At 40.1% G+C, this 144,179-nt stretch overlaps 1 protein-coding gene across 5 annotated transcripts; it reads left to right on the top strand.

Annotated features, from left to right (window-relative positions):
• Window positions 1–22,688: 22,688 nt before the first annotated feature.
• LOC125454168 (growth factor receptor-bound protein 14-like) lies at window positions 22,689–136,103 on the top strand. 5 transcript variants are annotated; one of them, XM_048534656.2, is made up of 13 exons: window positions 22,689–22,960; window positions 64,723–64,879; window positions 71,429–71,550; window positions 72,929–73,000; window positions 74,364–74,501; window positions 111,926–112,036; window positions 117,109–117,204; window positions 123,277–123,357; window positions 124,530–124,646; window positions 125,791–125,860; window positions 126,154–126,241; window positions 131,890–131,983; window positions 134,960–136,103. In XM_048534656.2, exons 1-13 carry the CDS (start codon window positions 22,898–22,900, stop codon window positions 135,104–135,106), a joined length of 1,356 nt encoding a protein of 451 aa, XP_048390613.1. In that variant the 5' UTR covers window positions 22,689–22,897; the 3' UTR covers window positions 135,107–136,103. The 5 variants fall into 5 exon arrangements, 3 of the variants coding, with proteins under 3 accessions (XP_048390613.1, XP_048390615.1, XP_048390612.1); XM_048534658.2 differs by lacking the exons at window positions 22,689–22,960; window positions 134,960–136,103 and adding exons at window positions 63,830–64,429; window positions 133,319–134,949; XR_007247940.2 differs by lacking the exon at window positions 22,689–22,960 and adding an exon at window positions 63,832–64,429 and having other exon boundaries at window positions 126,816–131,983; window positions 134,960–134,991.
• The last annotated feature ends 8,076 nt before the right edge of the window (window positions 136,104–144,179 follow it).

Here is a 144,179-nt window from a genome sequence, read left to right as displayed (position 1 = left end):
GTGACAGAATTGGCAATATTAAGCTGTCCTCACCATTGCATCTATTAGTAGTGCAGGGTTTGGGCATTGGCTAGTTCAGTTGAATTGATAGCCGATTTGTGATGCTGAGTAACACCAACACTGTGGGCTCAATTCCTGTACTGGCTGAGGTTACCATGAAGGACTCTCCTTCTTGACTCTCCCCTTTACTGAGGTGTGGTGATTCTTAGGTTAAACCACCACAAGTCATTTGTATCCAATGAGAGACAGACCAGATTATGATGACTTTTCAGTGCAACAGTGGTTCCTGCTTGATCACAATGCTGTCTGATTGGTGGCAGCATCATGATCAAGCAGGACAACCCTTCCCCTTTTAACCAAACTCATCAGCTGACCTGTGTGACTCCCTGTTGCTGTCATCGCATTCACCCACTTACAGAAATGTCCTGCTTGGTAGATCAGTAGGGAAGCTAGTCAATTTCCCACCCTCCCACAATTGGTGAGCTGCAGTGGGCTACTGAGCACATTTAACCAAGACCCAAACCTGCAAAGGAAATTACACACTAATGGATATATGGTTATACTGCAGGAGTAGGTCACTTAGCCCCTTCATCCTCTTCATCCATTCCATAATTTCAAGGTTTCAGGATTATTCCACATACCTGACCAACCCTGATAGCCTTTCATCACCCTGCTTATCAAGAATCTATTCACCTCTGCCTTAAAAATATTCGTAGATTTTGCGTCCAAGACATTTTTCGGAAAAGAGTTCAAAGACCAATGACCATCTGTGAAATAGTCTACCATCTCTGCCGAAAACATTTTGCCCCTTGTTTTTAAATAGTGACCCTCTTGTACTAGATTCTCCATCAGAAGGAAACATCCTTTTCACAAACACCCTGTTAAGATCCCTCATCATTTTATATATTTCAATCAAGTCACCTCTTACTTTTGAAGTCCAGTGGGTACAAGTCTAATGTGTCAATCTTTCCTCATAGGATAGCCCACCCATTCCTGGTATTAGTCCAGCCAACATCATCTGAAATGCTTCCAGCAAATTTATATTCTTTCTTAAGTAAGAAGACAAATACTGTAAACTATACTCCGGGTGTGGTTTTACTAATGCCAATGTCAGTGACAATGTCATTTGACCAGTAATCCAGAAGCCCAGGTTAAGGTTTTGAGATATCAATTCAAACTGCAATTCAAACGGCAGTTGATGAAATATAAATTAAATTAATATTTGTGGAATTCCAAAAGCCATTATCACTAATTATTGTAAAAACCCATATGGCTCACTAATGTCCTTTTCAGGGAGGAAATCTCCCTTCCTTACCAAATCTGACAGGTAGCCAGTCTTAATGATCAGATCCAATCATTCAGGCATTCAGCAATACTGTTGATTCTTATCTGCTCTCAACCAGCAACATCCACATTCCATGAACAAAAGATTGGATTAGATTCCTTACAGTGTGGAAACAGGCCCTTTGGCCCAACATTTCCACACCACCCCTTGGAACATCCCACCCAGACCTACCCCCCTATAATCCACACACCCCTGAACACTACAGGCAATTTAGCATGGCCGATCCACCTAACCTGCACATCTTTGGACTGTGGGAGGAAACCAGAGCACCTGGAGGAAACCCATGCAGACACGGGGAGAATATGCAAACTCCACACAGACAGTCACCCGAGGCTGGAATCGAACTTGGGTCCCTGGCGCTGTGACGCTGCAGTGCTAACCACTGAGCCACCATGCCGCCTTCTCTGAATGTGAGTCTTCTCTGAATGTGATTCCATACCAAAGTCACCGGGTTCCTATTGGTATCAGATAACGTACCTCTCACAGTGGTAGTCTACCATAGACTACATCGAGCCTCACTCAAACGCATAACTAAATGTGGATCTGCCAAAGCTGATATTGGGTGGGTGATTATGACACTCTTTTCAAGTCATTTTTTTTTGTGGGTCAAAACTGCATATTGTGTTTCAAACAATTTTTAATCAAATAAAAAGTTAACTGTTATTTTTGGCTGGATTGCTTAAAACAGTTGTGATCAGCTTCATTAAATTTAGAATAATGGTATAAATGAACATGCTTATCATCCATTTTTGCATGGAGAATTTTTCAACATTGTCTATTTCTGCTCATTTATGCCCTCACTGTTTCACTTGCTCAGACAACAACCTCAGCATCTTCCTTTTAAAGAAGGATTTGAGTCTTCTCTGAATGTGGTTCCATACCTAAGTCACCAGGTTCCTATTGGTATCAGATAACGTACCTCTCACAGTGGTAGTCTACCATAGACTACATCGAGCCTCACTCAAAAAGCACAAACACACACTGTGCAGGTCACAATGATAATATAAGAAAGCAGACATTTCCTCATTCACAGCTACCTTTAAACTTCTCTTTCGAAGCCATTGACAGAAGTAACCATTCCATTGCCCTCATTTAAAAAAAAGCCTGTGTTGCAGTGATTTTGTTCCATCCCCTGTACCAGAAGGTCCACACCCAAGTCCCACCATCCCTGTGTGTGTCGTAACGTGTTTGAACAGGTAGATTAAAATAGCTACTCTTGCCATGGTGGCAATTAACTAACTCAGTATCAACTGAGCATCAAATCAAATAATTATTTGATTTATTTGTTTAACTCTTTATCGGTTTAAACAGCTGAATTATTAGGAAGTTTAGAATAATCTTAAAAAAGACTTCTCGTTATATGTAACATGTATCCCTGAAAGTTAAAGTATCTAACAGTCTGCACATTCTGTGAAATCATTTATTAGGGATTATTCTAGAGAATGATCAACTTTCTATCTATTATGCTGAATGGAGTTTGGTTATGGAATTTTTATTGCTAATGGTAGGCCTAGAAAGCAATTTGAGATTTTACTGGAGTTATTCCTGTCTTGTCTTATTAGCATATGTCTGCCTCTTAATTTATTCTGGCATATTACTTATATGTGGGACTCGACTTTCAGTGGGAAAAATGTTGATCTGGTTTGAAACTAATCACAGGCAAACTAAATGCTCTCTTTACATAACACTCTGATTACAATATGTGATAGTTGTACAATCCAAGATGCAAAGGATTCTTTTCATAATTCAACCCTTCTATGATGGAAGCACAAAGGTGTGCAACCTAGGTTAATAGGTAATATTTTACTTTATTCACTTATATACTTCTGAAGACATTTTTGACATATTTCTAAATAAATGCAAGTTGGTTGAGTACCAAATGAAAGTGAGATCTGCTTTTGACTTCCCATGGAGTGAGTTGAAAATTAACATGGATAATTTGTTTTCTGTGTGAAAACTAGGCTCTGATCTTGACATGAGTAATATATTTCTGTTAAACAAACTTTTCTTGCTGCAGTAATCACGATCTTTGGCTATCCAGTAACACATATGACTTTATTTTTGCATCATTTTGTTTCTTTAGCACTGTTTCAATCCCTGCAATTATCAGATCACAGTGAGTCTTAAATTATGTAATGTTGGTTTGATATTAAATATGCAAACTGAACAGCATGTGCAGGGTCATAATGTTAATCTCTGCCTCAAAAGTAGAGACCAATAAAATTCACTAACGTTCATATTTCACATGACAAAGCAAAAATGAATCTTGGGACAGTAAGGGCTTGAAATGTACATTTTTTTCTATTGGATTGATATTCATAGAATCCCTACAGTATGGAAACAGGCCATTCAGTCTAACAAGTCCACACTGCCCGTCCAAAGAGCATCCTAGCAAGACCCAACCCCCTAAGCTCTCCCTGCAACCCTGCATTTCCAATGGGTAATCCACCTAACTTATACAACCCTGGACACTCTGGGAAATTTAGCCTGGCAAATTCATCTAACCTGCACATCTTTGGGCTGTGGGAGGAAACCAGAGCACCCTGTAGAAACCCACAAAGCCATAGGGAGAATGTGCAAACTCCACACAGATAGTCGCCTGAGGGTGAAATCGAATATGGATCCCTGGCGATGTGTGGCAGCAGTGCTAACTACTGTCTTGTACAGCTGCATAAGCTGTCCCAACTCCTTTTAGGTCAATGCTCTCACTGATGAAAACAAGCATTCTGAAAGCCTTTTTCACCACCCTGTCAACCTGTGACTCCACTTCTGAGGAGACATGAAGCTATACCCCTAGTTCACTTTGTTCCATAACACACCCCAAGGCCCTACCGTTGACTGTATACGTCCTGCCCTGATTTGACCCATCAAAATGCAATACCTTGCACTTATCTAAATTAAACTCCATTGGCCATTCCTCAGCCTACTGGCCCAGTTGATAAAGATCTTGCTGTATTTCCAGATAACCTTCTTTGGTTTTCACGATACCACCAATCTTGGTTTCATCTGCAAGCTTATTAACCATACCTCCTAAACTCTCATCCAAATCATTCACATAAATGATGTATAACAGTAGATTCAGCACCAATCCCTGTGGCAGACAACTGGGTACAGACCTCCAGTCTGAAAAACAACCCTCTATCACCACTTTCTCTTCTACTGTCAAGCCAATTTTGTATCCAATTGGCTACCTCTCCCTGGACCCTGTGAAATTTAACCTTGCTTAATAACCTAAAATGTGGTACCTTGTCAAAGGCCTTGCTAACGTATATGCAGACAATCTCTACCAACTGCCCTCATCTACATTCTTGGTTACCTTTCAAAAAACTCAAGAAAATTCGAGAGGCGCGATTTCTCATGCACAAATCCATGCTGACCATCTCAAGTGAGTCCTTGCTTCTTCAAATGCCTGTAGATTCTGTCTTTCAGAATCTTCTTTAACAACGTATCCATCACAGACATTAGGCTCACCAGTCTATAGCTACCAGGCATTTCCATGCAGCTTTTCCTAAATAATGGCACAACATTAGCCAATCTACAATCTTCAAACACAGCACCCACAGTTGTCAATGATATAAACATCTCTGCCAGGGGCACTGCAATTTCCTCCCTAGACTCCCACAAAGTGTTGTGATATACTCCATTATGTCCCAGGAATTTATCTACCTCAGTGTGTTTTAAGATTTCGGGCACTTCCTCTTTTGTAATGTGGAGTCTCTTCAAGACATCACTATTTATTTCCCCAAGTTCCATAGCATCAATGCCTTTTTTGATGGTAAATACTGATAAGAAATATTTAATTAGGATCTCACTCATCTCTTGTGGGCTCTGCATGTCTTCTAGAGACAAGAGCTGCAAGAGTTTGAAATAGGGGCATTGAGACTGTAAAATGATTTACACATAAACATGAACATTTTGTCTTTAAGGCATTGAAGAAAAGTGAAGCAACATAGGTTAGACACCACAGCTTATTGCAAACATTAGATTGGGAGTGACAGACTCCTGAGATGACGTCTAAGGAGGTGAATGGAATTTGTGGAAAGGGTGCAAAGGTTTGTGGTGTGGAACTGAAAATGATGGTTTCAATTTTCCCAGTCTGAACTGAAAGGAAGGTTGGCTATTCAAGGGCTGGACATCAGTAAATCATCCTGAATAAGTGCAATAAATGGGTTGAGAGAGGTGGTGGCAACTTAGGGCACAGTGTTCCCATAAAAGATCTGATATGTCTTCAGATAATTTTAGCAAGAACCAGCAGCTAGAGGACGATGCCATGGATAGATCCTCAAGGTATGGTGTAGATAGCCATACAACAAAGAGGAGAGAAGTGGGGATTCTCTTGGATGGCTCACTTGGCATTATTTGGCACTTCATACTACATAGCACGACCAATTCAGTTGATTGACAAAGTCTTCCTCATTAACATCTGGGAGATATTTCAAAACTGGGGAAGCTATCCCACAAACTACTCAAGCTAAAGTCTTATTTAGTAATGTTCACAGAATCATACTTCTCATCCAAAGTCCCAGATTGCCTCATATCCACATATGGGAAGGACTGACCCTGGGAATCCGTAAATTTGATGATAGACCTCATAAGGTCAAGATCTTGTGAGGAGTGCAAGTCCAACGTAGCTAGGCATGTATGGACTGTGATGTTGGACATTTAACTGTGTTTCTTTGTTGTTTTTTTAAATTTTTAGTAAGAAGGAGCATAATGTTCATTTATTTGACTTTGTTTATTTTCCTTTATACCTATGATGGTGCCATAAGTGGTGACTTGCAACTTTCACTGTACTCATGGGAGTACATGTGGTAATAAATCTAATACAATTCAATGAAATCTCATGTCATCAACTCATTCATATTCTAAACTACTGCCTCCCCTCAGCTGTTGAATCAGTACTCTACTGAAGAACAGCCATCGGACCCAAAATGCTAATTCTGTTTACTCTCCACAGATAAAGCTAGACTTGCTGAGTTTTTCCAGCAATTTCTTTTTTTTGAATCAGTACTGTTTGTTGAACACCACTTAGGAGAAATACTGAGGATAGCAGAGATATGCACTCAGTTAGGTCTCTGACCTCCGTTAGTGGTTTGCAAGCACCACTATTGACACAGCTCATAAAGTGCAGTAGGAGATATCCATTAGACGGGGCTTGCAGCAGGTTTTTGCCCTTTTTCTAGCTAAAAAATCCAAATACTTTGTACTTACCACCCACTTAGCGCTGAGGTCAAACTCACCCTGGTGCAAGCTCACTTGATATGCTGATAGAATAGCACATCACCAGAGATGGCTTGCTCAGCTCCATACATCTGTGCACATCAGCAGCTGATGTCAAGACCACCTACTACCTCACTGGTGCACATTGTTTTCTCACTAATCTTCCTCTCTAATATGGCAACTTGGCATCAAAAAGGAACAGTAGTTACACTGTTCAGTATAAACTCAAAATCATTGAGACAGCAGACCATAGCAGTAATAGTGCAGCTGAAGAATTCAAGATGTCAGAGAAGAACTTTGGTGATTGGAGGCAGTTGTTTAGACAACTCAGGCAGATGCCAAAGAATAAATACGTGAGCACAGGAAATCCTAGCATGTGGCTGCAGTTCGAAGATGCAGTTGCAAAATACCTCAATGAAAATCACTAGATTCACACAGATGCTTGAGAAAGAGCATCAACAGACAAGGAAATGAGGCATTGCAGATTTTATTACCAGCCTTGAATATGTACCAGGTTTATGAAAAGAAATAATTTTGTACTGAAAGTGAAGATCAAGATTCCCATGATTCCAGCAAAAGTTAAATATTAACAGAATAATAAATGCAAAGAATTGGGAACATGGATGACATTCACAAGCCAGGCTGTCAAACAGTGAACCAAGTTGGAGAGAAAACAGTGTTACTGATGACAGCTGGCTGCTAAAAATGATAGATACTTATTTATGGTGTGTTTCTCTGACAGAACAAAATTCAGTCAAATGGTGATATTCAAAACAAAAATCATACCCAAACAGCAATTCACAAATATAGAACATGACTTAATATGTTCATGATAAAAGATGGATGGATGAAGATGGTTTGCAATTATGGCAGAGAAAAGTTTCGGACCAGGAGGACTATGTAAGGAAAGAAAGAAAGATAGGGTGACTGAAGGTGACAGGAGTGAGTCAGTGATCTGGTTAACAGTACCTTTATGACCAATTTAAAGGAGGACCTGTAGGGTTCTTGAACAAGTCAATGGAAGAGGCCAGAGGGAGTATGGGAGAAGCTGAACATCCACTTGAGGGCAGTATTATTCCAGGGAAAGTGGAACAGTTAAGACAAAATCCCATTCTTAGCACAAAGGGAAACAGAAAATGAAGATACGCCACAGAAGACACCAGCAGTGGAGACCACTACCTGCAAGTTTCTCTCCAAACAACACGTCATCTTAACTTGGAGCTATACAGCCATTCCTTCATTGTTGCTGGGTCAAGCTTCTGAATCCACCTCCTGATAATACTGTAGGTGTACCCACATCACCCGGACTGCAGCAGTTCATTAAAGACAGACCAACAACACCTTTTCAAGACTGAGCCATTGATACAAATATTCTCTCAATGAATTTTTAAAAATTACAATGACATGCAAACAGAGTAACCTATTGGTAGTTCGTAGGCACAAAAACCAAATTTCAAACCTCAATCAGTCCAATACGTTTGAAGTAAAGTTAATCAATGCTGAGGAGCAGGTACAAGTCCAGAGACCCCACTGGAGGCAAACCTTAGATTACTACCTACCAACTACTAAGAAATCAAATTTTCAGAAAAAAATTGCCTGAATCTGACATGGATTATAGAAGTGGGCTGTGAACGGTTAAAATTCAAGAAGGTGGCGCAGCCTAGGGAATAATTTGAGCTGCTTTTAAGCCAATTTATGATGATGAAAGTGAATGTGCGATATGTGTGTTGTTGTCTCAGTTTTTGCATTGTCAGTTCAGACTGACCTTGTCAAGGAATGCTCACTGTAAACAAACGGGAGAACTATTGTCCATGTCCATTTCTTGCCGTGGGATAGTTTCACAATAATGGTGAAATTTGATTGATCAATTTTCAAATTCCATCAACTGATTTTAATGCCTGAAACACTCATGTTCTATTTTTTTTTACAGGAGAAAACGCTGACTTAAGATGGCTGCATTAGCCGCCTGACCGGGTTCAGCAAGCCTACAAAATCAACATGAGATAACAAAGATAGTCTGAGCTGATATTAACATTTTATCAAGTTGCGTGGTAAGGTAAGACGTGAAGAAACCCTCATCTCCTATGTCTGATGTGTGCATTCCGTGAAGTTTCATTTATCAGGATCACAGTCGCCAATAGATTATCCACTTTGCAAAGAAATAATGACATCAAACATGGGAATACATACATAAACTTTCAGAGAAAAAAAACTGTTTTTGGGCAGACAAAAGAAGGAAAATAGATTTGTATCAAAGAATTGGAAGACTCTGGCTGTCTCCCTGCCTGTCCAATTCAACCTCGCAAAAAAAAAGCAGCAGCAGATAATAAAGCAAACTGGTGTAATATCTATTCTTCAAGGACTTGAGGAAATTTAGCTTTTGATGCTGCTGAGGACAAGACATTCATTAAACAACGATAGTTTGAGGTTAAGATCTAATAGTGCAAGACTCTAAGGACTTATGTTTTAAATCTAACATTCTTTAATTTTCTGTACCAGATACTCTCTTCGATGTGAACTTTGTACCAGTGCTTGTATGTGTCAGAGTTTTGATAGGTAAAGAAGAGGTGCTAAAAAGGCTGGCAGCACTCCAGGTAAAGAAGTTACCAGGCCCAGATGGAATGTATGCTATATTTCTGAGAGAGGTAGGGAGCAAATTGCAGAGCCATTCACAGATGTTCTCCACGTCTCTCTGAATGCAGAATAGTCCTGGGAGCCTGGGGGTTTGCCAGTGTGACACCATTGTTTACGAAAGGGGCAAAGGATTACATAGCAAACTACAGACCAGTCAGCTTGACATCATTAGTGGGAAAACTGCCAGAGGCCATAATATAGGAAAAGATAAACATACACAGTGAAAAATAAGTTAATACTAGACAGTCAACATGACTTTGTCAAGGGCAGGTCATGGCTGACAAATTTAATTGAGTTCTTTGATGAGGTGACACAGGAAGTGGATAAGGATAGTGCTGTGGATTTCTTGGACTGGAGATGAATTGCTTTTTATGATTTACAGAAGTGATTTGGAAATAGGTGTTGAGGGCTTGATCTCTCCATTTGCAAATGATGCTAAGCTGGGGAGAATAGTGAATTGTGGAGATGATACCGAGAGTCTTCAGAGGAACATTGGCAAGTTTGCCAAATGTGCAGACTACTAGCAGATAAATTTCAATGCAGAGGAATGTGAGGTAATGCATTTTGGTAGAACAAATGTGGACAGACAATACTTGCTCAAATGTACATTTTTGTTGGGAACACAGGAACAGGGGGACAATGGGGTTCACATGCATAATTCTCGCAAGGTGGCCAGATAACTTGAAATAGTTGTTAAGAAGCTTACAGAATCCTTAGATTTATAAAGAGTGGCACAGGGTATAAAAGCAAGGAAGTGATGTTACACCTCTACAAATTATTGGTTAGACTACATTTGGAGTATTGCGTTCAGTTTTGAGCATCTTATTTAAAGAAAAATGTTAAAACTGTGGAGAGAATAAAAAGGACATTTCCTGGAATGAAGCAGGAATGAGGGATTTTAGATACAAGGAAAGATTAGAGAAACTAGGTTCACTGTCTTTGAAGCAAAGAAAATTAAGAGGTGACTTCATTGATGTGTTCAAATTAATGAACAATTTTAGCACCTCTTCTTTATTTTAACAATAAAGAAGGCTATTCTGTTTCTGATAGCTGTTAAGCCAGTAACTAGGAAGCACCACTTCAAGATTGTCAGTAATAGAGGTAGAAGTGAGATGAAAAGAAATTTCTTTACCCAATGAGTTGTTAGGATTTGGAACGTGCTGCCTGGGAAAGTGGTGGAGATGGATTCCATATGAGGCATCATTGAGACGCTAATGCTAGATTTGCAGGAATAATGCCATTATGTAAGTCAACTTTGACAACCATTTGAATGTTAGCATGTTCATGCTGCATGCATTGCAAATGGACAATAGAATGATTGCAGATGAAATATACCTGAAATTTGTAAAAGCATGCTCCATATATTTTTTTCTTCAATGTCCTAGCTTTGAGGAGGTAGGTATCCCAGATTTCACCCATCAATGTTACATAGACTTTACTCATCCTGCAGTGTTGTCCCAGCAACTTTCCCTTGAGTGGACTTCAGGCTAGTCCCTGCACATCCCTGCCCTCCTAACACCCCATTAACACTTTCCAACATGACCATTTGGTTAAAGAATCACACAGTGTGGTTGTCATTCATGAACTGGCAATTGCTGTAGGTGTCAGGTTGATGTCTTGTTCAAGTGGATAACAGTGGTCATGAATGGTTGGCAAATGTTGCATGCCAATGTCTGTGGATATGGGCTGCATGCAGCTGGTGCTCATTGATCATGCTTTGAGATGCTGCTTAGTGTTGCCAGTGGAGCAAACTGCTGTCTCCAGAATGTTGCCTAGCCTTTTGAGTATTGTTGGAGCTGCACTCATCCAGGTAAGTACAGAGTATTCCATCACAGTCTTAACTTGTGCCTTGTAGGTGATGAACAAGCTTTGGGGAGTCAAGAGGTGAGTTACTTGCTGCAGTATTCCTAGCCTCCGACTAGCCTTTGTAGCCACTGTGTTTATAGAGAGTCATAGAGTTCCTACAGTGTGAAACAGGCCATTTGGACCAACGAGTTCACACTGCCTCTTCAAAGGTCATCCCACACAGACCCATTCCCCTGCTGCTGCATTTTCCATGTCTAACCCACCCAACCTAAACGTTCCTGGGTACTATGGGCAGTTTAGCATGGCCAATCCACATACCCTGTGGGAGGAAACTGGAGCACCCAGAAGAAACCCATGCAGACACAGGGAGAATGTGCAAACTCCACACAGACAGTCACCTGAGAGTGGAATTGAACCTAGGTCCTGTTGCTGTGAGGCAGCACTGCTAACCACTAAGCCACCAAGCAACTTGTGAGTTCAATTGACTTTCTGGACATTGATAACCCTAGGATGTTGATAATGGGGGATTCAGTGATGGTAACACCATTGAAATATCAAGAGGCAGTGGTTAGATTGTCTCTTACTGGAGATAGCCATTGCCTGGCATGTATGTGACATAGATGTTAATTTCCATTTGTCAGCCCAAGTCATATAGTCGTATTCACACATAACTGCAACCTTTGTCCGTCCAGGTGTGAGAGGCCATGGGTTTGGAGGGTGCTATCAGAGGAGTTGGTTTGGAAAATGGCAACATGGGAGCTTTTATGTGTTAATACAGTGCATTTGTAGATGGTACACACTGTTACCACCGTATGTTGACAGTAAAATTTGGCGTGGTAGAAGAGGTACTAATTAAGCAGGTTTCTTTTACCTTGATGGTGCCAGGTTTCTTGAATCTTGTTGGAATGAGACGACAGCAAGAGAAAAGAGGAGAGTACGCCTTCACACTTGTGCCTTATAGATGGTAGACAGCCTCTAGGGAATTATAAGTTACTCACCACAGAAAATTCCTACCCTCTGACCTCCTCTTGTAGCCATAGTATTTATGTGGTGCATCCAGTTCAGTTTCTGGTTAACGATAACCGCAAGAAAGTAGATAGTAAGGTATTTAACAATAGTACTGCCATTGAATATCAAGGGTGATGGTTAGATTCTCTTGTTTCAGATGATTGTTGCCTGGCATTTGAACGTCAGTTGTCACTTAGTTTGAATATGAATTTGAATTTGAATGATTTATTATCACTTGCATTTCACAGTTCATAATACAGTAAAATACAGTGAGAAGATTCATCTGTCATCGTAATTTGGCACCACTTTGAACAGTTTAAGAACAAAAAGAGTTAAATAAAACTGAAAGTGAAGCTATCGTCATTCTACTGCCTCCACCATGAGTCCTGAGCCAGCTCACCAACGACACCTGCCGAGCCTCCTCCATCAACTCACTGGTGCCTGTGTCGGACTCACCAACAAAGGGTCAGTCTTTAAGTGCCATTTGCCAATACCACTGCTGAGTCCCATACTGAACCCACACTCGCTCTGTAACAAGAGGCCCCAGCTCCAGGCCTACCGCATCTGCAACCAGTCTCTGGCACTGCTGCTGCCTTGATGATGTCAGGAGTCCCCACTCCAGGCGCACTATGCTGCCATCACTGCAGCTGGCGCTCACCAATGCCAGGAGTCCCTGCTCTGGGCCTACTGCAACCATGAGTCCCTGTCTCCACTGCCAGACCAGGCTGCCGCTGTGCCAATAGTCCTGCTCCAGCTGCCCTCTTCCTAGATGTTGTTTTGACGGTGTCGCCGTCTTGAAAAGTCTACTGCCGCCGTTTCTGATCAGTGCAGGAGGCTTGCTGGTCCAGAATCCTAGGAAGATGTCCATGCTGCTACTGCCTCCAATGACCAGAAAATCCTGCATTCACTGCTGCCGATGCTCTGACCTCTGGAGGGCTGCTGCCACCCCACGCATGGCTTGCTCTCTCTACTTTGTTGATTTTGCTATCTAACCTGCCAGTGCAAAGAAAAACAGAAAAAACAAACAAAAGAAAAAGAGCAGACTTCTGATGTTAGACTGGAGGAAAGATCATTGATGCAACAGTTGAAGATGGCTGGGCCTAGATTTGATGTCACTTTTTGTTATTTTTCTTGGCATTAGTAGCCATAAAATTCAAGCATTGTATTTGGCTTCTTAATTTTCCCATTGACAAATGACATAGGTGTCTGCTAAAAAAAAAGTTGATTTCTGATGTAGTCAGTACAAAGAAGGAAGGGGATGCACCTGTCCTCACCTGGTTGTAACATTGTCTGAAAAACATGTTCTTCCCAGTGGAACTGTTATTCTATACACTAAATAATGTTTGATATTCACTATTTCCCCTCATAATTTGCAATGTAATCCTGTCATTTGATGTCCACAATGGATCTGAGGTGGTGCCAGTGAAACTTGTTTAGTTCATTTTGACACAAAACTGTTTATATGGCCACTTTCTGAATACATAAGGGCTCTTGTGGTGCAGAGGTACTTTCTGTACCTTTGGATCAGGTGACCTGGGTTCAAGTATCACCTGCTCTACAGGTGTATAGTAAAATTGCTGAGTTGGTTGTTTAGAAAGACTGTTTGCGAACAAACTGTCCTCATGCTGATCTAAGACTCTTTCTTACACAATGAATGTAGCACTTCTGATGCAGTAAACATTCTTGGTCAATAGAATCTTTAAACATTTCTTGGTAAACAGAGTTCTTGTTTGTCAGTGCATTCTCTGAGTGGATTACAATAATTGGTGTGTTACCGTCAATGGTGATGGGTGGTTTGAAATATTGCTTTGGGTATATCTTTTTTATTCCCATCTCAGGTTTACAGTATATGTTATAATCCTTCACTACCAAATTTGAAACATTAATGGTCAGTGTTGATTCTCTTGGAACTGCACCTCAGATGTGTAGTTAACAACAAACTATAGTTTGTTCATGTTTTTGTCACTTACCTTCATTTATGCTGCTGCTAAAGAGCAGGACAGATTTATCTAAACAAAAGTCCTGTTGATAATTGAATTTATTTTTAAAATTTATAATAAAATAAATTGACTTCTGTTCTGCTACTCATTTCCACCTTATAAAAAAAAGCCTTGTTTTGCATTAAAATACCTTACTATTATGACCTTTAACATTATTGAAATTGATATGTTATTTTGTCCCATTTAATAGACCAATACAGGATGTTCATGAAATGCTGTACACAGGCACCAGGTGGCACACACATTTGCTGATGTACTTAATAATTGTAATTCTACAACTGAAAATCAAATAAACTTGATATAGATTTATTCAGTTAACAATATTATCTTAAGTAATACTTTTTGTGCTGTGACTCTTTTTTTTCCTTCCCAAGGCAAGTAAGGCTTTGTTGAATATTTATTCACTTTGGACAACCGATACTGGGCTCAGTCAACCCAAGGTCAGGTATAGGTAACATTAGATACAACATAAATCTCTTTGCACTTTGTCCCAATAATGTGTCTTAACCTCAATATCATCATATTCTCCACTTCATTTTCCACAACCTCACCCCTCCCAACCACTCCCCCTCTCAATTAGTTTGCTATTTAGTCATTGCCATATCAAATGGTGGTTGTCTTTAGAACAGCTGTTGGAAAGTAATGTTATTGCTTTATTTAGGGGTGGATCCAGTCCAAGTTTAAGTTCAAATCCAAGATGAAAAGTGTGCTAACTTAACCACATCCTACAGTATTTTTGATGGAATCTCCCTGCACACGTGTACCTGCACAAAGCACAGTCTGATTTCCTTTGAAAACTAACCTTTAGTAGGTAAATAATTAGTCAAAATTAAATTGGAGACTGCTCATCATGGATTTTTCCATTTCCTTTTGAATGTTATTATCCATACATTTAACTGTCATACAAAAGTGTTGAAGAGAAAAATCTTGTTGTTTGGAATAAGTCTGTAATGATATTTACTGTAGTTTGCTCATTTGTATGACCTGGTAAATATAAATGTGAAAAAAGTTTGAAATGAATTGAATTAATATGATTCAAATTTGTTTGACAATAATTGTGCTTTGTCATTTAGATGATGTGGGCTGTGATTTGCTGCACACTAAGATGTGAACTGTGGCTCTTATTTGCAAACAGCTGGACTGACTCAGCTGTACATTTTTTGGGACGAGAGTTTGTTTTTTAAATTCTTGGATTGTGGAAATATGTCAAAATGATTAAATGCACTGTTTTGATTTACATATTTTAAGGAATGTCTTTTATAATACATAAACAAACTATCTGCCCCCTCTAATTTTTTGAGGTAGAGTCAGGAAATTCTTTCACTATATTAATGTAACAACTTTGTAGAGTATAAATAAAGCATTGATAATTACTTTAACCAGAAAGGTGATGACTTTTGTTTTATTATTAGTATTTCTTTGAATGATATTTTCCATTAAACCTTTAGCGTGCTTGTGAGATGAAATGTTGCACCCAATCTGGAGTGCAATATGGACCAATGCACATTATTGTCTGTTTATTCAGCCATTCTATTTACTATTATAGAGTACTTCTGTTGCTGCCAATTATTAATTTTAACCAAATACTAATCTATTTCTTGTGCTATTGCTCTTTACAGGTCAAACCCAACACCATAGCCATGTCAAGCTCAATCTTAAGTCTTTTTTTTGACTAAGTTGTATTAGACTCTGGAGATTTTTACTGCAAGGCCTTGCGAGATCTCTCACTATACTTTACCAGACTTGCCTCATTAACTACTGCCCTGCCCTTTTAGAGCCCCACTGGCCCTATCTTATCTCGTGCCATTCCTGGAACAACTTGCCACCATCGAGATATCCCAGAATTCACTAGTGTCTTGGGCACTGGCAGCATATTTAAAAAGCCATTGAATACCATTTATGGATTGGAATGTTAAGCCCAGACATAGCAGAGAAGGAAAATTTAGTTACCTACTTGGTGGGTAGGAACTTTGTCGTCTTGCTGGATGGAATGGTGCAGAGGTAAGAATTCCTTTCCCTTATGATCACAGAGGAGGCTTCAACTCCAGGTTCTGTTCGAGGTTGTCAATTTGGTTATTGCAGTCTCAGGCATCTGAGGAATGCTCATCACTGTTAGAAGAAAGTCAATAACTTTCTCCACTCTGCCCCATGAGTAAGTGTCATCGCCATCTATCCAGTATCTCATGCTCACTCTATCTCTGCTTGTGTACCCAGTTCCTATCATTGTCATGTTCTATCACTCTCACTATTTGCCTGCAGTCACTCTCAAATGCCCCTTCACAGCACTGACCCTGCATACCCTCTCTGCTGTAATCACTCACTCGGGACACCTCCCCACCTACACCAGTGTCCAACTTCTGTCTCCTTAAATAGCTTCCTGTCTCTCATTCCAGAGGTAAAACAGTCCACATAAAGTCACAGAGTTGTCAGAGTGCAGAAGGAGCACATTTGCCCCACAATGTCTACATTGGTTTCATACTTAGCTGGTGCCTATCTCCTACATTTTTCCGAGACCCCTGCATAACATTTATATCCAAACAATCATCCAATGTTCATCAACTGAACATGCCTCCACCACATTTCCAGGTAGTGCTTTCCACACCCTAACTACTCACAGTGTCATTCTTGTTTCATGTGCGCATATAAACTTAGCTTCTCATTGCTTATTTGGAGACAATCCTGACTCCGTCTACCCCAAACAACTAATTCTGTGCAAACATCTGAACTGCTTTTGGAGCCTGCTCTTTTCTTACTGGGCGAAGACCAGGTTCCTTGACTTGATGAGGACTGCTGACAATGATGACAAATTTTCTAGCTTTGTGTCTGTGCTAAATGGCACAACAATAGAACAGTACTCTAAGCCTGGTATCACTAGCCGAGTGTGCAAAGAAGCAAGACAGGAATGCTGTGAGCTTCCCAATAATGTGCCCATGGAATGTGCCTCGAAATGTTAGTGCCCAGTGTTCAGCATGGAGGTGCTTTAGAGCAAACAGTCAGCTGAAGTCACTTAATACCTATTCTGACCTCCACATTAAGAATTCTCCATGCATTGTTTGGTGTATTTCACAAGATTAGAAGCTCCATATTAATTAGCTGTGATGCACCATTATTAAGGAATTAATCCAAACATCACCCTTCATAGGCAATTTGCTGTTGCCAATTGAGAAACTAACCTCACCACTTGTCAAATGCATAGAAGATGCACGGAGTTGTTCCTAACATCGAGAAAGGGATGGCCAGGCCTCTTAGAGTAATAGAGTCATACAGCATGGAAATGGACCCTTTGGCTAACTCATCCATACTGATCAAGTTTCCCAAACTAAACTAGTGCCCATTGCTTGTATTTGGCCCATATCCCTCTAAATATTTCCTATTCATGTACATTTCCAAATGTCTTTTAAATGTTGTAAATGTATCTGCACCTATTCCTTTGATAGTTCAAATCATAAATGAGCCACTCTCTACGTGAAAAACTTCTTCCTCAAGCCCCTTTTAAATTTTTCTCCTCCTTCCTTAAAAAAATGTCTCTAGTTTTGGACTTCCTAGGGAAAACTCATTTATTACTAACCTTATTTAAGCCCTTCCTGATTTTATAAAACTCTATAAGGTCACCCCTCAACCTCTTACATTCCGGTGAAAAAGGTTCCAGCCTATCCAGGCTCTCCTTTTAACTCAAACCCTCCATCTGGCAATATCATTGTAAATCATCTTTTCTGCATCCTTTCCAATTTAGTAATATCATTTTCCACAACAGGACAACTAGAACTACACAGTACTCCGGAGGAGCCCCCACCAACATGCTTACCACTACAACATGACGTCCAAACTCCTATACTTGACGGTCTGAGCAATGAAGGCAAGTGTGCCAAATGTCATCTTCATCACCCGGTCTACCTGTTTTGCAATTTTCAAGGAACTATGTGCCTGAACCCCCAGGTCTCTCTGTTCGACAACACTCCCCATGATTCTGCTATAAATCATGCCATGCCCACATCATTCAGGCAATCAGAGCAAAAATTTCAAATGCCATCCATCAAGAAAAAAGATTTTTTTGGTGACTGAGAAGAAGTGAGTATGTAGGTAATTGAAAGTATTATGACCGGTCCCCAGGTGAAGTTCCATGATTTCCGGATACCTCACAGTGTTGAGCCACTGGGTGAGAAGAGGTGAACTGGCACCCCTGGGTTATTCATCTGTCCCCCACTTGGTCACAACAAGGTTAATTTTTTAAAAGCCTCTCTTCCATTTCCTTCTCCCAGACCCAAATGAACTTAAGTTTTAAAAGGAGTCAAACTAAACAGGCATTCCTGAATTAACAAAAAGATTGAGTTTGTTAACCGTGAAACATGTGATAAATAGTAATTCAACACCCGTAAACACAGATTAGAAATAAGAGGTGAATCCAAAAATTTTAAAGTTTTCAAGAAAGACACATGATCACTTTCTGAATTGCTCGTGCAGAGAGGATAGTGAATGTTTCAATTATTGCAGTGGATATCAGTTGAACAGTCAAATTTGAGATTCTTTGCTTTGTAGATTGATCAAAACTATTTTGACTCAATTTCTTTCAGCAGTGCAAGGTTCCTTTGGTTGTCCTGTTACTTTTTAACTAGTTTACTGGTGAGCTTGCTTCTAGAACTCATTGAGAGAATGTCTTTTCTCATTTCTTTATCTGTGTTGCAGGAGTGTTCTATGGTGGTTCACAAGGCTATGACCTTCATAACACTCTAGGCTACATACTAGGATGTCAGGCTACTAATACACAGAGACCAGCATTGAAGCTCGCTTTTAAACCTGTTTGTTGTATGGACCTGATTGCACGAGATGGCTCCCTGCTGACAGAGGTGAGCTAGTTGGCCTCTCATTATTGCTGCCTCTTTAGGCTTTCCATTTGAAATTTCCCTGATCCTGTACAACAATGATATTCCAGAAGTTCTCTTCAGGAGAACTCTGAATTTACATCTGTTGGGATTTTGACTACATTAGCACAATTTTAAAAAAACTTTGAATTAAAGTTCTTTCGTCCCAGGTGATCAGGGGTTATAGTCCATGGTCACGACAGTATGAAAGGGAAAAGTGCCATGGGAGGCTGTGGAGAGTTAAGAAGAATGCAGAAATAAGAACAAAAAGGTTGTCTTCAATCTATTAATTGTGGCTAAGTGAGGATGAAAAATGAGGCTGGCGCGACAGTTCAGTGATTAGCACTGCTGCCTTATAGCACCAGGCACCTGTCTGAAGTTTGCTTATGCTCCCTGTGTCCCACAATCCAGAGATGTGCAGGTTAGGTGAAGTGGTCATGCTAAATTGTCCATAGTGTCCAGAGATATGCAGTTTAGGTGGATTAGCCATGGGAAATACAGGGATAGGTTAGATAGGGATGCTCTCTAGCAAGGCAGTAAGGGCTGAATGGCTTGCTTCCATGTTGTAGGGATTCTGTGAAAAGATAACATGTGCTCCAGTGTGGAGGTTGGGTTCAGTTACCAAAAACAATGTTTCAATTCTTATTAGTCTGGCTATTGTTTGACCGATGTTTGTCATCTCTGGTTACCCAAGTGCTGATGGATGTTAAGGAGATATGCTGCGTTAAAATGTGTGGGCTTTTATTTCAAAACAATGGTCAGTGCTGAAGTGGGTGGATTCCAATCAGCGTCATTTTGCTCTGCAAGTGACATGGTACTTGGGTTGTACAATTAGCGAGTCGGCAACTTCATTCCACTACTTATGTCACTGGAGAAACAGATAATTTACTTCTAGAAGTATAAACAATACAAATATACCACTTTTAAAATAATTGTCACACACTCTGGCTTTAATGCCACAGTGGTAGCTGGTGATGAAAAAATGAGGAGTAGGGAAATGAAAATGATGGAGTTTTGGGACTTAACAAAAAGAAGGATGATGTCAGAGGAGTGAAATACACAGAACAAGAAGTACAAAATTTTAATACAAAACTTTCAGCTGGAGTAAAAGGCCGCCTCTGTGTATTTCTATCATCCCTGCATTGTGAAAATTGAGAAGAACTTGGTAATTTATCTCTCATTAGCCAATGTCTGGTTGGCTATTATGCAGTGAAATATCATGGCTGGAATGTTGTCCAGTGGTTTGGATTATTCTGTTGAGGCAGTCTAAGATTCACTTGGTATTGTTTAAATAGAATATTACAATTCATTCTCCTACACAATTTACTCTGCCTTCTTCAAATACAGGCAATCATGGTCATTCCATTTGTTCTGTCAATGCTGAGAACAATTTCCTAATAGCAAAAATTCTGCTTCTACAGTTATGCTAAAAGGAATGCTAAAACACAGTTGAGTGGAAGTCTGAGCTGTATGATATGAAGTTTAGATTGATAATTCAAAACATTAACCTAACGGAGATCTGGAGTGAGCAAACTGAAGATTTTCTAACATAATAAAACAGCTAGGAAATTGGAAGTTGTACAGCAGAGCAACCTAAAGGATCATCTGGGGGAACAATTTTCTGTAGCCTGAACTTTTATCACTTGTAGCTTCACATTACATAAATATATTTTGCTCGTTGATTCAACCCATGATTCTGCCAATGCAATATCTTCCTTTTAATAATGATAGATAGGAGTCAATTCAGTGAAAAACAACAATGATAATTCTAGAAAGAATAACGATGATGGTTAAATATTTTAGGTCATGATGGAAAGCAAGAAGATTTGAGTACAGGGGAAGGGATGTTTTGCTGCAATTATACGAAGCTTTGGTGATACTACACTTGGAGTATTGCTTGTAGTTTTAGCCTCCATATCTGAGGAAGGATGTTCTAACTATAGAAGGAGTGCAGCAACGGTTTACCGGACTTATTCCTGGTATGGTAGGTCTGACATATGAGAAGAGGTTGAATTGGTTAGGATCATATTTGCTACAGTTTAGAAGAAGGGTTAGGGGGGCAGGGTTGCTTCTCATAGAAACCTATAAAACTGGAACAGGGCTAGACAGGATTGATGCAGGAAGGAGTCAAAGGGAGTCCAGAACCGGGCTCACAGTCTAGGGATACAGGGTATACCATTTAGGACTGTGAGAAGGAGAAATTTCTTCACCAAGAGAGTGGTGATTCTATGGAATTCACTACCATAGAAAGCAGTAGAGACCAAACATTGAATGATTTCAAGGAGTATTTGGACTTAGCACTTGGGGCTAAAAGGTTCAAAGATAAATATGGGGGAGAAACAGGAACAGGTTATTGAGTTGAATGATCAGCCATGATCGTAATGATTGGTGGACCAGGCTCGAAGGGCCGATTGGCTTACTCCTGTTCCTATTTTCTACGGTGAATTCCTTTAACCTTGACCAAGGCACTAGATTTTGTGATAAGTAAGCCTTGATGGCTGCAGGGTATTAGATTACAGAAGACATATTAAGGCTGCTCCACATCTGATGTTTACATTTGTGCACTTCCAGTAATGATTACTGGATATCATAGGGATAGCAACTCTGATATATTACAATACATTCAAATGTGCTGTGACCAATTGCTGTACCATCACCACTTCTTCACTGATATCAACTAAGTCAGTAAATAGCCAACATTGAATGTGAGGTCTTCCTGGATTGTGTGACTTAACTACTTACTTGTCTTTCAGTACTGTAGTAATGTAAATTCTAAGATTTACAAGGGATAGATTGCCTGGTTATGAGGTTATGCATGAGTCAAGTTCAATCTGTCCTTCTAAATGTTATGCCACAATGCTCCTAAATGTCATGGTGAGAAATTTGATGCTATTTCTGTGCTGTAAATCTCTGCTCCCTTGTAGAGTTTTAATATTACCTCACCAGTTAGTGATTTTGTATTGAATATTGTCATGCAGAGTAACTTAGTTATCTAAATAGTAGGATAACTTAGTGATGAGGCTGGCTTTTAGAAAATGTTTGGGGAAATCGCAACGCTACAGCTTTTAGTGGATTAGGCCTCTTTATCTTCAGTGAGTTATGCACTTGTCTCTTTGAGAAATTACGTGCTAGATTATTATCCATAAACAATAAAACAAATGTTTCAAATTTTGAAAAGAAACTATGAAACATCTATATTTTGGAGATTAAAAAGTAATTATCTTCTTTACACTGCCCAAAATGTGCTGGTAACCCGAAAAATGAGGTGATAGTTGGAGGAACTTGACCCTTTAATTGCCAAGTTCCAGCTAGTGAGCAGCCCTGGTCATCAGAAACACTACAGCCATTTGTAAAATTGTGCATGTTATTCAGTAATTTTCATTTTCCTTGTGATTATATTGTTGTCTTTCAAAAAAAAAAGATTTAAAGAAAGGAAATGACAAGAAATATTTTTGTGTTAGAAATTTATTGAACACTTAAGCACGATTGGCGAACATTCCTGTGTGAAATGTTTTAATTTATGCATCAGTGATTACACTTGATAATTACTAATATTGAAAAGGACATTTCCAGATTTTAAAAAAAAGCACAAACATGATGCCTGGTCAGCTTTGCCCTGAATTTGAAAGAACTAAAACAAGAATTTCCTGGTGAGCAACAGATTTAAAATTGTATTCTTGTTTTAGCAGTCAGGAACTCTTGTGTTCTTTGAAACCATAAACAAAATGATAATTTGTTTTCAAGGGCAAAGGAGGAGCTTTTAGTGGTTGTGATTGGCTGATGAATTGTCCGGTCCTATGACTACATCCCCTAATTAGTTTGTGTAGTACGGGATTCACATAGGCTCAGTGACATTTGTTGATCCTTTAACTCAGTACTATGTTTTGGTAGCAGCCTCTATGCAATGACAAAGGAATTTTGTGTACAGTGTATTGAGTCTGCAAAGAATTCTTTCAGAATTTCCATTAACCACATAGATTGGTCTTTCTCGGTTGCTTAATGGTCATACATTTTGGAGAGCAGACATGAGCTTGCATGCACGACGTGTCACGTTGCCTGCAATCACTCCACTTTTGCTGCAGAAACGGGTAAGATAGACTTTAATGTTTGTGTTCAATTACTCGTATTTTTTTAAAAAAGCAATTGTTTGTAAATCTATTCCTTAAAAAGGCAATTCTCTCAACTCTTTTGACAGACCCTATTTAACTGTTTAAAGGCTGAAAGAATTTTTTGTTTGGGAATATTGTACCTTGACTGAAATTTAGCAATTGGTTATAATAAACTCTGTATGTTTGATGCCTTAAGAGTACCTGTAAATCTGTAATCTAACTCATTAAGGAGGAAACAGAATCAACACTTAAATATTTTAGTACAAAATGGATGATCAACAATGGTGTTAAAGTCATCAGACTCCAAATGTTGACTCAGCTTTCTCTCTATGGATGCTGTCAGACCTGCTAAGTTTCACCAACAATTTTTGTTTGTGTGTAAAATTACACGCCAGTTACAAGCAGATTGTGAGCCACGGCTGACAAGTGAAATTACTATAAGACTATGAACTGAATGTTCTGATCTGATAGAAATCCCACTGAAATGATAGTATGGTGGTATACTTTGTGCCAGCTCCCTTCTGTGAATCTTTTAGGATCAGATTGTTCTATGTTAGAAACCTGCTGCTACTTGTTGATTTGCATACTCAGGTTTGGAGGTGATGTTTGGAGGGAGGTTGGCTGCAGTCTCTGCTATTGCATAGCAACTCAAAAAGCCTTGGTTGAAAAGTTATTTTCCAACAGAATCTTATGCTGACTTGACAAAATTAGCCAGTGAGCAATTGGTTGCAATCGTCAACATACCCCTTCCATTTTGGACCCTGCATGACCCTCACTCAACCATCTGAATTCCATGAGCAATGCTGAATACCACTGATTGGACAGAGTTTTAAGGTGACAAGGCCAAGAAATTGGTAGTATATCCTTTTTCAATCATTAACAACTGGCATGAATAAATATGTGCAATATACACTTATTTTCAATCAGAAAACACTTAAATGATGGTGTTCCCCACATTGGTGCAATATGTTATAAGCTGGTCTGTTGACTGTCTTGTTACTACCTGAAAACAGACAGTTTGTGCAAAATATGCCCCTACATGTTATCCTTTGAAAGCTTGGTAAACATCTTAATGGTTAACAGAGATCTGTCTATAAATAGATATTGGTTGCTTTACATTTTCAAAACCTTGTTTTTCTAAATATTTCACTGTTTAAATATTAATAGATTGAATTAATTGTTATGGAGTGTGGCTTTCTTATTATGATTTTATTATCTTTTATGACCTTGAAGATTGTAGTTCAGTGCCAAATGCTGCATAAATATGCCTTGCTAAGGTTTCTCATTATAACAATCCTGGATGTTGGCAGCAAGAGACTTTCATGCCATTCCAGTACAGGCCATCTTCTTTTCATTTACTATATTTAGTCAATTGAAGAATCTATGCACTAGATATGGTGCTGATAATAAGTCTGCAGGACATATATCTGCAGTGGTGCTTTTGATGGCCACTGATACAACACAGCGATGAATGGGTAGAAAATGACCAGTATTAGCATTGAATCCCTGCTTCATTGCTATATGGCACCTGGCTCCCAAGACTGTTGAAAGATGGAAAAACAATACTTGGCATTTAAAAAAATCATCAAAAATAAGCTTGCTACAAAGAAAATGAAAAATACTGGACACAGTCAGCTTTAACTCTTTTAAAACTCTTCCAATCTGGGGGCTCATTTGCAAGTCCTTTTTTCCACCAAATTTCCTGCGTCTTATCAGAGACATTAAAGAAGCTCCCACCTATGGCTCTAGCATGACATTGTATGACAAATTGATTTACCATATACCAGGGTGAGCCTTTTCTTTGAAAAGCAGAAGGTCAAATTACATAATTTATTTTGCCACCTTACAACTGTGGTATTTTCACATGCTAATATTTGTCTTTGTTCTGTAACAGAACTTCTTTTATTATCCCATGACTGACTATAAGTTTAGTTCTCAATACTTGGGAACAACATTTGCTGCAAAATAAAAGAGTGGGAGGAGTTCAAATGCCATAGATTCTGTTAGCTTAATTTTACTGCCAAAATAAATTTGTGATACTTATCTTGATAATTAGATGGCTGCAGAACCCAGAGAAAACAGTTCTAAAACCTACTGAAATTCTTCAATCAATCCTCAGCATCTGCCTTGAAGTCAGTCTCTGAAAACAATAAATTGTAGCCTGTCAGTCAATCCACAATATAAAATAACCACTGTAAAGAAGATAATTATTTTCCAGGGCTCTAAACTCATGTTATTTTTCATATACTTGACATGTAAGCTGATTCTCCTGATGTTAGCCATGACATGCTACATTCACGTTTGTAATTAGCCCAGTTTTTTACACTACAAATGCTTATTTTAGTTACTGGTATCTGTATAACTGGATACAGAATTAAACGGATTGATACAGATTATGTTGAGAAGAGTGACAGAAGGTTCAGATCCACCACAACTTGTGTTGCATGCTGAAGATATTTCAAAATGGTGACTTCCAATATCCACACCAGTGGTTCAATATTATGCTTGGCACAGAAGTTGACTACCTTTTTGAATGATATTTAGATGCATCAAAAGTAGAATTATCCACTGAAATCCAGGATCTTGAATTATAAAAAAAATTACAAAAGCTTTACTTTCTGCATATTGAAAATTTTATGTGGCTAAATAAGTTTTAGAAATCATGGGTCATTTTTACACAGGAGTTATTTTAACTTTCTGATGACTTCTTAGCTTTGTCATGTAGAAGGACTATCTGATCTTGTTAAGTTGAAAATCTATTTTGAGAATGTGCCAACTCAGTTTGCTTTTTGATAAAAACACCGAGAGAAATCAGCAAGAAGCTTTAGTGACAAGATATGTTCTTTCTTGAGTGCAGTACACAGAAGGCTAAATCTTATTTCAGCGATAGTAGGAACTGCAGATGCTGGAGAATCTGAGATAACAAGGTGTGGAGCTGGATGAACACAGGAGGTCAAGGAGCATCAGAGGAGCAGGAAGCCTTCTGAAGAAGGGTCTAGGCCTGAAATGTCAGCCTTCCTGCTCCTCTGATGCTGCTGGGCCTGCTGTGTTCATCTAGCTCTACACCTTGCTATCTCAGGCTAAATCTTATGCTTTTTTTGGCTAAGCCTGAATTGCGTTAAATGTTCTGGAGGTTTTATCACCATTAGTCCTAGAGAGGTTTCTTGTTGAACTTGCCTCACTAAATACGGCATCCCTCTTGTCTAATTTTAGTTGTATCTTATCATGCATTGTTCCATAAACAATTTGCTACTCGGCAGTAATCTGCCTAAAGACCAGCATCCCTGGCACCCTGCCATTTTTGAAAGACTGCTATGTACTCAAACAAACATTGGCAATTCAGTGTTGACCCTCAATGACAAAATAATAGCACAGCAACCACAAAGCCATGTTGTTTACAGCTCATAGCTGGCATCATCGACACTCCCTTGTACTTACAATGCAATTCTCTCACCATAGATGCTGTTTAACCACCATGCCACACAGTTTACCTGTCAGTAGCTGCATCCTGTTTATACATTCTCTCTAATTCATTACTACTCTTCTCCCAGTTCCCACTGTAGACCCACAAATCTCATTGTCCAGTAGGGGAACATAGCATACAGGCAAGCAATCGGACAATTCCAAGTATGAGCTTCAATTTACAACCAGCAAAAATACACATAAAATAAATGGGTACAGGCTGGAGTTTGCCCCACAATGCAAACCAAATGCTGGCATCATGATCAGTAACTATTTCACATTCCATGCGACATTGCTGCACCCCGCTTTCACTTACTGGAATTACATATCAGTCAGTACCTGTTTGGCTTCTAGCATTTGATACTGCAGAATACTGTACATCAATCAAACTGACGCTAACTCAGCACACCAAGGTGTAAATTTTTTTTTCCATTTCCCCTTTTACTTCTACCCTCAATGAATGAATCCCATATTCATATAACCCCCAGACTTGTGGCTGACTTAGAAAAGCAGCCCGTAGACATTACTGTCCACAGCCCTATGGCAATGTCTGTTGCTCCTTGACTGATTATATGTGATTTGCCTGACTGCTTGTGACGACCGCACAGAACCAAAAGTGCCTCACTCTCCAGATTGTAGTTGACATCTCCTTCACTCTGTCAGCCTGAGTGGATGACTGACTCTGACCAAGTCACTGTGCTATTTATGGTCTATGCTTGTCACTGGCAGTACTGGGACTCCCGGGCCAAAAGCACCCCACGCCCTCCAAACTGGGCTGAGAACTATACACTCCACTCATTTTCCAACATGGCCATTTGCTTAAGTATGCATGCAATTTGTTTGCTGTGCATGTTGTAACTGTTAGATTCACGTCTTGGTGTGACTTAAGGCTGCCCACACCAAACCCTGAGCAGATCCCTACTGACAAGCATGTCAAGCAGTCTATCTATGTGTCTGTACAAATAGCACATCAATACTGAGTATGAATAACCTTTAAGCTCTGGCTGAAGTGCCAATGTGCTAAGTAGCAGAACCATGGCATGACAAGGTATGAATGTTGTGAGGATACTAATTGATGGTAAGTGAGTGAGTATTAAGAGAGCAAATGAGCAGCCCAAAGATACAGCCTGGTCCAATCTGTGAGTTGGGTACTTAGAACATAGAACATTACAGCACAGTACAGGCCCTTCGACCCTCGATGTTGTGCCGACCTGTCATACCGATTTCAAGCCCATCTAACCTACACTATTCCATGTACGTCCATATGCTTGTCCAATGATGACTTAAATGTACCTAAAGTTGGCGAATCTACTACCATTACAGGCAAAGCGTTTCATTCCCTTACTACCCTCTGAGTAAAGAAGCTACCTCTGACATCTGTCCTATATCTTTCACCCCTCAATTTAAAGCTATGCCCTCTCGTGCTCGCCGTCACCATCCTAGGAAAAAGGCTCTCCCTATCCACCCTATCTAACCCTCTGATTATTTTATATGTTTCAATTAAGTCACCTCTCAACCTTCTTCTCTCTAATGAAAACAGCCTCAAGTCCCTCAGCCTTTCCTCGTAAGACCTTCCCTCCATACCAGGCAACATCCTAGTAAATCTCCTCTGCACCCTTTCCAAAGCTTCCACATCCTTCTTACAATGCGGTGACCAGAACTGTACACAATACTCCAAGTGCGGCCGCACCAGAGTTTTGTACAGCTTCACCATAACCTCTTGGTTCCGGAACTCGATCCCTCTATTAATAAAAGCTAAAACACTGTATGCCTTCTTAACAGCCCTGTCAACCTGGGTGGAAACTTTCAAGGATCTGTGTACATGGACACCAAGATCTCTCTGCTCATCTACACTGCTAAGAATCTTACCATCAGCCCAGTACTTTGCCTTCCGGTTACTCCTATCAAAGTGCATCACCTCACAGTTGTCCGCATTAAACTCCATTTGCCACCTCTCAGCCCAGCTCTGCAGCTTATCTATGTCTCTCTGCAACCTACAGCATCCTTTGTCACTACCCACAACTCCACCGACCTTAGTGTCGTCTGCAAATTTACGAACCCATCTTTCTACGCCCTCATCCAGGTCATTTATAAAAATGACAAACAGCAGTGGACCCAAAACCGACCCTTGCGATACACCACTAGTAACTGGTCTCCAGGATGAACATTTCCCATCAACTACCACCCTGTGTCTTCTTTCAGCATGCCAATTTCCAATCCAAACTGCTATACCTCCCACAATTCCATTCCTCCGCATTTTGTACAATAGCCTATTGTGGGGAACCTTATTGAACGCCTTGCTGAAATCCATATACACCACATCAACTGGTTTACTCTCATCTACCTGTTTGGTCACCTTCTCAAAGAACTCAATAAGGTTTGTGAGGCACGACCTTCCCTTCACAAAACCGTGCTGACTATCCCTAATCAATTTATTCTTTTCTAGATGATTATAAATCCTATCCCTTATAACCTTTTCCAACACTTTACCAACAACTGAAGTAAGGCTCACTGGTCTATAATTACCAGGGTTGTCTCTACTCCCCTGCTTGAACAGGGGAACCACATTTGGTATCCTATACTTGTCCCGGCTCACAAAATCTCCTTGCAACAGCCTTTCAGAATCAGTTGTAGGTGTGCCACTCAGTGTAGCTTTTTGCTTCCTATGTCTTGTATGAGGTGAACGAGGATCCTGAAGGGTTAGCAAGTCTTGGATCCCATTGTCCAGGGTGGAGGGGTATGTGCTGTTGCTGCCCATGGATCATGCCCTGAGATGACCTTTGGTGCCGAGCAACGTGGATGTTGTTCACAGCCAGTGGCAAGGTGAAGTTGTAAGGCACCTCCTCTGACTGCCATGTTGAGAATTCTTGACATTTATTTTGTCTGGAGCATCTGGAAACATCAAAAGTATTGGTAGATGTTATGAGGCTCTAGTTAGATCTAAGTACATACAAACTCATCATTTTCTGCAACTCAACAGGGAGGTTTTTATTTCAAAGTTGTGAACTCTGTAAAATCTCAAACAAGCTCATGAACACTGGCTGAACACTCACATGTGTCCCTTCCACACTCGCATTGCTTCAGTTTACACAAATTACTACATTGAGTTATTGTCTCAACGTTCCTGTTTAGACTTCTAAAGTCTCCTTCATCTGACACTTCCCCATCACACTCTTAATTTCAAGAATTTGGGGGTCAGTCAACTGTGATTTGGTTATTTCTTCCCTGAAATCTCCTCTCCCTGTTCCAGCACTATGAATCCCACCACTTTATGCCATCAACAAGCACCTCTCACCAGATTTATGCAGAAGATCAAACTGATGAAACCTACAGGTGTTAAAAACTCTGTGGCAGCCCCATAACCTGCCTCAGTCTCTGCCTTCATGTTTCAAAGCAAGAGTTAAATTCATATTATTGTGTTTGCTTAGCTCTAACAGCTGATGCCTCCAGAGAAGAAACATACTCCATAGAAATTAATGGTAATCTGAAACTGTGCCAGCAAGGAAAAAAAAGAGTTGTGCAAGAAGCAACTGGAATCACTGGCTGCAGTTAATAGCCTAGAAACTATGTTGAGATAAAATCCTTGAAAATGTTAAACAAAATAAAATCAGCAGGAGCTTTTCATAGTTTGAACATTTTTGGTGTGTATCAGCATTTACTCTTATGCATTTTTGGATTTGCATTATGAGGCAGGAAATGAAACTAGACTTAAAACCACTTAGCATTATCAGAGATTTAAGTGTTACAAAGACATGTTGCAGATGCCATTTCTGTTTTGCATTTTCTGGCATTGTCATTCTTGATGTGGTGAGATATACCAAAATCATCATTGGCACTAAAATGTTTCATGAGAATCCAAAACCACACGGAATAAACTAACTACTGGAAGTAATTTTTAATCAAAATTGCACATATGGTTTCATAAACTGTTGAAGACGAGGTTGCCAATAAGATAGGATTCTGGCCATCTGTTCAACATGCGAATTTGACACTGAGATAAGGCATATCAAAACAATCCTGTGTAATAACAGATACCTTGATCAAATCATCACCTGCTATTTATCTCAAACACTCATGAAAGGCCTAGGTCCACTCCTTTTGGCCCTGAATGGTGCCTAGTCTACCTCAGATTACCCTGTATGGGAAAAGTGCCTCAAAAATTTCAACAAGAGTGAAGCTTAGTTGCCTTTCTCTATTACTGTGCAACAAACCCATGAATGGTTTTCTCCAGTGATAGGATGCTGCTATTAAGCCAAGAGACAATTTTCCCAACCACTCAAATGAATAATGTGACATATAAATTTGAGTTCCAGTACAATACCAGGTATGTACGCTGTACATCCCAATGACTGGCAGACTGTACCAAACAACACACCTAATTAATAAGAACAGACAATGTTGGAGAAACTCAGCTGGTCTGCCAGCATCTGTGGAGAAAGGAAAGATTTTCTCATTGATTATTTGCAGAAGACAGCATGCAGATCAGGCAGAACAAGTCCAAGCTTGCAAGCCTTAGAAAAGTGTATTGACCATTAGATGTGATTCTGCTGTTGGAAATTATTAAATTATCCAGATTGTGCTCAGAGTTACAACAGAAAACAATTTTCATCATCATTCGGGTTCACAGTGTAACACACTTGCACATGCTAGAAACTACATATTAAATACGCAAGACCCTGTTTAATGTAAGCAGAAGGAATTTGTACATTGAATTGCACCTTTTTTGCGAAAAACAAGAGTCATGGAGATAGCCAATCACATCTGGGTCCCCATGGCAACACCCTGACAAATCAGAATCCAAGTCTCTGCTCTGTGAATTAATTTGGCAGCTTATTGTTCTTGCTGGATTTTCATGCCAATGCTGGCTCAATTAATTGGCATTTTTTTTTCATGCTGTATAAAATGGTGTCCCTTTTCTCAGGTCTGTTTTCTGCACCCTAGTCTGATGACTGCAATTTTAAAATCTTAAATATTGACTCCTTTTAGCAATGATCAAATTTTGTGGTACCAAGCAAGTATCTGCAGACCATTTCCTTGCATACCTTCAGTTCAGTGTATGACTTTAGCAGCTACAAAGCAGTGACTTCCTGTCTTAGAATTTTACTTGCCACCCAAATAAAAACCATAACTTACTCTGTCTGCTTTGTATGCAACGTCAATCATTTTGTGCAGCTAAGTTTTGATCTGAGGTTGCAAGATTCCAAATTTTGTTTTCTTGTAAGTGACTCGCAGGCTCCAGGCACAGATGATTTCCCACAATCCTTTATGTTCCCCTATGTGTTGCTGTCCCTTTGAGCCCAATGACCTTTCAGCCTGTCACCTTTCTGTTGAGCCTTTTACACATCTTTTAATGTGCCCTCTTTACTCCACAGCCCATCACCTTATGACTTGCCATGCCATTGCTGTCCACTCTGTTTCCAGAGAGGCCAGAGTTACCACAAACTACGATAACATATCACTCAATATGCTCATACTTAGAATTTCCCAATTTCAGTACTCTCAGTAACCCAATATAATTAACATTTCCAACTTGAGTTACCTGCTTTTCCTAGGACTCCACAGACTATCTCATTGAAAAGTCCCTAGCTGCTTTACAAAGCCACCAATGGTCCACTCCCTGGAATAACGTGGCAGCTCAAGCTGAACTGAGCACTGCCCAGCCCCCAGACTGATACTTCCAGAGCACCCTGATTGACTGGAAATCTCTGCATTGTCTGCACTTGAGCTTCAGAAATGACCTTGTCTGATGCTCGGACTGCTAGGACCACATTTCCCATGGCCCTGTGGTATAAACAGTCTAGCCCTTTGATTTACTGTTTTGTACCTCTGATGAAGGGTCAAGGCCCGAAACGTCAGCTTTTGTGCTCCTGAGATGCTGCTTGGCCTGCTGTATTCATCCAGCCTCACATTTTATTATCTTGGAATTCTCCAGCATCTGCAGTTCCCATTATCTCTGATATCATTCCTCTTGACCTCATTAAGGACTGCTCCCCATGGCCATTTGGTGTACAAACTGCTGGCACATGTTTGCAGACTGGATGTTAATTTAGCCTGGCACCAGGTAGTAACATGTCCACCACTTGATTGTTCATTGTCCCCTACTTTGACAATGTTTTCCCTCTTCCTCTGCAAACCACAGAAATTGACAGCCTCCAAGTACGTATGAAATTAATGAGTGCTAAGAAATCAATGAAGAAACCAATTACAGTAAGATGCATCCAGTGTCGATGCATACAATATGTGTTTGTCACTGTGTGTAAAGCGACCTGACAGAGCCTGCAAGTTGTGAGATTCGAAGTACAGTGTTGAAGAAGTGAAGTGATGTGGAATTGGTCAGACAGTGGGGATGATGATGTGGTGAGGCTGAGTGACGTGTTGATGCCCACTTGCCTGGATGAAGAGTCAAGGAGATAAGTGTCCATGGAGCTTACGGGGACATTGTCATAAAGAACATTAGATGATAGTCAGATCAAGCAATCAGCAAATTGCAGCCAATAAGTACCCACTTCAACTTAAATCTCAGAAATTTGCAACTTCTAGTTTCTTCTGGAAGGAATGGGAATTGGAATTGGTGCGGACATAAGGTGTGTTGAGCTACTGGTGTTATATAATTGTATAGAAATTAAGACAGCTGCTGCTTGACAGCAAAACTTTGAAGCCACCACTTAAAGATACAAGGAATATTTGAAAACAAAATTCTTGCCAGTGAAATCCTTTTGTTTTAGTTCTCACTCTATTTTCTCAACTTTCTCATCACTATCACACCAAGGAGTGAATAATTCTATCCATTATCTCAGCATCCACAACCTTTTGGGGGTTACAGAGTTGGAAATTTCCACTAGGCTTTATGTCAGAAAAATGCTTCCTGATTTTCTTAAAATCTAAATGGCCACAATAACTCTAGGATTGTGACTCCTCACCTCCATAATCCTTTGTGGATTTTTCTATAAGGAGCTTGTATAGATATGGAAAAACCATGAGAAATCTTAAAAGCCAATGCCTTCACTCTTTCCTCACCTCTCACCTTAGGAAACCAAGAATCAGAGGTTGTGTCACCCCTCGACGTTGTTTCTAATGTTTGAACCCCTTTGTATCCTGGCAGCTAGAATGACATGATCCTTAAAGCAATGCCTGACTGTATTGCTTACTAATGACTTGGTCTCATGTGTATTCTGCAATTGTGATTGATCTTCTGATGACTTTGATTTCCATAACACATTGTGATTATTCAGTCTACTAAGACTTTCAAGTCTTTTTCAAATTCATTCTTGACATTTTCATCTTGCTTTATGGAATACGTGTGCTCGTTCCATTCCAGGGTTTATTGTATTTATCCGTTAGTGCTTGACCCACTCATCAATTTTGTTTAATTCAATGTAATTTTTTTGATGATCTTACAAAGTGACTGTGACTCCTCATTTGGTATCCTCTGAAAAATTGGCCAATTTGTAATGTTTTAAAATTCCTGTATTGTGTGATGTGAAAGACCCACAGGCACCAAAGTGCTCTTACTTGCTTCATTGTTGTCAATTCTTTTGACTTTTGTCTTTCGAAGCATCCTTAAGTTCTCAATACTTCATCTCAGACCATGTTCGTGTAATTTTCATTATTGGTCAAATTAGTTATTGGTTTGTTTTATCTGGAGTTTAACTGCCATATATATAATATGTATAAATCAATTCAAAGGAAGATTATTGCTCTCAGTGTGTCTTCTTCTAATTGACCTTATATTGTCCACTGTTTGGTCTCATCATTGAGATGGTCAAGTCTAGTATAAAGTTATGCGTATTTTATCAGACTTGGTGCTCATCCAGAAAGGAGAACCTCATAATCGTAAATTAACACTATAAACTAAATGCTTTTTACATACCCTCCAGCGTTAGTATCATAACTTGATTGTTTTTAATACTTCTTCTATTAAAACTTATTTAAGGCTCATTACTTGGTCAATCACGTATTTCTGGCTGCCGGCTGCTGATGTAATAAACCTTAATACACACAAGTAATTATAAAACTAAGGACACAAGTGGCTTCAAATTGGCAAAATGGGTTCCTATCCTTCTGGACTTATTACAGTGAATATGATCTAAATATATTAGCAATATATTGATCACTCACTAATTATTTGATTACATTCTTCCAAATTTTTATTGTATGAGAATTGCACTCCAGTTCAAATCAGATGCACATATTTGTAATCTTCCAGCGAGGACTCTCAAATACAAAGGATAAAATAATGTCAACCATGGTTATTAACTAACATAAAAATAGTTGACATATTTTACAGCCAATAATGTTCACCTGTCATTATCAACTCTGCCACGAGTGTGTTTTTTAAAAAAAACTTTCCTTGTGCTTTAATCCTGTTTGTTTTTTTCTCATTATCTGTAGCACCTTAAACAGATGTCTTTGTGATACTTCAGTCCTTATAATTCCTTTATATTTCAAGATAAATGGACCTTAGCATGGTCTAGTTGGATTTAAGCATGTAATACCTGCTCCAGTATTCCATTGCTGATTCATAGTTCAATGACATTGTTGGTAGCTATAGTTTGTATATATCATTCCCAATTTGAGGTGTTTGAGTGGGTTTAAAACAAAAGAAAAAAAGGATTTAATCTTGGGTCTGATATCATGAACCTGATAACAGACCTGATACAGTGGACTCTTGTGCCTAATATATGCATCTTGATTTTAACTTAATCCCATCTCTGAAGACTCATCTTACAAATTAGATGAATTATGATCTAGGGTAAAAACATAATCTGGATTTCGAGGCTCCTATGTTCGCAATGACACATGTAAAATCTATCTTCATTTGTGCAACATTCAAGATTTGGATACCCTTGATAAACTAAAATCATTGGATCTGAAATGTATAGATACATGAATATCATCATCCCAGACGCCAATAGATTCGACTTATAAACTTGCCTTTCAGTCCCTTTTACTTTAGAAGCCACTGTATTGTCGTAAATATCACAATTTTGTGATGGTATATTCCATTCCTCTTTACTGAATAGGACAATCCAAGCTGTTGGTCTTTTCTGACATTACCTTTGTCTCTAAGCCATATCTTAAGCATGTGTCATATATTGGAATACAGATGCTTTCTCTATCTTCTCGTTTCGTTTCCTCTCACCTAGCATATAACTTCCAAAGACAGCACATGTAATAATCTTAGCTGTTTTTCTCTCAGCTCCATCTTTATCCTGCATTATATTGTTTCTATTGTTTTGAATTTGTTTACAAAGGACGATTTCAACACTGTAATAGATAAGAGGTCTTGACTTGTAATGTTTCTTCCTGATGCACGATCACCAAATGGGATCGAATTGCCTTCTCATAGCTTCATTGTCGCTCAGTCATAGAGTCATAGAGTATTTAGCATGGAAACAGACCCTTTGGTCCAACCTGTCTATGCTGACCAGATATTCTTGAACTGATATAGTCCCATTTGGCTCATATCCCTCTAAACCCTTCTTATTCATGTACCTACCCAGAAACCTTTCAAATATTGTAATTGTATCTGCCTTCACCACTTCCTCTGGCAGTTGGTTCTATTCATGCACCACTCTCTGCATGAAAAATTTACCCATCAGGTCCTTTTTAAATCTTTCCCCTCTCACCTTAAATCTATGTCTTTTAGTTTCGGACTCCCCTACCCTAGGAAAAAGACCTTGGCTATTCACCCTCTTCATGACCCTCATAATTTTACAAATCTCTATATGGTCACCCCTCTGTTTCCGCTCCAGGGAAAAAAAACCCAGCCTATTCAGCCTCTTGCTATAAATCAAACCCCTCAGTCCCAACAACATCCTTGTAAATCTTTTTTGCACCCTCTCAAGTTTAGTGTATTCCTTCCTATAGAAGGGCAACCAGAAATATACACAGAATTCCAAAAGAGGGACTCACCAATGTTCTGTATAGCTGCAACATGACATTCTACCGCCTCCCTAAACTGTTCTTACTCTCACCTTCCAAAACCAACCCAGCTCATCCCCGCTTCCCTAACCTGTCCTTCCTTTCACCCATTCCCTCATCCCACCTCAAGCCACACCCCCTTTTCCTACCTACTAACCTCATCCCAGCCCCTTGACCTGTCTGCCCTCCCTGAACTGACCTATGTCCTCCGTACCTCCCCACCTACACTCACCTTTACTGGCCCCATCCCCGCTTCTTTAACTTGTCTGTCTCCTCTCCACCTATCTTCTCCTTTATCCATCTTCCATCCGCCTCCCCCTCTCACTTTATTTATTTCAGAATCGTCTTCCCCTCCCCCATTTCTGAAGAAGTGCCTAGGCCTGAAACGTCAGCTTTCCTGCTCCTAAGATGCTGCTTGGCTTGCTGCGTTCATCCAGCTCCACACCTTGTTATCTCGGAATCTCCAGCATCTGCAGTTCCCATTATCTCTCCCTTGGTCATTGTTTTGATCAAAGCAAGCAAGTGTGACAAATACCTTCCTCACGAGCCTGACAACCTGTAACTCCACTTTCAAGGAATTATGATTTTGCGCCCCTAGGACTCTTTGTTTGGCAACGCTTCCCAGCCAGCACAATGTTTTGAACACTCAATTCTACTAACTTCAACATTCCTGATATACGCAGGTTCAGTTTTCAAGTACCAATAGCGCATAGCAACTGCCTTTGTCTAGCGTCTGATTCCACCCACTCTACCCCATCCCAACCAAAACTGTCTCAATTTCAATGCATATCAATGGGCACTGCAAAGCTAATCCAGTGTAACTGCTACTTGCAAACAGCAGCTTCATATTTTGTTTCAACAATGAACTGGCATCCAGAAAATATAAGCCCTGTGCTTTCAGTCTTCAAACTGACACTTACTCCACCCATCCTGGGCATTGTTCCAGTGATTTTCTAGTAGCACATCTCATCTAGAGAAACACCAAGGCTGATAACACAGATAGCGCTGGACACTGTCAGCACTGGGCCCTACCTAGTCACCAGGTAGCTAATCCGATCCTGCATGTCGTCTATAAATCAGACAGCCCATTTTAACCCATCCTCCCAATGTGGAGACCCACCACATTGAGCTTCATACACAACTGATCTTGTTGCCTTTAAAGCCTGGCATTAGACCTTAATGATGTCCACCCTGCTCTTTTGCACTCCTCCTCCTGTGGAGGTGGATGTATTGGCCATAGTCAATATCTTCCACATCCTGAGCCTATAATGCCATCTGATACTGTTCCAAATTTGCCCCAGTGAACTTAAGTTTCCCTATGTCACCGTTCTCGTTCACACTTCTGCAAAGAGCTCTGCTTTGCTCCCTAACTCTTGATTCCCTTTCCCCAATGTACGTACAGCTCTCACCCCTCTTGAAACCTCATGAATAATCAATGGACAAACACCCAGAACTGTCATCTCCCCAGACCTCTGACTGGCTTTAATGACCTGACTGACCGCATCCCTAACTGCTGTGTTTCCCTAATGCACCATGACTTCTCTGGGACTTAACACAAAACTCTTCTCAGATTATATTAAGACAGATTCCCTGATCGTGAATCACCCAACTGAACTACAGATCTTGACAAAATCCCTGGACTGTGTGAAGACTGTGCTCATGACTGATGATAATGGGATCCACTGACAGACAAGATCCCTTCCATTTACTGTACTGATGATTATTCCTCATCAATTATTGACATAGCCAGCTAACTGAATGAACATGCAGTGTGTTGTATGGCAGGCAGTTGGCACATGTTATAGATGTTGCATTGCTGTTTTAGTGTGCTGTTGATCAAGATATCCCCCATCAGCAGGACAGTTCAAATCTGACAATACTGACAAGTGTGATAAACAGCCTTTACTTTCTACATGAAAAAGCCCCTTAAAATAGCAGTAATGCCAGCCTGGCTAAATTGCAAGCTTGCCAACCAGAATGGCACAGCATAGTAAGGCAAAGCATGGATGATGTGAGCCTGCAGGTAGACACTAAGTAAGTGAGTCTAAGAAAGCAAATGAGCAGTGCTGAGATGCAGCCTTCTCCACTCCAAAAGCTAGGTCTCTGACCATATTCTCAGAGTGTCCTTGCAGCTGTTTCCTCCATGGTCTTGCCACTGCACTCTGCAATGTTGTTTGAAGCTTGTGAATAACCTGCCAGTGTATCAAAGGGGTACCACGATGGGTGCAAAGGGTCAGCAGATGCTGGAAAACAATGTTCATTGATGAAAGGTAAATGCAAGTAGTGCCTGTGGATCATGGCCTGAGATGTTGCCGTCCAGTGTCCAATATGAGTAAGTGGTGAACTAAACCTGCCAGGTGCTCGCTCTGGTATCAAGTTTCCCAACATCTAGCTTGTTTGGCAAGTTTGGTAATAACGGCATCTGAATGAATTATGGCATTTATACAGTGTTTGATCATCAATTGGCATCTCACTGCTGCCTAGTGAGAATTTGTTTCTTTCTATTTATTTGCGGAATGTGATGCATTGCTGGCTGGCCAGCATTTATTGCCCATCACTAGTTGTCCTTGCGAAAGGGGTGGGGAGCTGCCCTCTTGAACAACTGTAGTCCTCAATGCCATTAGGGAAGGAATTCCAGGAATTTGGCACACCACTGAAGAAACGATGATACATGTCCAAGTCAAGTTGGTGAGTGGCTTGGTAGTGGGGGGTGGGGAGGGGTGGTGGATGGATCTTGAAGGTGGTGGTGGTCCCATATATCTGCTGCCCTTGTCCTTCCAAATGCAAGTAGTCATGGGTTTGGAAGGTGCTGTCTGAGGATCTTTGGTGAATTTCTTCAGTGCATCAGGGTGGCGGGAATAGATGCTTGTGGATGTGGTGCCAATCAAGTGGGTTGCTTTGGCCTGGATGGTGTTAAGCTTCTTGAGTGTTGATGGAGATGTACTCATCCAGACAAGTGGGGAGTATTCCTTCACACCCCTAACTTTTGCCTTGTAAATGGTGGACAGGCTTTGGGGAGTCAGGAGCTGAGTTACTTGGCACGCTTGGCGGCACGGTGGCTCAGTGGTTAGCACTGCAGCTTCACAGCACCAGGGACCTGGGTTCAATTCCAGCCTCAGACGACTGTCTGTGTGGAGTTTGCACGTTCTCCCCGTGTCTGTGTGGGTTTCCTCCGGGTCCTCCGATTTCCGGCCACAGTCCAAAGATGTGCAGGTTAGATGGATCGGCCATGCTAAATTGCCCATAGTGTTCGGGGGTGTGCCGGTTATAGGGGGATGGGTCTGGGTGGGGTGCTTCAAGGGGCGGTGTGGACTTGTTGGGCTGAAGGGCCTGTTTCCACACTGTAGGGAATCTAATCTAATGTATTTCTGGCCTCTGACCAGCTATTGTAACCACAGTGTTTATGTGATGAGTGCACTTGAATTTCTGGTCAATGGTAGCCTCCAGAATGTTAACAGTGGGGGATTTAGTGATAGTAACATCATTCAATGTCATGGGGTGGTGGTTAGATTGCCTCCTATTGGTGATGGTGATGGCCTGGAATTTGTGTGGTATGAATGTCATTTGCCAATTGTCAGCCCAATCTTCACCAAATTGTTTGTGAAAAGCATTAAATATGGAGCAAGATGATCTCAAACATAATGACAGGCCTTGCTGCACTTGTCACTCATTTCTGGCACACACTTCGCCATAGCTGATGTTGCTCAGAAACTTATAAGATTCCATAATCTCTTGGAGCATATCTTGAGTTTCCATTCCTGTTCATAAGATGTTGATGCTCAAGGAGTAGCTCAAGCAGTCCATGGATATCAAGATGCATAGTATCAGGATATACATGAGCAACACAATGAAGTGTAGTGTTTGGTTTTTGAACAGATTTTAACTGATCAATGACAAAGTACCATTTGCTGTTTTTATTTTTGCCTTTCTTTTGCAATTTCTGCCAAGAACACAGCTGGATTCAACATGACTATTACAGGAAATGATACATTCCATTTTGAATCAAACATATTTTCTTTCTTACTGCAGATCTCCAACTTCATATGCAAAAGGTTTTGATTTCTTCCATCAAAATAATTTTAAATTTTCTTTTTTTTTCAAATTCTCAAGTTCTTTGCTGCAGACTTGCTTACTAATGCTGTTCGAACTATTATTTGTTCCAACCATTTGAAACAGCACGGTTCCTATGTTGCTGTCAGTGTTAAATGGCCTGATGCTTCCTTGTGTCTCCCTGTTATTATCTGATGAGGAAATATCCTGTGGCTCCGTGAGGGGTTAATCTTTAGCTATGAGGCACAGTAGTAACATGTTATACAATTCAGTGGAGTAATCTGCAATGTACTTTAGAAATTAATGTTGAAAAAGTTCAGAGATGTTTATCAGCAAAGTAGCAGTCACTTGTTCAGGCATCTGTTGTTGCCACTTTTCCCTTTGCCCATTGCCCCCAACTTGACACAGGCACTCATAAAATGAAGTCCCTGTTTGTTCTTTCAGACGGTTAGAAGATCACATGAACTGAAAAAGACTTTTTGTTTTGAGAAACAGGAGTTTTTCTAATGTCCTGCGCAGCATTTATCCCTTAACTAATTTTGTTTCTTACGAATGACTTAGTCATTATCACGTTATTCCTTGTGGGAGCAAGCAGTGAGCAAATTAGCTGCCAAGCATCCTATATTACATGAGTAACTACATTCCAGATGTAATTCACTAACTGTAAAGCACTTGGAGCATTAGGAAAGGCACCACACAAATAGAATTATTTCTCTCTAATGCCAACTTTCTTCAGGCATAAACCTACTAAATTTCTGAATGTTTACAGAAGGCTAAGACTGAATTGAGATCTCCTCAATGCTTCCACACCCTCCACATTGTCATTAATTACTCATGACACTCAAATACATACTGACAAATTAATTCTATAACATTTTGTTTTAACCAAACATTGTTTACTTCACCCAGACCTGGAATAATTCTTTCAGTAGGTTGCAGCTAAATAAAAACATTTCTCAAAACAGATTGTTCACCTGATTCTAGTTGTTATGGTCATATATTATCCATAAATATTCACTTGCAAATATTTTCTTCTGGTTACCTTGTACATTGGCCTAAAAATCAACTCAGATGGAATAGTGAATTTATGCTTAAATACTGCACAAGTGCACAGCACACAGTCTTATTAAACCAGGGTTCCATTACTTCAGCAGACGGTGGATTATTTGAAAGCTTTTTGTAACTTTCTTTTTTGAATTTTTGCGAGAATTTATCCTGTAAAATGTGAACTTTTGTCACTTTCTATTTGTAATGGTAGACCCATCTGCAACCATTGTCAATACGAGCTTTGCAGGCATGAATGCAGTTCTAGTTCTGTGGGATGAACTTTGTAAATTTGTCTATTCAAATAGAACCTGTTCATAAATGCTTGGAGGTTTGTTCCATAGAACTTGCCCTTTGTGGAAAGTAATTGCAAAGAAAAACTCCTTTGACCACATGTCCATTAGGAAGAGGTCAGCAAGTGGCGTCCTCGAGACCCTGCAGGAAAAGGAGACTGTTTCTTGTTGTTCCCTGAACAGATTGTCAAAGTCATTTTTATGATTATTATTATGCAGTACATATGTTAAAAAAAGCTAGAAAGATACAGTGAGAAATCTTTTGTCGCCATAAACCAGTGTCAATTTGAGTTACAAAACAAATAAAAATAAATTGCAAAAAAGAGTTCATCTTTTATACATAGGGTCTTCAAGCACAGCTCCAGGGCTTCTACAAGGTCTCTGCAATGTATCTCGGGTATCAAGGAGTCCTTGCTCTTCAGACCTACCATAGCCAGGATTCCCTGCTCCAGGCTCCGGCTCTACCATAGCAACATACCAGTACCACCAAGAGTCCCAGCTCCAGGCATCACCAGTACCACCACAGCCAATAGCCCCTCAAGCACCATTCTGTCAAATGATGAAGGAAAGAAGCAAAAAGATGATAAAGGAAAAGAGAAAGGGGAGAATGAGAAGGATGCAGCCAGCGTGGAGCAGACTGGCTCAGGAGCCTGAACACTACTTATCATGTCGGTGCTACCATCTTGAAAGTGGCTCTGTCATTTGACAGATTGCCTTATCAGTAGAACTTTCCAACAAGCACCAAGCTGTAGCTTGCCTGGTGATGAAAACAGCACTGCTGACAAATTCTTCAAGCATGCCCTCTGTTTGTGCACCACCACATGCTGCCCTTGATTCAGCTGCGCTAGGGAAAAAATTGTCACACACCACCTTCTGGAACGTCGGAGATAGTAGGAATTGCTGATGCTGGAGTCTGAGATAACAAGGTGTGTAGCTGGATGAACACTGCAGGCCAGGCAGCATCAGAGGAACAGGAAGGTTGACGTTTCAAGTCTGGACCCTTCTTTGGAATAAGTCCAGACCCGAAATGTCAGCTTTCCTGCTCCTCTGATGCTGCCTGGCCTGCTGTGTTCATCCAGCTCCACATCTTGTTATCACCTTCTGGAATGTGCCTTTGCAAAGAAGGTCTGGAGAGAGAGAGATGCTGTATTATCTGTCAAGGTTCATCCTGAGCAAGTCTGTGATGCTGGATTCTGTACTCTACAGGCTGTTCCCCAGGGTGCACACTGAGACAAACATCAGTTATGCATGGAGGATCATCCTCTTGGTGAAAGATGTTCTTTCATCTACCCCAAACCTGTTGATCTTCCAGTGTAAGGATTGGCTTTGACCAAGTATTGTAGATTCGTGCATTCTAAGGTCCAAGACTATATCCTGAGGGCTGCTCTAAAGCTTGGGTTGGCTGCTGTTAAAACACAGTGGGGAAAGACCACTTTCTAAGCTCTTTCTGCTGAAGTATAACACAAATCTGTAAACTTGCAGACCCTCTCATTGCCTTAATGTGTGCAATTATTGTCCTGCATGAGTAAAAAATGCCTTTGGTTTTTGCAACTGTAGGAAATAACAAATTCCAATGTTTGTTTTCATTGATCTGCAAAGACTGTTCAGAACTGCTTTAGTACCTGTGAATGTAGATAATGTTTTTTAATGAAAAAAGTACTTTTTACATGAAAATTTGTTTGGTGGTTTTGTCGACAGCCTGAATAAAATCAATTTGGATACTTGTCCATGGTCTCTCAGAGTGTGCTGCACTTTTCAAAAGAGCTCCATTGGAATAGCCTGCAGGGTTCTGCTCCTGACATGGCAAGCAATGGGCCACATGCAAGTTGACTACATTCTGTGCCGATTCTGCTGAATATTAGCCACTGCACGAGCGGAATAGGTGGTTTCCTACTTCACATGGAACACCAGGAAAAAGGGCATTGCTTTTAATTTTGCATATTCATAACTCATCTGAATTTGATACGTCAGATTGCATGGTGTTTGCAGCCCAAGGGATTGGTTCTGGAAATGGCTTATGCTCTCTGTTCATTCAATAACAACAATATTAGGTTCATATGTTACTGTAGAATGCTTAAATCTATAGATCATTCACTGTGATTGCTGCTAGTTTGCCCAGTTGACCTTTCTTTTCAAATAAAATTCCCTTGATGCTGTCGTATCTTTGTCATCTGTTGCATTTCCTTTACTATATAATTGTTATGGTTTATGGGAAGCTAGCTTACCAGCGTAAAAGTATTGACTACAATTATTGAGAACAATCTGTACCTTACTCTGCAATGAACCATAAACTAAAAATTTGTTTTTACAAGTACAGTAGTTTTGTGACCTAGTATAAGAGCTAACATGGTATTGATGGCATAGAAACTGTCAAATCAATTGTTTACTGTTTAATTCTAAATCTTTTTGGTGCTTAAGGGGACACCTATCTCTGCATATTTTAAACAACATTTAGCATTTCATCTCTTACTTTCTATTCCTTGTGATATTACAGCACAGCCTACATGTGGTAAACCTTGGAAATGACAACAGGAGCCATCCACATACGCAGCTGCTGTGTCCTTAATAGGTTTCTTCATGATTGAAAGTAATTCCAAGTGAGTTGCAGTCAGTGATAACAATGCGTATTTCTCTCTTAATCCAGAAAATTAGGCAATTGTACCTGTCAACAATTCTAACATCCTTGTGTTTAAATGGTTGTTGAAACTAAAGATTCTGCAGGCTTTATTAATAAAGCCTGGACAATCTTTACTTTTAACAAGCATTTTATTAATAAATTCTAACAGTGAATGCAAAATAATAGCCTGCAAGCCTGTGAGAAAGATATAATACTGTACCACCTGAAACACAGCTGGTAGATAGTGTTCACATTCTGAACAGGTATTCCTAACTCCTTAAATAAAAAAACAAAAGAACTGTGGATGCTATAAATCAGGAACAAAAACATGCTGCAAGATGAGGTGGTGGAAGCAGACGCAACAGCAGCATTCAAGAAACACCTGGATGAATACATGAATAGGAAGGGAATAGAGAGATACAGGTCCTGTAAGTGAAGACAGTTTTAGTGTGGAAGGGCAAAATGTGGCAGCACAGGCTTGGAGGGCCAAAGGGCCAGTTCCTGTGCTGTATTGTTTTTTGTTCTTTGTTCATTCTGAGGTTTGGGTGTATCATATAAACAAGCTTTTTTAATTGAATAAAAAAACGAGCATCTGAAACTTTGCACTGTTTTCTCATCTTTACCACCTAACCACAAACAGTTATTGTTATGGTCAAGAATTGCACCACTTTGGTCTAATGTGATAGATCCTATCATTCCACTTCACAATGGCAAATTCACACGAGTAGTGTGTTAACTATGCAGAAGAAAAGAAACTTCCCAACTGAAGTTCAGAAGCTTCCAGTACAAATGTAAATGTTTAGAATCATCATAACCTTTCAACTGAGCACAACCCTTGCCTGCAATCATGAAAGATTCAGCAAGTGAGGTATGAATGATATTGACAGGTGAACCTGCGTTAATTAAAATATTTGTTGTTGGTCTGCTTGTAAAACAACAGGAATGCCTTGTCTTCTATCACAATCAAGTCAAAACCCCTGTCAATTTGAAGGAGGCCTGAGCCCTTCAGTGGGTTTCATTAATTGTGAGCCCACTTAGTGTGCTATTGCCCCCCGCATAGAATGGATAATACCATATAAGACCATAGTCTTAGGAGCAAAAGTAGGCCATTCAGCCTATTGGCCTGCTCCATTACTCAATGAAATAATGGCTGATCTGATAACCTTCAACTCCACTTTCCTGCCTTTTCCTTTTAACCTTTGCTTCCCTAACTGATTAAACAACTGCCTATCTCAGTTTTGAATATGCTTAATGACCCAGCTTCAACAGCTCTCAGAGGTAAAGAATTATTTAGATTTACCCTCTGAGAGAGGAAATTTCTCCTCCTCTGATTTAAATGCAATCCCTTATCGTAACATTATTCCCTCTGGTCCTAGACCCTCCAGAAGGGAAACAGCCTTTTCACAACCCCCTGTCAACTCTCGTAAGAACCTTGTATGTTTCAAAAAGGTTGCCTCATTCTATTATATTTGAACAAGTATGGGCCCAACCTTCTCAACCACTTATCATAAGACAGCCTTTCCATACCTAGTATCAGCCTAATGAATGTGCTCTGGATTGCGTCCAATGCTTTTGTTTAGATAAGTGACCCAAAATTGTTCACACCATTTGAGCTGTGATCTGACAAGTGCCATATACAGATTTAGCAAAATCTCACTACTTTCAAACTGCATTCCCTTTGAAATTAACGCTGAAATTCCATTTAGCTTCCCTATTACCCATTGAGCTTGGATCTGGCTTTTTGTGATTCTTGGCTGTGGATTCCCAAATCTCTGAAGTCTTTCTTCATTACAATAATACTCAGATTCTCTATTTTTCCTGCCAAAATACATAACCTCATATTTTCCCATAGTATATTCGACATGCAAAGTTTTGGCCCACTTGCCTAACCTGCAGGCTTTTTATGTTATTCTCACCACTTGTCTTCCCATCTATTTTTGCATCACCTGCAAACTTGGCTATAATACATTCACTTTCCTCATCCAAATCATTAATATTTACCCTAAGTATTTGTGGGACCAGCACTGATCCCTGTGGCACTTTACTAGTTACAGGTTGCCATCTTGTAAATGATTGATTGATTCATTCATTCATTGTTGTGCCCCCACCATCCCAACTTTCTGTCTGCTATTCGTTAGACAATCCTCTATTCATGCTAATATACTGCCTCTAACATCGTGGGCTCTGATTAAGTCGACTAGCCTGTGGCTCCTCATCAAATACCTTCCAAAATTCCAGACATTCGTTCTTGAGCATTGGTTGATTTCATCTTCCATTTTAGAGGGGAAAAATATCAATTTGGAAAAGATTTGCATGAGTAAATCTTGATGTGAGGCATGTTGAGAGTTTTGCTGATTATGCTGGGTGATTTCCAATTTCCTGGGAAAGTCTGATTTTGAAGATGGTTTATTTCTACAATTTCGTATATAATGGCCCATTTTACTACAATGGAAACAAGATGTGCTAGGTACATTCCGCAAACGCTGGTATGAGAGCAAGCTGCTGTTTTAGCCCTTCAACTATCGTAACTTTTTTTTCTTGGTAGTGGGAGGTCCTTCCTACTGTGCTTTCTTCCAAAGTCCGCATTCAATTGCATTCACTTTGACTTGATGCCAGGGTAGGTCGCACAGGTTGAAATTCCCTTTGCAACCCTAACCTAGGAGTGGAACTCCGATAAATTCCCCACCCCACCTTCCCTGCCATTATTGGTGTTTTCAGGGTTACATACTGGGATCATTGGAACAAAACGTGTTGCCAAAATCCACACGCTAAAACATTAAAAGCTGCTTTGTCTGTTTCATCTTTTTATTCAGATTGATGTTTGCATTTCCAATAGCATGCAAAATTAGGGTGATTATATCCGCAGTGGTTTGCATGTGATAAATTTAGAGCTCTGCGTTTTATGCTGGCTCCCATCTATATGCAGACACAATAAGATGTTTTAAATTCCGATCTTCTAGCTCTGACTGGTTTCGCCTGAAGTTTGATCTTCGCCTATTCACTTTCAAGGCTTCATTCCCAAATTCAGTCGCTCCCAGTTCGCAAACGCAAGCTTGAAATAAAGAGATGGTTATTTCTTCCTCATTTACCACTTGACATTGTGCGTTTCAAACAGTCGTTTGAAATTTGAAATGAGCTGCTGAAATGCGGACTGGATCTAGTGTAACTCTGGAGAGGAGTGAAGGATATTTAAATGAGCAAATTGGAGTGGAAAAATCATTTACCTTTACTGTTACAACCAATGGTGAGAGATGCAAACATTTACAGCCCCACCACACTCATCTCTAACAGGCATAGAAAAAAAGGACTGTCGTTTCCAAACTGGGTTCTCTTGGCCATTGCAGAGATAAGTGAATATTATCATTTTAAGAGATAATGGGAACTGCAGATGCTGGAGATTCCAAGATAATAAAATGTGGGGCTGGATGAACACAGCAGGCCTCTCTGATGAAGGGTCTAGGCCCGAAACGTCAGCTTTTGTGCTCCTGAGATGCTGCTTGGCCTGCTGTGTTCATCCAGCCCCACATTTTATTATCATTTTAATGTCCTTTCTAACCCAAGTAGTTTTTGACAACTGGACTGATCTCATTAGATTGCTTTGATATATTCTCTTGGGGCACACCTAACACCCTCTAAACAAACATAAGTACCTCGTTTTCTCGGTTATGTTCAGCAAGATGTTGTTAAAACTCCCGTATCTCCACCGGAGCTGTATTCGCTTTGACACTCCGTTGACGAACAGAAATGCTGTTCAGTCAGCATCATTTTTTCAATGTCACAGATCCGTGATTTTAACCCAGCCGTTTCTTTTCAAAGGAACTCTTTTTTTTGTCTCTCAACGGTTTTTAATCCTTGAATCGCATGTTTCTTCATTTGGATAATACTGTCCTCCCTGGTAGCGCGAAAACAAGTGAACGCCGGAAAGTTCCTACTTTTCGCCGGCTTCCACATCTTACTGGTGACTTTTCCTTCAGTAAAAGTCATGACAGTGTAAAACTGAAAATAACTTCCTTTAGTTAAACGCTCAGAAAGCAGAACATTAAATTTTTCACCGGACTTGTAATTCGACTTTTCTTTGTATTGTGAGGAGATATGATTTCATTCGGGCACATATTATTGTTAGTCTACCTTTCCTCTGTTGTTAGTTACTTTTTAAACAATCAGATGTTCAGAGATAATGGGAACTGCAGATGCTGGAGAATCCAAGATAACAAAGTGTGGGGCTGGATGAACACAGCAGGCCAGGCAGCATCTCAGGAGCACAAAAGCTGACGTTTCGGGCCTAGACCCTTCATCAGAGAGGGGGATGGGGTGAGGGTTCTGGAATAAATAGGGAGAGAGGGGGAGGCGGACCGAAGATGGAGAGAAAAGAAGATAGGTGGAGAGCAGAGTATAGGTGGGGAGGTAGGCAGGGGATAGGTCAGTCCAGGGAGGACAGACAGGTCCAGGGGGCGGGATGAGGTTAGTAGGTGGGAAATGGAGGTGCAGCTTAAGGTGGGAGGAGGGTATAGGTGAGAGGAAGAACAGGTTAGGGAGGTGGGGATGAGCTGGGTTGGTTTTGGGATGCAGTGGGGGAAGGGGAGATTTTGAAGCTTGTGAAGTCCACATTGATATCATTGGGCTGCAGGTTTCCCAAGTAGAATATGAGTTGCTGTTCCTGCAACCTTTGGGTGGCATCATTGTGGCACTGCAGAAGGCCCAGGATGGACATGTCATCTAAGGAATGGGAGGGGGAGTTAAAATGGTTTGCGACTGGGAGGTCGGGAGCTTCTGACTGTTCACTCTGTCCATGCCCTTCACAATCTTGTCGACCTCTATCAGGTCGCCCCTCAAAATCTGTCATTCCAGTCAGAAAAACCCAAATTTCTCCAACCGCTCCTCATAGCTAATGCCCTCCAAACCAGGCAACATCCTGGCAAATCTTTTCTGTACCCTCTCCAAAGCCATCACACCCTTCTGGTAGTGTTACAACCAGAATTGAACACAATAGTCCAAATGCAGCCTAACTAAGGTGCTATAAAGCTGCAACATCACCTGCCTATTTTTAAACTCAGTGCCCTGGCTGTTGAAGGCAAGCATACCATATGCCTTGTCGACTACCTTCTCCACCTGCATTGTTACTTTCAGTGACCTGTGTACCTGTACACCCAGATCCCTCTGTCTGACAGTACTCTTAAGGGTTCTGCCATTTACTATATATTTTCTATCTGGAGTAGACGTTACAAAATGCATCACCTCACAGTTTTCCAGATTAAACTGAATGTGCCATTTCTCTGCCCAAGTCACCGATCTGTTTGCTGCTGTATCCTTTGATGGTCCTCATCACTAATCACAATTCTACCAACCTTTATGTCATCGGCAAACTTACTAATCAGACCAGTTACATTCTCCTCAAAATCGTTTATATATGTTACAAATAGCAAAGGTTCCAACACTGATCCCTGAGGAACACCACTAGTCACAGCACTCCATTCGGAAACACACCCTTCCACTACTACCCTCTGTCTTCTATGACTGAGTCAATTTTTTTTTAATCCATCTTGCAAACTCACCTCTGACCCTGTGTGGCTTTACTTTCTGTATCAACCTGCCATGAGGGACCTTGTCAAAGGCCTTAGTGAAGTTCATGTAGACAATATCCACTGCCCTACCCTCATCGATCATCTTCATCACTTCGTTGAAAAACTCAATCAGGCTAGTGGAATATGTCCTCCCCTTCACAAAACCATGTTGATGAAGGGTCTAGGCCCGAAACGTCAGCTTTTGTGCTCCTGAGATGCTGCTTGGCCTGCTGTGTTCATCCAGCCTCACATTTTATTATCTTGCCTCTCACTGATACTGCCACTTATTTCCACGTGGGAGTAAGTCCTGTTGAAGAAACCTCTCCAATAATTTCCCTACCACTGATGTAAGACCCACCAGCCTGTAGTTAGCTGGATTATCCTTGCCAATCTTTTTAAACAAAGAAACAACATTGACTATTCTCCAATCCTGTGGGACCAGTCCTGTAGCCAGTGAGGATACAAAGATTTCCCTCAAGGCCCCAGCAATTTTCTCCCTTGCCTCTCTCAGCATTCTGGGGTATATCCCATCAGGCCCTGGGGCCTTGAATAACTTAATGGTTTACAAGACTCCTAATACCTCCTCCCTTTTGATCTCAACATGACCCAAACTATCTACACACCCTTCCCCAGGCTCATCATCCGCCAAGTCCTTCTCTATGGTTAATACTGATGCAAAGTGCTCACTTAATACCTCGCCCATTTCCTTTGGCTCCACACAGAAATTCCCTTCCCTGTCCTTGAGTGGACCAACACTCTGCCTGGCTGCCCTCTTGCTCTTTAGATATGTGTAAAAAGCTTTGGGATTTTCCTTAATCCTGTTGGCCAATGACTTTTCATGACCCCTTTTGGCCCTCCTGACTCCTTGCTCAAAGTTCTTTTGACTTTCTGTGCATCCACTCTTGCTTCATGTATTCCCAGCCTCCTAGCCTTGACAAATGCTTCCTTTTTCTTTTTGATTAGGCTCACAATATCTATCATTATCCAAGGTTCCCTAAATTTGTCTTACTTATCATTCATCCTTACGGGAACATGCTGGTCCTGAGCTCTCAGCAACTTACACTTGAAAGCCTCCTATGTACCAGATGTTGATTTGCCCTCAAACATCTGCCTCCAATATACATTATTCAGTTCCTGTAATTAGCCTTCCCCCAATTTAGCACCTTCACCTGACAACTACACTTATCTTTGTCCATCAGTACCTTAAAGTTTACTGAATTGTGATCACTGTTCCCGAGCTGCCCTTCTACTGAAATGTCAACCATCTGGCAAAGCTGATTCCCCCATACTAGGTCCAGTATGGCCCCTTTCCTCATTGGACTATCTACATACTGTTTCTCATGGAGGCTTCTTACAAACTCTGCCCCATCCAAGCCCCAAGCACTAAGTGAGTATGGGAAGTTAAATCACCCACGACAATAACCTGTTCCTTTTACATCATGCCAAAACCTGTCTACATATCTGTTCTTCTATCTCATACTCACAGTTGGGAGGCCTATAGTAAACCCCAAACATTGTGATTGCTCTACCCATATTGCCTCACTGTATGAGTCATCTGAGGTGTACTCCTGCAGTACAACTGTGATATTTTCTTTAACAAGTAGTGCAACTCCCCCACTCCTTTTATATCCCCCTCTATCCCGCCTGAAACCTTTGGGGCAGCTCGGTGGCTCAGTGATTAGCAGTGCTGCTTCACAGTGCCAGGGACCTGGATTCAATTCCACCCTCAGGTGACAGTCTGTGTGGAGTTTGCACATTTTCCCCATGTCTGCGTGGGTTTCCTCCAGGTTATCCAGTTTCCTCCCACAGTCCAAAGCTGTGCAGGTTAGGTGGATTGGCCATGCTAAATTGCCCATAATCTTCAGGGATGTGTAGCTTGTGTGGGTCTGGGTGGGATGTTCTGAGGTTAGTGTGGACTTGTTGGGCTGAAGGGCCTGTTTCCAGACTGAAGGGATTCAATGAAATTCAAAAGAAACATTTGCATCCTGCAACATTAAGCTGACAGTCCTGTCTTTGCTTTAACCAAATCTCTGCAATAGCAACAACATCATAGTTCCAAGTACTAATCCAAGCTCTAAGTTCATCTGCCTTACCAGTTACACTTCTTGCATTGAAACTGATGCACTTCAGTCTACCAGATCTGCTTTGAACAGCAACCACACCCTGTGTGCTTTTCCTCTGAGTTTAACTGGCCCTATTCCTTAGTTCCCTTTCAGTCCATTCACCATTGTTTTGGTTCCTCACCACCCTGCCAAGCTAGTTTAAATCCTCCTGAGTGACACCAGCGAACCTCCCAGCCAGAATATTTGTGCCCCTCCAGTTAAGATGCAACCCATCCTTTTTGTATGGGTCCCACCTTCCCCAGAAGGGATCACAATGGTCCAGATATCTGAAACCCTCCCTCCTACACCATCTGTTTAGCCATGTGTTTAGCTGTACAATCCTCCTATTTCTAGCCTCACTGGCATGTGGCATGGGACGTAATCATGAAAATACAAACTTGGACGTCCTGCTCTTTAACTTACTACCTCAATCCCTGAACTGCTGCTGCAGGACCTCGTCACTCATCCTACGTATGTCGTTCGTACTGATATGTACCACAACCTCTGGCTGTTCACCATCTTCCTTTAGAATGCTTTCTGCCTGTTCAGAGACATTCTGGACCCTGGCACCAGGGAGGCAACACACCATTCTGGACTGTCTTTTATGACACAGAAGTGCCTATCTTTGCCCCTAACTATCGAGTCCCCTATAACTACTGCTCTAGTGCTCTTTGTCCTTCCCTTCTTAAGAACAGAGCCAGCCATTGTGCCATCATTCTGGCTGCTGCTACTGTTACCCTGTGATAGGTCACCCCACCTCCCCCCCACCCGCCCCAACATTATCTATAATAGTCTACTTGTTAGAGGGGGTGACAACCAGAGGGGATTCCTGTACTGGCTGTCTGCCCCTTCTAGCGATCAGCCATCTATCTGCCTGCACCTTGGGTTCACCCCTTCTATAAAACTACTGTCTATGATGCTTTCCGCCATCTTCATGCTCCTATGTGTATCCAGTTGCCACTCCAACCTATCCATGCAGTCTGTGAGGAGCTGCAATTGGGTGCACTTCCTGCATATGTAGTTGCTTATACGCTGGAAGTGTCACAGTTCTCCCACATCTCACAAGTGCAGCACTTAACCCCGCTAACTGACATTTTTATCACCAATTAAGCTGTTTAAGGATTTTTTTTCACACTTACCCTTACTTATCACTGTGAATACCTGAGGTAGGCCTTCCCTCACTCACCTTCCCAGGATCCTCTCTAGGTCTCTCCCTTCCTCTTGCTCCTGCTCCTCATAGTGGTGTGTGTGTGTGCATTTTTTTGTGAAATTTCATAATTGGTCTATTTGAATATTGATTTATTTTTATTGGAGTTTCACTGCCAGTGTGCTAACCATTCAAATAAACATTATTGCTTTCACTGTGCCTCCTGTTATCTGACTTTGTGTAATTTTCGATTGTTTAATTTGATCATTGTGATGCTCAAGGCTAGAATAAATCTATACAGCAATTAGGAGTAAGTGTTTCATTCTATGAGGGAGGAAACCTTCAATGTCTTTGTAACAGCATTACAAAGACATCAGTACACTAAAGACAATATATCTGTAAGCATTATATGCTATTGGAGCTTTATGCATTACCCTACTGTGTGGAGTTCACATCTTTGCCCAAGTAATCTTGATCACGTGGTGTAGCATTAAGAATCAGTCCCACGAATGCCAGTCATACATTTGCTATGTCCTTCTACCTGGAAAGTTTGAACCTATTTGCCAAAATAGCAGTCATTTGCAGTTTACCCATTGCTTGCACATGGTGCAGGAGCTCTACACTTCACATTTTTCGAACATACTGCAGCGCTTAGGAAGGCAAGGCTCTGTACCATCAATGTCATAGTTATGGGCAGACAGACATTTGCATAGATAACTGATAAGGAACAACTTACTTATAAATTTGAAACCTTATTTATAGCAACATGTCACCAATACCATGTTACTGCCACATCTGAAGCCCACAGAAGAACTTCTTGTTTCCCTTCCAGTTGCATGTCGATTCAGTTGTGGGCCCATAGCTGTGCTGAAGGGAGCCATGCTACAGTAGTGCCCATTGGTCTTTGAGATTTGTCCAAGTCAGCCCAGGGGTACTTATTTCTAGAGATCCCAGACCTGCTGGATGTTTCCTGTCCAGAGGCTGTTGCATCCTCCTCAACTCGACTTCTCACAGGCCTGACAGTAGCAGACAAGAGTGCAAGTGGAAGGCCTGGCCCCCTATAGTCTTGAGAGGAGGACTGTGGAGTCCCTGTATTTTGTTTCCTCCTTTGGCTGGATGTCTACTAATACTGTTCTATCTCCTTTTGAAGAAGAGGCTGAGCTTGAAGTACCTCATACTCATGTCAGTTTGCTATTAGGGCTCAGTGGAGTACAGATCTATGTGCATATCCAACTGACTCAAACTTCAGGACTTGGTTCTGTGATGGCAGCTTTCAACTATCTGTAGATTCAACCAGACATTTGCAATCCTGAGGCAGCAAGCTACTAACCACATTACTGCAGCCCTGCAACAGTTGTATCAGATTGCCCAGTGCTCCTGACTCTCCTGCCTGCTGCTCCTTTGTCTGCTTATGCCTATAAATGAAGTCACAAATTGCTGACACCATGGTATCCTTTCCTGTAGGGTACCAGGGGAGCCTGGTCTCCAGCAGATCTCTGAGTGCCACCAATCTGAGTGTTTTTTCCTCAACCAGCTGCAAAGATATGGCAGTGACATACACAGCATCAGATGCTACTGACTCTAATCTAGTTGACAGGCTCACCAAGTTATCAGTGTTGGAGCTGGTGAAGGGTACAGGAGGCAGCCTCACTGATGCATGCTCTGATCCATCACTGTTGTTGTCCTCAGAATTATAGGAGGGGATGTCTTGTGGCACTGCCTTCTTGACCATGGAGATTGTGGAAAAACTGTTACCACCAACAAGAGATGAAAGAGACTATACATCACAACCAAGGAGTAGAAGTTATGGCATTGTGAACCTGTCCCCCTAAAGACATTACGGGTTTACCTACAACACACGAACTGCAATGATTCAAGCAGTGAGGTCACCACCACCTTCTCAAGGGCCGCAAGAATGGCCAATAAATATTGGTGCTGCTACGTAAATGACTGATTTTATTTTTAAATTAAATTTTGAGAATATGTTGATAATGGGGAAATGGGAAAGTAGCACAGGGATGAGCAATGCTTCAAACTTGTCAAGACAAGGATATTTCAGTACCTCCACAGGAATGGCCCTGGTTTTCACTGTCGAGGGCCGAGATCTTCTCATTATACAGAGTGAAGAGCTAAATGTTGGGCAGCACACTACCCATTCTGGCTCTTTCAGTCTTATTAAAGGCCAAATTATTTTGGAGTGAGAACAAGAGAGGATTGACATGAATGTGCCTGGCACAGCCATTAATACTAATGCGGGTGGGGGAAATGTGGCGAGGTGGTCCAAGCGATTGACTAGGCAGCAGAGAGGCAATGCAGGCTGAGTAGCATGAGGCAATTGAGTGAATGGCAGTAAGCGAAGGAACATGTTGAATATATCAATGAGAGGGATACAGCATGCATCTTTGTGAAGAGTGGGTGCAGTAGCAAAGGTAGAGTGAGTATAGTTTAGCACAAACAAGACAATGCCACCTATCCTGGCATAGCAGAGAAGTTCTTCGACTTTCTTGAGACACTGCTGAGGGTTTGTCCTGACTGTTGAGAATGCAGTGACACAGCTGGCAACCTCGGATCAGGCTGACAGAGTTTGGTATCTTGGCCTTGTCTGGGGTTCCTGGGGTAACAGGATGTCCCTCATCTGAACCACCCAGTCCACCAGGTCCTTCAGGTCCCTTTTCACAACGTATGCCTCCAATTTCACCATGTCTGCCATGACTGGGGCTATTGTCTCAAACCATGCAGGCTAACTCCAAACCAGGTAAATGACTAATTTATTAGAATTTTTCAAGTAAGGTTTCAACAAGAACGGGTAGAGGGGAACCACTTGATGTACTAAATTTGGACTTCAGGAAGGTGTTTGACTGGGTACCTCACAGGTTAAATCATAAGATTAGAGCCCACAGTGTCGGAGATAGTATACTGGCATGGATAGAGAATTGGCTCATGGGTAAGAAACAGTGAATAATAAATAAGGTGCTCTTTTTCAGTTTGGTGACCCGTGACCACTGGGGCTCCACAGGGATCAGTGCTGGGACTGCAATTGTTTATGAAATACATTAATGACTTGCAGGAAGGAAGTGATTATACTGTAGCCAGATTTGCAGACAACACAAAACATAGATGGAAAGGCAAGTTGTGAGAGAGACACAAACTGTTTAAACAAGCATTTGATAGATTAAGTATGTGATCAATAAGTCGGCAAATGGAGTACAATGTGGGAAAATGTGAAGCTGTTCATTTTGGGAGGAGAACAAAAGAACAGTAAATGAAGAGAAACTGCAGTAAGCTAAAACAGAAAGGGACTTGGGTGTACTTGTAATGAAACACTAAAAGCTATCATATAGTTGCAGAAGGTAATCAGGAAGTCGAGTGGGATGCTGACCTTATTTCAAGGGTATTGAAGTATAAGCGTCAGGAACAAAAAAAGAAGTTGCCGGAAAAGCTCAGCAGGTCATGCAGCATCTGAGAAGAAAAAATCAGAGTTAATGTTTCGGATAAAATGACCCTTCCTCAGAACAGTTCTGCCAGACCTGCTGAGCTATTTCAGCAACTTCTGTTTTACTTCCAGATTTACAGCATCCACAGTTCTTTCGGTTTTTGTAAGAGCAGGGAAGTCTTAGTGCAACTATGTCGGGTGCTGGTGAGACCACATCTGGAGTTCTGTAAGCAGTTTTGGTCCCCTTATTGAATGAAAACTATAATTTCACTTAATGCAGCTCAGGGAAGATTCACTGGGGTGACCCATGGTATGGAGGGATTAGCTTTTGAGCAAAGGCTAAACAAGTTGGGACTCTACTCACTAGGGTTCAGAAGAATGAGGGGTAATTTCATTGAAGCATATAGGATTGTTCAGGGGCTTGACTGGGTAAATGTTGAGAGAGTGCTTCCCCTCATGACAGAGTCTAGGACCAGAAGGCATAGTCTCAAAATAAAGAGGCAGTAATTTAAGACTATGATGAGGAGGAATTTCTTGACACAAATAGTTAAGAGCCACTAAGAACTGTGGCAGTGGAGTCATTGTATATATTTAAGGCTGAGATTGATAGATTCTTGATCCATAGTGGAATTAAGGCTTATGGGAAAAACACATGAAAGTAGATGTGAGGAATGTCAGATCAGCCATGATCCTATTGAATGGCAGAGCTTATGTGTTGAATGGCACACTGCTGTTCCTTTTTTTTAATGGACTTATAACAGTATATTCAATACGGGACTGGCACTAGGGATTCCAGTATTTCCAGGTAGTAGAGACTACTTTTGCCTACAGTCAATGGGAGAATGCAGCTAGCATTGAATGATAAGGGCACCAGCATTGTGGAACCTTGTTAATGAGGCGAGTTTTGGACAAAAAGTCTCCAGTTGTTGCAGAGAGAAAATCTTTATGAAACTCAACACCACAATTAAACTCGATCATCTGACACAATCTGATTTGTGATAAAATACAAACATTGCACCAATTTGAAACCATTTTATATTCTTTAATCTATAATTCCTCAGAATTATTGATTAAAATTTATTTCATAATTAGCAACCATATGATTGCCTAAGTAATGTACTTCAATTAAGAATTAATTGAACAAATTTTAACAATTATCAAACAATTACATTTAGGATGGGCGGTATTTACAAAGCTCAAAGTTAAAAGTACTGGTTTGATGCAGTAAGATCCTGTCTCTTTTTGGAAGTCCCCAACATTTCAGGAGCAAGATGCTGCTTGGCCTGCTGTGTTCATCCAGCTTCACACTTTGTTATCTTGGATTCTCCAGCATCTGCAGTTCCCAGTATCTCTGATCACTTACTCCACCCACTCAGGTTGTGAGCGCAGCAATTTTCAGCTCCATTGAGCACATGTTATTTACAGCATTCTGTTTCCAAACCCCACAATTAAGTTTAGCTTCCCTACTGTACCAGTGGTTTCTGATTTGTAATGGTCAGGACTCTAGAACTGACCATGCGTGACTTAATTGGACAGCCCCAAACAATGAGTGACCAGACTGATACTTGTGCAATTTTCTGACAGTTTTCCCGCAACCCATTGGACTAAACTTTTTTGCACTAAACCTGCCTGAATGCAGCTTGTTATGACTACAGGACAGGCTTGAGTTTAGACTGTCAACTGGCCACTAACTTTTCTTCTGTTTGGGGCTGAGGTGGAATGAGCCACGGGTCCCCATAAATTTCAGACTGATGATCCCCAGCTGATGTTAATACTGGAGAGGCCAAATTTCAGTTTGAAACCTGAGTTGATAATTGTCATGATCCTAATGATGTAGGATGTCTTCCTCTCAAGCACCTTAAAGCCTTCTATTTGCAGAGTTTTTGACTTATAAACTTCTAAATTACTTGATTTGTTCTTTTTGTTCAGCCTTGAATGTTTTTGGAGACTGCTAACCTCCACTGCCACACACTCAGGCCTTTGCACTCTGACTGTTCTTTGCTCTATCTGGAAGAACCCTGCACATCCCTTAAACTTCTGGGTGGCTCACCCCTTCTAAAAGGAAACTTGTCCGTCCGTCTGTATCATGGGAAAACTTGTTGCTGGGCAACAGCATTTTTTTCTTTCTTCTACTGTTTGTTTTTAAAGCACTGAACAATTCCTCTCTAGGATTTTCCTTAAACAAAACTTATTTAAATACAAGTATATACATTTACAGACAGTTCAGCACCACTAAATTAACTCAAACTATTTCTCCCCTTCTTAACACACAAAATATATACATATTTAAAGCTATACATGGTTCTGTGCTCTTCAGAACCCAAAATACAACTAATAGTGGTTCCATTCCCTTTGCTATGTGATAGAAAGGGCGAAGTCCCCAAACAACACCAGCCGAAACAAAAGACCCTTCAAGTAGTCTGCATGACTGTCAAGTCAAGATCCACGAGTGTGACCACTGGTCTCCACAGATAGCTACTTTGCGTCAAAAGTGTAAGCAGGCGAGTTGTGGGACACTTTTGATGTGGATGTACACTTAGGCAAGGAATCATTGATACTTAGCCTCACAAATATCTCTCATACTGCAAAAGGGAGAATAGTAAAATGATAAAGTTTTAGTTATGTGTTTCTTGCTTAATTTTCTCAAATAAATATTACATCTAGTGACTGATTATTTCACCAAATTTCCTTTTATGTGATAAAATCAAAGAAGTCACTTGTGAAATGTTTGTTGACACGTTGACCACCATGTTCAGCGTACCTCAACAAATTATATCCAGCAACAATCTTCAGTATACTAATGTATCCTTCTAAGACTTCAAATCATAGGGTCATGCAACACGGAAACAGACCCTTCAGTCCAACTTGTATATGCCAACCATGTTTCCCAAACTAAAAGAGGACTACTTGCCTGTGTTTGGCCCATATCTCTCAAAATCTTTCCTATTCATGTACCTTTCCAAATGTCTTTTAAATGTTGTAACTGGACCTGCTGCTCCCACTTCCTCTGGCAGTCCATTCCACATACAAGCTGCCCTCTGTGTAAAAAAAGTTGCTTCTCATCTCCCCTTTAAATCTCTCTCCTCACACCTTAAAAATACCCTCTAGTTTTGAACACCCCTACTCTAGGAAAAAGACCATTGCTATTGACCTTATCTGTGCCCCTCATGATTTTATAAACCTTCATAAGGTCACCCCTCAACTTCCTGCACTCCACTGAAAAACAATCCTGCTTATCCAGCTCCCTTGTAACTCAAGCCCTCCAGTCACATGTGCAGGAAATGGGGTATTCAACTTATTACCTTTTCCCTTAACCAACGTCAATTGAAATGTTCTTGCAGAACACTGCATTGCCTTTAAAGTTGATAATAAATTAACTCTTGCATTGAAAATGTTACTCTAGATGTTTGAGTAGCTTTAGTGACATCACAATTTCATCATGACTGCAAAAATTGAAGAAGGGTAAGGAGTTGAGACATTGGCATTCTTATTCTGATGTCCTTTTATGAGAAATTGGAAACTTTATACTTCTGTTTAATTTGTGTGTTTTTTTTGAATTACGACATTTTAAAGAACAATATAGATGCATTCATATTTGCTCACGGAAAGTGGGTGTTGCTAGACAGGCCAAAATCTATTAACCATCCCTAACTGACCTCAACAAGTTGTTCTAGGGGTATCAGGCTACCCACAGTGCAGTTAGTAAGGGCATTACTAATTAAAAACTTTCTATCCCTTACATTTATTCAGTGTACTGGTGTCCACTGCACTTAAAGGTAGTGAATCCCACAGATTCCTGATCATTTGATACGGTGCCTCACGGGAGGCTGCTGAGCAAGGTGAGGGCCCATGGTGTTAGAGGTGAACTACTGGCTTGGATTGAGGATTGGCTGTCTGACAGAAGGCAGAGAGTTGGGATAAAAGGCTCTTTGTCGGAATGGCAACCGGTGATGAGTGGTGTCCCGAAGGGTTCAGTTTTGGGGCCGCAGCTGTTCACCTTATATATTAATGATCTGGATGAAGGGACTGGGGGCATTCTGGCGAAGTTGGCCGATGATACAAAGATAGTGGACAGGCAGGTAGTACTGAGGAGGTGGGGAAGCTGCAGAAAGATTTAGAATGTTTAGCAGAGTGGTCCACGAAATGGCTGATGAAATTCAATGTGAGTATATGTGAGGTTTTGCACTTTGGAAAAAAGAATATAGGCATGGACTATTTTCCAAATGGTGAGAAAATTCAGAAAGCAGAAGTACAAAGGGATCTGGGAGTGTTGGTCCAGGATTCTCTAAAGTTTAACTTGCAGGTAGAGTCCGTAATTAAGAAAGCAAATGTAATGTTGTCGTTTATCTCAAGAAGGCTGGAATATAAAAGCAGCAATGTGCTTCTGAGGCTTTATAAAGCTGTAGTTAGGCCCCATTTAGAATACTGTGTCTAATTTTGGGCCTCACACCTCAGGAAGGACATACTGGACCTGGAGCGTGTCCAGCGGTGATTCACACGGATGATTGCTGGAATGGTAGGTTTAACGTATGATGAATGGCTAAGGATCCTGGGATTGCACTCATTAAAGTTTAGAAGGTTGAGGGGAGATCTAATAGAAACTTACAAGATAATGTATGGTTTAGAAGGGGTGGACGCTCGGAAGTTGTTTCCGTTAGGCGGGGAGACTAGGGCCCGTGGGCACAGCCTTAAAATTAGAGGGGTAAATTTAAAACTGAAATGAGATGACATTTCTTTAGCCAGAGAGCGGTGGGCTTGTGGAATTCATTGCCACAGAGTGCAGTGGATGCCGGGACGTTGGATGCCTTCAAGGTGGAGATCAACAAATTCTTGATCTCAGAAGGAATCAAGGGCTACGGTGAGAGTGCAGGGAAGTGGAGTTGAAATGCCCATCAGAGATAGTGGGAACTGCAGATGCTGGAGAATTCCAAGATAATAAAATGTGAGGCTGGATGAACACAGCAGGCCAAGCAGCATCTCAGGAGCACAAAAGCTGACGTTTCGGGCCTAGACCCTTCATCAGAGAGGGGGATGGGGAGAGGGAACTGGAATAAATAGGGAGAGAGGGGGAGGCGGACCGAAGATGGAGAGTAAAGAAGATAGGTGGAGAGAGTGTAGGTGGGGAGGTAGGGAGGGGATAGGTCAGTCCAGGGAAGACGGACAGGTCAAGGAGGTGGGATGAGGTTAGTAGGTAGCTGGGGGTGCGGCTTGGGGTGGGAGGAAGGGATGGGTGAGAGGAAGAACCGGTTAGGGAGGCAGAGACAGGTTGGACTGGTTTTGGGATGCAGTGGGTGGGGGGGAAGAGCTGGGCTGGTTGTGTGGTGCAGTGGGGGGAGGGGACGAACTGGGCTGGTTTAGGGATGCAGTAGGGGAAGGGGAGATTTTGAAACTGGTGAAGTCCACATTGATACCATATGGCTGCAGGGTTCCCAGGCGGAATATGAGTTGCTGTTCCTGCAACCTTCGGGTGGCATCATTGTGGCACTGCAGGAGGCCCATGATGGACATGTCATCTAGAGAATGGGAGGGGGAGTGGAAATGGTTTGCGACTGGGAGGTGCAGTTGTTTGTTGCGAACTGAGCGGAGGTGTTCTGCAAAGCGGTCCCCAAGCCTCCGCTTGGTTTCCCCAATGTAGAGGAAGCCGCAACGGGTACAGTGGAAACGTCAGCTTTTGTGCTCCTGAGATGCTGCTTGGCCTGCTGTGTTCATCCAGCCTCACACTTTATTATCCTGAAATGCCCATCAGCCATGATTTAAATAACGGTGTGGACTTGATGGGCCGAATGGCCTTACTTCCACTCCTATGTCTTATGGTCTTATGGTTTATTTGCAAGACGTAATCTATAAGTCTATTTTAAACCTGTAACCTCTAAGCTTGAAAGCTTTTTCTTTGTAGGAACAGTTTGGGATTGTCCACAGGGCAATTTCAAATACCCACCTTAAAAAATGTTCTGCAGTCGCTTGCATTTATTTCAGAGAGAACACTGGAGATACTCAGCAGGTCTGGCAGCATCTGTGGAGAGAGAAATAGAGTTTTGAGTCTGTTATGACAACACAACATCAGATGCATCCTATGGACATCAGTGCGCAGTTCCTGCATGCATCCTAAGGAATATGACATATCAAAACATGGACCACTTTCTCAATGGTGCAACTTGTGCATTCAAAGCTATGAGCTATTATGGCACACATGAGCTGCATGGATTCTTTCATTCTTAGCCCACAACTGCACATAGCCTGAGAAAACTGTGACATGTACAGGAAAGCTGTTGCTGTTTCACAAGGTGGGAGCTCTTTTCCAATGACTACTGAAGGCTTGCAACAGGATTATATCTATATTCCCTCCTCTGAAGGGAACTGAGCAGAGCTGTCTTTTGCTTTTTTTAAAAAATATTATTTTGATTACAGCGGCATCAATTATAATAAAGTAAATATTTCATCTATCATTAATCAAATGTAAGTGACTATTTGATTTCTATTTCACAGTAAAGAATTTATGAGGTCGCTTTAATTTGGAATTATTACATTTGACCTCCAAACATTATCATTTATAAGTTTAGATTGTACATTTCAACTTAATTGGAACTTTTTTTGTATTCGGATATCTTGGACTAAAGCGAGTTGAATACAGTTGTATTAATTAAAACGTTTTCAGGCAAAGATACGGGCATTGAAGCATTGTGTTCTGCACCTCACGATAAAATAAGCACTGTTCCTCGTGAAATATGATAGCTCTGAGCTTTTGTTTGGCCGAGCCACTGAAATTAAAACGCATACAGGGACACTATTGGAATTAAGTCTGAGTGCATTTCCTACATCATTTCTCTATAAGGGAAGTAACTTTTTGCGTTAATATCGCTATAATTTTAAACTTTAATTCCGCAAAATGTAAATTTCTTTCAAGAATTTGCATTTTGTCAAATTGCATTTGTCAAGGAGCTAAGATAACGATGGTTTCAATATTATACTTCGCCAGTCTAAAAATGCGTTGATCATGCAAGATAATCAATTATGGAAAAGACTTCGGTACATGAGGTTTTACGTTTATATTCTGCGTTTGGAGATCCTTTAGTTTTTGTCTTCGAAATCTCCATGCTGACTGATTTAAATAGCAGATTATTTACCTCGGTTCAAGTGGCCTCATAACTCCTCTATAACAAAGTGTAGAGCTGGATGTAACTCCCATTTGCTAAAGCCTTTGATAGCACTTAATCTAGACAAATCGGAATACGCTAAGATATTTTGTGCGTAAGGAGGCTAATTTGTCTCGCCCCTTCTGATCTCATTTACAAACGAAAACTACATGAAGGCTGCTTCAGCAAGTCCGAGGAAGTGCCTTTTGTCTCTCCCCCACCATCCTTCGACGTGAGGCAGAGTTGAATAACCTAAAGTTACAATCGAGTCTTATTTCCATTTTGGTTTCATCCACTTAAAAGCTAGGTTATATGAGTAACCATTCATTCAAATTGAAGTGCGAATCAGAAGTCGTGCAGGCATAGTTCACTCTCTTGGCTTTAAGTTTGAGTACGAAGGGAGGTTCAGCCCATGCTGATTCTTGGAAAGCTAGCCGGTGATTGGGTGAAAAATGTAATAACATGCGGCGGTGGAGTGAGGAGACTGGTGGTGACAGACAGCACCGTATCATCACCTCGTTTTAGACGAGTGCAAGTGTAGATAAGTCCAGTTGATTTGATGTGTCCTAATGTGCAATTTTAGGTTACTTGTGCAATCTTTTTTATAATGCAATGCATACATACTTGCAATGATTGTGGAGCTGACCAAGATATTCAAATTCGTTTGTCGTCATCTCTGCTGGTAAGTAAGGAATGCTAAATAAATAATCAAGATAGAAAAATGTGAACGTTTAGAGAGGGGTTTGAATTTGTTTTTAAATCTGGATGGTATTATAGTTAGTAACATGATTGTGCAGCTTTGTTTTTATCTGGTAGACTAAAATTTGGACAGTTTTCATTTAAAAATTGAAGAGATTTCCATTTTCAGTCATCTATAAGCAGACCATTAAATGATTAATTCATTTCACTTGCTAACATGATTTAGCATATGCATCTATTACAATTTATGCCTTACCCCTTGGTTTTTATATGCAGGTCATTAAAGTATTTAATGAAGATGGCACTAGCCAGACATTGGAGGTACCAAATGACATCATAGCTCGTGATGTCTCTCAGTTGTTTCTCATGAGAAGTCACTGTGTCAGTGACAATACCTGGACACTCATCGAGCATCTTCCTCATCTTGACATGGGTAAATGTGAACATTATGCTTATGAATTTATCTACATGAAGCTGAATTTTTCATTTTTGCTTAGCTTTGTTGCTGTTGATTTTATTTAAAGCCATGTGTTTCAAAGAAATCTTTTTACTCCATATATGCAAGTTGTATGTGTTTTGCATGCATGTTCCGTTCTGTGGCTCATGGTTTATTGTATCATTCCTTTCTTCAACTTAGTCAATTGTGCAGTTGCACAGGCCCAATTTTAGTGCCTATCACAGTGCATATAGAAGCATCTCTTTGAAACAGTTAGCTCCAAATTAAATTGTCCAGTTGTCTGCAGGTAGTCAACTACTATTTTCATAGAGGCAGTCCCTAAGGTAATTTCCATGATAGCCTTTCAATGAGCTTCTAATGATGGTGAATTGGCTGACTGCTTCATATTCTGCAAGATTTTACTTTGACTTTCAACAAAATCTGGTGAGGTGCCAAGTTGAGAGTAGAAACGATCCTGTCGGTAACTCACTTGAAGGACTATGTTAAAATAACTTATGTATTTTGGCAAAATACCCTACTTGTCACTATCTTAATACTCTAAAAACTACCATTTTGATTCAAAAATGCTTCCGATTTGTTGATTAAAGCTAATACTTTCTGTGAAAGTTATCCACATTTTCTGCTGAGCATTGCTTCATTAATGGGATCCACTCCACTTGTATTTATTATTTTATTGCACTGTTGAGGAACTTCTGAAATCTCCATTCGTGCATGATTTCCCTTTTTAATGATAAAAAGTGTTGATTTGAAATTTTAGCTTTGCAGCTGACCTAGACTCAATGGCTTTATTTGGAGGTCACAGTTCCACATGTTCTCTCAACTTTGTGAGGACTTTGCACTTAAGCTGAGATGTAACACATCACGTTGAGCAGTATCAATGGAGTGAAACTGAACTAATGTATCAAATCAAAGCAAATCGAAGAAAGGTTTATGGAAGCTGGAAATCTGAAACAAAAACAATCCGCTGAAGAGATGCCTAACCTGAAGAAGTTACCCTCCTCCCTCCGGACCAACCTCAGGGAATCTCTCTCCCATTGCAACTCTCTTGTAATCTCTTCGGCCTTGAAACTGCTCGACCATGTCCTGAAGCAAACCAGGTACCACAGCCACATCACCTTCCTCAGCACCTGCCTACGGAACCGGATCATCCCCAAGGGACTACAGTCTACGTTTCAGTCTTCCCAATTTGGCCCCAACCGTGACCACCTCTACACCCAGAATATTAGACAGCCACACTGAACCTTGCCGCATCTTCACCATCCCCCCAGACCTCCCACTGACTGAGGACGAACGGTCAGTTCTTAGCAAGGGGCTCACCTTTGTCCCCCTACAACCACACATCAACGAATACCAGTCACGATTGGACATAGAGCAGTTTTTCCGCCGTCTTCGCCTCCATGCCTACTTCTTCAATCGGGAACCTAACCCTCCCTCCACCGACCCCTTCACCCGCTTCCAACACAAGTCCTCCTCCTGGACACCACCCCCAGGCCTCCTACCCTCCCTCGACCTCTTCATCTCTAACTGCCGTCGAGACATTAACCACCTCAACCTCTCCACCCCTCTCACCCACTCACCCACTGCATCCCAAAACCAGTCCAACCTGTCTCTGCCTCCCTAACCTGTTCTTCCTCTCACCCATCCCTTCCTCCCACCCCAAGCCGCACCCCCATCTACCTACTAACCTCATCCCACCTCCTTGACCTGTCCGTCTTCCCTGGACTGACCTATCCCCTCCCTACCTCCCCACCTATACTCTCTCCACCTATCTTCTTTTCTCTCCATCTTCGGTCCGCCTCCCCCTCTCTCCCTATTTATTCCAGAACCCTCACCCCATCCCCCTCTCTGATGAAGGGTCTAGGCCCGAAACGTCAGCTTTTGTGCTCCTGAGATGCTGCTTGGCCTGCTGTGTTCATCCAGCCTCACATTTTGTTGTCTTGGATTCTCCAGCATCTGCAGTTCCCGTTATCTCTGCTGAAGAGACTGTTGCAGCATCTGTGGAGAGAGAAGCTGAGTTAAATTGAGTTCTGATGAAAAGTTAAATCAGACTCAAAACATTAGCTCTGTTTCTCATTCCAGAGATGCCACTTGACCTGCTGAACACTTCCAGGATTTTCTGTTTTTATTTCAGATTTTCTGCATCTATAATACTTTGCTTTTAAGTCACCCTTGAAATGCTTAGCTGAAATCTCAAGGTTGTACCGTTTTGTTCTGCATAGTGCATACCTTTGCATGCACAAATCTGTCTATCCTATCAAATCATTTACTCACCTCAATTCGAGCAATGTTTCTTCCTCCATTCTTCAGGGAAAAAAATCCTAATCTACCCAAATTTTCCTCAATTTAACCTTTTCAGTCAACTTAATTTTTGAATCTGTGGCCAATGGCTCAGTGTTGCTGGTCCAAGAAAACTCCTCGTGTGCCTGCCATTTAGTTAAGCTTAAATAACACAGTGTGAAGCCAATTGAACACAGCAGCCCAAGCAGCATCAGAGGAACAGGAAAGTTTGATGTTTCGGTTCGGGACCCTTCGTCAGAAATCAGCAGTTTCAGTGCCAAAGAAAGTACAAGAGGGTTGCAGTGGGAGAGGGACGAACTGAGGTTTCTTCGGAGGGAGAAGGGTAACTTCTTTAAGGTAGGCATCTTTGGAAGAGGATTCACAGCGGGGTTAAAATTGTTGCAGCGATGGTAGGAACTGCCACTGCTAGAGAATCTGTGATTACATGGTGTGAAGCTGGATGAACACAGCAGGCCAAGCAGCATCAGAGGAGCAGGAAAGTTTGACGTTTTGGGTCGGGACCCTTCTTCAGAAAAGTTAAACTTGACCTTGTTTTTGTTTTTTGGGTTATTAAAACATCTGCATCACAGGTTGCTGCTGATAATGCTGCTGCCAGGGGCAAAGGGCAAATGTTAACTAATCAGTTTGAAAGATTATGAAATTAATAGTGACAAAATGATGTGAAATCAGAAATAAAAAGCAATATAGAGTGAATGATTAGCTTAGGAGCAGAAATTTAAAATTAGTATTAAATTACATCTTTTAAAAAGAAAATCACCAATGCCAACGAAAATCTGACAGACTGAAACTCCGCATTGGTATGAATTACTTTTCAATTCCAGAGAGATTGATCAATACCATAGAAAACTTATTGCATTAAGAGTATTTGCTTTCAGAATAAAGAGCACTTTCTTTGCGGAGCCCTTCATGTGCCACAAAAATACAACAGCTTCTTTGAATGCATTTCAATGGGGTGACAGTTAATGAGATGCTACTTAGGAAAATCCAATCAGTGCAACCTTTGGATGTTTAGCATAAACCATGTAAGATTTGTAAACAAAATTGGAGCCTGTGAGATTAAAGGCATTGTGTGGATACCAATTTGGCAAAGGCAAATTATACAATAGTGGTGAATGGTTGTTATTGAGACTAGAGGGAAGTATATTTCACCACAGCCCAGTATTAGACCCATTGCTGTTTAAGTTAATGAGTTGTCCCTGGGTTTACAACAACAACTTGATTACCATCTTTAACATAGTAAACAATTCTAAGATACTATGCATGGGCATTATGGGGTTACCTGCACCGAGTTACATAGGCAGAGAAAATTTCAAAGTTTTCTGATGAACAAATTCAGAAATATAGTAAACAGCAGAGATAATATAACATGCCGAGATGAACTACTGAAATGGGAGGTGCATTTTTTAAAAAAATGAAGCAGGAATAAGTCACTCAGCCCTTTGAACCTCCTCCACCATTCAATATGATTAATGCTGATTTGCTTCAATTCCAGCTTCTCAAATATTTGTTAATTCCCTTTGTATTGACCTTTTTTGAATAAACTCACTAATGAAGCCTTGTACCATGTAGATTTCCAAAGAGCACAACCTTTTGACTGAAGAAATTTTGCTTCTCCTCAATCCTAAATCACTGACTCCTTGTGTGACTGGTTCTCAACCCCTCCCTAGTTCTCGACCAGCCAGTAGAAAAAAAACCTTGCTGCATTTACTGTGCTGAGTCCCTTAAGAGTTTAGTATGTTTCAATTAGATCACCTGTTATTCTTCTGAATGTTGGGAAATATAAGCCCAGTCTACTTAATCTCTCGTCATATGACAGTCCCCTCATTCCTGGAATCCCGAGTAGCGAATATTTGATGTAACTCCTCTGAGGTTAGTGAACTGTGCACAGTGCCCCAGGTGAAATTTAATGCAGAACAGTATGTAAGTATAATTTTTTTGGAGAGGTGATAAAAAAGGTATTTTAAACAACATTGTGTTGCAAGTACTAAGAATCAGAGTGTGCATATTGAAATAGTAAATATTACACAAAATCTTGAGTAGATGCTGACTAAGTTCCAATGAAAAAATTGTAGCTAATGCCAGCTGCTACACTTTCAGCAGAATATTCCAGCCTTGGAGGGTAGAGAGGAAGTTTAGCAGAATGTACGTTGGATTAGAGACCTCAAATACATGATGAACCATGCAAAATTGGGATGATTCTTGTCAGGGGGAAGTGTTCGGGGCAGATCTGGTAAAGGTGTATAAAAAAAACATGTGAGAATTTGGTAAAGGTAACTAAACTGACCTCAAAAATGAGGTGATAAGGATTTAGACTTTCAGGGAAACACTTGACAGGGCGTTGGGGATAGATAGACAAGAGAGACTAATTATGCAGCTGTTTCAAAGAGATAGCACAGGCACAATAGACTAAATGATATCCTCTACAGAATTAATTTTAGTTTCTACAATTTTCAAAAACCTTATGATAATGTAGTAACTTTTTTTTGAGATTAGTGGTTAGAGTTTGGGTTGGATAGAAAATGGTTGCATTTCTGTAGAGAAAGGTTGTAGTTAATAACTGATTAAGTGTGGGGGGCCAGTTATTAACGTGGCCTCCAGACAGTGGTTTCACAGCCATTGTTAATCTGAACAAAGACATTGCAGAGTGTGTTGGAAGATCTAGATAAGACATGGAGTGGATAAGTCCCTGATATGTTACACAGAAAAATTGGGCTTACGTTTAAGCATGTGTTCAAAGACATGAATTTAGGGCTGTTGAGTGGAAGAAAAATTTTGATATTATAGGGTGTGATTTTCTGAGGTTTCACAACCAGAACAGAATTGAAGAAAGCTTTGGGTGCATTGCTTAAATGATCAAGTAAAGCCTTAAAATACTGTATTATTCTTGGTTTGACCTCATTTAGACTACTGCATGCATTTTTACTCAATTCACATGTTTACTGACATGGAAGGCCTTACAAACAGATCTGGAGGATGGCTTGTAGGTTAATACCTAACTTGAAGAGCCAATTATTATCATGAGCTTAGAGCAGAGTCTTTTTATTCTAGAATGGCATCAGCTTTGAAAAGATTTATAAAATGATGAAAATGTTAGATTTTTCTTGTGGGATATTTCAGTTAAATCAGTTGTCAAGGATTGGAGCAGGAATATAAATTTGTATTGGTACAAAACCAGGCATAATGGCATATAGTTAAGGAAACTTGTACAATTAAGAAAAATTAATGAAGAGATGATGGCTTAGTGGTATTATCACTGGATTGTTAATCCACAGACCCAGATAATGTTCTGGGGACCCGCGTTTGAATCCTGCTATGGCAGTTGGTGGAATTTGAATTCAACAAGTGTCTGGAATTAAGATTCTAATGAAGACCAAGAATCCATTGTTGATTGTCATAAACCCATCTGGTTCACTGATGTCCTTTAGGGAAGGAAACTGCCATCCTTACCTGGTCTGGCCTACATGTGACTTCAGACCCACAGCAATGTGATTGATTCTTAACTGCCCTCTGGGCAATTACGGATGGGGAACAAATGCTGCCTAGCCAGTGATGCCCTCATCCCATGAATGAATAAAAAAAATTGATTGCAAGATCTCAAAATGGAACTGCATGATTTCCTAATGCTGTAAATCCTCATTATGTAATAAAGGGATATACTATTAGGTCATGCATCTTTCAATCATTCTGATTTCCTGGAACTCGTTTGTTGATTATCAATTTTGGTACTGCTGGCAGAACTGTAATGAGGGGATACTCCGAAGCACCATATCTGATCTACAGTGGCGTATGAACAGTGAGGTAAGGATAATGTGATATGAAATTAAGTGTTCAAGCATATCTCTGTAATGAGCAAATTCAGCATAAATCAGTTGTTGGAACTGAGACATTTCTGGTTTAAAATTCAACTGTTCCCTATTATATAATGCTGGAGTAAAGATAAAATATGCTTTTAACTGAATGTATTGATTACATGAATCATACATAAATGATTCTCCCACTGTGACCCTTTCTATTACAGCGTCTAAGTTATGGTAATGTTTCACCAACTGTTAAAATACATTAACTTATTAATCTTGCCATGTCAGGCATGGGTGAAGTCAAACTTTTACCATATTACCTCATTAGTTGCGCATTCAGTTTCTCCGAACTGTTTGATGCTGAAAGAACAGAAGCTTAATACTTCTGGAACAATGTTTGTCATTTATCCCTCTCTGATTTCTTTTATAGAAAGAATTGTAGAAGATCATGAATCAGTGACTCAGTTCCAATCAACCTGGGGGATGGACAGTGACAGCAGACTATATTTCAGAAAAAATTATGCAAAATATGAATTCTTTAAAAGCCCTTCAGTAAGTGAAATTGCAAGAAAATTTAGCCAATGTCACGTTATTCAGATTTTTATCAATGCTGATATGGTTTGTTTTGCTGTGAAGTGTATTTGAAAGGAAAACAGGAATTTCCATTCTTGGATTGAAGGAGATGATTGAGTCTGTCATCATGTAATATTGTGCATATCAAAAAATTGTCTTTTGTTAAACCTTCCTCACCTGTTGCAAAAAAAAATCGAAAAGATGTTGACCAGCAATTACAATTGTTGCACTTTAGAATACAGATTTACTTTAGTGGTGAATATGGAGCAAAAATGGTTAGGAAGAATCATGCTGTGTGCTCAGTCAAAGTTCCTTTTTTGTGTAACACAAAATGGCTGAGTATTGTCACCAGGGTGGATCTGGTAAGCAGCTGAGATTTCCATTGTATGATCTGTCCACTGACCCGTCAAACCAGTATCTGAAAGGAAAAAAAGGTTGAGCTTCCCTTAAGAAAGGTCCAGACCCAAAATGTCAGCTTTCCTCCTCCTTTGATGCTGCCTGGCCTGCTGTGTTCATCCCCACACCTTGTTATCTCAGATTCCAGCTTCGGCAGTTCCTACTAGCTCTGAAAGGAAAAGCTGCTCTGATATCACCTAACAAGTTTAAACATAAACTCGCTGTTGTTTGTCACACATCATTAAAAGCCGCTGTCTATTTTATGATTCTTTTTAAAACTATTCAGCGTTTTAAATTCACAAGTTTCATTCGTTTTATTAAAGGTCTTTAAACTGAGCCTAAATTTTCCAATGTTTAAATCCACCAGAACTCAGCATTTTAGTTTGAGTCTTACATGACATCTAGTGCAGAAATAGAAACATCTGATTTGTATATGGAATGTCTACGTTTTATTGTGGAAAAATGTTGATGTACTGTACTGCAGTAACAGTTTGCACCACTTGAAGGCAAGAAGGAAACTTTTCAGCATAGATTTTACTTTTCAAATGTGCCCCAAGGAATGCAGGAAAATGACCACAAATTACAGGGCAACCAGGCAGAGAGGCCTATAATACTATGTTCTGACCTCCACCTCATTTTTCTCTCTGCCTTTCAAAACTTGCCACAGGAAAGCCATCGAGTTTGCCTGAATTTTTTCCTTATCAGTGTTGCCATCAGGGAATCTCAGCATGGTCATAGTACAGTAGTGATAATGGAAGATTTGCTGACGCACCACTTGAGGAAAGTTTTAAAACTTTGTTGTATTACCAGTGAAAATTTCTTGCAGCGTCAGAGTTTGAGCAAAGTATTGAAGCTAAAAATTACAGTTTTTTTACTGCAAATGTCATAATAATGTATAATGCTTGTGTTGTACTCTGCTGTTGAATATCCTATAACATTTTGACCTTTTTTTCTTGAGCAGTATTTTCCAGAGCACATGGTGTCTAGTTGCAGTGAGACAAATGGAAGCTTAAGTCATTCTCAGTTAATACAGGTGCGACAATTCATCTGTAAGCTATGTTTCTAAGATCAGAGGATTGAAAGTGTCTGTTATGTTAAGAATGTATACACTCTAGTTCTTCACTAAATAACAAAGCATACTGGTGCTAATTATCCGCTTCGTTGCTGGCACCTAGACACCAGGAAGACCGACCAAACTCAAAGTACATTCTGTCTGATTTTATGTGAACCTGCTTACTTGCCAAGAATCAGCATTTCAGTGCTGATCATTATTCTGACAAAGAAAAATTGCTTATCAGTGGACCTTGCTGCCTTATCTTCAGTTCTTGGAGAGAATTTACATTTCAGTATGTTTCTTAAAATGGCCAATTGGAGTGGATAAGAGGTTGAAAGGCCGGTTACATCTGTCTACCTTACCTCCGTGGTCTGCCAACCCTGCATTGCCCCTGTTTTTAATCTTGATAACAATGGAATTTGACCACCTAGCATTTACTGCTGAAACTTTAAGGAGATACTTGAAGAGAAAAAAAAGTTATCCTTGCTGTTCAGGATGGCCACAGAGTAATAGGCTGGATGGTTGAAGCAAACTGAAACTGGGAACCTGTCATCTGGTAGATCAGATGATGAATGGCTAAGCTCAGCTATGCAGCAGGTTCACAAATTTGTGATCTTTGAACTGAGGGAGTGAAGATGGAAGTCATATGAGAGTGATAGGAGATTCTGTGAAAACTTGTGAGGAAGAGCCATAAAATAATTGGCACGTTGGAAGATCAAATTATACGCAACTTGGCATGAAAGCATAGGGAAGTGAGTTTGACAGATTTAAAGGAAAATAGTTGGAGATGACCTCAAATAAATAAGCTCATAGAAGTAAAAGGCATATGGTATACATGGCTGGCAAAACTGAGAAGATGGTAGCAGTTCACCTGGGCTTGTGTAGAGGAGAAAACTTACTAGAGGGAAGAAGAGTGAAAGGCTGCATTACTGAGATTTTTGAAGCCTATTGGAGAATTTGGGAAAGGAAGAGACTGGGGGCGGGGATATTGGAAGGAGTTAGGTGGCTATAATAGGCTTGGGTTTGACTTGGGAGCCGAAATGTTCATATAAATGAGCAGATGAAATTCCAGTGGGTCAGGCATGATAGAGAATCAGGGATGTCTCGTTTGTAAGCAGAGAACAGAGTTGAACTAATATGAAAGTGAAAATAAATTTTGAGGGCCAGTGAATTGACTTGGAGCATCCAAAAACTAATGTCCAGGCAAAGGTAACTCCAAGCAAATTTCTGTCCAGGCCCAACATAGTTTAGTCAACTTCATGACATGTACATTAATGTTGTTTTACTTGTTTCCTCTCCTGACTTTCAATACTAAACATAAAATTTTGAAATTTCTATTTAGAATTTCTTGAATTCAAGCACGTATCCTGAGGTTCACGGTTACCTTCATGCTAGAGAACAAGGAAAAAAGACGTGGAAGAAATGTTACTTTGTCTTGAGAAGATCTGGGTTATACTTTTCGACAAAGGGAACATCTAAGGTAAAGTATTATCGTTGAACTAATGGTGTGGAGGTGCCAGTGTTGGACTGGGGTGGACAAGGTCAGAAATCACACGATACCAAGTTATAATTCAACAGGTTCATATAAGCTTTTGGAGCCTTTCTCCTTCTTCAGGTGTTAGTGTTACCTGAAGAAGGAGTGAGGCTTAGAAAGCTTGTGCTTCCTAATAAACTTGTTGGGCTGTAACCTGTTGTTGTCTGATTTCTGCTGTTGAACTAATACCAGATTAAAAAGAAAAAAAAATCTATGACTAATTTTTATTAGTCATGACTTGGAAACACCATGTTTGGTGTATTTTTAAGGAAAGTATTAGATTGCTGTAACTACAGAGAAATTCAGAATTTATTAGTTGACAATTGTGTTGAACTTAAGCTCGTGCACATTTATATTGAAATAAATGTTACTGTAGAAGCAAATTTAGGTCAGTGGAAACATAATTTTGCTATAATAATAGTAAGCATGCCCAACTTTTGTTTCTTTTATCCCCTTCTTCCCAAATCCATTATTATAACACACTTTATTTCTAATTGTCTATTTGCATTTTAAGAAAATCTGCTTTTCCTTTATGTCTGATATTTGTGTCTACATTTTAAAAGTTTGATTTGTACGGTTTTGATTTCTGTGTGGCTTATTTCCAGTTTTAAAAAATACTGTGGTTGGCTCCAAGACCTTATCTGTTGACTCTTCATGGCTCTGGAATGTAAATATTTAACGTTTTCATGTCAGAAAGGAAATGAGGTCAAATTTTAACTGTAATTTTCAAGCATTAGGGAATTGCTAGAGTTAATAGAGGAATACAAATGATGACCAGTTTAGATAATATAGACAATAAAAAGACTTCCCATTGGCAGATACTGTAGGGAGAAACAGATACAGATCTTTTGGTAAGTCATGAGATGTGAGGAAAAATTCTCTCATGCAGCAAGTGCGAAATTAACTGTACAGAGGCTGGTATCCCACAAGTGACCCTTTTATTTTCATGTGCACTGTACGTCGGCTGTGGCCAGCCAGCTCAGGATCAGTTCCTGGAGTAAGGAGATTCTGAATCCTCTGTTTATATCTATCACCCAGGGCTCCCTATTTGGCCCAGGATAACAAGCACAATCAAGGAGCCACCTGGTTCAGGTCACTTAGTACTGACTGTCCGCAAAGTTGGAACCTGAGATGATGAGTGATTTTAAAGAAAAAAGATGGGCACTTACTCAAGCTTCAGGGATTCAAAAATAGAGTGGACTGTTGCGACTGACTGACTGCTGTACCGAAAGCTGACATGGACTCAGATGATGGCCTCCTGTGCCGTAGTGACAGTGTGGCTGGATTTTTTTTTCTGGGTAGGCCCAATGTCCCATGACTGAAACAGAAAAAGGCCACTGCTGGTAGTTGTAATACATTTTCTGCAGTGAAGCAATAGAGAATTAGTGGCTGTGGTGCTGGGTAAGGCTGATGGCGGGCACTGACACCATGGTTAAAGAGCTGTGCCCACTCTAATCGAGTTGCTGCCTGAAGCCTACACTGGAGCATTGCTCCGCTCTCCCAGCATGAGGAGGATTGTTGGTGATCACAGCATGGGTTTTGAAGGCTGGAAGGAAGAGGCGCTTCTTGCCTTGGCAGAGAAAGATCCCAGTTCACTCAATAATTCAGTGGTGATTCCCTGCACGCTGTCCACCGGGTTCTTTGGAAAAGATGAGAAGACTTCTTCCTCAGATAGAGAAGGCGGAGACCGCTGCTTAACCAAGTAAGCTTGGACGGAAGTCAGAAAGAATTGTTTTCCAGGACACATGGCTACAGTGCCCTAAGCATGAGAATGACGCTTGATCTGCCAAGGTGAGTACTTTATCCCTAAACCTTTTGAGTTCAGAAATGGCAACGTGTGAGGGTGTGGTTGCTGGGTGAGGGAAAATGCCAATCGATCAGTCACAATGTAGTCAGGCTGCAAGACCTTCTGTAAGAGGAATGTGTGGATTTCTGTCACTGGGTGCTTGTTTGTCAAACTTGACCTTTGCAAAGTCATTTTAGATTGGTTACATTTGAGTAACCACCAAACCCCTGCCCAGTGCACCACCAACCCTGCCCCCATCCAAAGATGCTCAGAGAGTTCATATTGCCAGTGCAATGGCCGAGACCAATTTTAAGTATCATTTGATGCCATTTTTACACTCCTGGAAGATGAGATTTTGGAATTGGCAGGACAGCTATTCCATTGTGGATGGTGAGGCAAGCATGTGAAAGAGGGTGAGTACCCTTTTGAAAAAGGCACAGAGAGCCTTGTTGAGCACAGGTTTTGTGCTTTGTCCTCTGTGATACATGAATTGATCTGAACATTTGATTCTGAAGGTATGTCTTTGAAAGTCTAAAACCCTTTAATCTTTCTTTCTGTTCTATCTTTCACAGGTCAGCCACAAAACCAGAGAATTGCTGACTTACGGGAGCAGTTGTACACTTGTGAAGCAATGTGGACATCAAAGGATACAGCATCACATCATTGCTGGCATCCATCATTAGTGCAAATACTCCTGCACAGTGGGTATCAGCCATGATTGAATGGCAGAGCAGACTTGATGGGTTGAATGGCCTGTATTCTGCTCCTATGCCTTATGGTCTTGTGGTGTCAATTCACACTTCAATTTCGGGGTCACAAACTGGTGAGAACATTGCGTACATACATAAGCAGCTGTCATTAGCATCGAAGGGTACTGACACACAGAAGGCTGAGAGAGAGTAGTCCCTTGCTGGCTGACTGACACCTCCTCACCACCCGCAAGCCTAGACTGATGATGTAACTCTGGGAGCTTAGATTAAGATGACATGTACAGGATGTACAGCATAAGGTGCGTAAAGCCTTGATGGAAATTCCAGAGGCCTTATTCTGCTGGCTCATGTCATGGAGGGGTCTAATCAGGCCATGAATGCTGCTTTTTCCCTTCTGTCTGCACGCATGGCCTCCTTCATCAAGTGACTGGCAATTCTTCTGCAGAATGGGATCCAGTGGACCATTGTGCACTGATATGCACTCCATTTCCCTATCCATGAGTTCTATGTAGTAGGGGCTGGGCAAGAGGAAGATGAGGCAACATTCCCAGCTCTGATCTACTCTGATAATCACAATATTTACACATGACTGGGCCAGTTAAGACTTCGTTCAATGGAAAACCCCAGGATGTTGATGGTGGGGAATTTGCCTTTGTGCTGAATGTTGAGGAATGTTGAGGAATGTTGGTTGCAGATAGAGATGACTTGGCACTTGTGCGCCTGATTGTTACTTGCCTCTTACCATCCTGATCCAGATTGTTGTACAGGTCTTGTTTTACTTCTTAATACTGCTGTGAGCACGCTCATACTGTAAAATGTGCTATTTTGTTTTAGAAAAAGGAAAGTCCAGCACTTTAAATAAAACAGATTAGTGTTTTGTTAATTAACTTGCCAGGGATGTGAGGATTTCATGACTGATTCTTTGCATCACAAAACCTCTTGTTTTCCATTATATGATGTTTCAAATTCTCAAGAATTTAATAAATAAACAGTTCAGAGTAATATACTGAGTTGATATTAGTCAGATTAAAAAATAATATGGGTTTTAATTAATACAGCTCAAGATGATTCTTCAAATGGAAAGACATTTGGGTGTAACAGAAAGAACCAGAAAAATGCATTCCCTCTATGGATCTGAAATTAGAGTCTAGCAATAGCTCAAAAAACAAAGTCCAAACTGAGGAGACCCTTTTGAGTGCCAAATAGAGCCAGCCAATTGGAGTGTAAAAGTTGGTGCATAAATGCAGGTTCTGCATGACCCAAGATCATATCAATTATTCCCACTCCCGTGTGAAACAAAACCATTTTGTTTCAAAACTGTTAATATGCATGGCTTTGCTGGGTGCTGCTTGTTCTATGCTCATTCGAGATTATCTAAATAGAACATATCATGGTTATGAAACATTGAAGTTATTGCTTGTAAAAGCTGAAATATTTTGATAATTTCAATATAGTACCGCACAGTTTGTGCAATAAATATCTTCACTATGTATAAATCGTAAGCCTTGCAGCCATTTAATTTTCAAGTTCTTCTTAGAACTAGCCAGGTGCTTCCTATGTCCGTTTTAATAAGCTGTATTAAATTGTACCTCGATTTCAAATGATTAAAACATAGTCTATTTCCTAATGAATTGACTTTATTAATTTGATTTATAAGTGAAGTTTTTAGTGTTGCCTTGTTTTGCCGATCTGAACAATTTGGAAATATTGAGCATCATGTCAATCAAACTCCCCAAAAGCCTTATCCAACTTCACCCTTAGCTGTTTGAATAATAGTGCCTTGGATTTTTGTGTAGCCATGAAGTGATGGCTTACATTGCTGACCTTCTGATCTCTGGAATGGATTTCCCCATTTTGAAGAAGGGTCACGATTCTGAGGAAAGGTCAATAGACCCAGAACGTAACTCTGATACATTTCTTCACAGATACTGCCACACCTCCTGAACTTTTCCAGCAACTTCTGTTTTTGTACCTGATTGTCGGCATCTGCAGACCTTTCAGATTTTCCCTTTTTGGTGTTGGTTTGAATGTGGATCCAAACAGGGGAAGGTAATGGCCTAGTGGTATTATCACTGGATTGTTAATCCATGGAGACCCAGGTAATGTTCTGGGAACCAGGGTTTGAATCCCGCTGTGGCAAATGGAGGAATTTGAATTCAATAAATATCTGGAATTAAGAATCTAATGATGACCACGAATCCATTGCCGAATGATGGGATCAGCGAAGGGGGAACCCATCTGGTTCATTAGTGCACTTTAGGGAAGGAAACTGCCATCCTTACCTGATCTGGCCTACGTGTGACTTCAAACAGACAGCAATGTGGTTGACTCTGAACTGCCCTCTGGCCATTTAGGGATGGGCAATAAATGCTGCCTGGTCAGTGATGCCCTCAACCCTTGAATGAATAAAGGGGAGGGAAAAATAAGACATCTCCAGGAATCCACCAATGGTGATGCCATTAAACAACAAAATATATTGACCCTTCACATTTGTAATGGACTAATGCAGATTACTCAATATCAGTTTGGGGCTTGCACATGCGATTAATGTAGATGGGTTTAAGTCATCATTGGATAAGCATATGGACGTACATGGAATAGTGTAGGTTAGATGGGCTTGAGATCAGTATGACAGGTCGGCACAACATCGAGGGCCGAAGGGCCTGTACTGTGCTGTAATGTTCTATGTTCCATGGGTATGGCAATGTGTACTGGGTGGAATGCAAGTCGAATTCTAGATGTACTCTGTGGAACCAACGAAAATGATAAAGCAAAGTTCAGTCTGAATGCTAACATATAAAATTACTCTTAAGGAGGGGAAATGTGAGGTTGAGATGGTGTCAGGTCATGTTGATATGCTTAAAATAAGAGCCTTTGAAAGACTGGGCAGAAGGTTTAAAGATATTTTAAATGATTGAGCATTACTGGGTTCGGTGTTGGTGCAAGCCTGAAAAGAGTGACATAACTGGGCCTTTTATACAATCAAACTGCATGGTTTCAATTTTATCATCTTGAATAACCAAACAACTGTCATGAAGTAAAAACTATTGATTGAAATATACTGATGAGTGGAGCAGAGAGTAGTAGGAGCCTAGAATGCATTGCTGGAGGAGGTGGTGGAAGCAGGCATATTGGTGACATTGAAGAGGCATCAGGATGGTTACATGAACAGCGAGGAAATAGGGGGATATAGATTGAATAAGGGCAAAGGCTTGTTTTTTAGTTTAGTCAGAGCATGATGATCGGCACAGGCTTTTAGGGCTGAAGGGCCTATTCCGGTGCCTTTCTTCTCTTATTCTTTTGTTGAAAGCTGACCTTCTGTTATATCTTATGGAGTATTAAAATACTTTGTACGTCACGTGGAAAATCTGCATTTTATCCCAAATGCAATGTGGAGAAGCAGTTTATTGTACAATTTGTGGAGTATTAAGTATATAGTACAGAATAGGTGGAGTTTGCACTATTTTTGAGCCCTTTTATCGTACTGTCATATTTCTTGAATTCTTTTAAAACCCATTATGAATCCTTCTTCCGTTCCTTGCTGTAATGTTCTAAATAGCCCTCTCCCACATTTTTTTTTCATATGCTCCAGTTTTTTCAAAATTCTGTTTGGGATTCTAAAATGCATGCAAAGGTTACTGATTTAGTGAAATGAGTATCCGTGGGGGGCAGGGGCGGGGAGCGGGGGAACCTAATGTGACATCCCAAACTAACAATGCAACCCTATTCCCTTATGCCAGTTGATAACACGCTAATGGTGCACTTGTTTGTGGTTTTTGTATCCTCCTGCGAACATTAACGTCAACTTCTTGAAGAAATAATTTGTTGTTGGAAATGATGCATTGGATCAGCCAGGACTATTTAAAAGCAATACTTTGACATGAATGCCAAGAGATGATAATATGGACCTAACGCAGAAGTTTATGCTGTGAGATTGTGTACTCTCCATTACGAATGATTGCCTGGTTAGGTTGTCTTGCAGTTTTAGCCATAGGAATTGAATGATCAAAATATTCGGGAATAAATCCTTATTAGACCAATGTTAATCCTGATAGATGGCCATCAGTTTGATCTTTGATATTGAGAAATACTCAAAAAGTTACTAGTGATTCAGATCTCTAGAAAATCAGATATTTTCAGCATTGGGAGAAATGCTGAAAAGTGATTATCCTAGTATCATGCTTTTAATGTTGTGAAAAAAACGCAAAGTGGTTCAGGTGAAAAGAACAACTGTTTTAGTAGATAATAAAATGTGAGGCTGGATGAACACAGCAGGCCAAGCAGCATCTCAGGAGCACTTGAGATGCTGCTTGGCCTGCTGTGTTCATCCAGCCTCACATTTTATTATCTTGGAATTCTCCAGCATCTGCAGTTCCCATTATCTCTGAAACTGTTTTAGTAGCATGTCTTCCTTTCATCAAAATTCAACAAACTCTTCTCTGCTTTCATATGTGGAAACTTCTTTCAATTTTACAGCGAGTAATCAATTATGACTTTGAGCCAAAAATCTATTGTAGTGTACGTTTAATGTGTTACTGTACTACTTGCCTTCTTAACAATTATTGGCTATTTCTTTACATTTCACTGATGAACTGTTGACAGAATCCTTTAGGAAAGATGCCTAAGGGATGAATTTTGAATGGAGGGATCTTGCCATATTAATGGAGATGCAGTGGTTTACTGGTAACATCACTGGACTAGTAATCCACACTCTTCGGCCTCATGTTCTGGGAACGTGGATCCAATAAAATTATGGATTTCCAAAATAAAACAAGTCTAATTGCAACCATGTACCCATTATTGAATGTTATAAAAATACATCTAGTTCACTAATGTCCTTCTAAGGAAAGAAACCTGCCATGTTGAGCAGACCATGTAAACATGCGCCTCCAGAGTTACAGCAATGTGGTTTACTCATAATACTCTGTGCAGCGGGGGACACATCCCATGAAAGAATAAAGAGGTAAAAAGAAGATATATCAACTGAGACTAAAGTGGACTGGGGATCTTTTGTGTTCTGCACTGAGCCTTAAATTAGCTGTAACTTTAGCACACTGCTTCCCGATTTCTTGACAAAAGAGGTTAAATAAGTTGATACGCTGAATGTATTAACAAATGTCCTTCTAGTTCAAGAGTTCTTTGTAGCATTCAGAAAGATTCATCTGATACAGATGCCTGATGCTGTAGAGGTGGACCACCTTGAAGACTGTCAGAAATGAATGCCAACCTGGTCCATTGGAAAAGAAGCCATGTCACAGGAAATGAAAGGGGTCAGCAATGACTTACTTTGCAAACTTGGGGTAATGTTATTCACAGATGTTGAAAAAACTGACTCTTTGCCTGTAGACCATCCGATTGGGTGTCTTGTTACCATTTGTGCTGGATCCCTGTGCATTCCTTCTCCTCTATGGGTACAACGTGATGAAGAGCTCTGTTGCTGCTAGTGATGTTGATATTTCTGTGTTTCTCACCAATAAGAAATGCACAGTAAGCCGTGTAAGCTGCTTGTATGTTGTGGTGAAAGTTGACAGCAGTGAAATGCAGCTTAAGCTGAAATGGGTGAAGTAGCTTCAAGAAGGTGGCAAAAACTTTTTGAGCAGTGCAACATGCTCTTGGAAAAAGTGCTGCGAGCTCCAGCCAAGCACAATTATTTGATCCAAATATATTTTTTGGGAATTTAACTTCACATTTACATTCAACCCTATTTTCCTTTTCACAATTAAGATCAAAAGACAATGAGAAATAGGAATGGGAGTAGGTCATTTTGTCCTCAATCATACTCTACCATTCAACAGGATCATAGCTGATCTGGCATTCCTGTCACCCACTTTCCTGCCCTTTCCCAATAATATCCACTTCACATCTTACCTTCCCGTACTTTACTCTTCAGATGATTTATGGTATTAGCTGAATTAATGGAGTTGTTTCTTTTCCACACTTTTTGATCTCATAATAGAGGCAGAGATGTGCTTTCCTTTGAAATGTAAGTGACAGGGTAATTCGAGGCCTAGAGCTCCTAATAACCTGCCTTGTTTGCCAGAAAAGTACTGCTCAACAGGTGGAAGGGCCAGCAAGGTGAGTAACTATCTCTGACTCAGCTCAATAAATATTTTCCAGTCAGAAGTATTTTTTGATAGCTTTAAAGGAGGGGCAAAAATTTGTAGCACTGCTCAACTTCTAACAAATTTTCACACCTACTTCCTTTAGTTAAATTCATATTGATTCCAAAACAATGGTTCTTTGCCTTATTCATTTATCATTTGTCATTAATAGTTCTAACAGTGAAATGAATCACAGTGTATGGGGTAAAAGCAGGAACAGGGCAATAAGCTCGATAAGCAGCCATGATCATATGAATGTTGGAGCAGGGCTGAAGAGCTGAATGGCTCATTATTGCTCCTTTCTTTTATATTTTCCTGTATGAAACAGCCCCTCTTCTTTGTCATTGACAAGTGGGAATTTTGTTTTTGACATGTTTGGATGACTCAGAGCTTAGTCGGCTGTCTTGGCTAAACAGCTGGCATGTGGATCAGATTAATGCCAACAACATGGAGTTTGATCCCTGTTCCAGCCCCCTGCAATAAAAAAAAACTGCGGCACGTTGGATTCAATAAAAATTGTACACACGGTATGACCCAAGAAAGAACCAATTTGCTTTTCTGGTCTCAGAATTTTTAAAAGATACATTTGTCAACATTGAGGGTCAGAGGGCGAATTGGTTTTCTTTTCGAAGGCTGCCTCAGCTGCTGTGGTGGCATTGTCACAGCTGCCACAAAGTGAACAAGTTTTCAGAGCAGGTTGTTGGATGAGTAGAGGTCAGAAGCGAAGAAAGCTCTTAATGAGAGGATTTCTTTGTTTTATCTTTGTAATTACAAAGTTTCAATCAGTCAAGGACAATCTTCAAGAAAGAGCATTGAGCTAGTACTGTGAGGCATAGGCAGGTGCTTTACCATCTATATTACTACATGCAGAAAAATGATAAATTTTAACAATTCCCTAAACCAGCTTTGTCCTATTGCATTCAACACTGATTTCGATAGTGCTATATGTACTCTGATTTATTGTTCCAGTTATTAGCTTAACTGGCTATTCAGAAATGAAACCTAACAATGCCCCACCATTCTCTTACCTGTTGTCCTCCAACGTCGTTCATTTTTTTTTCCTGTACTACCAATGTGTCAAGTCTGTGCTGTTATTCCCCTTCTCTGTCCCTTTGTCTCACTGTCTTTTTCTGTCTCATTCACCCTCTTGCATTCCTACAACTGTGGCTGCTGTCTCTGGTCAGCTTTGATAGTAAGCTGCATGTAAGGATGTTTCTTCTTAATTGGATGCTAAGGACAGCAACAATATCCATTCTTTGATTATCAATTTGCTTACCCCCTTGGTTGCTTGCTTAAATTAAACCATGCCTCATACAATATAAATGTTTGTTTTAACTCACAGCTGGCATTTAAAATCTGTGTTTTATCCATCAAAAATATGCCTGGCTTCCACATTTGTCGCAATGCCTGACATTGTCCTGTTATTTTTTTTCTCTCTGTGATGACTCACTTTCTACAGTACACATTATTATTTTTGCCTTACATAATGCTAAATTGAACTAGAACGCTGTTTCCACTCTGGCACCCTTTAGCCTTGGCTTTGTTGATCACACAGAATTTTTTTGCTTCCATGATGTATGTTAACAATCTTGCCAATAAGTACAAACAATTGATAAATAAGATAAATGTAATATTTGTCGTGGTCACGATATCTCACACTTTGTGTTCATATACATTGGTTTCGCATATTTTCAATGAAGTTCCAGTAGTATCATTAATCAGTATTGGTGAGGAGGCTTTGGAGAGTGTCTCTGAAAATATCCATAAATAGAAAGGCATGTCTCTTAGAAAACATTTATTGACATAACAGAAATGAGGGTAAGATATTAGTTGGTAAGGTATTGATATTCTCCCACGAGTTAAAGAAATTCTTCATACCATGATATAGTTTTGTGGGCAGTAGTTGACTTTTAGTATCTTACAAAATTTCTGTTATTAATTATTTAACCATGACAGGATATCAATGGATAATTTCATTTAGCAGGACATCACAGTTAACCCTAATGTTTCCTCATCCAACCTTCACATAAATGCCCAGTAGGGATTAGTGATTCACACTCTGGCCAGTTCTCCCTTCCTTCATCAAAAAGTGCAGCTGCACATTTCTGCACCCTGTTGCAGCTGCACTCTGCTTACTGTGGAGAAGAATATGGAAGCTAGGGAACTTGGGGAAATAAATAGTGATATCTTGAAAGGCATCCGTATTACAGAGGAGAAGGTACTGGATGTCTTAAAACACATAAAGGAGGTTAAATCCCTGAGACCAGAACAGAGGTACCCTGGAACTTGGTGGAAATCTGGGGAAACCATTGCCAGGCCCCTTGCTGAGATTTTTTTTATCATCAATAGCCATGTATGACGTGCTGGGAGACTGGAGGTTGGCTAACATGGTGCCATTATTTAAGAAAGGCTGTAAGGAAAAGTCTGGGAATTATAGACTGGTGAGCCTCATGTCAGTAGTGGGGATTCTGAGGGACAGGATTTATATGAATTTGGAAAGGCAAGGACTGATTAGGGATCGTCAACATGGCTTTTTGGATGGGAAATCATGTCTTGCTTACTTGATTGAGTTTTTTGAATAAGTGACAAAGAGGATTGATGAAGGCAGAGCAGTGGATATCATCTATATGGACTTACAGTAAGGCGTTCAACAAAGTTCCACATGGTAGACTGGTTAGCAAGGTTAGATCACATGGAATACAGAGAGAACTTGCCATTTGGACACTAAATTTGTTCAAAGGTAGGACACAGATAGTGGTGGAGGGTTGCTTTTCAGACTGAAGACCGTGGCAAGCGGTGTCCTGCACGGATCAGTGCTAGGTCTACTGCCTTTTGTCATTTATATAAATTATTTGGATGTGAATATAGAAGGTATTGTTAGTAAGTTTGTAGATAGCACCAAACTTGAAGGTGCAGTGGACACCGAAGAAAGTTACCTCAGTGCAACGGGACCTTGATCAGATGGGCAAATGGGCGGTGGAGTGGCAGATCGAGTTTAATTTTGATAAATGTGAGGTGCTGCATTTTGATAAGGCAAGTCAGCACAGGACTTATACACTTAATGGGAGGATAGAGTATAGAAGAAGGTGTTTAATACACTTGCGTTTATTGATCATTATATTGAGTAGATGAGTTGGGAGGTCATTTTCAGGACATTTGGTTAAGCCACTTTTGGAATACTGTATTCAGTTGCAGTCTCCCTGCTGTAGGAAAAATGTTGTGAAACTTGAAAGTGTTCACCAAAGATTTACAACGATGTTGCCAAGGATGGAGGGTTTGAACTATAGGGAGAGGCTGAATAGGCTGGGGCTATTTTCCCTGGAGTTTTGGATGCTGAGGGTTGACCTCATAGAGATCTATTAAATCGTAAGGGGTATGAATAGGGTGAACAGACAAGGTCTTTCCCCTAGGGCAGGGGAGTCCAAAACTACAAGACATAGTTTTAAGGTGAGAGGGGAAAGAATTAAATGGGACATGATGGGCAACTTCTTCACACAGAAGTTGGTGTGTGTGTGTGTGTGTGTGGAATGAGCTGCCAGAGGTGGTGGAGGCTGGTACAATTACAACATTTAAAAGGCATCTGAATGGGTATATGAATAGGAAGGGTTTAGAGGGGTATGGACCAAATGCTGGCAAATGGAATCTAGATCATTTTGGGATATCTGGTTGTCATGGACAAGTTGGACCGAAGAGCCTCTTTCTATGCTATATATCTTTATGACAATGTCTCTATATAATTTTCTTCAAAAAAAATCAGAACCCTGCTGTGTAATTTAACATTTTTAATTTTTTAGGCTTAATATTTTTAATATGATTTTCATGAACCTTTCAGTTAGCATAATTTGATAGGGTAAGGGTTAATCTCAGCACCTTTTACTGCATTATATAAGCTTGGCTTAATGTGCAATTTAATAGTGTATGAATTGTTGTTTATGCCAGAGAATTTGAAATTAGATCTACATTTAAAATTGCTTTGTACCTGCTTTATAAAGTGCACAACTAATGCATAGTCTCTTTGTGTGTCTTTTTTTCAAAGTATTTTATCATCTGTTCATTCCAACTTGCACAAAGCTCATAAATTAAACAGCATAAATGTGGTATTTTGCCAGGATATTCAAACTTTAGCATGAAGAATACAATTGATATTTTACTATTTTCTATTAAAATGAATATGTCAGATAAGTATGAAATTGTAGATTTTGTCATGGAGCTAGAATGTCAATTAAAAAGGAATGTATACTAACTGGAAACCCAGGAAGTTCTGGATATTTTCTTTTAATCCATAGTGAAAATAAAATGCATGCTTGTTTTGCTTTACAGCGTAAATAGCCACATAATTCTAAGTCAAAATAGATGACATTGCAGTGAATCAAACAAGTTTGCAGTTTCCCTATGTACAGTGGGAAGCACAAGATGAAAGGTCGTAAATAACAATTTTTAAACTTTCTGCATCAGTTTCAATTTTAAAAAGAAATCATACTTTTAGGGCCAACTAACAATAAAAAGTAAAAACCGAAAGAACAGCAGATGCTGTAAATCAGGACCAGAGGCAAAGTTGCTGAAAAAGCTCAGCAGGTCTGGCAGCATCTGTGAAGGAAAAAACAGAGTTAACGTTTTAGGTCTGGTAATCCTTCCTCAGAACTTATGCTGAGGTTTTCCAGCAACATTGTAATAATAAAAAGTGCTCTGTAAATTGAAACAAGATAAACAAATGAGACTCATGTATGTAGAGTCTGGAAGGATTTTAAGAAATGCAAGGAACTGAATTCTGAAGTTTGTGAAATCATCATAATAGGTAACTTTATATATCCAGTGATAGAGCACAAGTAGAAATGATTGCAAATGCCGAAACATCAGAAATCAACAAAATTTGCTACTTACTTCATTGCAGTTATAGTTCAGCAAAAAAGACATTACAGCTGAATTAAGTTCCAGAAAATGAAGTGAGCCATGCAAAATAGATACTGAGAGGAACAAAGCTAGGAAACAACAACCATTGCTTTATTCCTGTCCTTGTCAGATTTGATTAAACTTCACATTCAATGGTAACGGCAAACTCTGAATGAAACCTAACTTTGAGGAAAACATTAAGCCAGAAGAATTGTAACAGGGCTATGTGGACCAACAGTCAGGCTTAAAATCTTTTGGATCATACTTTTCAGAAATCATGTAAGAGTTAACTGTAGTTATTTGGTTATATTGAGGAAGAGAAATTATGACCAAATCTAATAAGAATTGCAATTATGTAAACCAGAATGTAACAAGCAGGGCTAAAGGCACCTCTATAAAATTGAATAGTTCCCTCCTTTATCTCATTGATGTTACAGTAGTTAATATCAAGTATTGATTTTAAGCAACTGAGGGCTGGGAAAATCCACCCTTGCCTGTCTAAGATGATCGACTGTTGCATCCAGTGACTATTTCATGAGGTTTGATGCCCAAAATTGATCGCGGTACTCCAGATGTAGTTTGGAAAAGGCCCTGAAGAACTGGTGAATAACCATAGTGTCATTTGTATTCTAGCCTCCTGAGATGAAAGACAGCTGAATGTAAGTTTGCTTGCTGAGCTGGAAGGTTCGTTTTCAGACGTTTTGTCATCATTCTAGGTAACATCATCAGTCAGTCTCCAGTGAAGCGCTGATGTTATGTCCCGCTTTCTATTTATGTGTTTAGGTTTCCTTGGGTTGGTGATGATGTTTCCTGTGTTGATGTCATTTCCAGTGTTGGTGATGTCATTTCCTGTTCTTTTTCTCAGAGGTTGGTAGATGGGCTCCAAATCAATGTGTTTGTTGACGGAGTTCCGGTTGGAATGCCATGCTTCCTAGAATGGTGATGAAATGTCTGAAAACAAACCTTCCAGCTGAGCGAGCAAACTTACATTCAGAACTTCAACCTGAGCTACAAATCTTCTCAAAACCCACTGTGAAAGACAACATTCCAATAGTCTCTTTTTGCACCTGCGTTCTATTTTTAGTGGTTTATGCATGAGGACACCCAAATTACTTTGTTCTTTGACAGTTACCCCACCCGCTTGAGCTCATGACAAAACATTGTATAATATTTTCACTAAGTTTGGTCTAAGATTGTGGTTCAGTAAATTTGCTCCTGTTCCAGTGATCTTGTAATAAGCCAGTGTTAATGTCAAATATTACTCCAGATAGAAAACCATTTAATTTCTCTTTTGAAATAAAGATACTTTAACTGAGGGCTAGAAGTTTTTTCTGGAGTCAGACTGACTCTAAATATATTGAAAAATAACATCAGCACTGAACATCGTAGCCTGACTCCCAAATCTATCACATCCCATTTTTGCCAGCAGGAGGAAGGGATCAGGTCCTATGATTCTCACATGCAGGACACCAGAATTCAACAGGGCTATTTGAAATGAATGATGATTCAAACCGGTCACATTTGTTAATTCTAAATCCGTAACCTGCAGACAGGTCATAAATGTAAGGAGGACATGTAGCGATCTTCAAGGACAGATAACTTCAGATGACGATCAAAATGACTTTATTTAAATTCCAGCCCTTTCAACATGAAAAAAAACACTCAGGCTGCAGCTGTCAGAATTTAAAAATAAATGCTACAATAATGCATGACTAACAAGTCACCAAAAGTAAGTTACCAAAAAAAAACTTGTAGCCATCTGTTTCTGCAGTTAGTAGAGTTCTTTGATATTTTCTAGAGGCTGTTATTACAGCTGAGGTCATTATGAATGTTTGCTTGAGCTTCAAATCCTACAAAAGCACTGCTCTAAGCAGAGGGAGTGAATTAATACTGTGTGTTGTAGATTACCTAGACTATTAAAGTATTAACTGTCTTTATGTAACTGAATAGGTTTATTGAACACTTGGGAAATTTACAATCTTTGGATTTCAGGATGAGAAATTTTTTTGTGTCAATTGTGCATGAGTTAGCGTCATTGGATTGTTGGAATTTTTAAAAAATAACCTCTGCATGGCAACTGAGTTCTGTCAACAGATGAAACTAGTTGACTGGCTGCATATGGTGTGACAGGGTATGGTGGATGGGGTATGGGGGAACATTGGTTGGCATGGAGAGGACATCAGGAGTGGTGAAGGGTGATCAGTTGTGATCAGTGAAGGCTAGTGATGGCTAAGAGCCATCAAATTAACTGGAACAAAATGCCAGTCAACAAAAGCAGGCCTTCTAAGTATCCCACTTTGGCACTTGCCTAGTCCCATGATTACCCAACATTTGCTTTGGGGTCTTCTGTATCCTGACTTTGCCTTCCCACAGAGGGTAATGAGGTGTAACAGAACACTTTAAACCAACTCAAACTATCTGCTTTTGTAGCAAAAACCCAAATTTAAGAGTAATTTTGCTTGTTTTATGTTTTGTTTGAACGTTAAAATGTATCATTTCTTTGTTTTAAAAATCATACTATTGATAAACTTTATAGTGTGTCACTTTTAAAAATGAATTATTAATAATGCAGTGGCAAATTCACTTGCTGAACGCTGGGAAGACAACATCCAAATTAATTGAAACTTGGGGATATTGTAAAGATTTCATTGTGTCCTTTTCTGTTTTAAAAAAGTCACCTGTTTGTACCGTTCATACATTGATGTATTTGTCAATGAGACCATATAACTGGCACAGTGACTTTAACTTTCAGCAACTATCAGATTTGCAGTTTACATAAACTAAGGTAAGATGTGCTAATGAAAGTAAAATATGTTTACTTACGCTGATTTGTCAAGTAATTTTTCATGCAGATTTATAAATGTGTCTACTACGATAAGTATGAATAAATTCTTTTTTACTTACACCAGTCAACACTGAGAATGCTTACATTTGTACAGTAGTTTGTTTCAAATTGCTACCTTTCCTGAAATGCACATTTTAAACAACAAATGATTGATGGTTTGTATTTAAACTTGTGACTTTGTCCTTATTTGTGTCATCCAAAGTTCATTGAGATTTTATCTAGAAAAATGTATTTATTCACTCAGCAATAATTTTTATATTTAAAGATGTACTGCACCTTTAGCACAGTTAAAAGTAGTTTTGACTGCACACCAATTTCAAAATTATTCCAAACAGCAATTATTCTTCTTTCTGGGACATTCAAAAACAGTATCTATCTCTTTGTTAGTGTCAAAGTTTTTGGACAATTTCAATTTACTTACCCGGGAAGTTACCCAGGGAGGCTGAACAAACCTGTATGACTCTAAAGTAACTACATAACTGACCTCACCATCCCACCCATCACTCACTGATTCTTAACTGCCCTCCTCAGTTCTTTGACCACCCATCTCAACTACCTTACCATTTTGATCTGACTAGTTACCTTACTCCTTACTATCTCATACACCAGCAACCTCCTACATCTGCCACCCTATATTCAACAGCTTGAAAGAGAGTGTCTTCATGAGATTGCCTGAGAGCCTGAGGTTTATCTTGGTCATGGGAGGTCATTAGACGTCACTGGTGATCATACAATTTCAGTTTAATGTTTCATGACTGAAATGATTCATTCCATAAAACTGGAAATAAAATGATTTTTAAAAAAAGACACTACAGACAAATCAGTTTACTTTAAAGGGAAATGAAAGGGCGTTATGTGAAATAATGAACTGAATAAACTTTCTTCCCTTGAGCCTCCCTAAAACCACCTGTTTCTCCAAGTTTTTTGTTATCTTCTCTAATATTCCCTTGTGTGGCTTGGTGGCATACCATTTTATAAAGCCCCTATGATGTGACTGAGGATGTTTTGAAAATGCATAAATTGAAACAAATTTTCAAAAACAGAGGAACTGCAATATTAAGGGAGGCCATTTGGCTCATAATGTTTGATGCAATGATCGCTTTTCGATTTGAGTAAACTACTCCGCATTTTCCTGCTATGCTCTCAAACCGTTCATCTTCCTCTTTAAACAAAGTTGAAGGCACTTAAAAGTAGAAGTTAAAAAATATATTCAATGTATTTTTAATGGTAGTGTAGTTCTTGACTGATAACCATTTAGGTTAAGAAGTCACTTTTCCAATTATCCTTTAAATGAAAAATATCATTTGGTGTTACGTTTGTTCTTCTGTTGATTGATTGTAAAACTCGTAAATAAATCACTGATTGCTGGAAAGAATGCTTCAATGCAATAGTTACGTCCTTAAAATCTCAAATAATTTGAAAACATTCACTAAATTCCTTAACTCTTGGTAGAAAAAGTTCCAAGTTTTAAAACCATCTTTGTAACTACAACCTGTTTTATGCAAATTATTCTAGTCAATATTTTCTGCTTCCTTTCCATGACCTTGACATTCTTTCAGTGATAGCGTATGACTCTCAACATCCTAATCAAATTCTTTTACAATTGCTTGTTTTTTTTCGAGCCAGTGTTAAGCACATAAAACCCAGGTTTTCATTTTCCTAACAGCTTTTCCTATGTATATTTGCACCTTTTGAAAGCTGTTCCCTTCACTTCATAGAATTGTAACTACTAATAATGAGCTTGTTTTTTCCAAAAATATGCTCCTTCAAATTTCTGTGCATTGGACTGCATCTGTTACTTGGCTACTGTTCTGCACATCTGTTTATATCCTCCTACAACCTCCTACATTCTTTCTCTGTTAGCCAGCCTCCTATTTAGTGTTAGAAAATTATTATATCCTCCTTTTTGTCTGTGCCCAAATTTATTTGTGGTGAACTGGAATTCACGGTCCTTTAAGCAGATCACTACTTTTAATGATATCACCCTAAAAGTCATCTGTTCTGTTCGACAGCTATCTCTCCAAGTAGCTATATTCTGGAGTTGGACAGATACTGAGACCGCCAGACTCCATTAAAGCCTTGGATAACAAAGTGTGGAGCTGGATGAACACAGCAGGCCAAGCAGCATCTTAGGAGCACAAGATGCTGCTTGGCTTGCTGTGTTCATCCAGCTCCACACTTTGTTATCCCGGATTCTCCAGCATCTGCAGTTCCCATTATCTCCATTAAAGCCTTGATTTGCTGGGAATTTCATTTAGTTTTAATGATTAATTTCAGGCAGTCAAGCTCTCACCCTTCAACACCCAACCCCCACCCTCTCCTGTCCATACCCATGCCCCCTCAAATTCCCCATGACCATTCTATACTGCATCATGGACCCCATGCCTCTATATAGCTGTCCCCCACTATCAGTAGGGTCATATTGTCATAGAGATGTACAGCATGGAAACAGACCCTTCGGTCTGACTTGTCCATGTTGACCAGATATCCTAAATTAATCTAGTCCCATTTGCCAGTATATCCCTATAAACCCTTGCTATTCATGTACTTGTCGAGATGCCTTTTAAACGTTGTTCTTATGCCAGCCTCCACTATTTCCTATGGCTGCTCATTCCATATACGTGCTATCCTGTGCATGGAAAGGGTGCCCCTTTGGCTCCTTTTAAATCTTTCACCTCTCATCTTATACCTATGTCCTCTCATTCTGGGTTTCCCTACCCTGGGATAAAGACCTTGCATATTAATCGTATCTATGCTCCTCATGATTTTATAAACTTCTATATGATCACCCATCCGCCTCTGTGGCTCCAGGGAATATAGCCCCAATAACTCAAACCATCCAACCCTGGCCATACCCTTGTAAATCTTTTCCAAACCCTTTCAAGTTTTACAGCATCTTTTCTATTGCAGGGAGACCAGAATTGAATGCAGTGCTCCAAAAGTGACCTATCCAATGTCCTATATAGCTGCAACATGGCCTCCCAACTCCTATACCCAATGCACTGATCAATAAAGGCAAGCTTACCAAACACTCTCTTCACTATCCTAAATAGAAATCAAATTTTAAAAAAAAGTAATCTTCTACTTGAGCTGTCACTCAAACGCATTTCTAGTTTGGAGAAAATAAGTCTCCCATTTATAATTCAGACCCATTCAAAAATGTTGGAAGCCTTCCTTCCCCCCAACACCATGTTGCTAAGCTGTGGTTTTAATGTTTATTTCACAAACCATATCAAAGGTTGATAATCCTTTAAAACTCGCTTAACTGTCAATCAAAACTTGAGAACACCACCACTGAGATAAATAGCATTGGAGTTTTTGAAAACCAGCCAAGCATTTGCCATTCACAAAAAAACATGGATTATATTGCAACTTAAAACTAACCCCTCTTTTTGTTAGAATTACGCCAAATGTCCAATGAATCAAAACAGGATCAGCTGATGGCTTTTCTTTCAACTGTTGAAAGATGCTGAAGGAGTTTTGTTTTCTAATGCAAATAATCTCCAGGCCTTTAAATCATCTTAAATTATGTTATTAGGGCCCTAAGTAGCATTTAGTTCAGTTTTAAAAGCACATTTTCTGAAAGAATAAGTACTCAAATGCATGTCAATACTTACATTGCTGATAATTTTACATTTGTACGACAGAACCCCATAATCAGGCACTGCATTAATAATGCCGCTAAATTATAAGATAAAACAAAACTACTGGAACAGAAACTTTTTTTATTTTAACATCAATCAATACAAGTCCTCGAGGAGCAAGTGATTGTGTATTTTTTAATCTACCACTTGGAACAAATTGCCCTGTCATTCATGGTTTCCTGAGGTACTGTGATCCAAAGTGGCCCTGACTCCATGAAAACGGTGGAATGACTGAAATTCCCACTAACTCAAAAAAAAGAATGATTTTGAAGTGCATGCTTGCTACCCTCATCCTCATTCAGTGCCATAAAAATTTTACAGTTTGGTAATAGGTTTAGGATTTCTAGAATTGAGTAATTTTGAAATCCCCTTGCTTCCATTCTTATACACATGAAGACACCTTAGCAAAAGTAATAAAATGTGAGGCTGGATGAACACAGCAGGCCAAGCAGCATCTCAGGAGCACAAGATGCTGCTTGGCCTGCTGTGTTCATCCAGCCTCACATTTTATTATCTTGGATTCTCCAGCATCTGCAGTTCCCATTATCACTCAGCAAAAGTAATTGCAGCTTACAAGGAGGCTGCCCAGACAACATTGCTGTTGCCCCTCAGTAAGGTCTATTTTGGTAGGAGGACTGGCATAGCATAAGTGGCAGAACAGTCATATACAGGCAGGAGGGAGTGAGTTTGCACCCATGAAGTCTCATGGTATCATATCAAACATGGGCAAGGAAATCTCCTGCTAAATATCATATGAAGTCCCTCCTTGGCTGGTGAGTTAGTGTTCATCCATGTTCATCAGTTGGAGGGAGCATTAAGGGTGGTGGAAATGTACTCTGAGCAGGGGACTTCAGTGTTCACCACCAAGAGTGGCTCGGCAGTATCAATATTCACTGAGCTTGTCGAGTCCGAAAGGAGATACCTGCTGCAGACCCAGTTTAGCAGTAGGTGAGGAAATCAACAAGAAGGAAGAATGGCACTCGGCTTCACACTCACCAATTTGCCTGCCATGGATGTATCTGTGCATGACAGTATAGATAAGAGTGACCACTACACAATTTTGTGGAGTGTACTCTCTGTCATGTTGTATGGCAGTATCACTGTGCTAAATTGGATAGACTTTGAACAGATTTATCCACTCAGGATTGGCATCCATGAGGCATTGTGAGTCATCCACGACAGGAGAATCATACTCTCAACCATCTGTATCCTCATGGCTTGGAATATTGCTCACACTACCATTACAATCAAGCTAGGGGATCAACCCTTGTTCAGTGAAGAGAGCAGAAGTTCATGCCAGGAGTTGCAACTGTCATGCCTTAAAATGAGGTATAATCCTGGTGAAGCTACAAAACAGGACGACTTGTGCTGTTCCTTAATTGTCACTGGGTCAAAATCCTGGAACTCCCCCTCCCATTTATCTGGCATTGTGAATGTACTTAGACCAAATAGAATGCATTGGTTCCAGAAGGCAGTTCATTACTGCTTCTCAAGATCAACTAACAATGTGTAATAAATGCCGGCCAAGCCAGCTAAACCCAGGAAGATCTATTTGGTAATAATCCTCTGCATCTTAGCTTCCTTCTTAAAGAATGATGTTCAGAATAGTTCGTAAACTTCTAATTGAGGCCTAATTAGATCATTGTAACATTACTGCTTTCATATTTAACATGCCAATTCTTGTTTTGGATTAGGTGCTGTGACAGGACTGTTTCCAAGTATTTGCTGTGATCAGATTGTGGTGTGTTTGAGGCATTAACACCATTTTAGAACAGCAGATCAGTTAGTGGTGAAGTGTTGAACGTACTTGTTTACCATCCAATTAAGCACAAAGTACGGGCTGCTGAATCTAGAGGAGCAGTCGGAGGCCCTTCTGTTGTGAGAAATGAGCTCCATGTCATAGCCGGGGCATGTCTGTGGAGAATGGTGCTTAAAGGTGGCAATCTCTGGAACTGTTAATAAACATGACATCTTATGGTAACTAACTGCCAGAGCTCAACTTTGGAGAGGGCACCAACCCTCCGGCCGTCAATCCTTTCCTTGGCATTGAAAATTAAGTCTAATATCTCGATTCAGTCTAATATCTCGATTTTATGAATACGAAGATTTCATACAAGTGGCACCTTCCAAGATCTATATGCATTACATATATGCTGTGGAAAAAGAAGTGGGGGGTGGGGGGGTAACAGCATAAAATTCACCACTTGCCAGTCCTCTCCAATCATATTGAACTTCATGAGTTAACTGCCTTTTGATCTTAACGGAATGCTGCCAGATCTGCTGAGTTTTTCCACTATTCCCCTTTTTTACTTTCAGATGTTCAATATCCAGAATACTTTGCATTTATTTCAGCATGTGAGAGTGTATGTTGCCAAAGTAGCTCAAACTTCTTGTGTGTGCTGGTTAGCTCAGTTGTCTGGATAGCCATTCTGGGTCAGATCAGTGTGAATATATCTGTATCAATCCCTGTGCTTGACTTGGGGCCTGTTTCCTTGCCTCACCCAACATTGAGATTGACGTGCTGTGGATCAGACCTATTTTTGGACAGAATACTTGAGAAGAAGGAGCTGCTTTTGAGAAATAAGTATATATGATATATGTATATTATCAATGTAATCGTAATAGTTGAGCAACAGTTTCTCCCAACATGTTCTTGTAAACTTATATTGGTCATATTGATCTCAGTTTTCTAGTCTGAGGTCAAGATTATTCAGATGGCTAGCCTTTTCTGATAAGAAATGTATACATCAGTTCTGGTCAAATATTTGTATGAGGACCAAGATTTCTTGAACCTACTACATACTTATAGAAAAAGTTTCTCCTCCAATTTTCCCAAGTTGTGGACTCTCAGTTAAATGCAACTATCATTAACATTTTTGAGTAACCATCTCAGGTCAGAACTCCCCTGGTTTGAATGTGCTTTAACATGAGGTTTACCTCTGCAAATCTAGTTGTCTTCAGTTGGACTACCCCAGCAGTCCAACTCACCTGAAGTGAAAACCTTCAGTTCTCAGTCGGTTGGAGTTATATCTAGCACAAAGGATACTGGTTATGGTTCCTCAGGCACCACATCTTTGGTTACATCATTAATGACCTTTATTTCATCATCACATCAGAAGTGTGCATGTTTTTGGATGACTGCAATATGATAACGACACAATGTTCAGCACTATTCATGACTCATCACATGCTAAAACAGCTCATGTTGCAGCAAGATCTGGATAATATCCAAGTTAGGACTAAAATATTGAGTTAAACTTGTGCCATAGAAGGGCAAGGCATTGACCATTGGCAGCAAGACCATTAGATGTGGGGGCAGAATTAAGCCATATGACCTAACAAGTCTGATCCGTCATTTGGTCATGGCTGGTATGTTTCTTAACCACATTCTCCTGCTACCTCCCTGCAACCTTTGATCCTGTTACTAATTGATAACCTATCTATCTATGTCTTAAGGACTTGGTCTCCACAGCCCTTTCTGGCAATGAGTTCCATGGATCCACTATGGCTGAAGAAATTCCCCCTCTGATGGTCATCCCTTTACATTGAGGCTGTGTCCTTGGGTCCTAGACTCTTCTATTGGTGGAAACATCTTCTCCACATTCACTCTGTCCAGGTCTCTCAGTATTCTGGAAGTTTCAGTCAGATCACCCCCTCATTCTTCTAATCTACAGTATAGACCCAGAGTCCGCAACTGCTCCTTTTAATGACAAGCTCTACATCTCTGGAATCATTCTTGTAAACTTCCTCTGTACATCATTCAATGCCAGCACATTCTTCCTTAAGTATGAGCCCCAAACTGTTCAGGATGTTTCAAATGTGGTCCGACCTGAGCCTTATACATCCTCTGTTGTATGTTTCTGCTGTTGTTTTCCATCCCTCTTGAAATGAATGATAACATTGCATTTGCTTTCATAACTGCCAACTGAACCTGCATGTTAACCTTAAGACAATCCTGAACCAGGAATTCCAAGTCCCTTTGTGCATCAGATTTCTGAAGCCTTTTCCTGTTTAGAAATTAGTCTACACCTCTCTTCTTCCTACCAAAGTACAAAGAAGGAAAGTTACGCGCTGAGTCAGAGAAAATGAGTGACATTCTTAACGAGTACTTTGCATCAGTATTCACCAAGGAGAGGGACGTGACAGATGTTGAGGTTAGGGATAGATGTTTGCTTACTCTAGGTTAAGTTGACATAAGGAAGGAGGAAGTGTTGGGTATCCTAAAAGACATTAAGGTGAACAAGTCCCCAGGTCCGGATGGGATCTATCCCAGGTTACTGAGGGAAGTGAGAGACGAAATAGCCGTGGCCTTAACAGATATCTTTGCAGCATCCTTAGACACGGGTGAGGTCCTGGAGGACTAGAGACTTGCTAATGTTGTCCCTTTGTTTAAGAAGGGCAGCAAGGATATTCCAGGTAATTATCGACCGGTGAGCCTGACGTCAGTGGGAGGGAAGCTACTGGAGAAGATACTGAGGGAGAGGATCTATTCCCATTTGGAAGAAAATGGGCTTATCAGTGATAGGCAACATGGTTTTGTGCGGGGAAGGTCATGTCTTACCAACTTAATAGAATTCTTTGAGGACGTGACAAAGTTGATTGATGAGGGAAAGGCTGCAGCTGTCATGTACATGGAATTCAGTAAGGCGTTTGATAAGGTTCCCCATGCCAGGCTGATGGAGAAAGTGAAGTCACATGGGGTCCAGGGTGTGCTAGCTAGATGGATAAAAAACTGGCTAGGCAACAGGAGACAGAGAGTAGTAGTAGAAGGGAGTTTCTCAAATTGGAGAACTGTGACCAGTGGTGTTCCACAGGGATCTGTGCTGGGGTCACTGTTGTTTGTGATATATGTAAATGATTTGGAGGAAGGTGTAGGTGGTCTGATCAGCAAGTTTGCAGATGACACTAAGATTGGTGGAGTAGCAGATAGTGAAGGGGACTGTCAGAGATTACAACAGAAGAGAGATAGACTGGAGAGTTGGGCAGATAAATGGCAGATGGAGTTCAATCCGGGCAAATGTGAGGTGATGCATTTTGGAAGATCAAATTCAAGGGCGAACTATACACTAAAATTGATGAACGGAGAGATCTGGGTGTTCAGGTCCATTGTTCCCTGAAGGTGACAACGCAGGTCAATAGGGTGGTCAAGAAGGCATATGGCATGCTTTCCTTCATTGGACGCGGTATTGAGTACAAGAGTTGGCAGATCACGTTGCAGTTGTATAGGGCTTTGGTTCGGCCACATTTGGAGTACTGTGTACAGTTCTGGTCGCCACATTACCAAAAGGATGTGGATGCTTTGGAGAGGGTGCAGAGGAGGTTCACCAGGATGTTGCCTGATATGGAGGGTTCTAGCTATGAAGAGAGGTTGAGTAGATTAGGATTATTTTCATTTGAAAGATGGAGATTGAGGGGCGGCCTGATTGAGGTCTACAAAATCATGAGGGGTTTAGACAGGGTGGATAGCAAAAAGCGCTTTCCCAGAGTGGGGGACTCAATTATTAGGGGCCATGAGTTCAAAGTGAGAGAAGGAACGTTTAAGGGAGATATGCGTGGAAAGTTCTTTACACAGAGGGTGGTGGGTGCCTGGAACGCGTTGCCAACGGAGGTAGTAGACGCAGACATGTTAGCGTCTTTTAAGATATATTTGGACAGGTACATGGATGGACAGGGAGCAAATGAACACAGACCATTCGAAAATAGATGACAGGTTAGACAGAGGATCTTGATCAGCGCAGGCTTGGAGGGCCGAAGGGCCTGTTCCTGTGCTGTAATTTTCTTTGTTCTTTGTATTCCACATGGCACTTTGCCCACACTCCTAGCTTGTCAAAGGCCTTTTGTAACCTCCCTGCCTCCTCATTACTAACTGTCCCACCACCTACCTTTGTGTCATCTCCAACTTAGCACAGTGTCATTAGTTCCTTTCTCTAGATCATTAATGATCTAATGTGAATAGTATTGGATTCAACAAAGCTGCTCATTTGTCTCTTTCACTACTCTCAGGTGTAGCTCATCTGGTCTATGTGATTTATCCACCTTCAGACCTTTCAGCTTCCCCAACACCTTCTCTGAGTAATAACCACTGATTCACACCCGAGTGCCTGACTCTCTTGAATATCTGATATACTACCAGTCTCATCCATTGTGTAGACTGGCGTACCTTTTCAATTCTTCTGCTGTGCTTTATCTTTCATTACTACTTCTCCTTCCTCATTGTCCAGCCATCCAATGTCCACCTTAAAATCTTTTCTTGTATTACTAGCTAGCCTGACCTCATACTGCATCTTCTCCCCACTGATAGCTTTGTTACTTATCCTGTGCTGGTTTTTAAAGGCTTCCCAATCCTTTGGCTTCTCACTGATCTTCAGTACATTGTATGCCTTCTCTTTTGCTTTTATGCTGTCACTGACTTCCCATGTCAGCAATGGTTGCTTCATTCTCCCATTAGTATGTTTCTTCTTCCTTGGGATGAATTTCTGCTGTGTTTCCCAAATTGCCCCAGGGAGCTTCTACGATTGCTGCTCCACCAATTTTCCTGCTCTAGGCTCCCCCTCCTATCAACTCTAGTGAGCTCCTCCCTCATGTATTTATAGTTACCTTTACTCAATTGTAATGCCATTATATATGATTCCAGCTTCTCCCTCTCACACCGCAGGGTGAATTCTATCGTATTATGGTTACTGCCCCCAACCAAGTCTGACTTATTACACATCATAAAATCCAGAATTGCCTGTTCCCTAGTGAACCATACAACAAGCTGCTCAAAAAAATCTCAAACATTCCACAAATTCCTTTACTTAGGATCTGCGACCAACCTGATCTTCCCAGCACATCTACCTAATGAAGTTCCCTGATGATTATTATAACCGTCCCTTTCTGAATGCAGTTTCTAACTCCTGATATATTTTCTTTACTGTTAGAAGGTAATGACATAACTTTTCTTCCTCTTTGTGATTCTACTTCTTCTAATGCTGTTTCCCTTCTTGCTTTGGTTTAATTTTATTTTGTATTCACAAGACAACCCTGCCCCCTATGTCCATCTGCCTGTCCTTTTTATTGGCTGCATATCCTTGGATATTTCTTTCCAGCCTCAATCTCCTTGCAGCCTTGTCTCTGTGATGCCAATTATAACCTAATGTACAAGCTCACTTGTTTCCTATATTGTGCACTTCAGTATAACACCCTCACTCCTGTGTAGACTGACCCCCCCTTCTCATAGCTGTCCCCTTAGCTGCTATAGATTTCTGACCCTGTCCATACACTCTGTCCTGTTATTTATTTTGTCAAGCTGTCATGAACCACACACACACAATTATAGCCCTAAGCTTACAACGCTGTTTATGTGATTCATCAGGACTCTGGCTCCAGCATAATGCGGGCAGAACCCGTTCTATTGAAACAGTACTCTCCTCCCCAAAGTGGTGCCAGTGCTCTGTTACTTCAAACTTGTTTCTCCCACACCAATCTTTGAGTCATATATTTCTCTCCTCATCTTGTTGACCATGTGACTTTTAGCTTATTGCTCAGGTAGTAATCCCAAGACTGATCTGGTTTTTAGCTTCAACCTGGCTGTTCGTCTTCCCTCAGCAGAACCTCAATCTAACTATATTATTGGTATCTCTTTGGACCACAACAATTGTATCTATTCTCTCCCACTCCAAGTTCCTTTGCAACTCAGATGAGCTATCCTGAACCTGGGTGCCAGGTAGGCAACGCAGCCTTCAGGACTTGAATTCCCAGCCTGTTCCCCACACTGTACTATCCCGCGTTATAACTACATTTTTCTTTTTGTCCTTCCTCTTGGACGGCTCCCTGAACCATGGTGCAATGGGCAGTTAGCTCATCCTCTGTTGAGCCCCTGCTCTCATCTATGCAGGGAGCAAGAATCGGAAAACTTGTTAAGACAAGTTCAAGGGCTCAGACTCCTTCATTGCTACCCCCTGGATACCTCTCCCTGCCTTGCTTGCAGTCACACAGCTGTGCCCTGGCCATTGACTGAATTTGAATTGGTTAGTCCAGGTGACTCTCCCCCACTCTCGTGCTTCACTGTGTTCAAAACTCAAACTCCAGCTCATCAACTGAGTCAGAGTTTTCAAATAACCAACACTTGCCATAAATGTGGTCATTGTGAACCACAAAGGGCCCGCCTGCTCCCACATCATGCAGATACAGCACATTGCCTGGTCCTGCATCCCTATTTCATTTACTTAGGTCTTAAATTTGTGTTCTTTTTCAAACACTTACAACTGGTCTTTTAGTTTGTAATCTGTAATAACAGAGAATTTACCCATCACCCTTTGACATTCAAGGGCATTACCGTCACCAAATTCCTGACTGTCAACATCCTGGGGGTTACGATTGAGCTAAAACTGAACTTGAGCCAGCTGTGCAAAAGCTGTGGATTCATGAGAGGGTCAGAGTCTGGGAATAATACAGCAAGTAACTCATCTCCTTATTTCCCAAACCTTGTACACTATCTACAAGGCACCAATTTAGCATGATGGACTTCACTTAACTGGATGGGTCCAGGTCAAATAGCATTCATGAAGGTCAGCATCATCCTGATCAAAGCAGTCTGCTTGATTGGACTCTATCAATAATCTTTGAGAATCTTTCCCTTCATTATTGATGTTTATAGCAATAGTACATACTATTTATAAGATGTGCTGCCGTAACTGACCAATGTTCTTCTGACAGCACCATTCAAAGCTGTGATCTCTACTCCTTAGAAGTACAAAGGCAGTAGATCAATTGGGAACACCACTGCGTGTAAATTCCATTCTAAGCCATTCACCATCCTGAGTTGGATCTGCATAACTTTTCTTTCAGTGAAACTAGCTCTATTTCAGGGAACATTTTTCATCACATAGGTCTATCTGCACCCCTACTTAAATGACAGACTATCACTACCTTCTTGAGGGGTATTAAGGATACATATTACATGCTGACTTAGCTAATGATACCCAAATCCATGAATGAACTAGGAAACATTTAAACCTTTTTAGCTGACACACAGAATTTCAACTGAATCTCACTTAAGAGAAACTTCCATGCTATGCAGACTGCATGTTCGCAACTAAAAACTAAAGGTTTGTGTGAAGGTTGTAGTTTCAAGCACTTCACGCTGTTCCCCCCCAAATCAACCTCTTGTTGACTCTCGTTCTACTGTCTCAGGCAACTTGGCCACATCGTCAGCCACTGGATGCATGCTGTGTTGCAATAAATCTACTTCTCATAGAAATCTAGTTCTTAAAGGAACCATCATGCCAACATAAAGTTCTTCCCCATAGGTACATGGGCCATTGCACATTTATTCATTTGAATCAAGAGCAGTTAACTGAGGTGATTCTATGTAATAGATGTTTATAGCTTTAATCTGGATATAGTGGTCACCAGTGCCACCAAGTGGTAACTGACTATTGCACTTATTCAGAAACCCATCAATGCACCTTCAGTGTGAAAGCAAGCTATGCGCCAAGGTTGAATATACCTCCTCTGACAGTCAGAATCAGAAGTTGAAGGTGACTTTTAACTCGTTCATTTAGGATTACCAATAACTAAAGTTCAACAGCATGGACACTATACAGAATGAAATATTATGGAGAATATTTGTTTCCTGTGTATTTATACTTAGTTTATTGTTCAAGTAGGTTATTCTTTCACTTTTCCGCATGTTACTGGCCCCAGAAGCTTATGATTTCCAAAGATTATTTGGGAGGATATGTCCAGCTGACCACATATTATTTGAACCATTTGAGGTCACTATAATTTGAATTATTCTGAAGTAGCAAGGCAGCATCTGATGACATTTTGTCACATTTATCCCTGAAAAGTATGCCACTATATTGACAAATGTGCAGTTCTTGATATTTGCAATGGAACTAGAAGCATTCTGCTGTGAAGACTAGCAGAATTCCAACAACTACAAAGAACAGTTGATACCAATCTTCACATTCTATATGACAATCTGCTCCATTTTATAGATTGGAAATGCTTTTAGTTTGTCAACCTGCAGCCAGTATACAAGGCTGATCACTTTAGCCTTTGATTGCTGAAAACCAAGAAAATTACCAGAATGTTTGAATCTCATAGATATTTACAGCACAGAAGGAGGCCATTTGGCCTGCCCTGTCCATGCTTTATTTTTATTCACTTGTGGACACGGGCATTGCTGCTGGCCAGCATTTTGTTGCCCGTCTCCAGTTGTCCTTGAACAGATTGTATTGAGCTGTCTTCGTGATCTGCCACAGTCCACATGTTGTAGGTAGACCCATAATGCTATTAGAGACCGAATTCCCTAATATGATTTAATTCCCTATTTATGATATGTTTCCCCAAAATGATTTGTCTGGTTAGCACGTAATGCAATACTTTGCACTGTATCTCGGTACATGTGACAGTAATAAATCAAGTCAATCAATATTTCAAAGTCAGGTTCGTAAGTGTTTTAGGGGTGGTGGTAGTCCTGTGTAACTGCTTGCCCTTTATCCTTCTTCATAGAACTGGTCAAGTGGTGGAAGATGCTGTCTTTGACGAATGTTTGTAGTGCATTTGTAGATAGTACACACTGCTGTACAGAGCGTTGGTGGTAGATGCAGTGGATGCTTGTGGATGTGGTGCTCTCAAGCAACTGCTATGCCCTGATGGTGCTAACCTTCTTGAATGATCCAGGCAAGTGGGGAGTATTCTATCACACACCTGGCTTATAACCTATAGATGATGAACAGCTTTGGGGAATCAAGAAATAAGTTACTCGCTCGAGTATTCCTAGCCTCTGACCCTTTCCTGTAGCCAATGTGCTTATGTGGCTTGTCCAGTTGAGTTTCTGGTCAATGATAACCCCAAGGATTTTGACAGAGGAGAATTCAGTGATGGTAACATGATTGAGTGTCAAGGGATAGTGCTTTGATTGCCTTTTATTGTAGATGGTCATTGCTGGCATTTGTGTGGTACGAATGTTACTCGCCACTTGTCAGTCCAAGTCTGGATGTTGTCTAGAGCGTGTTCACATTTAAACATGGACTCCTTCAGTATCTGAGGAATTGCGAATGATGCTGAACATTGTGCAGACATTGGCAAACATCCCCACTTATGCCCTAATGATGGAGGGAAAGCCATTAATGAAGCATCTGAAGATGGTTGGGCCTAGGACACTACCCTGATGAACTCCTGCAGAGATGTCCGGGAGCTGAGAGACTGACCTTTAACAGCCACAACTGTCTTCTTATCTACCAGGCATGACTGCGTCCAATGGAGAATTTGCCCTGGATACCCATTGATTCCAGTTTTGCTGCAGCTACTTGATGCCACACTCAGTTGAATGTAGCCTTGGTGTCACTCTCACCTCATCTTTGGAATTCAGCTCTTTTGTCCATGTTTGAACCAAGGCTGTAATGAGGTCAGGAGCTGAATGGCCCCAGTGGAACCCAAACTGGGCGCCACTGAGCAGATTATTGCTGAGCAGGTTCAGTTTAATCATTTTACTCACGATCAATTATAGACTGAAAGGGCGATAATCGGCCAAGTTTGATTTGTCCTGCTTTTTGTGTACAGGAGCAACTTTCTACATTGTCGGAAAGGTGCTGGTGTTGTAACTGTACTGGAACAGCTTGGCTAGGGGAGAACAAGTCCTGAATATCATTGCTGGAATATTGTTAGGGAACATAGCCTTTGCAGTATCCAATGCCCCCGCTGTGTCTTAATATCATGTGGAGTGAATCAAATTGGGTGAAGACTACTATCTGTGATACTGGGGACTATCGGAGGAGGCTCAAATGGATCTCCCATTTAACACTTCTGGCTGAAGGTTGCTGCAAATGCTTCAGCCTTACCGTTTGTTCTGATGTGTTGGACTTTTCCATCAATGAGAATGAGGATATTTGTGGATCCTTCTCCTCTAGTGAGTTGTTTGATTGTCCATCACTATTCACAACTAGATGTGGCAGGAAGGCGGAGCTTAGCTTTGATCTGTTGGTTGTGGATCAACAAAGGTCTGACTTCAGCAATCCAATTTTTCAGCCCTTTTCCCAAAGCCCTGGAGGCTATGGCAATGTAAGTAAATATCTAATAGTGCTTTAAATGTTATGAGAGTTTCTGACTCAGCCATCCTTTCAGGCAGTGGGTTCCAGACTCCCTAAGCTTACAAGAGTGAAAAGAGTTCTCCTCAACTCTCCCCTTTTAGTCTTTTACTGCTTACTTTAATTCTATGCCCACCCTGTATGAGACCTTTGCTAATGAAACAGCACCTTTTTATCTACTATATCTATGTTCCTGCATCCCTCATAATCTTTTGCACTTTTATGAGGTTCCCCTCTCAAGTTTCGCCTCTCCAAATAAATTGACCCCAGCCAATCTAGTCTCCTCATTGCTTAAATCCTCCAGATGGGGCAGCAATCTGATAAAATTCCTGTACATCCTCTCTATTGCTATCACATCCTTCCTGTAATGTGGTGACTAGAACTGCATACAGTACTCCAGTTGTGGCCTAATCAGTGTTTTACACAGTTTCAGCATAACGTTCTTGCTCTTGTATTTAGTGTCTTGGTTAATAAAGCAAATATCCGATTTGCCTCATTCACCATCTTACCTACCTGCTTTCTTACTTTCAGGGATCTGTGGATATGCACACCAAGGTCCATCTAATCTTCAATACTCTCCAGGGTCCTGTCATTCATCATACAACTTCTGGCCCTGTTAACTCTGCTCGAGTGCATTACCTCACGTCTTTCAGTGCCACTGCTCTGTCTACTGACGAGTCTGTTGATATCCTCCTGTAGTTTATGGTTGTCTTCATCACTTTGTACAATCTTGCCAATTATGGAAAATCTACTAAACCACAGATCTTACAACACCCCATAACTCTAATAGTGCTCATACTGCTTCTCCCCTTCCATTCCTCAACAGTGTTCGCAGCCCTGTGCCAAGTTCCTCTAACAGTACTCAAAGCCCACCTGCAAGACTAATGGCTCTCAGATCCTGGCAGTTCTGCCTCCACACCCTTGTATCCCTAACATTGCTCAGTTATTACTTGTATCTCTGACAGTGCTTGTACCTTCCTGTGCTCGTTCGCTTCTTACCCTGTCCCCTGTGTTCCCTCCCGCTGTGTCCAGGGAGGAGGGAGGGTGGTTTCTGGAGAAAGTGAACTGTGTCCGAAGTGGAGGAATATACATAGAACATAGGACATAGAACATAGGACATAGAACATAGAACAATAGAGCGCAGAACAGGCCCTTCAGCTCTCAATGTTGCGCCGACCTGTGAACTAATCTAAGCCCCTCACCCTACACTATCTCATCATCAACCATATGCTTATCCAAGGACTGTTTAAATGCCCCTAATGTGGCTGAGTTAACTACATTGGCAGGCAGGCCGTTCCACGCCCTTCTCACTCTCTGTGTAAAGAACCTGCCTCTGACATCTGTCTTACATCTATCACCCCTCAATTTGTAGCTATGCCCCCTTGTACAAGCTGACATCATCATCCTTGGAAAAAGACTCTCACTGTCCATCCTGTCTAATCCTCTGATCATCTTGTATGTCTCTATTAAATCCCCTCTTAGCCTTCTTCTCTCCAGTGAGAACAGACCCAAATCCCTCAGCCTTTCTTCATAGGGCCTTCACTCCAGACCAGGCAATATCCTGGTGAATCTCCTCTGCACCTTTTCCAATGCTTCCACATCCTTCCTGTAATGGGGCGACCAGGACTGCATGCAATATTCCAAGTGAGGCCGCACTAGCGTTTTGTACAGTTGCAGCATGACATCACGGCTCCGGAACTCAATCCCTCTACCAATAAAACCTAACACACCGTAAGCTTTCTTAACAGCACTATCAACTTGGGTGGCAACTTTCAGGGATCTATGTACATGGACACCAAGATCCCACTGCACATCCACACTACCAGGAATCTTTCCATTGACCCAGTATTCTGCCTTCCTATTATTCTTGCCAAAGTGAATCACCTCACATTTATCCGCATTGAACTCCATTTGCCACCTTTCAGCCCAATTCTGCAGTTTATTCAAGTCTCCCTGCAACCTGCAACATTCTTCCACACTGTCCACCACTCCACCGACTTTAGTGTCATCTGCAAACTTCCTAACCAATCCACCTATGCCTGCGTCCAAGTCATTTATAAAAATGACAAACAGCAGTGGTCCCAAAACAGATCCTTGAGGCACACCACTAGTCCTGACTCCAGGCTGAATATTTTCCATCCACCACCACTCGTTGCCTTCTTACAGAAATTCAGTTTCTAATCCAAACTGCTAAATCTCCCTCAATCCCGTGCCTCCATATTTTCTCCAGTAGCCTACCATGTGGAACCTTATCAAAGACGTTACTGAAGTCCATGTACACCACGTCAACTGCCCTTCCCACATCCACAAGCTTGGTCACCTTCTCAAAAAACTCAGTGAGGTTTGTGAGACACGACCTGCCCTTGACGAATCCATGCTGACTATCTCCAATCAAATTGTTGCTTGCTAGATGATTATAAACCCTATCTCTTATAATCCTTTCCAAAACATTTCCTACAACAGACGTAAAGCTCACAGATCTATAATTACCTGGGTCATCCCTACTGCCCTTCTTGAACAAGGGCACAACATTTGCAATCCTCCAGTCCTCTGGTACTAAACCTGTAGACAATGAGGACTCAAAGATCAAGGCCAAAGGCTCCGCCACCTCCTCCCTAGCTTCCCAGACAATCCTCGGAAAAATCCCATCCGGCCCAGGGGATTTATCTACCTTCACACTTTCTAGCATTGATAACACCTTCTCCTTGTTAACCTTAATCCTTTCAATTCTAGTAGCCTGTAACTGAGTCGTCTCCTCTATAATATTCTCCGGTTCCTCAGTGAAAACAGATGAGAAGTAATCATTTAGCACCTCTCCAATCTCCACAGGGTCCACACACAACTTCCCACTTCTGTCTTTGACTGACCCTATTCCTACCCTAGTCACTCTCTTATTCCTATAGAAAGCTTTAGGGTTCTCCTTTATTCTACCTACTATGAGTTTGATGTGTAAGAATTGAACAATGTAGGGGATGTTGAGTCGATGAGCAGGTTCAGAGGTATGTGTTTGATACCTTGAGAGCACTGTTGGATGTCTTCAGGCTGGAGGTTAAACATTGCCAGATGTTATGGGAACGGTGGTCTGGTATTTCACTGGTGGAGGGGGAGGGTTTAAGTGGTGTGAGCGGTTGCAGCAAGTGGAGGCTGAGCTGTGTTATGAATGTTTATGTAAAAACTCTGCAAGTCAATGCACTGAAAAAAAAGGTTTTATGTGGCATTGTGACAAAAATGGAGGGTGCCTTGCCAGGGGACCCCTCAAACTGCTCATCAATGGATTAAAGCTGAAACAGGGCAAATATTGTCCAAAATCTCCAGAATCGAAATATAAGACAGTAATCGAAAACACAATCAGTGGTTTATGCTCAACCTCTACTGCTGGCTGGAATTTCTGGGCTAATATTCCCCAAGTTAGAAACCGGGATCAAAATTTTTTCCCTAAAATCCTGCTTAAAATTTTAGAGGGAACCACATTGGTTTTTACAGGCTGCCAATTTGTTTTCAAGGGCTCCTTTTTGATTCTGATTAACTCATTCAGTGATACACTCAATTATTAACATCACTTTCTGTATTGTTATTGATACCTGGGGTATTTGGACTCTTAGAAACAGAATTCAGATAACCCAATATTGTTATGGACCAGACCAAACCCCCTCAAAGTATACCCTGGAGATTGTCTAGACCCTAAATTTCATCTTATTTACAGGTAAGTGTAAGGTGCTTTGTTCCAGATGTGATTTGCTTGGTCATACTGCTAGGCTTTAAGCAAAACACTCTTTATTCTTACACCACAGTTAAAATGCAAACAGAAAAGGCATAACTTTAGCTCTTGTCAAAATACTTCATAAAAGTGATGTATTATTTAACAACTGCTCATCAACTGTTCAAATATAGCAGCATCCCATAAACACATACTTAACAAAACAGATTTCCCTCACTTGTTATCTCCTTCAGTCCAGGAGAAAGGGAAAACCAAAAACATGTATCTAGCAGCAGGGACAGAACTCAAGGTTTTTGTCGCAGCAGAGAGAAAGCTGTATTGATCAGCTTCTACTCCAAAATGCCAACTTGTTCACTGTTGGAAAGCAAAATCTAAAGCCCACTCATGCTTTCTTTATCCAGTGTGTAAGAAATCCAAAGCAACAAATTCTGTTTTCAATGGAGCTGACAGCCCTGTTCAAGAGAAACAGGACAGAAAGTATCCCTTTTAAAGGTACATATTGTCACAATATCATTAATCATCACTGCTGTACTGAACTTAAAATGGTGACACACAAGGAAAACATTAAAATCCAAGACCCACAGTTTTTAAATTCCTGCAGGAAATTGTCACTACTTTGAAACTCCCTCCCCATTTTTTGGCCACTTTTACAGACTCGCGTCATAGACAATTAAGGGCTCCAGGTCCCCAACCCACTAATCCCACTCCTCCAGGCCCAACAATTATGTATCTTCCCGAGGCAGACTATGCCTTTCCAGTCCCATTTCATGTCTGCCATCCTGTGACTAGTCGACTACATCCTGTATCTGCTATCGTAGCAGCCTTTCTGATTACCCCTCCTCCTTTTCCTGCTGCTCCTCCGATCATGGTGGTTTCTCGCTCGCATTTGCTGCTGCGTAAGTCGTAAATGCAAATGATGCCAACCTTCCAAACCCACGGCCACTTCCATCTAGAAGGACAAGAGCAGCAGATACATGGGAACACCACCACCTTCAAGTTCCCCTCCAAGGCACTCACCATCCTGACTTGGAAATATATCACTGTTCCTTCACTATCACTGAGTCAAAATCCTGGAATTCCTTTCCTAACGGCATTGTGGGTCAACCAACAGCAGGCAAACTGTTGCAGTTTAAGAAGGCAGTTCACCAGCACTTTCTGAAGGGCAACTAGGGATGGGTAATAAATGCTGGCCAGCCAGTGATGTCTACATCCCACAACTGAATAACAAAAAAATAAACTTGTATTTGGAGAATCACCTATTCACCAATTATGACCAATCTACTGATGATAATTATATTTTTTGCCATTGTTTGGCCCAGTGACTGAATTCTGCTTGGCGTTTTGGAACATTTGTGGCCAAACTTGGCACCAGCCCCATTTTAGAAAATTTAGAAACCGTGTATCTGTTGCCATTTTATGTTTTGTGCTCAGACAGCCAACAGTTAGGTTGTAAATTATCTATAGCATGCCATTAAAAATAAAAAAAAAATCATTTCTGGAGAAATGAATTGTAAAGTGGCTTTGTACAAGTGGTTTCCTTGTCATTTTAAAGTTTTCTTATAGTTATTGTTATGGATTATTTTCCTTCCATATTCACAGGAGCCAAGACATTTACAATTTGTTGCTGAGTTCAGTGAAAGCAACGTTTACACTCTATTATCAGCAAGGAAGATGTATGGAGCACCGACCAATTTTGGATTCTGCATCAAGGTACATCTTTATTGCTAAAATGAGTTTCAACGGTGAATCGCTATCATATGATTTTTTTTTGAATCCACATGGACGGATGTTTAAAAAAAGGGAAGGAAGCCACTTATGGAAGAATTCTAGAGGTTCCATTACAGCTGCTGTACTATAGGAAAGAGAAAAAATCAGAGCGTAAATAGGGCATGTAAAAGCAAGCCATACATTAATCATGGGTCACTTTATTCTTCAAATAGATTGGGAAAATCAAATTGCCAGAGGTAGCCACAAGGATAAATTCATAGAATCCATTTGGGTCAGTTTCCAGAACAACATAATGTGGATGCAACCAGTTGACCAGGCTGTTTTGAATCTGGTAATATGTAATGAGGCAGGTTTAATACATTATCTCAGAGTACAAGAACCTTTGCAAAACAATGATCGTAACAAGGTGGATTAAAGCATTCCACTTGAGAGTGAGAAACTTTGCTCAGAAACAGCTGTTCTAAACTATAAGGGTCATTACAAAGAAATGAGGGCAGAGTTGGCTAGAATGAACTCAGGAAAAAAAAAGTGAGAAAGACAGTTAATGAAAAATGGCAGATATTTAAGAAATTCATTCATGACTCACAACAAAGATATTTTCCAGTGAGAAAGAAGGACTCTACAAAGGGAATAAGTCACTCATGGATAAATCAACCATAAATTGAAAAAACAACATATGTTGTGGCACACATTAATGGTAAAACCAGAGGACTGAGAAAGCTTTAAAAGGCAACAAAAGATTACTGAAAAATAATAGCAAAGAAAAAAATAAATAGTGAGAGTAAACTAGCAAGTAACATTAAAAAAAGCATATTAAAAGCTTATTGTTGAAAAATGAAATGTGAGGTCAAAGTCAATTTTGAACCCCAAGAGAATGAGGCTGGGGAAATAATAATGGGAAACTAAGAAAAGGCAGAGGAGTATAATAAATACTTTGCATCAATCTTCATGGTAGGAGACACTAATAGCATTTTAAAAAACAAAAATAATCAATGGGAGAAAGGGGTGGGAAGGTAAATAAGCACAATAACTGTCATGAGAAATAAAGGACTAAGGAAGTTAATTGGACTAAATACTGATAAGTCCCCTGGACCTGATGTTTTGCATTGTATAATATTAAAAGAAGTAGCTACTGTGTGACAGTAATCTTCTAAGAATCCTCATATTATGAAAAAGTTACAAAGGATTGAAAAACCTCTAGTTGAACGAGGGAGGGAGATGAAAAATAGGTGAACAATTAACTATCAAACTGTTAGCTTAACATCTCTCTTTGGAAAATTTATAGTATTTTAAAGGATATAATAACAGAGCATTTAGAACTACATAATTAAATCAAGTTCAGTTAACATGGTTTTATGAAGGTGAAATCATGCCTGAGAAATTTATTAGAATTCTTTGAGGAGATGACAAATAGATTAGCTGAAGGGAAACCAGCAGACATAATGGGCCAATTTTCTGCTGGCCATTGCTCTAGCCTTGATGGGAGTTGCATATGGGGATCCTGCGAAATCACCATCATAGCAAACTCTGAAGGAATTTCTTGGGAAGTTAGATTTTACACTGGGCAATTCCATCGTGGCTGGAACCCTCTGAAACTCTTTATAAAATTTGCAGACTTCAGCTGGTTCTGATGAGTTTATGTAAAATTACTGTGGAAAACTCCTGAGTAACTGTTAAACTGTTACTTAAACATACTTAACTTATTCACAACCCCAACCCTTACAAACCCAGACTCTGACCTGACAAATCCAAGTACCTGATAACTTCCTTCCCTCACTTCTCAGACAATCCAGTCTCCCCGCTGACATCTCTTGGATCTGATGCACCTCCTTTCCGGGACCTGTCACATACCCAAGAACCAACCAATGTACCCACCTTGATTTGCCCGGGATCAACCCTCCTCCAGCAACATTGGACAAGATCCCGGCCCCTCTTCTGACTCAACCACTCATTGAACCCAACTTGATACCAATGGAACAGACAACTGCCTCACTTCTCCTGCCTAGCATCAGACACGGCCTCCATTTCCCTCCGCCTGTCAGACCAATTTAACCCGAACCACACACTTTTCCCTCTACCCACACCTTTGGACATAAACAGCAGACCTGACACCTTCTGTCCCTATCTCTGTCCCCTGATGTCTCTAGCCCACCCTGACCTACATGAAATGCTTTCCTGAAATCTTACTACTGGGTATCTTTGGCACCTGGCACCCTACCCCCATCCCTGCTGGCACCCTGTCCGTTCACCATCCTGGCACCCTACTTACCTGGATCCCTGAACACAGCCTGTCTGCTATCCTATGAACTGGCACCCAACTCTTTCTCCAGCAGTAACCCGATTTACTTGGCACCTTGATACCCTACCCATCTGGTACCCATCTGTCCCAGCACCCTTACCATCACACTCACCTTATGTATCGACAATTTGATGGCAGCTGTCAACATGGCTGTTGGGACAATCAAATTTCAGAATATGGCCCCTGACCGTTGCAAGAAAAGAGTGTGGCTCTCCTTCCTTTGACATTTCTACACTATGGGAATTCTGTGCAGTTTAGGGCAGTATGGTGGCTCAGTGGTTAGCACTGCAGCCTCACAGCACCAGGGACCCAGGTTCGTTTCCACCCTTGGGTGACTGTCTGTGTGGAGTTTGCACATTCTCCCCATGTCTGTGTGGGCTTCCTCCGGGTGTTCCAGTTTTCTCCCACAGTCCAAAGATGTGCAGGGTAGGTGGATTGGCCATGCTAAATTGCCCATAGTGTTCAGGGAAGTGCAGGTTAGGTGGGTTATAGGGGAATGGGTCTGGGTGGGATATTCTGAGGGTTGGTGTGGACTTGTTGGGCCAAATGGCCTGTTTCCACATTGTAGGGCGTCTATGATTCTGCATTTCTGAGGGAGCCCTGAACCAAATCTCCTCCTCAAAATGCAGAGCTCTTTTCTTTCATTAAAAAGAAGGCTGCAGTTGGCACTGTGTGTGATTGCCACTCACTGGAAAATCTGGCCCAATATATTTGATTTCCAGAAGGGATTTCATTCCATACACATTTAAGGCTCCTATATATGATAAGAGCTCATGCTGTCTGGGGTTATATATTAGCCAGGATAGAGGATTTGCTAGCAGAAGATGAAGAGTTGGCTGAAGGGTGGATGGTGACCTGTAACTTGTGGAGTACCACAGGGATTATTCCTGGGGCCCCAATTATTTACATATTAATGACTTGAATGAAGGAAGTGGATGTAATATAGCCAAGTTTACGAATGAATTAAAAATCAGTGGGAAAGTGAGGGGTGAAGAATGCTCACAGTCTGTAGAAGAATAGGCACAGGTTAAATGAGTGGGGGATAAAAAAGGGGCAGATGGAACATAATGTGAGGTTATGCACTTTGGCAAGAAATAGAGGAGCTGAGTATTATTTAAATAGAGAAAGATTGCAGAAAACTGCCACATACAGGAATTTAGGTGTCCTCAAACATGAATCACCAAACACTAGCATGCAATTTCAGCAGGTATATGGAAGCCAAATTGACTGTTGGCTTTTATTTCTAAGAGAGTAGAGTATAAAAGTAGGGCAATCTCGCAAAAACTATACAAATAACTAGTCAGATCACACCTAGACACTGAACATTTTGGTTCCCTTTTTCTAAGGAAAGATACAGTGACATTGGAGGATGTCTAAAGATGGTTCACTGACCCTTGGTGTCGACGGATTTTCTTATGTGGAGTGGTTAAGTAGTTTGGGCCTGTGCTCTTAAGAATTTAGAAAAATGAGAGGAAGTCTTATTGCTGCATGAAAGATTCTTAGAGTAGTGAAGTGATAAATGCTGAGAGGTTGTTTCCCCTTGTGGAAGACTCTCGAGCTGGGGGACTAATCTTATAGTAAGTGATTGGCCATTTTAGGACAGAGATGAGGAGGAATTTCCTCTCTGAGGGTAGTAAGTCTGTCAACTTGTTTACTACAGAGGGCTGTGGCAGCTGGGCAATTGAATATATTCAAGGCTGAGAGAAACAGATTTTAATCAGTAAGGTAATTTAGGATTGTGTGGAAAAGGCAGAAAAGTAGAGTTGAGGATTATCTGATCAGCCATAATGTCACTGAATGGCTCTAAAAGCTGCTCTGATGTTTTAAGGTTTATTCATCAATTTTCAAAGAACATAGAACATAGAACATTACAGCACAGTACAGGCCCTTCGGCCCTCAATGTTGTGCCAACCTGCCATACCATTCTGAAGCCCACCTAACCTACACTATTCCACACTATTCCATGTACGTCCATATGCTTGTCCAATGACGACTTAAATGTAATTAAAGTTGGCAAATCTACTACCGTTGCAGGCAAAGCGTTCCATTCCCTTACTACTCTCTGAGTAAAGAAACTACCTCTGACATCTGTCCTATATCTTTCACCCCTCAATTTAAAGCTATGCCCCCTCACGCTCGCCGTCACCATCCTAGGAAAAAGGCTCTCCCTATCCACCCTATCTAACCCTCTGATTGTCTTATATGTCTCAATTAAGTCATCTCTCAACCTTCTTCTCTCTAATGAAAACAGCCTCAAGACCCTCAGCCTTTCCTCGTAAGACCTTCCATCCATACCAGGCAACATCTTAGTAAATCTCCTCAGCACCCTTTCCAAAGCTTCCACATCCTTCTTATAATGCGGTGACCAGAACTGCACGCAATACTTAAAAGAAAAACTGTACATTACTGTATGCGACTAAGGACAACATCTTTCTGGTCACCAACGGTTTTAACTCCCCCTCCCACTCCCTGAATGCCATGTCCATCCTAGACCTCCTCCAGTGTCACAATGACACTACTCGCAAACTGGAAGAGCAGCACCTCATATTCAGCCTCGGGATCCTCCAGCCCAATGAATACTTTTCCATGAGATTTAACTCTATACGTTTAAGGTATCTAGACATAAATTTAAAGAAGATTGAAGGAGGTGTTGTCAGTAACAGCAATTAATTCAGGAGTATAACAGTGATTTGAAAACAAAAATTCCAACAAATATATGTATATATTAATTCTTAAATGTAATGTGGCCTTCTAGCTTCACAAATCCAGACGTACCAGAGACCTGAAGTTACTTTGTGCAGAAGATGAACAGAGTAGGATGTGTTGGGTGACAGGGGTTCGACTTTTTAAGGTATAAGTATTCATATTGTTATAAAAGTGTAAAAGATTAATACATTTATTTTTTATTTAAAATGCATTATTCTAAAACATCTATATTAGTACAATGTCAAAAGGCAACAGCCTCTTGAGCTTTATTGTCTAGCTGTATTGTGTGCATGCTTACATGTTCATACTCGTTACAAATAGTGCATGAATGCCCTCAGCTTGTTAAGTGTCTCTTGGCTAAATAGCAGTTTGGTATATAAGTTTGCCTAATTAATTTGAAGCTGTAACAATTATAACATCTGTCATTGAATGACCATGAAATTTTTTTAACTGACTCGTCAATGTATACATTTTCATTGTTTTATGCTTTACATATTCAATTGTCTAGTGTATTAATGAGCAGAGGGCAAAATAACTGCAGACGCTGTAAATCAAGAACAAAACAGAAGTTGCTGGAAAAGTTCAGTAGGTCTGACAGCATCTGTGAAGAAGAATCTGAGTTAACATTTCAGGTCCCAGCGACCCTTCCTCAGAACTGCTGAACTTTTCCAGCAACTTCTGTTGTTGTTATGCATTTAATGAGTAGTTGAGGCGTTATGTTCTCATTTGTGTGGCAGTGTGAGCAAGGGCTCAAAAGCTGGCCTCAGTACTGGGACAACAAAGTGTGGACCTGGATGAACACAGCAGGCCAAGCAGCATCTGAGGAGCACAAAAGCTGGCGTTTCGGGCCTAGACCCTTGATCAGAAATGGGGGAGGGGGAGAGGGCTCTGAAATAAATAGGAAGAGAGGGGGAGGCAGATCAAAGATGGATAGAGGAGAAGATAGTTGGCGAGGAGACAGACAAGTTTCAAAATCTCCCCTCCCCCCACTGGATCCCAAAACCAGCCCAGCTTGTCCCCGCCTCCCCAACCCCTCTCTCTATTTATTTCAGAGCCCTCTCCCCCTCCCCCATTTCTGATGAAGGGTCTAGGCCTGAAACGTCAGATTTTGTGCTCCTAAGATGCTACTTGGCCTGCTGTGTTCATCCAGCCCGGCACTTTATTATCTCAGATTCTCTAGTATCTGCAATTCCTATTATCGCAGTACTGGGGCAGTTATGAATGGTAACATTTATACAGCATTCAGTTGTGCTAAGCCAGTCAGTTTAATTCTGAAAAACAACATCTAACCTGAATGCCAGGATGCAGTACAGGTACTGAGTTTCATTCATCATGATGCAGTGTTCTGCAACATTTCATACCTAAGCAAACACAACAATCTGAACAGCAGGTCAAAGAACAGATGTACAGCTCCCAAGAATTCTTAATAAATGTGCCTAGCAAGGTAACGAAAACTGTACCTGCTGTTATAATTCAATAAACTACCTTGTTATATAAGGCAAGTCTTTCTTCTGTTTACAATCTAAAGTGGCCTTTCATCTACCATTGAAAGACTTAGATAGGCCCTAGACTCAGTCTGGATACTTTTCTTTAATTCATTAACGGGATGAGAGTGTCTCTGACCAGGTGGCATTTATTGCCCATCTCTTATTACTCATTGGGCAGTTCAGAGTCAACCACATTGCTGCGAGTCTGGAGGCACATGTAGGCCAGACCATGTAAAGATGGCAGTTTCCTTCCCTACAGGAGATTAGTGAGCCAGATTTTTTTTTTCTGACAATCAACATTGGATTCATGGGCATCATCCGATTCTTAATTCCAGATATTTTATTGAATTCAAATTCCGCCATCTCCTAGTTGTCATGCAACCTTACATCACTTTCCAATGAGCAACATCAACTGCCTCCTTTACATATACTAAAACTTTTCAACGACTGTAACTTCAAATTATTGTACTCATGTTAACCTAATAGGTTGTGAAGTATCACGTTGAGCAACCAGGTACTGATCCTTGATTGTCAGTTGACCATCATTAGGACATTGTTGGAACCCTGTACTAATTATAAAGGAAAAAAGGTGGGGTGTAGTGATAGAGGAGAAGATGACTAGGATGTGGGAGGGTGGCGGCAAGGTGATTGGTGAGGGAGGGCACTGCCAGTACGTTATCTTCCCCACTCCCCGTTGCTGCCAACATCTCACACTTACCCACAGCAAGCCTTGAGTTGCCCTTCTCCCTCGCATTAGATATTACACCTATTTGATTAATGTTTCCATATTGGCAAGAAAATGATTTGAATGCACATTTGCTGTTTCTGATAAACCCTTCTGGGGAGTACCTGCAGAAATTGTGAAGATTCTTGGTCCCATCACACAATCTACAAGTAGAGCCAGTGTTGGAATACAGCAGTCTATTTTAATACTGTTCATCCTCAAAATTAAATAATTTATTTTTATGTGAAGAAAAATGCTGAAATATCAAAACTAGATTTTTTCTGTCTAAAAAACCTTGATGTGCACAGATGATTCAGATATTACAACAATGAGTTTGTCTTGTGGGTCTGAGCACAACAACAGCACGGGGGTTAAACCTTTGTAATTGGGATCAGTAATACAAACACAAAATGCTACAAATACTGGAAATCCGAAATAAGAGCATAAAGCATTTGAAAGACTCTGCAGGTCAGCCAGCATCTCTGGACAGAAATAGAATTGACATTTCATGAATTATGAAGGCTCATTAGCCTGAAATATTAATTCTGTTTCTCTCCACAGATGCTGCTTAACTTGCCAAATATTCCCAGTACTTTTGGTTATTATTATGCTTTAGTTTGGGGCTATGCTAGATTTTTCTTGGAGCAGTATTTTCATGATATTCACTTAGATTAGATTCCCTATGGTGTGGAAACAGGCCCTTCAGCCCAACAAGTCCACACCGCCCCTTGAAGCATCCCACCCAGACCCATTCCCCTATAACCCACACACCCCTGAACACTACGGGCAATTTAGCATGGCCAGTTCACCTAGCCTGCACATCTTTGGACTGTGGGAGGAAACCAGAGCACCCGGAGGAAACCCACGCAGACATGGGGAGAATGTGCAAACTCCACACAGACAGTCGCCCGAGGCTGGAATCGAACCCGGGTCCCTGGAGCTGCAGTGCTAACCACTGAGCCACCGTGCCACCCTTAGCATTAGCAGTGTCCATGAGGGCAAACACAATAATTATTTTTACGCAATTTACATTCTATTCAAGCTTCATAAACAAAAAAAACACAAAATAGAGCCATGAGTTAACATTTATTCTTCATCTAAACTGTTTCAGATTAATAAAAGGGAATATTGTTTTCTTTTTAGTTATTTTACCATTTGAGAGAGTCTTTTTTTCATAATGATTGCTCTGTCTTGAGCATCTCCTATGGATCCGTGTGCATTGTCTCACTTAAAATTAAATCTTTTCTTTTTCATGTTGTTTAGTTGTATTTATCTTTGCCAGGTGGAGTTTGGTCCTTGTATGAACATTGCATTGGCTGTTACATCAGGCATTAGCTTGTCTACCAATTCCTTAGACTATGCAGTATCTTGATTGCATGGAACGCAACCCCACAGCATAAAGCAAACAACATGCGCCAGAGCATTTTGAATTGTAGCCATTGCTGTATTTAGAAAATGTGACATTCCGTTGTGCACAGCAAGGTTCCACAAAAAGTCATGATCAGATAATTTCTGCTTTATAGTGATGTTAGTTGAGAGATAAACATTGACCTCAGAGGTTGGCTATCACAGTTGGCTGGAAGGCTGGTTTAAGACCAGAGAAGTGTTATAAAATCCCTACAGTGCAGATAGAAGCCATTCAGCCCATACCGACCCTCCGAAGAGCATCCCACTGAGACTGTGTAGGCCCGCATTTACCATGGCTAACCCACTTAACCTGATACTACAGAGCAACTTAACATGGAGAACCCACCTAACTACGTATCTTTGGACTGGGGGAGGTAACCAGAGCACCCAATATAAACCCACACAGATCCGGGGAGAATATGCAATCTCCACACAGACAGTCACCCAAGGCTGTTGCTGTGAGGCTGCAGTGCTAACCACCGTGCCATCGTACTGTGTGATGCAGTGTGATTTTAACAGCGTGGGTTGAGTTTTGTAATAGCTGAGATAACTATGAAGATCCCAGCTTCCCGGAGACATGGTGACCATGAGGTTACACTTATCATTTGTCTCTCTCAAATGAGAGAGCAGCCCCATGGCCCTCTGGGACTATGGGGACTTTACCGTATACTTAAATATTGACCAGTAGAGGAGGGAAGCTCTCTTGCTTTGTGTTTAATAGCATATTAATAGGATATTTTAAATCCACCTGAAGGGCAACTGGATTTCTATTTAATGTCTTATTCAAAAGAACAACATTCACTCAATGTTGTACTGCAGTGTGAACCTGCATTAAGTGCTCAAGTCTGTCAAGTAACTCACAGGAAGAAGTGTGAAAGAAGTTCTGCTCCCATTTTGTCTTTCCTTTATTTCACAACAGCTATGTACACAGATCCAATATAGGGGGTCTCCTCTGTATCGGAGTATTTTGATGCTTTTAACCTTGTTGCTTATGGAACTTAACATTGATTTTTTTATTCTCAAATGTTCCCACATCAAATGTTTAGAGATTATGATATATCATAATTATGTGACTTAATTCCTGACATGTTTTAAGATGTTCTTGCATCATTTTATTCAGCTGGAATTGTATATGTCAGTCCTCTGTACTGATGTTACTGTTTCCCTCCCTACTGTTCCCCCGTCACTGGTTAGCATTTATGTTATACTGTCATGGAATTTAAATATGTGTCTACAAATTTGGAGCAGAATGAAAATCTCGTTATTATGTTTATCAAACCATCTGATAGCATTCAGTATTGATATTTTCAGTATATGATAGACTCAGGTTACACATAAATACCAACATATAAAGGGTTGGCTTGTATGATTTGCATTTCTTATTTCAAAGTAATTTGTTGATTGTACAGAATAAGGGTAGTGAAAACAATGAATCAGTGTATTTTCATGATACAATGCTGGTTGAGGTCACACACCTGTCCATAAGGCCAGAAACTCCAGTACCCTATTACCAATCTGCCTGTTTTCTCCATTCCCATCTCACAACCAAACAAGCACAATTGTTAATCCCTTTAGTCCCTTTCCAAAGAGGAAAGATGTTATGTGGTGCCTATATCACATACGTACCTGGTACTAGACTGAAATCTTTAGGGCTTCAGATGCCTATTTCAGTCAATATAACAGTGTGCATACTTGGATCATGCCCCACCTAGGCTAGGGAGATGGGTGTGGCTAGCATTTGGAATTCCATTTCTTCACATACAGGAGAACAATGACTCGGGCAGACAGAATCAGACTACTGTAGTGGTGGTTGAGGGGGGGGTGGGGGTGGGCGGGGGGATGATGGTGGGGAAGAATGTCCTTGTAAAGATTTGAGATTCAGTATATTTCCTGAACTTTGTTGTATTATTATCATATAATGTGAAAATTAGCCAAAATGGTTATACAGTTTCTGTTCCAGCGCCTGACAAGGAAATATTGATGATGGATACATGAGAGAACCTCAGTGATGTAGTCTTTGTTGGCAAAGAGCATTTACAATTGTGTAATTGCATAGTGTCTCCTATGATCATGTATATTTGCAGCTTTCTGACTATGTGCCAGCCTTCTTTGATTTGCATAATTCCATTAATCTTTTTATTTCTGCTTCAAGACTGCACCTGGCTGGGTTCCTTGGGCGGTAAAAGTATGTCAATCCTCTGACATTCTTTATGATATCACTATGAGAAAATAAATGTGTATACCAGAGCCAGATTTAAAAATAAGTTAGTTGCTGCTATTATAATTGCATGTGCATAGAGCTTGTTTATTCTTCATTCTGACTCTATTGTGATTCAGTTTTGTTGAGTAAAGAGAAATTAATGCTATATAGATGTTAAGCATGTTGTAGATGTGCAAAGTTGAAGAATTGTATGGATCTTGAAAACACAGATATTTGGAAATCATAAACTCCTTTGCATTTACGGGTAATCTGTCCATTAATGGTGGTAGGGTAACATAATTTTAAGGTGTAGCATAACTGCATTTTAATAACTTTACTTTTCTGCTTATTATGGTCTTAACTCCTCAGATTTTTAAAAACAAATCTCTTGTTTTACAGTATGGAATACAACTGTACCAAAACTATAAAACACCACAGAAAAGGAGAGATAGCCTTACTTCACTGAACTCATCACCAATGGTATGAAGTTCAAAATACAAAACTGGGAAAACATTAGAGTATGATTTTGTAGTTATTAGATAAATAAGTCATGAATTAATATAAATTGAAATATAATTTTGCATCTCCTCACAAGAAAAAGATGCATAATTATTCATTCCTATGTTAGTATTCCTCGAAATATTAAATGATCTCTTCAATCCATTTATTTGAAACATTTGTCAAGCTGTTTGGTAAACAATAGTCTCAGCACATTGTTCAAAAACACAATTGAAAGGTGAGTTTCATTCCTTGAGATTGTGTTGAGCTTTGTCAGAATAATATAGGAAACAAGGGTGATGTAGTCTAGTGGAAGTTGCGCAGAGTATTAAATAATAGGCAACTGGCAGCTCAATGCCATACCCACAGATTGAGTGGATGTGTACTACAGAGAAGACCCTAATCTGCATTTTGTCTCCTCAGTATAGAGAAGATGACATAGTGAGGAGTGAATTTTGATTGATATATTGAAAAGTAAAAGTATGTTGTTTGACTGACAAGAATTGTTTACATATGTGAATAGTGGAAAGCGAGGAATTAAAAATGGAAATGTTGATTCTCCTGCAATTTCTTGTGGAAGTAAGAGGATTTTGCAGGTGAAGAGCGTTAGACCAGGGTATTGCAGAAGGAATGGTCTCTTTGGTATGCGGAAAGGTGAAAAAGACATGGAAAATGCATTTTGGTGGTGGTGGAGGTGATGAAGAATGATTCATTGACTGTAAAATTTGATGGCGTGGAAGATGAAGCGAAATTTAATCTTAACATGATTCTGGGAAAATTTAGGCTTAGATATATTGAATTAAGTCCAGGAGGAAATGTAACTTTTTATGCTATCCCATACCAAACACAACATGATTCTGCTGCTAAAAAAAAGACAAAATTTATTATCTTTCAAATCTGTCATTGCTAAACAAGATACAAGCTGTTTTTTTTTGGTTATTTTCCCCATGCTATGTCTGTAAGAATACAGAATAAAAGTTTTTTATTTTGGTTTATTTTGAAGCAGAATTCTCTTGAACTTTCACTTGTATTGATAATGCGTGATGAACATCACTTATGGATTATGCAGATCTGTTTTCTTTTTCCAAATAAACCATTTTTTATAAATATTACAGTCAAAAATAATTTTGGAAAAATTTATTTTGCCTTCATAGAGAAGCGTCTCAGAAAATTCTCTGGTAGCTATGGACTTCTCTGGACACAAAGGAAGAGTAATTGAAAATCCTATGGAGGCACTTACAGTTGCTACTGAGGAGGGGTTGGCATGGCGGGTAAAGTATTGGTTTGAACATAAGCCAACATGTGATGCTTTGTTGTGTGATTGATGGAGAAAATAATTCAGAGAATAACTTGAGGTATACTATGTTTTAATTACCAAATGTACTATATAATCTGTTTATTGTGATTGATAATGGCCATTAGCCCCAAATGATCAGCGCAATTCACTGTTCAGTACAACAGAAGGTAATAGTCTCAGATGAATACTGATGTATGATTTTAAAAATGAATTACTGTGCAATGATGCTTAACTTTCAGTAGCTTTGCAAGAATCTGTTGGTCACCTACATAAAAATTATTCATCTTCAAAGTCCAACATATATGGTAAATTTGAGAACTGTGACCAGGCATTACAGTATATAAAGCCAAAAAATAAACAGAAATCAGTTGATTCACATTTCACATCCGAGTTCCCTTCACAAGATGTCTCATTTGAATATTTTACATTTTGTTTGTTTTGGTTTATAGTTTTTCAGCACTTATACCTGTCCATAGAGCTACTCTCCCATTACAGAGAGATAATTGTCGGTTGTTTAACCTTAAGGTCACCATTCTCTTGGTGAGGGGGGAAGTTGAGAGGGAAAATCCTTTGTGGTAACCTCAGCCAGTGCGGAAACTCTACTGACAGTGCTGGTGCTACTCTGCTTCACAAACCAGCATGTTGCAAATAGGAGTTAATCATTTCTTAAAGAACATTTCAACATTTCCTCTTTCGTATGAAGCATGATTATTTACTATGCTCCTTTCATTGCTCTTCATCAAAAACAGAGTTTTATGTAGAGAATATTCAGGTCATTGGTGGATTGAGTCCATGTGATTTCTTCTAGTTAACTAAGATCAGTTAAGAATATTTAGTAACTTATCAGTAATGATAGTTACCCATTCATGAGCAGAACCCCGTAGATTAGGACAAAGCCAAGTAATATTGCTACAGTTCAAAATTTATCCTCCAAAAATAATAGAACTACTATAAGCAATTTGCAAAAATTCGAAATGTTACAAACAAGTGACACATTCCAGTCTAACTCTGAAGTAATTTTATAGAATAGCATACAAGTGATTTCATGCTCATAATTCAGGTTGCATACATTTAATACAGAAATTGATATTTTAAAATGTAAATTTTTGTGAAAACAGAGGAGAAGCTGTCATCGTTTGAACGCATATGGAAGTCCAACCACATCGCAGAGCACCACATCGTGCCAAGGTTGTTTCAGTGTTTAATTTGTACTGAAAGTATGATATTACATAAGTCAAGCAAATTATTGATGTTAGTACATTTTAAAGGAAAGATATTTGCTTATGCACTTAAAATAATTGGTAATAGTGGAAATAATATTAAAGAAATGAAGACTGTTTGCTAAAAATCAAAAATATAAATTCTTGCCAGTTATGTTGTGACAGTGCTGGGTCGGATTACTTTTGAGACATCGCTAAATGATTATGTTTTGTGCTAAATGTATGACCTTTCTAGAAATTCATTTTTCCTTTATAATTTAGCCATTCATAGGATGCAGCTATGGTTTCATCACCGACTCTCCAGAGATGAAGCTCAAAAACTTTTAGAACAACAAGGTCTTGTGGATGGGTAAGTATCAGTTGAAGAGTCAAGGAATATTGTGTTTGGATGAGACATTGTTTCTATAAATATAATTATAATAGCAAGAGCTTCCAGCTAGTTTGATTTATGCAAGAAACTGGCAAATACTTTGTGGTTGCTTTCACTTAAAGCTTTTGTGAGAAAGTGGAGCTGAAATTCATCTTTTGACCTTTTAAGAGTCAAACATTCAAAACATTGATAGTTAAGTGTTCGTATAAATTTCGATGAGATTCTGCCTCCTGCATGAGTTGATTTTCTTGTGTAAAGATGTAGTAATGATTGTTTGGAAGTCTTGGCTTATTTTTCATTTGTTGATATTGAGGTCTCCACTTCTAAACTATTTGTTATATGTCACTTAATTAAAAAGGCATAGTTTTGCTTCACCTCTTTCCTCTACTTTGTGTAGCCATTTTGGGTGGGTACATAATATCAGTGTTGCCTCTTGATACTTTTCTTGTATTTTGATGGAAATATTTATATTCTAAATTTATCTTTTGAATTGTATAAAGGTTCCATTTTTAACCATTAATATTTCATGCTCATTTTTGTTTTCACTTTGCAGATACTGGATTCTTTGTTGTAGCTCCTTTAATGCCTTAATATGAGATTTGGAATGGCAACTGAAAATACGCCGAGCCCTGCATCAAACTTAGTTTTTCATAACCCTTGTCCCATTAGGGGAAAATGACTGTAAAATGGCTTTATTTGGTATAAAAGGAAATTGACTTGCATAATAATATGGCCGTGAATAAATTTTACAATAAGATATCCTGAAATTTCAACTGAACATTGCCTCACAGTTTATTATAAACGTATATTTAGATTTGTTCTTTAATCTCCACTATTTGATAGTTGAAGCTTGGCTCTGGCTGAGTCAAAGGGCTTTAAAGTGGATTTGTGATGTCCTTAATTGCTTAAGGGCAAGTAGACAGGAGGAATTTGTAAATAAAGAGCAGGTTTTTAAATTTAATCCACTTGGATTGGAACGACAATATTGGGAGAACAGGATTAATGTTTGGGATTTCATGTAGACTTTTACACAGCCCACAGATTGTGGAATGAAAGATCATGAGGCTGCTGTTTATGGTATATAACAAATTGAAACTAGAAATGACAAGTCTGGATTAGTGTTTAACGTTGATAGGGATAGTGGGGCAAAGCATTTTAGATAATTATCAAGGCAAGTAGTCTTGTTAATGTGTAGGATGTTGGGTTATAAAGTATAGCTCTGAATTGAATAGAGTCTCAAGGCTTTGAGCGTTTTGATTCAGCTTAAGCAGGTGATCAGGGAGAAAATGGAGTTGATGATGAGAGCAGAGCCATTGGTAGTTTACAAACATACAAACATACAGATTAGGAGTAAGAGTTGTTCATGTGTTCCAAAATTCAATAAGATCTTGACTGATTGGATTACTTTCTTGCCTGCCCCCAATAACTTCTCACCATCTTCTTGAGAATCTTGTCTATGTCTATCTTTTGAGGAAGAAAGTTTCAAAGACCCAAGACCCCACTGAGAAATAAGTTTCTCCTCATTTCTGTTATAAATGAGTGACATTTCTTTCGAAACAGTGACAGAGTACTAGATTCTCCCATAGGAGCAAACATCTTTTACACAACCACCATGTTAAGACCACTTAGGACTTTGAATGTTTCAATCAATTCACTTCTAATTGTCCTAAACTCTAGTAGATACAAGCCTAGCTTGTTTCATCTTTCCTCATAAAACAACATGCCTATTCCATATATTAGTCAAGTAAACCTTCTGTAAACTGCTTTCAACATATTTATATTCTTCCTTAAATGAGGAGATCAATGCTATACAAAGTATTTAGCATGTGGGCTCACCAGTGTCTTGTATAACGGAAGCATGACCACCCTACTTTCGTTGCAATTCCTTTTGCAATAAATGATGTTGTTTTATTAGTCTTCCTAATTACATGGTGTACCTGCAAAATAACACATTGCAATTCATGCACTCAGACACCCAGATCCCCCTGCATCTCAGATCCTACAATCTTTTGCCATTTAGATAATGGGCTTTTTAAAAAGTTATTCCTGCAACAGAAGATATTAGTCTCTGATGAGTACTGTTTAATGATTCTAAAATGAATTACGGAGTAATGATGCTTTACAGTCAGTAGCAATTCAAGAATCTATTGGCCACCTACATAAATAAATTTCTTCAAAGTCCATTATATATGAAGAGATTTGTTACATTTGAGAACTGTAACCAGGCATTACAGAATGTGCACTCAGACACCCAGACCCCTCTGCATTTCAGAGCCTACAATCGGTTGTTATTTAGATAATGGGCTTTTTAAAAAATGCTTTCTTCCAAGATGAACTGTTTCACATTTTTCCACATTATACTTCAATTGTCAACTCATTTGACTTCTAATGTCCCTTTATAAACTTCATATGTGCTCTTCACAATTACATTCCTACTATTGTTGTATCATCAGAAAATTTGGTAACCGTACCTTCAGCCCCTTCATCCAAGTCATCTGTATAAACTGGAAAACATTAACATTCCCAGCACTAAACCTATGCATGTCACTCATTAAATCTTGCCAATTTAAAAAAGACCCATGCCCGAAATGTCAGCTTTCCTGCTCCTCTGAAGCTCCTTGGCCTGCTGTGTTTATCCAGCTCTACACCTTGTTATCCCATTTATGTCCATTCTGTTTTCTGTTATCTAGCCAACCTTACATCCATGACAATTGGTTGTATCTTAGACCATGAGTTTTTTATGTTCTGCAGTAATCTTTGATGTGGTGTCTTGTCAAATGCTTTTGAGAAATCCATGTACAGTATATCTCTGGTTCCCCTTATCCACAGGAGATGGTATTTCTTCAGAAAACACCAACAACCTTGAGTTTTTGCAAGAGCTCCTGCTAAAAAGTCTTTAATAATACCTTCTGCAAGTTTCCCTAAACAGATGTGAGGCTAACTGACTTGTAGTTTCCTGCTTCTGTTCCTTTTTCAATAAAGAAGTTACATTTGCTATTTTTCAATCCAGTGGAACTTTTTCTGTATCTTGGGAATTTGCAAAAATAAAAATCACCTCATAATTATTTCACTACCCAATTATTTTAGGACACTATGATGAAATCCATTTGGATCCAGCTCCAGCAGTTTGTTCAGTACTACTTCTCCGGTTATTGTAATTTTCTGGAGTACCTATTTTTGATTGACTTCCTGATATGTACTAATTCTGGAATGTCATTTGTTTCATTTATAGTGAAAACCAATACAAAATTGCTGTCCAATTTATGTGTTGTCTCGTTAGTTTCCACTACTTATTCCCAAGACTTGCTTTTTATTGGATTTTTTCGTTTCTAACTACTTAGAGACCTAAATCTGTTTTTGCATTTCTCACTAGACTTATAAAATTCTGTAATTTTTCTTTCCTTTTTAAGCTCTTTGTCTTTTTGTTTAGCTTATTCCCAATCTTCTGGCCTGCCACCCATCTCTGGAAATATATGCTTTTTCTTTTAAGAATGTTACAATCTTTAACTTTTTTTAATCTAACCATGATTACTGAGTCCACTCTTGGAACTTTTCTTTCTCATTGGAATGTACTAATATTTGTATTCTTAAATATCTTTTTTAATGCCTACAGCTGCATTTCTGTTGAACTGTTTTAAAACCTAGTTTACCAGTAGACTTTAGATTATTCTGATTTCAAGTTAAGTTTAAAAAAAAACTTGTCTCAAACACACTCTTCTTTCCATCAAACTTGAATGTGAAATTTAGTCATTCTGCTTCCTTAATTTTGAGATCATTAATTAGTCCTATCTGATTTGTACAGTACCAGCTCAGGCCCGCTCTTTGTTTGGCTCTAGATGTGCTATTCTGAGAATCTGTCCTGAAAATATTCTATAAACTCTCATCTACACCACCTTTTACTCACCTGATTTTTCCAGTAAATATGTAGAATAAAATCCTTCATAGTTATCAGCATACCATTCTGACAAGCTCCCTTTGTTTCTTCCTTTATACTTGTTCTTGACCTTTGTTAATTCTAAGGGGCCTGTTCATCACTCTTGCCTTTAAACATTTGCCTTTTAACATGTGCTCCTGAGATGCTGCTTGGCCTGCTGTGTTCATCCAGACTCACATTTTGTTGTCTTGGATTCTCCAGCATCTGCAGTTCCCATTATCTCTGCCTTTTAACATTTCTTGCCTTTTACCATTTCTCATTTCCTATCCAAACTACTTTTACATTCTTGCTTCCTGAACGCAAGTCACTCATCTCTCCTGTGTTACTACAATCATCATTATGACCTCCTCCATTTCCCAGCTTTCTTTCCTTCTTAAATGTTATGTACCTTACAATATTCAGGTCCCAATCCATGTATTCTTGCAACATGTCTCTGTAATGATTATCATATCAGCTTATTTATTTCGATTTGTGCTATAAGTTCATATGTTTATTGCAAATGAGAAAGCATTCTGATTCTGTTTCAGTGTTTTTCCTTTTATTATTTTTGCAATCATAAGACCATTAAATGTAGGGACAGAATTAGACCATTTAGCCCATTGAATCTGCTCTACTATTCAATGAGATCGTTGGCTCAACTGATAATCCTCAACTTTACATTCCAGCCATTTCCCATAATTTCTGTTCCAGTAATGACTAAAAATCCGTTTCAGCCTTGAATATGCTTAATTATCCAGCCCGAATAACCATCTCTGGGAAAAAATTATGCAGATTCACTGAGAGAAAAGAATATCCTCCTCTTCATTGCCTTAATTAAGTGAATCCTTTTGTCCACAAGGGGAGACAACTTCTCTGCATCTGCTCTGTCCAGCACATGAAAAACTTCCGTGGTTCAAATAGGTCTCTACTCATTCTCCTAAATTCCAATAACTACAAGCTCAAATGATCCAATCTCTCCTCATAATAAGTCACTCCACATCTGGAATCAGCCGAGAGAAATTTATTTAGACTGCCTACATTGCCAGCATATCTTTCCTTAGATAAGGGATCAAAACTGTTTACAGGATTCCAGGTCTCGTCTGAGTAGTGCCTTATAGTTTTAGCAAGACGTTCCCTTTTAGTACTGCATTCCCTTTGAAATAACACCATCAGTCTATTTGCCTTCAGTTATCAACTGAACTTGTTTGCCACCGTTTTGTGATTCATGCGCAAAGAACTCAATTCTCTCTGTATTTTAGCTTTCTGCAGTATTTGCCATTTAATATTCAGCTCTTCTATTCTTATGTCAAAGTGTATAATGTCACATTTTACCACTTCATTTTCTATCTGCCAATTTTTTTGCCTACGCACCTAGCCTGTATATATCCCTCAATGAACCTCGTTGTTAATTATGACTACTTGCCTTCCTACCTGCTTTGGTGTTATCCTGTGGCCTTACTTGTTGATTTGCTCCTAGAATTGTACATTCCATCTCCTCTTGTCATTCGTCTGCCCATCATTTCCATCTTAATATCCTTCACTTTGGGATTGATTCTATTCTTTAATTTACCAAATTTGATCCCTTCACTCCACTATTCAGTTTATAACCTTTTTTACTTGTCTATCTATGCAACTCATCATCAGTTAAAGTTTTCGGATAAACAACATTGTGTAAATAACAAAGATTTATTTTCCTTCTTTTTATCCCACGTAGGATGTTTTTACTACGGGACAGTCAAAGTAATCTGAAAAGTTTTGTTTTGTCACTGTGCCATTGTCAGAAGATAAGACATTTTCAGATTATACCGGTAAGTAGTTGGAGACAATAGCTCAGTTGTTATTATTTATACCAATAGATTACGATCATAGAATCCCTACAGTCTGGAAACAGGCCCTTCAGCCTAGCAAGTCCACACTGACCCTCAGAGCATCCCATCCAGACCCATCTCCCTATAACCTACTTCATCTACACATCCCTGAGCACTGTGGGCAATTTAGCATAACCAATTCACCTGGCCTGCACATCTTCGATGGTGGGAGAAAACTGGAGCACCCAGAGAAAAATCCATGCAGACACAGGAGAATGTGCAAACTCTGCACAGACAGTTGCCTGAGGGTGGAAACGAACCCAGGCCCTTGGCACTGTGAAGCAGCAGTGCTAACCACTGAGCCACCGTGCTGCCCTGGAGCCTGTGTTTCACAATAAATGATTCTCACATAGCAAAAATGCCATTTTAATATGCCTTGGTGACAAAGTGGTGGCTTTGAAAGAAAAAATACTGCTTCGATCTCCATAACTGTTATAGTTTTCAAAGTTCAATCAGCAAAGTGCATCTTAAGTTACCAGCATGTTCAAGAATCTTCAGTTTTTCAATAGTTGCTAGAGATAATAATGGATGCAACTGAAAAAAAAGCATATGAGTATCAACGTGTTTTGTACTAGTGTTAGGTATTGATCACCTAACAAGCATTCCCATATCTGAATGTAGGCAAAATACAACTAATACTTGTTCTAGTACAGAAGCTTTGGATACTTAACAGTTACAGAATACACTGCAGGATCAATTTACTTCGGTTTTGTAGTGATTATAAAGAGGACAGCCAGCCGGACTTCAAAGCATGAGTTCCCTAATTGGGGCTGTTAATCTGGTCCAGTCAGGGAGCTCTGGCTGATAAATAAAAAAAAAATGTCTGACTCTGAGCTGGCTGTCCGTCGCCACTGTTCTGTGCACTAGTCAAATAAAGAGTACCTTGGTGATGGGACCAGGCCTCTGTGCTATTATCTTGGTGTGTCAGCCTTGGACTGGACCTCCACATGTGGACTGCACCTTCGTGTGCGAACCAACAGCTTTGTGCGTAGGCTGAAAAAAAAGTGTCAAAGGTGATGGCACTCTGAGATCTAGCTCTAAAGGGCTTTTCATGTATAAATAAAGGGTGATTTGATGACGGGATACTGGCCTTTGTGGAGTGATTTCAGATTTGCTAAGAGGAAATTAGATATAGAAAAGTGGAAAACTGAAAGCGACTCTATACTTCAGCTTTCCAGTAATAGATATAATCATTTTCAAGTACACATGCTCAAATTCTAATCTTTTTCTTAACTTTATGCTGAATATCTCACACAATTTTTTTCTTTTTCAAAGTAAGCAAAGTTAGAAGATTCCATCATTCCTCAGGGTTCACCTTAGACTGGAATAATATATACACAAGGATGTCTAGCATCAGTCCTCAGTTCTCCTGGAAGAACCACATCAGTGGTGACACCAGGATGTTCAAAAACTAGACTACAATGATACCTATGTGGATTCCTGCCACTGGACTATGAGAGGACAGACTCCCACATTCAAAACCATTTTGTAGGCCTTCAGCAGCAAACGCGCTCTTCTGATATTGGTTATCAAGTTGCATCCAGGAGAAACACTAGAACAGTGTCTTACAAACTGTAGGTCATGGCCCTCAATGGGGTCAAAAGTTTGGAATTGTGGTCTGCGAGGCAGCAACATTTGTATGAATCTCTGACCAAATGCTAAGAACTGTACCGTAGTTTCACAGTTTTTGAAACAGATGTGAGTGCCATAAATGCCCAATCTTACAGATGTGAATCTTTTCCTAAAAATTCCAACTGGAAGGCAGATCACTTTTACTTAAAACCCCTGTGTATTAAACTACCTTTGCTCCCGCTGACTGTCATAGGGCCTCCTCCCCTCATTCTCCCACAGGAATGGAGTATTGGCTACTAACATGCGTTAAAATGAAGTCCTTAGGAGAAATGCTTTGGGAAGCACTGTGGTCGAATAAAGGCAGAACTTGGGACCAAGATATGTCATGTAAGGCAATGAGCGTGACTGCTATAGTACTCAGCTCAGGAAGTAACTGATGAAACTTTGTTTACATGCAGATGTGGGCAATTGTAACCTGACAGATATATTGCAGAAGGGTCCAAAAGTACAAGCAGAGGGCAGGCAATTTTAAGACAGAATACCCAGAAAAGTGGCATCAATTTCTTGACACAAAAATTTGTTCCCCCAGTTATGAATCAGACATATGCCACAAGCTAGAAAGTGGGGAAAAAGAAACAAACAGCAAGTTCAAGGAAACCAACTGTGGCTACCAACGATTAATTACCCCAATGAATAGGGACCGTAAAGAATAGGTGTTCTTTTGGAATTGATAAAATATGCTGTATTCTTAGCACAAGTAACAAAATGAAAAATATGATGTTTGCTGCTGTTCATAGCCAAATATTTTATGGCATAATTATTAGTCCAATTTTATTCACTATTGAGCAGCTTTGTTGAGATTCGTCTTTTAATTACAAGCAGTTGGATTGATCTTTCTGCTAATAACAGTTTGAGATTTGAAATTATAACATATGGACCATTTGAATTTCTATCCGCTTGATAGTGGCGATAGCTTAAGGGTAATCACTCCACGAGAGTAAGTTGAGGGGAGGAGGCAGGATCTCCATGAGGTACTATAGTTGACTTGAAGATTGAACCCATGCTATTGGCTTTAATTCAGACCACATTGTAGTCACTTAGCCAACTGACCTAACCTACACCCTGAGAAATGTGAATAATCGACTAATTATGTCATATGGGAAATGTTGCAGCTTGTTCAGAAAAACATTTAAACTTCCACCACAGAAAAATGTTTTGTCAGAGTGTTTACAGACTTGCAATTATTGAAAGATTACAGATTAGCAGGGCTGAGTTATCCAGAAACTGCTGCATTCTTACAACTGCATTGGAACTTTCTCATCAACTGTTATGTAATCGACACAGCTAGAAGAAGATGGAGAATTATACTATTCCCTGGACGAGGGTCACACCAAATTTACTGATCTTATCCAGCTTGTGGATTTTTACCAACTCAACAAGGGCGTGCTGCCTTGCAAACTGAAACATCACTGTGCTCGAATTATACTGTAATCTCTGAAACCTATCTGAGCTCATCTGGAGTTTGTGAATAACAAGTACAGTGTGGGCTGAGGACAAATACACCAGAACTCTGCTAGGGAACTTGTTAATATCCATTGTGTCTCAAAGCAATTAGAGACTGAGAGGAATCAGATTGTTAACTTCATACAAGTCAGAACCTGTGGCTGATTTCATCTAATTTGTACTTGAGGATCATGATTTCTGTTAAAAACCAGATTATCAGAACAAAGTAAATAAATGAGTTTAAGCCATAGTGCTCAAGGGAAGCAATCTTGAGAAATCCGTTTCTGCTTAACAAGTGATTTTTTTTTATGATACTTTGAAGTGGCATTATCGTTCATTGCATACCACGAATATTAAAGTCCAATGTTTGCCAGGAGATTGATTCATCAAATGAAGAAAATGATCATTAGGACTATTAGCAAAACAATCTTAATTGCTAATTTCAAAGTTACCAGATTCAGACAAGTGCCTTTTTTGTTTGGAAGTTGAGAACTGTGCTTTGAATTACTTTTGGTGGATTTTGTGTATGAAGGAAAATGATTGCAGTGTATTTGTATATACAGCATTGCTTTGCACAATGTAGTTTTAAATATCAAACGTTCTTAAATTGTGTTGAATCATTTGATGATTATATCTTTATTTCCTTAAAAATATTACAAATGATCACCTAAACTGAGTTTTGTGGTTCATTATTGTAATTGAATACTTTTGCATTATATAAAATAGATTGATAGCAAATGTAATGTAGCAATGAAATTGACATTCTTCCTTGTTATTAAATAATTACTTGATCATTTCCTTATAAATCTCATACGTAAATCTAAATGGTTGTTTGTCAGAATAGACTTTGTTATTAACAAAGTTGTTTGGAGATAGGTCCGCATGTTATGACCAGGATGGGTTATAAGTCTAACCCATGAGTGAGGTCTAATGAGAGGTGGCTTTAATAGGCTTTAAAATTAAAATTTAACTTGTTTCTCACAAACAGTGTTTGTACCTTTTTTTTAAAAAGGTGTGTTAAAGAAAGTTTATTGCAGTCTGAAGTATTTTCATTTATCAAATATTGTGATCTGACCTAATAAGATGTAGAGCTGGATGAACACAGCAGGCCAAGCAGCATCAGAGGAACAGGAGAGCTGATGTTTTGCATCAGAATGGGAGAAGGGAAGGAGATTCAGCCACTGACGTCCTCCTGGAGGGAGGAGGGTGACTTCTTCAGGGTAGGCATCCTTAGAAGAGGCTTCGCAGTAGGGTTAAAAATGTCACAGAGATAGTAGGAACTGCCAATGCTGGAGAATCTGAGACAACAAGGTGTGGAGCTGGATGAACACAGCAGAACAAGTAGCATCAGAAGAGCAGGAAAGCTGATGTTTTGGGTCTAGATCCTTCTTCAGAAATGACAATTTCTTTTGTCATGATATTTAAAAATAGTTTTCATCATGAGATCATTGTGAAAATGAAATCATTTATTTTGCAAATGTAAGTTAAAAGTAATCTTCTCTAGACAATGGCAAATTTGCATTTTGACCAGTCTGTTTACAGTTAAAACACTCATCATTTCTTTAAAATAAATCTAACATCATAATGTGAGGAAATTAGTTTCACCTTCTAACCTCAAGAAATGCAGTCACTTTTGTGGTGGATTTTGGGTACTGAGGCAGATGGCTTGAATTAGAAGTTTCTTAATTTGGAGACCCACTGCAGTAAAGTGTACTCAGAATTTTCACACTCAGGTGTGGATTGGAGTGTAGGTGTGTAAGTAGGAGGAAAGAAGGTAGGAAGAGGAATTGTTGTTGCTGGGGATGGTGGGAAGTGGAGTGAGTTGGGGGCAGAGCAAGTGCAGGATAAAGTTGGCCCACTAAGCTCAGATGCAAAACCTCTATCTAAGAACCATATTGAAATTAGTTGCTTATGTGTTGTAGCATTTGGCCTGCCAAAGCAGTTGAAAAGTTTTTTTTTATTTTAACAATAAGTGACAGCCACAGGCAGGTTTTGGAAAACAGTTTACAGACCAGTGGTTATAAAAACAAAATATTTGGGTCACTGGCAAGCAGTTAATTATATCTTATTTGTCTTTCATGAGCATTTCCGCCTACTCCAAGTTATAGCCCTTTTTGTCGTCAAAGTGGGGCCTGCCTGAAGTTAGCATAGATTCAAATGGTGAGGTTGGGATTCGTTCCTTTGTGAATCACGCCCGGTTGTTCTTACCCTAGTGCCAAAATGAAATCTATTGGTATAGGGGGCTAGAATTATGCGTCTGGATATGGCTAAACATTTTGAAATATACACAAAACTTCATGACTCCATGAAAATTCAGCCTCTTACTATGTGCACATTCTTCTGCACTAATTTCCCAGAAGTCTTCATGTTTGGTTGCTTCTTCCACGCAGTGTTATCTGTGATCTTTTGAAAGGCAAGCTCTTTTTTATGTAAATTTTCTGATGTACAAACTTTCCAAAACATTTTTAAAAAAATATCAGCCTGCAAGAGAAATGTTGGGTGAAACAATTGCAGATCCAGATTCACAATGATCTCATGACGTGAACTATTTTTTAAATATCATGACAAAACACATGGTCATTTCTTAAGAAGGGCCTAGGCCCAAAACGTCAGCTTTCCTGCTCCTCTGATGCTGCCTGGCCTGCTGTGTTCATCCAGCACTGCACCTTGTTATCTCAAACTTCAGCATCAGCATTTCCTGTTACCTCTTAAACATTGTAAGCGTTTCTGCTCCTACCATGCTTGAGTTCCAGATTCCCACCATCCTTTGAATAAAAACTGGTTAGTAAAGTTAGACCACTGTAGGATTCAGGGACAGCTTGCTAATTCAATATAAAATTGGTTTGACGGTAGGAGACAAAGGGTGGTGGGTGACATTGATTTTTGGACTAAAGGCCTGTGACCAGCAGTGGTCTGCAGGAATCAGTGCTGGGTCTACTGTTGTTTGTCATTTATATAAATGAGTTGTACGATTATGTAGGAAGCATTGTTAGTCAGTTTGCAGATGACACCAAAATTGATGCTATATTGGACAATGAAGAAGGTGCATTGTCCAATGGACTAAGGAGTGGCAGATGGAGGTCAATTTAGATAAATGTGCGGTATTGTCTTTAGGTAAGATGAACAAGGACAAGAATTTACACAGTTAATGGTAGGGTCCTGAGGAATGTTGTCAAACAGAGAGAACTAGGGGTTTAGATACGTGAAAGCGGCACCGCAAGTATACAGTGGTAAAGAAGGAATTTGGCATGCTTGCCTTCATTGCTTAGACCATTGAGTATATGAGTTAGGATATCATGTTGCAGTTATACAGGATGTTGGTGAAGCCACTTTTGGATCTCTGTGTATACTTCTGGCTGCCCTGCCATAGGAAGAGCATTATTAATTTGGAGAGGTTATAGAAGAGATTTACAAAGATGATATCAGGTGACACAGTGGCTCAGTGGTTAGCACTGCTGCCTCACATTGCTAGGGACCTGGGATCGATTTCACCCTTGGGTGACTCTGTGGAGTTTGCATGTGCTACTTGTGCCTGTATGGGTTCCGTCTGGGTGTTCAGGTTTATTCCCATAGTCCAAAGATGTGCAGACTAGTGGTTTGGCTGTGCTAAATTACCCATTGAATCCAGGGATGTATAGATTATGTGGGTTATAGGGAGATGAGTCTGCGTGGGGTGCTCTGAGATTTGGTGTGGACTTCTTGGGCTGCAGGACCTGTTTCTACATTGTAGAGAATCTATGACTGAAGGGTTTGAGTTATGGAGAGAAACTAGAACAAAGGAGGTTGAGGAGTAACCTCATAGAGGTTTATAAAATTATGAGGGACACAGATATGGTGAACTGCAAAAGTCTTTTCCCAAGGGTAGGGGAGTTCAAAACTAGACGGTATAATTTTAAGGTGAAAGTAGAAAGTTTTAAATGGACCTGGGGCCAATGTTTTCACATGGAAGGTGACTCATATATGGAATGAACTGCCAGATAAAGTGGGAGATGCAGTTCAATTACAACAATTAAAAGACATTTGGACAGGCACATGAATAGAAAAAATGTAGTGGGATACAGGCCAAACACAGGCAAATGATACCAGTTTAGTTTTGGAAAATTGGTCAGCATGGACGTATTGGACCAAAGGGTCTGTTTCAGTGCTGTATGACTCTGTGACTCAATAACATGCCTCTAAACCTCCTGTCCCTTACATTAAATCTATCATAACTTGTTTGATAAGTTGATTAAAATAACCAGAACAAGGAAGTGTGATCTTAAATTGGAACATGGCAGTTGAGGAATGATTTCAGGAAGCATTTGACACACAACGGGGGTGTAGTTTTCCTATCACTGTGCCTGTCCAGTAAGTGTAAATAAATAAACTCAGCTTTGTGATGCTTCCCCCATTGCATTGTTCAGAATGAGAAGTTGTAAAATTGGATCTCATTACTAAATTGACATAACATTCTTTTAGGACTTGAATTTATAAGAAAATTAATTTAGTACTCTGGTAATATTCATCAGAAACAGTTGAAAATTCCCAAATCCTTCACTCAGGCTCCTAAACAAGGCAAATGCCTGAGGCTTACCATTCAGTTCAAAGCACTGATAAACCTTTAATTTCATTGGGCAACCTGTGCATTAACAGTTTTGGATTTCGTTAGTATTTACACTGCGGGAGTTGAACAAATTATTGAATGAATAAATTAACCTATTCTTGACAAATATCTAAAAATAGGCAACAAGAACACAACTTACAATTGTTTATTATAATATCTTGTTCTTGGAAACTTGTATATGTAAGCTAAACCCTCATCCAGATCTTGTACCCTGACATCACAAATCAAGAAAGCATTGGCATCTGGACTTGCTATTTCCCTAGTACCACCTTTTTGCTAAAAAAAAACCTTACACAAGTTAAAACAATAATGAACAATCTCTTGTTCTCTGGGTTTTGAGGTTTTTCTTTTCTAATATGTTGAGCAATGTTTTGTTTGCATAAGTCTTCAAGTTTGAAATAGAATTAGCCATTTACATTCAGTCTAACTGTAGACTAATACGTTTTGAAAGCAAAATTCAGTGAGTATTTTCCTGAGGTTTGGATCCAGGTCAGACTGATAATAATTTGTTTACACGTTGCTAGGAACATAGGAACAGGAACAAGGCCATTCAAGCCTTCAGTTCCTTCCTATGTGCAGTAAAAGCATGGTCATCTTTACTCAATGGAAGCAAATATTCATTAATCTTGGTTTTAAAATTTTTAATTGATCTCAGAATCTACTGTGTTTGGTCAGGTAGAATGCCTCATTTGTGCCATCCTTTACAAGGGTGCTTTCTAACCCAAACAATTTATCTTTGATGAAGTTAAACCCCTGTATCGGTCACTCATCCACCATTGTAAAATGTCATTTAAAATTAATGAAAGAAAGACATTTCTGGAAAACCTAAGCAATTCTGGTATGTTGTACAAAAAGTGAGAGTTAAAGGTCTAGATATTCCTGGAATCAGAATGCTGCTGTGCATGTTCTCCCAAACTCAAGCTGATTTAAATTTCTAGTGGGGGTTTTCAAATCTGGCTTTCACAGACATGTCAGTATAGTTTCTATTCGAGAATTCTGTCAGGGGTTAAGGGGAAGACCTGAAACCTCCTGCCGTTTTTTTTATATATAGCAGTAGCTCCTGTGTGATAAATTGGGGAGGCAATGGCCTAGTAGTATTGTTGCTGGACTGTTAATTCAGAGAATCAGATAATATTCTGGGGAGCTGGTTTCAAATCCCACCATGGTAGATGGTGGAATTTGAATTCAATAAATATCTGGAATTAAGACTCTAATGATGACCATGAATCCATTATCATTTGTCAGGAAAAACCCATCTGGTTCACGAATGTTCTTTAGAAAAGGAAACTGCCATCCTTACCTGGCCTGGCCAACATATTGACTCTTAACTGTTCTCTCGGCAATTAGAGATGGACAATAAATGCTGTCAAGCTAGCAATGCCCTCATCCCATGAGGGGGAAAAAAAGAGTTAGAGACTGAGTCCTTGACTGTCAGTGAATGATTAGGTTGGTGAAGAAAATAGATTTTAAAGGTGGGTAAATGGCCTTTAGGTAATTTTGAACCGAGTTGGCACATTTCAGTGATCTCTTCAAACTTATTTATCCTCTATTCTTAACTTTTTTCATATAAATAATGCCCTGAACTGGTTTCAAATGGATTACCTATTCACCTGTTGAAACTTCTCTTGCACACTTTGACTCACTGGTTGGAATGCGTTCTTGAGGATTAGTTAGCAGTTGTTCTGTTGCATATTTTAAAGCAGTTGTTGACATGATTTGGGGCAGGTGGAAGTACAATACTGTTCTTCTGCCTCACTGGGTAAGCACACTGAAAATCAAGCCCGCCATTCCCAAAGTCATCCTCAAAGTTAAAGATTTTGAAAAATACAATGGGCTCGACCAAATCCCATCAAAATATTCAGAAGGTAGGCTACACCCTAACCTTTTCTTATTTTAAAAATAAATACAAGGTATTACATTCCAGATGCAATTTGGTTGGTAAAACTAATGGATTTAAAACAAAACACACTTTATTCGTCCACTATGTTTAAAATACAACAAAAGAAAGAAGGAATTAGCATGACATGATTCTACTGGAAAACTTAGAATAACAAATACTGTAACTGTTCCATTGTAGTAACATCCCATAAAGAGACCTATGGGAAAAGATTGTCTCACATACAACTCCTGTTGCAGGCAGTGAACCCCCAGCTTTTATACGTAATCAGGAGAGGGAAAAATAGCTTCCACTTCTGTAAGACTCCAACAGCAACTGCTGAAAGCTAAACTAAAAATCGTGGTTCTGTGGGAGTTTGATCACATCCATTCAGGCTGCTTCTATTATTCCAACCTCTCAAACAAAACCCGAGGCCTCACAGGCTGTTTACTTTCTGACGGACAGTTTTGTGCCACTCATTTAATCCCTTCTGTTAAAAAAAGGACAAAATAATCTCTTAAAACACAGCATCATCACAAAAGTGTGCAGAATCTCCCAATTTACCTGACTTTTAGCCCCTGTTTGACAGGAAGCAAGTTTTTTGCACTTACACAGAACTAATTTTGTTATGAATAAATTGACTCTAGCTACAGGTAAACAGCCATGAAGCATCGACACATAACACTGCTAGTTAAAATTCTTACAGACACACAGACAGAGACAATCAGGAAAATGGGTGTTGTGGTAATTTGAAAGGCTACTAACATAGTCCAGTGGTCCATGTTCATAGGATATGCTGAGATGTGGATCAGAATACTGCTTCATGATCCTACTTCTCTGATGCTTTCACTGGTTTGTAGGAGGACATTATGACCTTGACGCTTACAGAAGTCTCTGACTTCTCAATTAAAAATCATATCTCATAAAAACCACTGAAGGATTTAAAAATTGATTTTCTTCAGGCTTAAAGTGTGTTTTATTGGAAGGAAGAGAGACAGCTCCTGGGCTTGTGGAGTTTTGATAGCTTCTTCTTATTTTGTTCGCAGACTCGAGTTACTCTGCTACTTGGAAACCAATCACAAAGTTGTTGACAGGCAGAAGGCATCAATATCTGGCCTCTAGTTCACAGATCAGCTTGTATGTAAACCATATCATTATACGAAATAGAACAGGGAGTTGCCCATTCAGCCACTCAAGTCTATTCGACCATTCAATAGGATCGTGGTTGATCTGACATTACTTACATCCACTTTCATGCATTTTCCCCATAAACCTTGGTTCATCTACTGATCAGGAAGAAGTCTGTCTCAGCCTTAAATATGCACAAGGACTCTATTCCCTCACAACTTTTGGGGGCAAGGAATTCCAAACCTTCTCAACCCTCTGGGAAGAAATTCCTCTTCACTGCAGTCTTAAACTGGTACACCTTTATTCTGAGAATATGACCTCTGATCCTAGACTTTCCCATGAAGGGAGACATTCTCTCAGCATTCATCCTGTCAAGCCCATTACGAATTCTATATGTTTCATTGAGATCACCTCTGATTTTTTTTCTAAACTGCAGTGATTAGAACCTCAATCTGTTTAACCTTTGTTCCTAAGACAATCCCTTCATACCTGTAATTATCCTTATGAACATTCAATGAACTGTCTCCAATGAAATAATGACTTCTCTTAGATAAGCAGACCAAAACTGTCAAAAGTACACCAGTTGTACAGTTGCTGTAAGACTTACCCACTCTTATACTCAAGCCTCCTTGAATTAAGGGCCAACATTCCATTAGCATTCCTGATTACCTGTTGCACCTGTGTGCTAACTTCCAGTGTCTCATGCAGAAGTACCCCAATTTCATTTGTGTTACTCCTCTCTGCAATATTTCTGCATTTAAGTAATACTTTTTATTTGTTTTCCCAAAGTGAACAATTTCACATTTTCCTACATTATACTCCACTTGCCAACTGTTTGCCTACATACTTAACTGATCAAAATCCTTTTATAAACTGTTTGTATCCCTTGCACAACCTGCCTTTCCACATATTTTAGTGTTGTTGGCAAATTTGCCTATAGTACATTTACGTCCTTCTTCCAAGTCGTTAATATATAGTAAACAGTTCCAGTCCCAACACTGATCCCAGTGGAGTCCCACTGGTTACGAGTTGCCAATGTGAAAATTAACTCCTCACCCTCACGCACTGTTTCCTTCCCAGTACCTAATTCTCTATTTATATCAATGTACTCCCTCCAACACCATGGGCTGTTAACCAATGACTTAATCTTTGGTAAGATACTTTGGCAAATACTTTCTGGAAGTCCAAATACAACACATCTACTGGTTTTCTTCTATCCATTCCGGTTGTGACTTCCTCAAAAAACTCTAATAAATTAGTCAGACACAATTTCCCTCCCATGAAGGCTTGCTGACTCTACTTGATTAGATTATAATGTTCTAAGAGTGCTGCTAAACTTCCTTAATAATTGATTCCAACATTTTTCCAACAATAAATGTTAAAGTAATCAGCTAATAGCTGTCCATTTTTTGTCCCCCTTCCTTTTTGAACAGTGGTGTTACATTGACAATTGT

Source organism: Stegostoma tigrinum, chromosome 7 (assembly GCF_030684315.1).
Source record: "Stegostoma tigrinum isolate sSteTig4 chromosome 7, sSteTig4.hap1, whole genome shotgun sequence".
Taxonomy (NCBI): Eukaryota; Metazoa; Chordata; class Chondrichthyes; order Orectolobiformes; family Stegostomatidae; genus Stegostoma; species Stegostoma tigrinum.
The sequence above is the reverse complement of the archived record's forward strand: the minus strand, read 5'-3'. Positions and strand labels throughout refer to the sequence as shown.

What these genes read in the sequence shown, in the direction of transcription:
- LOC125454168 (XM_048534655.2), top strand. Translation starts at nt 64,355, where the DNA reads ATGCAATGCATACATACTTGCAATGATTGTGGAGCTGACCAAGATATT. An exon ending in AGGAGGGGTTGGCATGGCGG is followed by an intron (nt 124,647 to 125,790) that starts GTAAAGTATTGG and finishes TTGTGAAAACAG; the next exon opens with AGGAGAAGCTGTCATCGTTT. An exon ending in GAGCACCACATCGTGCCAAG is followed by an intron (nt 125,861 to 126,153) that starts GTTGTTTCAGTG and finishes TTTATAATTTAG; the next exon opens with CCATTCATAGGATGCAGCTA.